Source organism: Oncorhynchus mykiss, chromosome 6 (assembly GCF_013265735.2).
Source record: "Oncorhynchus mykiss isolate Arlee chromosome 6, USDA_OmykA_1.1, whole genome shotgun sequence".
NCBI classification, from domain to species: domain Eukaryota; kingdom Metazoa; phylum Chordata; class Actinopteri; order Salmoniformes; family Salmonidae; genus Oncorhynchus; species Oncorhynchus mykiss.
In genome coordinates, this window is record NC_048570.1 from 47401578 (window position 1) to 47513405 (window position 111828).

Sequence of the window (111828 nt, forward strand, 5' to 3'; positions counted from 1 at the left end):
GCAGTCTAGTTGTTGCAGTTCACCATGTTACAGGGAAGTGTGATGGAGGAGTTTGGAATGCAGTCTAGTTGTTGCAGTTCACCATGTTACAGGGAAGTGTGATGGGGGGGAGAGTTTGGAATGCAGACTAGTTGTTGCAGTTCACCATATTACAGGGAAGTGTGATGGAGGAGTTTGGAATGCAGTCTAGTTGTTGCAGTTCACCATGTTACAGGGAAGTGTGATGGAGGAGTTTGGAATGCAGTCTAGTTGTTGCAGTTCACCATGTTACAGGGAAGTGTGATGGAGGAATTTGGAATGCAGTCTAGTTGTTGCAGTTCACCATGTTACAGGGAAGTGTGATGGGGGAGTTTGGAATGCAGTCTAGTTGTTGCAGTTCACCATGTTACAGGGAAGTGTGATGGGGGAGTTTGGAATGCAGTCTAGTTGTTGCAGTTCACCATGTTACAGGGAAGTGTGATGGAGGGAGTTTGGAATGCAGCCTAGTTGTTGCAGATCACCATGTTACAGGGAAGTGTGATGGAGGAGTTTGGAATGCAGTCTAGTTGTTGCAGTTCACCATGTTACATGGAAGTGTGATGGGGGAGTTTGGAATGCAGACTAGTTGTTGCAGTTCACCATGTTACAGGGAAGTGTGATGGAGGAGTTTGGAATGCATTCTAATTGTTGCAGTTCACCATGTTACAGGGAGGTGTGCTGGGGGGGGGAGAGTTTGGAATGCAGACTAGTTTTTGCAGTTCACCATATTACAGGGAAGTGTGATGGAGGAGTTTGGAATGCAGACTAGTTGTTGTAGTTCACCATGTTAAAGGAAAGTGTGATGGAGGAGTTTGGAATGCAGTCTAGTTGTTGCAGTTCACCATGTTACAGGGAAGTGTGATGGAGGAGTTTGGAATGCAGTCTAGTTGTTGCAGTTCACCATGTTACATGGAAGTGTGATGGGGGAGTTTGGAATGCAGACTAGTTGTTGCAGTTCACCATATTACAGGGAAGTGTGATGGAGGAGTTTGGAATTCAGACTAGTTGTTGCAGTTCACCATGTTACAGGGAAGTGTGATGGAGGAGTTTGGAATGCAGACTAGTTGTTGTAGTTCACCATGTTACAGGAAAGTGTGATGGAGGAGTTTGGAATGCAGTCTAGTTGTTGCAGTTCACCATGTTACAGGGAGGTGTGATGGAGGGAGTTTGGAATGCAGTCTAGTTGTTGCAGTTCACCATGTTACAGGGAAGTGTGATGGAGGAGTTTGGAATGCAGTCTAGTTGTTGCAGTTCACCATGTTACATGGAAGTGTGATGGGGGAGTTTGGAATGCAGTATAGTTGTTGTAGTTCACCATGTTACAGGGAAGTGTGATGGAGGATTTTGGAATGCAGTCTAGTTGTTGCAGTTCACCATGTTACAGGGAAGTGTGATGGAGGGAGTTTGGAATGCAGCCTAGTTGTTGCAGTTCACCATGTTACAGGGAAGTGTGATGGAGGAGTTTGGAATGCAGTCTAGTTGTTGCAGTTCACCATGTTACAGGGAAGTGTGATGGAGGAGTTTGGAATGCAGTCTAGTTGTTGCAGTTCACCATGTTACAGGGAAGTGTGATGGAGGAGTTTGGAATGCAGTCTAGTTGTTGCAGTTCACCATGTTACAGGGAAGTGTGATGGAGGAATTTGGAATGCAGTCTAGTTGTTGCAGTTCACCATGTTACATGGAAGTGTGATGGGGGAGTTTGGAATGCAGTCTAGTTTTTGCAGTTCACCATGTTACAGGGAAGTGTGATGGAGGAGTTTGGAATGCAGTCTAGTTGTTGCAGTTCACCATGTTACATGGAAGTGTGATGGGGGAGTTTGGAATGCAGACTAGTTGTTGCAGTTCACCATGTTACAGGGAAGTGTGATGGAGGAGTTTGGAATGCAGTCTAGTTGTTGCAGTTCACCATGTTACAGGGAGGTGTGATGGAGGGAGTTTGGAATGCAGTCTAGTTGTTGCAGTTCACCATGTTACAGGGAAGTGTGATGGAGGAGTTTGGAATGCAGTCTAGTTGTTGCAGTTCACCATGTTACAGGGAAGTGTGATGGGGGGAGAGTTTGGAATGCAGACTAGTTGTTGCAGTTCACCATATTACAGGGAAGTGTGATGGAGGAGTTTGGAATGCAGTCTAGTTGTTGCAGTTCACCATGTTACAGGGAAGTGTGATGGAGGAATTTGGAATGCAGTCTAATTGTTGCAGTTCACCATGTTACATGGAAGTGTGATGGGGGAGTTTGGAATGCAGTCTAGTTGTTGCAGTTCACCATGTTACAGCGAAGTGTGATGGAGGAGTTTGGAATGCAGTCTAGTTGTTGCAGTTCACCATGTTACAGGGAAGTGTGATGGGGGGAGAGTTTGGAATGCAGACTAGTTGTTGCAGTTCACCATATTACAGGGAAGTGTGATGGAGGAGTTTGGAATGCAGTCTAGTTGTTGCAGTTCACCATGTTACAGGGAAGTGTGATGGAGGAATTTGGAATGCAGTCTAATTGTTGCAGTTCACCATGTTACATGGAAGTGTGATGGGGGAGTTTGGAATGCAGTCTAGTTGTTGCAGTTCACCATGTTACAGCGAAGTGTGATGGAGGAGTTTGGAATGCAGTCTAGTTGTTGCAGTTCACCATGTTACATGGAAGTGTGATGGGGGAGTTTGGAATGCAGTCTAGTTTTTGCAGTTCACCATGTTACATGGAAGTGTGATGGGGGAGTTTGGAATGCAGACTAGTTGTTGCAGTTCACCATGTTACAGGGAAGTGTGATGTAGGAGTTTGGAATGCATTCTAATTGTTGCAGTTCACCATGTTACAGGGAGGTGTGCTGGGGGGGGAGAGTTTGGAATGCAGACTAGTTTTTGCAGTTCACCATATTACAGGGAAGTGTGATGGAGGAGTTTGGAATGCAGACTAGTTGTTGTAGTTCACCATGTTAAAGGAAAGTGTGATGGAGGAGTTTGGAATGCAGTCTAGTTGTTGCAGTTCACCATGTTACAGGGAAGTGTGATGGAGGAGTTTGGAATGCAGTCTAGTTGTTGCAGTTCACCATGTTACATGGAAGTGTGATGGGGGAGTTTGGAATGCAGACTAGTTGTTGCAGTTCACCATATTACAGGGAAGTGTGATGGAGGAGTTTGGAATTCAGACTAGTTGTTGCAGTTAACCATGTTACAGGGAAGTGTGATGGAGGAGTTTGGAATGCAGACTAGTTGTTGTAGTTCACCATGTTACAGGAAAGTGTGATGGAGGAGTTTGGAATGCAGTCTAGTTGTTGCAGTTCACCATGTTACAGGGAAGTGTGATGGAGGAGTTTGGAATGCAGACTAGTTGTTGTAGTTCACCATGTTACAGGGAAGTGTGATGGAGGAGTTTGGAATGCAGTCTAGTTGTTGCAGTTCACCATGTTACAGGGAAGTGTGATGGAGGAGTTTGGAATGCAGTCTAGTTTTTGCAGTTCACCATGTTACAGGGAAGTGTGATGGAGGAGTTTGGAATGCAGTCTAGTTGTTGCAGTTCACCATGTTACATGGAAGTGTGATGGGGGAGTTTGGAATGCAGACTAGTTGTTGCAGTTCACCATGTTACAGGGAAGTGTGATGGAGGAGTTTGGAATGCAGTCTAGTTGTTGCAGTTCACCATGTTACAGGGAGGTGTGATGGAGGGAGTTTGGAATGCAGTCTAGTTGTTGCAGTTCACCATGTTACAGGGAAGTGTGATGGAGGAGTTTGGAATGCAGTCTAGTTGTTGCAGTTCACCATGTTACAGGGAAGTGTGATGGGGGGGAGAGTTTGGAATGCAGACTAGTTGTTGCAGTTCACCATATTACAGGGAAGTGTGATGGAGGAGTTTGGAATGCAGTCTAGTTGTTGCAGTTCACCATGTTACAGGGAAGTGTGATGGAGGAGTTTGGAAAGCAGTCTAGTTGTTGCAGTTCACCATGTTACAGGGAAGTGTGATGGAGGAATTTGGAATGCAGTCTAGTTGTTGCAGTTCACCATGTTACATGGAAGTGTGATGGGGGAGTTTGGAATGCAGTCTAGTTGTTGCAGTTCACCATGTTACAGGGAAGTGTGATGGAGGAGTTTGGAATGCAGTCTAGTTGTTGCAGTTCACCATGTTACAGGGAAGTGTGATGGAGGGAGTTTGGAATGCAGCCTAGTTGTTGCAGTTCACCATGTTACAGGGAAGTGTGATGGAGGAGTTTGGAATGCAGTCTAGTTGTTGCAGTTCACCATGTTACATGGAAGTGTGATGGGGGAGTTTGGAATGCAGACTAGTTGTTGCAGTTCACCATGTTACAGGGAAGTGTGATGGAGGAGTTTGGAATGCATTCTAATTGTTGCAGTTCACCATGTTACAGGGAGGTGTGCTGGGGGGGGGGAGAGTTTGGAATGCAGACTAGTTTTTGCAGTTCACCATATTACAGGGAAGTGTGATGGAGGAGTTTGGAATGCAGACTAGTTGTTGTAGTTCACCATGTTAAAGGAAAGTGTGATGGAGGAGTTTGGAATGCAGTCTAGTTGTTGCAGTTCACCATGTTACAGGGAAGTGTGATGGAGGAGTTTGGAATGCAGTCTAGTTGTTGCAGTTCACCATGTTACATGGAGGTGTGATGGGGGAGTTTGGATTGCAGACTAGTTGTTGCAGTTCACCATATTACAGGGAAGTGTGATGGAGGAGTTTGGAATTCAGACTAGTTGTTGCAGTTCACCATGTTACAGGGAAGTGTGATGGAGGAGTTTGGAATGCATTCTAATTGTTGCAGTTCACCATGTTACAGGGAGGTGTGCTGGGGGGGGGAGAGTTTGGAATGCAGACTAGTTTTTGCAGTTCACCATATTACAGGGAAGTGTGATGGAGGAGTTTGGAATGCAGACTAGTTGTTGTAGTTCACCATGTTAAAGGAAAGTGTGATGGAGGAGTTTGGAATGCAGTCTAGTTGTTGCAGTTCACCATGTTACAGGGAAGTGTGATGGAGGAGTTTGGAATGCAGTCTAGTTGTTGCAGTTCACCATGTTACATGGAAGTGTGATGGGGGAGTTTGGAATGCAGACTAGTTGTTGCAGTTCACCATATTACAGGGAAGTGTGATGGAGGAGTTTGGAATTCAGACTAGTTGTTGCAGTTCACCATGTTACAGGGAAGTGTGATGGAGGAGTTTGGAATGCAGACTAGTTGTTGTAGTTCACCATGTTACAGGAAAGTGTGATGGAGGAGTTTGGAATGCAGTCTAGTTGTTGCAGTTCACCATGTTACAGGGAGGTGTGATGGAGGGAGTTTGGAATGCAGTCTAGTTGTTGCAGTTCACCATGTTACAGGGAAGTGTGATGGAGGAGTTTGGAATGCAGTCTAGTTGTTGCAGTTCACCATGTTACATGGAAGTGTGATGGGGGAGTTTGGAATGCAGTATAGTTGTTGTAGTTCACCATGTTACAGGGAAGTGTGATGGAGGATTTTGGAATGCAGTCTAGTTGTTGCAGTTCACCATGTTACAGGGAAGTGTGATGGAGGGAGTTTGGAATGCAGCCTAGTTGTTGCAGTTCACCATGTTACAGGGAAGTGTGATGGAGGAGTTTGGAATGCAGTCTAGTTGTTGCAGTTCACCATGTTACAGGGAAGTGTGATGGAGGAGTTTGGAATGCAGTCTAGTTGTTGCAGTTCACCATGTTACAGGGAAGTGTGATGGAGGAGTTTGGAATGCAGTCTAGTTGTTGCAGTTCACCATGTTACAGGGAAGTGTGATGGAGGAATTTGGAATGCAGTCTAGTTGTTGCAGTTCACCATGTTACATGGAAGTGTGATGGGGGAGTTTGGAATGCAGTCTAGTTTTTGCAGTTCACCATGTTACAGGGAAGTGTGATGGAGGAGTTTGGAATGCAGTCTAGTTGTTGCAGTTCACCATGTTACATGGAAGTGTGATGGGGGAGTTTGGAATGCAGACTAGTTGTTGCAGTTCACCATGTTACAGGGAAGTGTGATGGAGGAGTTTGGAATGCAGTCTAGTTGTTGCAGTTCACCATGTTACATGGAAGTGTGATGGGGGAGTTTGGAATGCAGTCTAGTTTTTGCAGTTCACCATGTTACAGGGAAGTGTGATGGAGGAGTTTGGAATGCAGTCTAGTTGTTGCAGTTCACCATGTTACATGGAAGTGTGATGGGGGAGTTTGGAATGCAGACTAGTTGTTGCAGTTCACCATGTTACAGGGAAGTGTGATGGAGGAGTTTGGAATGCAGTCTAGTTGTTGCAGTTCACCATGTTACAGGGAGGTGTGATGGAGGGAGTTTGGAATGCAGTCTAGTTGTTGCAGTTCACCATGTTACAGGGAAGTGTGATGGAGGAGTTTGGAATGCAGTCTAGTTGTTGCAGTTCACCATGTTACAGGGAAGTGTGATGGGGGGAGAGTTTGGAATGCAGACTAGTTGTTGCAGTTCACCATATTACAGGGAAGTGTGATGGAGGAGTTTGGAATGCAGTCTAGTTGTTGCAGTTCACCATGTTACAGGGAAGTATGATGGAGGAATTTGGAATGCAGTCTAATTGTTGCAGTTCACCATGTTACATGGAAGTGTGATGGGGGAGTTTGGAATGCAGTCTAGTTGTTGCAGTTCACCATGTTACAGCGAAGTGTGATGGAGGAGTTTGGAATGCAGTCTAGTTGTTGCAGTTCACCATGTTACAGGGAAGTGTGATGGGGGGAGAGTTTGGAATGCAGACTAGTTGTTGCAGTTCACCATATTACAGGGAAGTGTGATGGAGGAGTTTGGAATGCAGTCTAGTTGTTGCAGTTCACCATGTTACAGGGAAGTGTGATGGAGGAATTTGGAATGCAGTCTAATTGTTGCAGTTCACCATGTTACATGGAAGTGTGATGGGGGAGTTTGGAATGCAGTCTAGTTGTTGCAGTTCACCATGTTACAGCGAAGTGTGATGGAGGAGTTTGGAATGCAGTCTAGTTGTTGCAGTTCACCATGTTACATGGAAGTGTGATGGGGGAGTTTGGAATGCAGTCTAGTTTTTGCAGTTCACCATGTTACATGGAAGTGTGATGGGGGAGTTTGGAATGCAGACTAGTTGTTGCAGTTCACCATGTTACAGGGAAGTGTGATGTAGGAGTTTGGAATGCATTCTAATTGTTGCAGTTCACCATGTTACAGGGAGGTGTGCTGGGGGGGGAGAGTTTGGAATGCAGACTAGTTTTTGCAGTTCACCATATTACAGGGAAGTGTGATGGAGGAGTTTGGAATGCAGACTAGTTGTTGTAGTTCACCATGTTAAAGGAAAGTGTGATGGAGGAGTTTGGAATGCAGTCTAGTTGTTGCAGTTCACCATGTTACAGGGAAGTGTGATGGAGGAGTTTGGAATGCAGTCTAGTTGTTGCAGTTCACCATGTTACATGGAAGTGTGATGGGGGAGTTTGGAATGCAGACTAGTTGTTGCAGTTCACCATATTACAGGGAAGTGTGATGGAGGAGTTTGGAATTCAGACTAGTTGTTGCAGTTAACCATGTTACAGGGAAGTGTGATGGAGGAGTTTGGAATGCAGACTAGTTGTTGTAGTTCACCATGTTACAGGAAAGTGTGATGGAGGAGTTTGGAATGCAGTCTAGTTGTTGCAGTTCACCATGTTACAGGGAAGTGTGATGGAGGAGTTTGGAATGCAGACTAGTTGTTGTAGTTCACCATGTTACAGGGAAGTGTGATGGAGGAGTTTGGAATGCAGTCTAGTTGTTGCAGTTCACCATGTTACAGGGAAGTGTGATGGAGGAGTTTGGAATGCAGTCTAGTTTTTGCAGTTCACCATGTTACAGGGAAGTGTGATGGAGGAGTTTGGAATGCAGTCTAGTTGTTGCAGTTCACCATGTTACATGGAAGTGTGATGGGGGAGTTTGGAATGCAGACTAGTTGTTGCAGTTCACCATGTTACAGGGAAGTGTGATGGAGGAGTTTGGAATGCAGTCTAGTTGTTGCAGTTCACCATGTTACAGGGAGGTGTGATGGAGGGAGTTTGGAATGCAGTCTAGTTGTTGCAGTTCACCATGTTACAGGGAAGTGTGATGGAGGAGTTTGGAATGCAGTCTAGTTGTTGCAGTTCACCATGTTACAGGGAAGTGTGATGGGGGGGAGAGTTTGGAATGCAGACTAGTTGTTGCAGTTCACCATATTACAGGGAAGTGTGATGGAGGAGTTTGGAATGCAGTCTAGTTGTTGCAGTTCACCATGTTACAGGGAAGTGTGATGGAGGAGTTTGGAAAGCAGTCTAGTTGTTGCAGTTCACCATGTTACAGGGAAGTGTGATGGAGGAATTTGGAATGCAGTCTAGTTGTTGCAGTTCACCATGTTACATGGAAGTGTGATGGGGGAGTTTGGAATGCAGTCTAGTTGTTGCAGTTCACCATGTTACAGGGAAGTGTGATGGAGGAGTTTGGAATGCAGTCTAGTTGTTGCAGTTCACCATGTTACAGGGAAGTGTGATGGAGGGAGTTTGGAATGCAGCCTAGTTGTTGCAGTTCACCATGTTACAGGGAAGTGTGATGGAGGAGTTTGGAATGCAGTCTAGTTGTTGCAGTTCACCATGTTACATGGAAGTGTGATGGGGGAGTTTGGAATGCAGACTAGTTGTTGCAGTTCACCATGTTACAGGGAAGTGTGATGGAGGAGTTTGGAATGCATTCTAATTGTTGCAGTTCACCATGTTACAGGGAGGTGTGCTGGGGGGGGGGAGAGTTTGGAATGCAGACTAGTTTTTGCAGTTCACCATATTACAGGGAAGTGTGATGGAGGAGTTTGGAATGCAGACTAGTTGTTGTAGTTCACCATGTTAAAGGAAAGTGTGATGGAGGAGTTTGGAATGCAGTCTAGTTGTTGCAGTTCACCATGTTACAGGGAAGTGTGATGGAGGAGTTTGGAATGCAGTCTAGTTGTTGCAGTTCACCATGTTACATGGAGGTGTGATGGGGGAGTTTGGATTGCAGACTAGTTGTTGCAGTTCACCATATTACAGGGAAGTGTGATGGAGGAGTTTGGAATTCAGACTAGTTGTTGCAGTTCACCATGTTACAGGGAAGTGTGATGGAGGAGTTTGGAACGCAGACTAGTTGTTGTAGTTCACCATGTTACAGGAAAGTGTGATGGAGGAGTTTGGAATGCAGTCTAGTTGTTGCAGTTCACCATGTTACAGGGAAGTGTGATGGAGGAGTTTGGAATGCAGACTAGTTGTTGTAGTTCACCATGTTACAGGGAAGTGTGATGGAGGAGTTTGGAATGCAGTCTAGTTGTTGCAGTTCACCATGTTACAGGGTAGTGTGATGGAGGAGTTTGGAATGCAGTCTAGTTGTTGCAGTTCACCATGTTACAGGGAAGTGTGTTTGAGGGAGTTTGGAATGCAGCCTAGTTGTTGCAGTTCACCATGTTACAGGGAAGTGTGATGGAGGGAGTTTGGAATGCAGTCTAGTTGTTGCAGTTCACCATGTTACAGGGAAGTGTGATGGGGGGAGTTTGGAATGCAGACTAGTTGTTGTAGTTCACCATGTTACAGGGAAGTGTGATGGGGGGAGTTTGGAATGCAGCCTAGTTGTTGCAGTTCACCATGTTACAGGGAAGTGTGATGGAGGAGTTTGGAATGCAGTCTAGTTGTTGCAGTTCACCATGTTACAGGGAAGTGTGATGGAGGAGTTTGGAATGCAGCCTAGTTGTTGCAGTTCACCATGTGACAGGGAAGTGTGATGGGGGAGTTTGGAATGCAGACTAGTTGTTGTAGTTCACCATGTTACAGGGAAGTGTGATGGAGGGAGTTTGGAATGCAGCTTAGTTGTTGCAGTTCACCATGTTACAGGAAGTAAGTGGAAGAACTTCATAAACTAGGCTGCCTTCCAAACTCCCCCATCACACTTCCCTGTAACATGGTGAACTACAACAACTAGTCTGCATTCCAAACTCCTCCATCACACTTCCCTGTAACATGGTGAACTGCAACAACTAAGCTGCATTCCAAACTCCTCCATCACAGTTTGTGAATATAACACATGCTTCATGAGCTTAGTTCAACTGTTGTACCCCATCAGATCCCCAAATAAGCTTTTTATTTTACTCTAATGTTTAGAAACAATGTAAATCAACACTGTATAGCCTCAACATGGTTAAAACTATAATATTGATATCATGGATGGTCAGTCCTTGCATCCATAGGTCTGTCTGTAGTTACATTTCTCCAACCCTATAATCATATTACCAAAACAGTGGTGGAATGACAGATTTGTTATTGTTTGAACTGCAGATTGCTGGGTTGTGTGGGTTTTTTAAACAGCAACACAATGGCTCTCCTGAGACTTGGTTTGGTAAACAGCTGAGGGATGGGGGAGGGAGAAGTGTAACCAATCTCAAATTCATAGAGAAAGCTATTGTAGCAACCGTAACCCAACACCTAGCGACCTTGTCAAGAAGTTCAGACATCTTGGCATAACAGTTATAAGGTGTTGGCTTGACAGTGGCTGGACCCAGGTTTGAGTTCAGCTCAGGGCTACCCCCTGAATTCACTACACTATGAATACAAGGACTGGCCATCCATGATATCATAATGATTGTTTTAACCAGGTTTCTAGGCTATTTAGTATATTTTAGAATTCATCCATGGTGGCATAATGATAGTTTAACCAGGTTTCTGGGCTATATAGTATATTCTAGAATTCATCCATGATGTCATAATGATAGTTTAGCCAGGTTTCTAGGCTATTTAGTATATTCTAGAATTCATCCATGATGTCATAATGATAGTTTATCAGGGTTTCTAGGCTATATAGTACATTCTATAGTTGCCAGTGAAGATTTCCTGTGGAGGCAAATTATTAGAGCTGTTGATAAGTCATTGTATAATATTCAGACATTTTTTTTCATTCCCTTATTAAAGGCAAGACATACCTAGATTCAATTACATTCATGAATTGGTTTGAAACATTTGCTTTAAACCCTTCTCAAAGTTGGTGCCTTGACGGATTTGTAAAAAAAGGTTTGTCATTAAACACTATTTATTTATTTAAATGTAAGCTTTATTTAACTAGGCAAGTCAGTTAAGAACAAATTCTTATTTACAATGACTGCCTACCCCAGACGACGCTGGGCCAACTGTGCGCCGCCCTATGGGACTCCCAATCCCGGTCGGTTGTGATACAGCCTGGATTTGATCCAGGGTGTCTGTAGTGGCGCCTCAAGCCCTGAGATGCAGTGTTCTCTGCGCCACCTGGGAGCCCCAAAGTCATGTTCTAGTGCTGTCCCCAACTAAAATACATCTTGGTCAACCAAGAGTCATCTGTTCTTTCTACCAATCGCCCCATGTGTTTTTATAAAATCAAATATACGTACGGAACTTGTCAGATGCTTTAACCTGTCTGGCACCAGTGGGACGGTAGCGTCCCACCTCGACAACAGCAAGTGAAATTGCAGGGCGCCAAATTCAAAACAACAGAAATCCCATAATTACAGTTCCACAAACATACAAGTATTATACACCATTTTAAAGATAAACTTATTGTAAATCCAACCACAGTGTCCACAGTGTCCGGGCTCACAAAAGTCAGAAATAGCGATTAAGTTAATCACTAACCTTTGATGATCTTCATCAGATGGCACTCACAGGACTTCATGTTACAAAATAAATGTGTGTTTTGTTCGATAATGTCCCTCTTTATGTCCAAAAACCCCAGTTGAAATTGGCGCGTTGTGTACAGTAATCATTGTCTCAAACAAACATCCTGTGAAATTTCAGAGAGCCAAATCAAATTACAGAAATACTCATCATAAACAAGTAGCAGGCAGTTTAATTTAGGCACGCCTTTCATCCAAAATTCCGAATGCTGCCCCCTACCCTAGTGAAGTTAAGCATTCTGTTTGATTAAATAATTAAGACACACAAATTCTCGAAGTCATAACTAGAGGGAGCCGGTCGTCAACATAACCTGACCAGAGGGAGCCGGTCGTCAACATAACCTGACCAGAGGGAGCCCCCCCTCCGCTGCTGGACTTGGTAAATTCTGCCGTTCTGCTCCTGAAGTTTTCAGTAATAGACTAATAGACTACAGATAGACTAATAGACTACACCAGCAGTCTGCAACCTTTTCCAGTTGGAGTGCCAATTTATCTGACCATTTCTGCTAATCTGTGTGCCAGTTATGATTTTCTTTTGCACATTTTCGTGGAACAGTTTCATTTAATTTCTAATAGTGTCTCAAAATTATTGTCTGTGATTAATCTACATTCTATCTAAATCTAAATGAAAATTATAGAAGTCTAAAAGTAACTTTTATTGCCATTGCAACTATGTAAAAAAAAATAGCCCACATAAAGCCAACAAATAAAAACAGTGCATTATGCAGGTAGAAAATATCCCGATAAAAATACATATCCTAGAAATCACATTGGCTGCAAATGGCCTGTTTACAACAAACTTGAAACATTGTATCAACTATCAACTGGGTCAGGAAACTCTGATAGCAAGCTTGCAACATTGTATAAAATATTCTAGGCCCTCCAGTGAGTTCTGGACAGACACAGCTGTCGGCTATTTGTGAAAAGGATAAGAAGTAATCAGGTATTTTATGACATTTCCACTGGATCAGAGCATTACATTTTTTCCTTTTATGACGAGTGGTTATCGAAAGGGCGAGAGCTGGAAATATTTTACAAAAATACTTTGAGGAACTATTGTCATTCGCAATTGATTTTGATTAGACTTTGTTTACTTGCTGTTTGGAGGTAAAGAAAATTACTTTGAGAAGCTCCATAACTCATTAGTGGTGGTGCATTAAGACAATTAGAAATACTATCAGACATCCCCAAATGGGCACATTTATAGGCCTACATTTGTGTGCATGCCAGGTAGACTAGTCCTACTACTATATGCGTAATAAGGTGTGCGTCCTTACTCAACATTGACAGGAGTGTTTCAAACAAAAGACAATGAATAAATTGACAACTGACGCCTCTTGTACAGTCAGGTCTGGGTGGTCTGACAGGGGCCGTTTCATTTAGTATCCGTTGGGGAATGATTTTATTTCCCAATAGTATGTTGTACCGAAGTTGACTGACTGAAAGGGAGTGTAACTTTGATTAAAATTACACTTCCCTGAAGGAGGGAAATTAGGTACAACACCTGATTGGCTCCGCCCCTTCCTGGGTCGATGAAGAGCGGTATTAAAGGCGGGGCTTCCAGCGAGGCGTGGATTTGATACTATGTTGTACCTAGTTTCCCTCCTTCAGGGAACAGTAGTTATAGTCATAACATGTGGATTTAATAGTATGTTGTACCTAGCTTACCTCCTTCAGGGAACAGTAGTTATAGTCATAACGTTGCCCTTGTCATATGATGAACTTCAACTAAAATAAGGGATCTTGCTGTCGGACAGTTTTATGTATTCTGAAATGCACTCGAACTATGCATCATTTAGTGGCTCCTTATGTTACACTGGGAAAACAGTTTTCATGGGCACAGAAATATTAAATAATTTCAGAGTTTGCTAAATCCAATGGTTTTTAACCTGTAGTGACGCCCAGCCCATGAACGGGACCGTTATCATCATCTGACACTAATTAGCATAACGCAACGGACATAAATCTTCCCAGAAAATATTCCTATTCATGAAAATCACAAGTGAAATATATTGGAACACAGCTTAGCCTTTTGTTAATCACCCTGTCATCTCAGATGTTCAAAATATGCTTTACAGCCAACGCTAGACAAGCATTTGTGTAAGTTTATCATAGCCTAGCATAGCATTATGCCTTGCTAGCAGCAGGCAAACTTGTCACGGAAATGAGAAAAGCAATCAAATTAAATCGTTTACCTTTGATGAACTTCGGATGTTTTCACTCACGAGACTCCCAGGTAGACAGCAAAAGTTCATTTTTTCCCAAAATATTATTTTTGTAGGCGAAATAGCTCCGTTCGTTCTTCACGTTTGGCTGAGAAATCGCCCGGAAATTGCGGTCACCACAACGCCGAAAAATATTCCAAATTTGCTCCATAATATCGACAGAGACATGGCAAACGTTGTTTAGAATCCATCCTCAAGGTGTTTTTCTAATATCTATTCGATAATATATCCGTCGGGACAATTCCTTTTTCTCTAGGACCGATTGGAGTAATGGCTACCTCTGCACTTTACGCGAGAATCTCTCTCGGAGCCACCATGTGACCACTTACGCAATGTGCCCCCATACGGCTATTCTTCAACAGAAATGCGTAAAACTACGTCACAATGCTGTAGACACCTTGGGGAATACGTAGAAAGCGTAAGCTCGTTGAGGGTACATTCACAGCCATATAGGGAGTCATTGGAACGCAGCACTTTCAAAACCTGGGGCACTTCCGGATTGGATTTATACTCAGCTTTACCAATGTATGACTTCAGGTTAACTATGTTACATTTTGTTACAACACTTTGTGTAACAACTTTATTTCCAGTACTATAACTTGTTTAAACTTAAGGTCTCTTGCTACAGTATGTGTTAGCCTCCTGCACCACTGTCCTGCCATGCACCTTATCTGAGCCCCTCTTGCATCCAATATTTCCAGCTCTTTTCAACGTAAGGACTCGTCTTACTTTTGCATTGACTTTCACCTGCTTTGCTGTCAACAGTATGTACTGGCCCTACTTTAACTCAAATCCCGTCAGCCATAGTGAATTATAGTATGTTTTGTTTATACTATTGTTGTAAGTTATTTAATATATTATCTGTATGTATTTTTCTCTTACCAGAACAGAATGATCTGTGGGGACACTTTTCAAAAAAGCTTCTTTGAGTGGACGTACTGCATCTCTGAAATTGATCAGGTCTGTGATATGGTTAAGGGATTTTTTTATCAATAATGGCTAATTATGTATACATTTCAATCAGGACTGACTAATCAGAATACTATTATGTTAATGTATAGATGTATGAATTTTCTTTTAATCCTAGTACTGAATATAATGTGTGTAAATATAATCAAGAATTAGAACAATGACTGTCTCTCAACCAGCTCGTTGTTGTGGAGAGACAGTCCGATACTGGTAGACTGGCAAGTATTATCCAGGCTAAGAACAGGGCTGGTATCTGCAGAAGGTAAAAGCCGCTAGCAGTGGATAACAATGACTAAATAGCTTGTAGCTAATTAGCTGGTTAGCTTCTGGAGGTTCTTGAATGTGTTCTAAATTTAAAAAAATAAAATAATAATAATAAATAATATATAATCAAATTAAAATCGAAAAGAGATTGAAAATAAAGTTTAAATATATATACAAAAAATACGAAAACTACACGAGACACGAACCCAATGCTGACAACACAATATCAAATCAAATTTATTTATATCGCCCTTCGTACATCAGCTGATATCTCAAAGTGCTGTACAGAAACCCAGCCTAAAACCCCAAACAGCAAGCAATGCAGGTGTAGAAGCACGGTGGCTAGGAAAAACTCCCTAGAAAGGCCAAAACCTAGGAAGAAACCTAGAGAGGAACCAGGCTATGTGGGGTGGCCAGTCCTCTTCTGGCTGTGCCGGGTGGAGATTATAACAGAACATGGCCAAGATGTTCAAATGTTCATAAATGACCAGCATGGTCAAATAATAATAAGGCAGAACAGTTGAAACTGGAGCAGCAGCACGGTCAGGTGGACTGGGGACAGCAAGGAGTCATCATGTCAGGTAGTCCTGGGGCATGGTCCTAGGGCTCAGGTCCCCCGAGAGAGAGAAAGAAAGAGAGAGAGAGAATTTAGAGAAAGCACACTTAAATTCACACAGGACACCGAATAGGACAGGAGAAGTACTTAGATATAACAAACTGACCCTAGCCCCCCGACACAAACTACTGCAGCATAAATACTGGAGGCTGAGACAGGAGGGGTCAGGAGACACTGTGGCCCCATCCGAGGACACCCCCAGACAGGGCCAAACAGGAAGCATATAACCCCACCCACTTTGCCAAAGCACAGCCCCCACACCACTAGAGGGATATCTTCAACCACCAACTTACCATCCTGAGACAAGGCTGAGTGTAGCCCACAAAGATCTCCGCCATGGCACAACCCAAGGGGGGGCGCCAACCCAGACAGGATGACCACATCAGTGAATCAACCCACTCAGGTGACGCACCCCTTCCAGGAACGGCATGAGAGAGCCCCAGTAAGCCAGTGACTCAGCCCCTGTAATAGGGTTAGAGGCAGAGAATCCCAGTGGAAAGAGGGGAACCGGCCAGGCAGAGACAGCAAGGGCGGTTCGTTGCTCCAGAGCCTTTCCGTTCACCTTCCCACTCCTGGGCCAGACTACACTCAATCATATGACCCACTGAAGAGATAAGTCTTCAGTAAAGACTTAAAGGTTGAGACCGAGTTTGCGTCTCTGACATGGGTAGGCAGACCGTTCCATAAAAATGGAGCTCTATAGGAGAAAGTCCTGCCTCCAGCTGTTTGCTTAGAAATTCTAGGGACAATTAGGAGGCCTGCATCTTGTACGTGTAAGTATGTACGGCAGGACCAAATCAGAGAGATAGATAGGAGCAAGCCCATGTAATGCTTTGTAGGTTAGCAGTAAAACCTTGAAATCAGCCCTTGCTTTGACAGGAAGCCAGTGTAGGGAGGCTAGCACTGGAGTAATATGATCAAATTTTTTGGTTCTAGTCAGGATTCTAGCAGCTGTATTTAGCACTAACTGAAGTTTATTTAGTGCTTTATCCGGGTAGCCGGAAAGTAGAGCATTGCAGTAGTCTAACCTAGAAGTGACAAAAGCATGGATTAATTTTTCTGCATCATTTTTGGACAGAAAGTTTCTGATTTTTTGCAATGTTACGTAGATGGAAAAAAGCTGTCCTTGAAATGGTCTTGATATGTTCTTCAAAAGAGAGATCAGGGTCCAGAGTAACGCCGAGGTCCTTCACAGTTTTATTTGAGACGACTGTACAACCGTTAAGATGAATTGTCAGATTCAACAGAAGATCTCTTTGTTTCTTGGGACCTAGAACAAGCATCTCTGTTTTGTCCGAATTTAAAAGTAGAAAGTTTGCAGCCATCCACTTCCTTATGTCTGAAACACATGCTTCTAGCAAGGGCAATTTTGGGGCTTCACCATGTTTCATTGAAATGTACAGCTGTGTGTCATCCGCATAGCAGTGAAAGTTAACATTATGTTTTCAAATAACATCCCCAAGAGGTAAAACATATAGTGAAAACAATAGTGGTCCTAAAACGGAACCTTGAGGAACACCGAAATTTACAGTTGATTTGTGAGAGGACAAACCATTCACAGAGACAAACTGATATCTTTCCGACAGATAAGATCTAAACCAGGCCAGAACTTGTCCGTGTAGACCAATTTGGGTTTCCAATCTCTCCAAAAGAATGTGGTGATCGATGGTATCAAAAGCAGCACTAAGGTCTAGGAGCACGAGGACAGATGCAGAGCCTCGGTCCGATGCCATTAAAATGTAATTTACCACCTTCACAAGTGCAGTCTCAGTGGTATGATGGGGTCTAAAACCAGACTGAAGCATTTCGTATACATTGTTTGTCTTCAGGAAGGCAGTGAGTTGCTGCGCAACAGCCTTTTCTACAATGTTTGAGAGGAATGGAAGGAATGGATTCGATATAGGCCAATAGTTTTTTATATTTTCTGGGTCAAGGTTTGGCTTTTTCAAGAGAGGCTTTATTACTACCACTTTTAGTGAGTTTGGTACACATCCGGTGGATAGAGAGCCGTTTATTATGTTCAACATAGGAGGGCCAAACACAGGAAGCAGCTCTTTCAGTAGTTTAGTTGGAATAGGGTCCAGTATGCAGCTTGAAGGTTTAGAGGCCATGATTATTTTCATCATTGTGTCAAGAGATATTGTACTAAAACACTTGAGCGTCTCTCTTGATCCTAGGTCCTGGCAGAGTTGTGCAGACTCAGGACAACTGAGCTTTGAAGGAATACGCAGATTTAAAGAGGAGTCCGTAATTTGCTTTCTAATAATCATGACCTTGTTCATGAATTTATCACTGCTAAAGTGAAAGCCATCCTCTCTTGGGGAATGCTGCTTTTAGTTAGCTTTGCGACAGTATCAAAAAGGAATTTCGGGTTGTTCTTATTTTCCTCAATTAAGTTAGAAAAATAGGACGATCGAGCAGCAGTCTTCGGTACTGCACGGTACTGTCTTTCCAAGCTAGTCGGAAGACTTTCAGTTTGGTGTGGCGCCATTTCCGTTCCAATTTTCTGGAAGCTTGCTTCAGAGCTCGGGTATTTTCTGTGTACCAGGGAGCTAGTTTCTTATGAAAAATGTTTTTAGTTTTTAGGGGTGCAACTGCATCTAGGGTATTGCGCAAGGTTAAATTGAGTTCCTCAGTTAGGTGGTTAACTGATTTTTGTCCTCTGGCGTCCTTGGGTAGACAGAGGGAATCTGGAAGGACATCAAGAAATCTTTGTGTTGTCTGTGAATTTATAGCACGACTTTGGATGTTCCTTGGTTGGGGTCTGAGCAGATTATTTGTTGCAATTGCAAACGTAATAAAATGGTGGTCCGATAGTCCAGGATTATGAGGAAAAACATTAAGATCCACAACATTTATTCCATGGGACAAAACTGGGTCCGGAGTATGACTGTGACAGTGAGTGGGTCCAGAGACATGTTGGACAAAACCCACTGAGTCGATGATGGCTCCGAAAGCCTTTTGGAGTGGGTCTGTGGACTTTTCCACATGAATATTAAAGTCACCAAAGATTAGAATATTATCTGCTATGACTACAAGGTCCGATAGGAATTCAGGGAACTCAATGAGGAACGCTGTATATGGCCCAGGAGGCCTGTAAACAGTAGCTATAAAAAGTGATCGAGTAGGCTGCATAGATTTCATGACTAGAAGCTCAAAAGACGAAAACGTAATTTATTTTTTTGTAAATTGAAATTTGCTATCATAAATGTTAGCAACACCTCAGCCTTTGCGGGATGCACGGGGGATATGGTCACTAGTGTAGCCAGGAGGTGAAGCCTCATTTAACACAGTAAATTCATCAGGCTTAAGCCATGTTTCAGTCAGGCCAATCACATCAAGATTATGATCAGTGATTAGTTAATTGACTATAATTGCCTTTAAAGTAAGGGATCTAACATTAAGTAGCCCTATTTTGAGATGTGAGGTATCATGATCTCTTTCAATAATGACAGGAATGGAGGTGGTCTTTATCCTAGTGAGATTGCTAAGGCGAACACCGCCATGTTTAGTTTTGCCCAACCTAGGTCGAGGCACAGACACGGTCTCAATATCCCCTTGCGGTGCATCAAATAATTGCATCGCTCTTACAGCTATTCTGTTCCTTTGAACAAAGAGTGTTACCCCTTTACTATTAAAGTGTATTGCTCTTTGGGGGAGTAATCTGTTTATGACTGATAATAGGATGTAACACAGGGATGAGGAGAAAACAATCATTTGGATCCTACGCAACACATTGTTGTTGTACCTAAATAATTCCACAAGAGGGCGACATATAAACATTTCTTAAAACCAATTAACCTCTACTGCCTTCATGTCCATGACGTCCCCGACTAACTAAAAGTCTGCTTCTGCAAAAATGCTCTTTTATCATAACTCGACATGAAAGTAGCAAAGCCAAAACAGTCAATGACATGCTTTTTGAGATATAAAATTAGCTATGGTGGAAGAAAAGGTAAGTGAAATATAGGGGAAGGTAGAACATGTTTTACAGTAAGTTTAAAGTTGTTATCACCAATTTAGCTCTGATAGGCCTTTGGCAATCCAAGCTTTTGGGATCGTACTCAAGGCTACTTGGTTTAGGCCTGGCTATAGCCTAGGGATACAGTCCAATAATATCTCCCTTCTCCTGAAGTGTACACTCTCGTTCGCTTCTTCCTACAAATCTAAACTCATTGGATTGGTGGAGGCATGGGCTAGAGCGGAATATGCTACCAAATAGCACCTTATTCCCTAATGTAGGCCTACTTTTAAGGAATGCACTATAAGGAATAGATCAATCAACTGGCTCATTAAATGGGGTACCGAAATAAATCCACAAGAGGTCGACACGAAATTAGACTAGGTTTATTTCTGTTTTGACCTGCTGAGTCGCAGTGCTTTGTGAACAGATTTCAATGTGGGCTTAGCTGTATCGAAAACGGTTGATGGGGAAATTGTGTAATCTGATCAATATATTTCCCCCCCAATATTAATGAGAGAATGGGAATGTGCATAAAGGTCTAACATTCCATGACGTGGTATGTAGTTCTTAATTCGTCAGTGGCTGCAATATTGTCCTCAGTAAACTCAACATGAGTGAAAACAACACAGATAAGGACACGTTTTTCGAGATATAAAAAATACTGTATGCTATTATGGATGAAGAAAATGTAGGTTAAATTACACTAAATATTTGGGAATGTAACTAAGGAAAACGTCATTTAAGATAACATAGGCTATTGCAAAACAAATGTATAATTCTTTCTAAGTCAATCACCAGTTTAGCACTGATATGGCTGTAGCTCTATGATGTCCTTTGCAAGAATCTAATCTGACATTGATATGAAATTCATATGTCCTTCAGGTAGTACAGAGAGATGATGATGATCCCCAGAGGGAGGGGAGGGAGGTTGCTGAGGAAGAACCAGTGGCCCAGCTCAAGAAGGAGCCCAAGAAGACAGGAAAGGTAAAATGGCAGGAGTGACAGGGCAACTACTAGACTAGTAACACTCAATTGTCACAATAGCTGCATTGACCTGATGTAACATGTCTATTATTTGTGATCTGGAATCTATTCTATTATATTCTATTCAAGGCGAAGAGGAAAAGTAGTGCCAAGAAGTCAGGGAAGCAGGGCACTGATACGGATGCAGGTCATAGATTTTCCCTCTGTAGTATGTTGGTTCTCTAAACCTGCATATCATAGATAAAGGTCATGTTAGAAACTGTAGTCAGTAAGAAATGTTGCATGGATAGTTTTATTCAATCGTCCTATTGTAGCAATTTTATCGAAGTATTGTATTAAGAGAAAAGCGTCTGACTTATCCTGAATTGTCCTATATGGTAATAACATATTTAGGATTGAGGAATAAACACCCGGACAGAGGATCTGTTATTGAGCTCTTGGAGAAGAATGCTCTTAAGGCTGCATTCGGCCCAGGCAACAAAGTTGAGATGGAGGACTGCTACCCTATCCTCATCTCATTCATGCGCAATCTTACTGATGAGTATGTTAGGCCCATGTTTTGCTCTAGCCTCACATATTTTGTGCAGAAGGAAATAAAAAGTAAGTAAAACACATTTCTTTTTTCTTTTCTAGGCAATGGCAAGTGATCTATAAAGGATTTAAAAAACCTGTAAGTTTCTCCATCAGCCTTTGACCTTTGATTTGGGAATGTTGTGTTGAATCAAGAGAGAGGAATTAACCATAGTTCTATTCTGCTATTACGTTCATTAATCTGTCATACTTCATCCAACTTTGAATTTAGTCACAGATAAGGAAAACGATGTTGATAAAATGCATTCTGTTCAATCTGGAATACTTTACATCAGAGTTTCATTGCCAAACCTACTGTGTTTTGTTTGTGCAATGCAGATGACAAAGGAACAGCTTGCAAAATTGTGCAAGACCATTGTCAACTTCATTGCACAGACCACCCTGCAGATCCTGCTGCCGGCCCTGGCCCGCATTCTAGGGGTGACAGGCTTTTATGACAACGCTGACTCACTCAAAAGGGGCGGCAGTGCAAGATCCTTCACTGCCTTTGAGCAGAAAAGACTGGAGCTCATCCAGGAAGTTAAATATTTGGCGAAGGAGATGTGTAACTGTGGCGGCAGGGCTCTCCGACCAAGGTCTAGCACACCCTCTTCCAAGAGGTACTGTATGTTCCCCATAATGTGTGTGTGTGTGTGTGTGTGCAGTTAATCCTAACCCTCAAATTGATGAACAATAATTTCCCCATTTCAATATTTTCCAGCTTTCTAACAGGTGTGTTTTGGAATATCTAATGCACACATATAAATTACATTTAGAATACTCAAATGTAATGCTTGTTAGATTTATTAGCAGTAACATCCAACTTCAGACAGCAATTAACATGCTTTGCTTGTTCATTTTAAAGTTCCCAGACCTCACTGAAAGTCCACCTGGGAATGCCAGAGGACAGTATCATCAGCAGTGTCCAGGAGCAACTGTCAAAATCTGACCAAATGTTGGCTGCAGGACAGCTTTCACAAATAGATAAAATGGTTGGAACTATGCTGGAGAACATTGAGAAGATAAGCAGCGAATGTGGCGAGGAATTGGTCTATCAAGAGTCACTGCGGTCTTCCTCCTCGTTGTCATTCTCAACTGCCAAATCACAGAAGACCGAGTGGGAATTTTCACTCCCTGGCACTCCCATTCCTTCTGAGTTACCCGAGAGTCCTGCTCAGCCCATTGTAAGATGCTCAGTCATTGACATGAGCGAATCTACTAAGCCAAAAACAATGGTGTGTGTGATGCCAGAACAAGCATGTTTGCCATAGCCGATACCATCATGAAGAAGGTATATCCAGAGGCAGAAGGGCAGGTTACATCTCACCCTGATCTAACAGATGCAATAGCTAGACTGGAGGAGCTCATATCTCAGGGTAGGATTGGTGCTCTCTCCCGTGATCCCAGTCTCCAAGTCAACCGCATAATTTCTGATAGCAACTTGACCCCTCTGGGACTGACAGTGGTGGCTGGAAAGAGTGCATCTGATACCATCCTTTCGAAGCTGAAGAGGAATGACAAGGTGGGGAAGCCCACAACTTATGAGCTGGTTCAGCTGTTTGTAGAGGAGTCTGTTAAGTGCCTCCTGCTTCCTAGTTTTGTGCCCTATTCAACTTCAATGGGTTTGGCTCAGGGGGCCAAGGTGTTGGCTAGAGTGTCTGAAGATAGAATTTCATGCTCTTCTTCTTCTTCATCAGTATTTAGTGACACAGTCAGTCTCTTTACCAAAGTTATGGTAAGCCAGGTCATGTACTCTGTGGATTCTGATGCAGAAAGTAGAGGATCCTCTCCAACTGAATCTCTCCAAACATCTGAAACCACTATATCTGATGTAGGCAATCTATTGAGTGGCAAGTCCTCCCCTCGGCTGTCTCCTTCTGGCTCCATTATGGAAACAAGCGAGACCTCCAATGCAGCACAAATCTTGAAGGCCACCATTGATGGAGAGGAAGTGGATACCACCAGTCATTCTGGTGTAGCTCAAAACATTGTCAGGGACGATATGTCAACCAGCCCAGACATGGTCAAAGATGTCACACTTCCAACCCCATCCTCTGATAACTTGGGCAGTGATGATGACGTCACCAGAGTCGTCTATAAAAATCTGTTGGAGGAGTTTGGCTCTGAGAAAATCCTCCAACAGGCTGTGTCGACTCAGGACTCTTCATTTGATAGGATTCTTGTCAAGTCTTTGAGTGAAGCGCTTCTCCACAGATGTAATGAGGCATTGAGGGCAGCCTCAAGAACATCAGTCAAAACCACCGGGCCTAAGGCTCTTCCACTGGCTGAGGATGTGAGGGCTAGCAGCGAGAAATTATTTTTTCTACAAAGGCTGGTCAGGCTGACAAGCAACTGAAAGGTACAGCAAACATATTTAAATGAACAGTTGTGAGTAAACAATGCTATTCAGTGTAAAAATATAAAACCATCCGTTCATTCCAAAACCAATCATAAATGTTGTTGTGCTGGTGTGGTAGGTGTGATTGTTATCATCATGAGGTTGTTCAGCTGTGACATTTTTTAAAACATGTTTTTCTCTTTAAATACTTAGCTATTCAAGAAGGGGAACAAGAAGGATTCCCACCGCTCTGAATCAGAACAAGTACAGACCACTGCTGAATATGGCATGCGTAAGTTCACACAACAGGACAACAGTCTGTTTGAGATATTGGTGTACAAAGAAATGCCAATTCAAAATAACCTTACAAAGGTTATATACGCAATCAGTAGTCATCTCTTATGTAAAAGTAATTATATTCTCCAAAACTCAAGCTGTTGGTTCTCATTTATCAGTGTCAGTTATGTTGAGTTGTAACATACATTACATCATTTCTGAATTAAAGTGCATGTAAACTCTCTCTCTCTCTCCTGTAGTGCCCAGCATAGTGCCACATGCTGCCATGTCTGCACTGCCAAAGGATCTCCCCGCCAGCTCCCAACAGGAGACGCCTCACAAACGTCCACTTCTCGTCAGGATGTTTTCTGCCATCTCCAAAGGCCTGTTCAAGCCCTTCAAACAGTCCTTAAAGACCAAGTAACGTCAGACAATTTATTAAACGTCATTCATTGCATTAAATTGGCCTTTGTCTTCTTATGTGCTCCCGTTAACAGACCAGATTACAATACTGGTCTTTTAAATGTTAGCAGTGATAGCAACATGAACTATAGTGGTGTGTGTATAGCCCTTCTACACAGTCTGACTCTTCTGACACTGTGTGATATGCCCACTGATCCAGTGATCTAGGATATTCTGAGTGGCTTTAGGCCTGAATCTCTGCCCTCCGGCCCAAATAAATGTTTTCTCTTCTGATATATCTGCCACTGTCAGCAGCCAGCAGGGGAAAACAGACAGCGCTGTTGAGAGCTTTCTTTTCTCCCTCATGACTAAAACACTGAGAAAGGCTTTTATCTATTGCAGCTTATTCCATCTTTTGATTTAACCTATTATACGGTAGTAGTACCCATTATTTCCCAACGGTTATATCACAGGAAATGTGTTATAAAAAGTAAACTTACAGTGCATCCGGAAAGTATTCAGACCACTTGACTTTTTCCACATTGTTACGTTACAGCCTTATTCTACAATTGATACAATTATTTTTTCCTCTCATTAAGCTACACAAAACACCTCATGACAAAGCGAAAAGTGTAGAACATTTTAGCAAATTTATTAAGTATAAAAACAGAATTACCTTGTTTAAATAATTATTGAGACCCTTTGCTATGAGACTTGAAATTGAGCTCAGGTGCATCCTGTTTCCATTGATCATCCTTGACATGTTTCTACAACTTGTTTGGAGTCCTGTGGTAAATTCAATTGATTGGACATGATTTGGAAAGAAACACAGACCTGGGGGAAGGGTATGAGAAACAATATTCTCTGATCTGATGATACCGAGATTGAACTCTTTGGCCTGAATCAGGATCCTGGGAAAGATGAACGGAGCAAAGTACAGAGATCCTTGATGAAAACCTGCTCCAGAGGTTCACCTTCCAACAGGACAACGACCCTAAGCACACAGCCAAGACAATGCAGGAGTGGGTTCGGGACAAGTCTCTGAATGTCCATGAATGGCCCAGCCAGAGCCCGGACTTGAAACAATCGAACATCTCTGGAGAGACCTGAAAAAACTGTGCAGCGACGCTCCCCATCCAATCTGACAGAACATGAGAGGATCTGCAGTGAAAAATGGGAGAAACTCCCCAAATACAGGTGTACCAAGCTTGTAGCGTCATACCCAAGAAGACTCGAGGCTGTAATCGCTACCAAAGGTGCTTCAACAAAGTACTGAGTAAAGGGTCTGAATATTTGTAAATGTGATCAGTATTTTATTTTTAGTACATAGGTTTTTGATTAAAAAAATAATAGAACAGTTTTTGCTTTCTTATTATGGGTTATTATCTGTAGAGGGGGGGGATTGAATCAATTTTAGAATAGAGCTGTAACGTAACAATGTGGAAAAGGTCAAGGGGTCTGAATACTTTCCGAATGCACTTTATAGCTAGGTTATCCAGTGCAGTGGTAATACTGCCTGCCTTAGGAGAAAACGTAGGATGCGTGCTTATCCGGGTGCCAGAGACACAATCACAAGCTTTCTTCAGACTACATAGCTCAAACTTCCAACGTAAAGATATGATTATCACTACATAGGTTTTTTTTAACAAGAAGGGTGTTTTCTATATCTACCAACTATGAAATTACAGACATCATAAACGGTAAGCATGAGAATAATATCATCAAGGCGGACAGGGACAATGAATGAATACACAAAACATTATTCAAATGGACATTCCCCAAATGAGCTATGCACCAGCCCATAGCCACAGGATATCTATGGAGTAACATTAATATATTCATAAATTTAAAAAAAGGCATGAATATTGTTTTTCTGCTTTTCTGATCTTAAACCTCCCCCTGGATGTTGGTCCAGGTTTCCTCCAGGGGAGACTTTCTGAAACAGTCGCGAAGGAAACAGCCGACAGTTACAGTACTGTGTTGAAGATAGATGATGACACTCTTAAAAGACAGGTCATTCCTTTACATGGAGCAGTTCCTTAAACCAGGTTAGATTCAACACAGCCACCTCAGACTGGACTCCACCACTCCTTCATAATGCTGGATCTCTTCATAATGCTGCTCCTCAGTCACTGAGTGCATTTACACTGATGAGATGTCCTGCTTAGCCTAGCTGAAAGGGGAGCTCTAACTAGTCCTGGACTGGGTCTTGCCCCTCCGCGAGCCTGGCCCTTGGCTGGCTGCTGCTGTACTGGGGCCTGTTGGACCGGGCTGTGAGGAGGGGGGGGGGGGGGTCTGTATCTGATGCGAGGCAGCTGCAGTCACCACCTGCTGCTGGAGGAGCTTCTGCTGAACCACCTGGGCTGGATCTGTTACGAGACAGGAAGAGGGTCACATTAAATCAGACAGAAGACAACATGTTATAAAGTGTAAGTTGATCACTCGTGGTTGTAATCTGTTGGCACCGTCCCTGGGTGTCACTTCTGTAGCAGTATTGTTAAGAGTGTATGATTGTTTTTTTAAATTTTAACTTTAGGCAAGTCAGTTAAGAACAAATTCTTATTTACAACGACGGCCATAGGAACAGTGGGTTAATTGCCTTGTTCAAGGGCAGAACGACAGATTTTTACTTTGTCCGCTCGAGGATTTGATCTGGCAACCTCTCGGTTACTGGCCCAATGCTCTAACCACGAGGCTACCTGCCGCCCCACATACATGTATGAATGTATGTATGTACAGTGGGGCAAAAAAGTATTTAGTCAGCCACCAATTGTGCAAGTTGTCCCACTTAAAAAGATGAGAGAGGCCTGTAATTTTCATCATAGGTACACTTCAACTATGACAGACAAAATGAGAAAAAAAATCCAGAAAATCACATTGTAGGATTTTTTATGAATTTATTTGAAATGATGGTGGAAAATAAGTATTTGGTCAACAACAAAAGTTGATCTCAATACTTTGTTGTATACCCTTTGTTGGCAATGACAGAGGTCAAATGTTTTCTGTAAGTCTTCACAAGGTTTTCACATACTGTTGCTAGTATTTTGGCCCATTACTCCATGCAGACCTCCTCTAGAGCAGTGATGTTTTGGGGCTGTTGCTGGGCAACACAGACTTTCATCTCCCTCCAAAGATGTTCTATGGGGTTGAGATCTGGAGACTGGCTAGGCCACTCCAGGACCTTGAAATGCTTCTTACGAAGCCACTCCTTCGTTGCCCGGGCGGTGTGTTTGGGATCATTATCATACTGAAAAACCCAGCCACGTTTCATCTTCAATGCCCTTGCTGATCGAAGGAGGTTTTCACTTAAAATGTCACGATACATGGCCCCATTGATTCTTTCCTTTACACGGAGCAGTCGTCCTGGTCCCTTTGCAGAAAAACAGCCCCAAAGCATGCTGTTTCCACCCCCATGCTTCACAGTGGGTATGGTGTTCTTTGGATGCAACTCAGCATTCTTTGTCCTCCAAACACAACGAGTTGAGTTTTTACAAAAAAGTTATATTTTGGTTTCATCTGACCATATGACATTCTCCCAATCTTCTTCTGGATCATCCAAATGCTCTCTAGCAAACTTCAGACGGGCCTGGACATGTACTGGCTTAAGCAGGGGGACACGTCTGGCACTGCAGGATTTGAGTCCCTGGCGGCGTAGTGTGTTACTGATGGTAGGCTTTGTGTGTGTGTGTGTGTATGTCCTCTCACTGTCAACTGCAATTATTTTCAGCAAACGTAACACGTGTAAATATTTGTACGAACATAAGATTCAAAAACTGAGACAAACTGATATGTGACGAACAGAAATTGAATAATGTGTCCCTGAACGAAAGGGGAAGGGCAAAATCAAAAGTAACAGTCAGTATCTGGTGTGGCCACCAGCAGCATTAAGTACTGCAGTGCATCTCCTCCTCATGGACTGCACCAGACTTGCCAGTTATTCCTGTGAGATGTTACCCCACTCTTCCACCAAGGCACCTGCAAGATCCCAGACATTTCTAGGGGGGAATGGCCCTGTCCTCTCCATCCGATCCAACAGGTCCTAGACATGCTCAATGGGATTGAGATCCGGGCTCTTTGCTGGCCATGGCAAAACACTGACATTCCTGTCTTGTAGGAAATCAGCCATACTGCTCGTTCTGTGCGTGGTGGCATTGTCATGCTGCAGGGTCATGTCAGGATGAGCCTGCAGGAAGGGTACCACATGAGGGAGGAGGATGTCTTCCCTGTAACGCACAGCATTGAGATTGCCTGCAATGACAACAAGCTCAGTCCAATGATGCTGTGACACACCGCCCCAGCCCATGAAGCACCCTCCAACTCCAAATCGATCCCGCTGCAGAGTTACAGGCCTCTGTAACGCTCATTCTTTCGATGATAAACGCAAATCCGACCATCACCCCTGGTGAGACAAAACCGCGATTCGTCAGTGAAGAACACTTTTTGCCAGTCCTGTCTGGTCCAGCGATGGTGGGTTTGTGCCCATAGGTGACGTTGTTGCCGGTGATGTCTGGTGAGGACCTGCCTTTACAACAGGCCTACAAGCCCCCAGTCCAGCCTCTCTCAGCCTATTATTCAGTCTATTCAGACTGAGCACTGATGGAGGGATTGTGCTTTCCTGGTGTAACTCGGGCAGTTGTTGTTGCCATCCTGTACCTGTCCCGTAGGTGTGATGTTCGCATGTACCGATGCGGGTGTTGTTACACGTGGTCTGTACAGGTGTTACACGTGGTCTGCCACTGCGAGGACCATCAGCTGTCCGTCCTGTCTCCCTGTAGCGCTTGCTGTCTTCAGCGTCTCACACTACGAACATTGCAATTTATTGCCTGGCCACATCTTCAGTCCTCATGCCTCCTTGCAGCATGCCTAAGGCATGTTTACGCAGATGAGCAGGGACCCTGGGCATCTTTCTTTTGGTGATTTTCATAGTGAGTAGAAAGGCCTCTTTAGTGTCCTAAGTTTTCATAACTGTGACCTGAATTGCCTACCATCTGTAAGCTGTTAGTGTCTTAACGACCATTCTACAGGTGCATGTTCATTGTTTGGCGCCCCGGATAAACCTCCAGTATAAAGGATAAACCTCTAGTAGTTGGCAAACTCTAAAAATCACTGCACCTCTTTTACCGTGGTGGGAGTCGGCTAATTACGCACGGCTGCAACCCATACAGCATGACGAGGTACTCATAATGCCCTGAGGTGGTACTAAATGCGGTCTTACGCTTGTCTCCCTTCTGAATACGCACCAGATTGTACGCACTCCTGAGATCCAGTTTATTGAAGAAGCGAGCCCTGTGCATTGACTCAATCGCCATAGCAATAAGAGGTAGGGGGTAACTATACCTCACCGTGATTTTATTGAGACCTCGATAATCAATGCACAGGCACAAACCTCCATCCTTCTTCTTCACAAAAAAGAAACTCGAGGAGACAGGTGAAATGGAGGGCTGAATGTACCCCTGACGCAGGGATTCGGAGACATATGTCTCCATAGCCACCGTCTCCGCTTGCGACAGGGGACACACGTGACTCCTGGGAAGTGCAGTGTCTACCAGGAGATCTATCGCACAATCCCCCCGTCGATGGGGTGGTAATTGAGTCGCCTTCTTTTTACAGAAGGCGAGAGCCAAATCGGCATATTCTGGGGGAATGCGCATGGTGGAGACCTGGTCTGGACTTTCCACCGTAGTAGCACCAACGGAAACCCCTAAACACCTACATGAATACTCTCGCGACCACCCCGTGAGAGCCCTCTGTGGCCAAGAAACAGTGGGGTTATGACAAGCTAACCAGGGTAGGCCCAGCACCACGGAATACGCAGGAGAATCAATAAGAAAAATATTCATATTTTCCCTGTGACCCCCCTGCGTTACCATACTCAAAGGAGCGGTTGCCTCCCTGATAAACCCTGACCCTAATGGTCGACTATCTAAGGCATGAACGGGGAAAGGCATATGCACAGGAACAATGGGGATCCCTAAACTATGAGCTAATCCTTTATTACTGAAATTCCCAGCCGCGCCTGAATCTACTAGCACCTTATGCTGGGAACACAGGGAAAATTCAGGAAAAGTAACAGAGACAAACATATGTGCAACAGCGGGCTCTGGATGAGAATGGTGCTTACTCACCTGGGGTGACGCCAGAGTGCCCTGCCTTCTACCTCGATTCCCAGAGGAACCAACCCGGCACCGACCAGCAGTGTGACCTCTGCGGCCACATATGGTGCACGAGAGGGAACCCCCTCCGGTCTCCCTGCGCACCGCACCTCCCAGCTCCATGGGTATCGGAGAGGGTGTGCGGGAGGATGGAACAACCAGACCCCGATCTGGACATCCGCGAGTAGCCAGCAGGTTGTCCAGCCGGATGGACAGGTCCACCAGCTGGTCGAAGGTGAGGGTGGTGTCTCTGCAGACCAGCTCCCGACGGACGTCCTCACATAGACTACAGCGGTAATTGTCGATCAGGGCCCTGTTGCTCCATCCAGCGCCGGCAGCCAGGGTCCTAAACTCCAGCTCAAACTTCTGTGCGCTCCTCATCTCCTGCCTCAGATGGTAGAGGCCTGCCGCTCTGCCCTCGGGTGGGTGGTCGAATACTGTCCGGAAACAGCGGGTGAACTCCTCAAAATCGTCCAACTTCGCATCTCCCCCTCCTCACACCGGTGAGGCACGAGACGAGGGCGAAACTCTTCTCACGGTCCGATGGAGCTGGGTGGACCGTGGCGCTCCTCCACCTCCACGGCTGGGGTACCTTCTCCTGCTGACTTCATTTTGGTCGGAGATTCTATCACAGTCGTGTTTATAGGTGGCAGGGAAGTCAGGCACAGGATAATTAAAACTTAAAACACATAACTCCAAAACCATGAAATACAATGAAACAAAGTGGGTACGAGGACCCGTCGCGCACCAAATACAAAACACGAATACTGAACATAAAACAATCTCTGACAAAGACATGAGGGAAAACAGAAGGTTAAATACACAACAGGTAATGAATGGGATTGAAACCAGGTGTATAGTAAGACAAGATAAAACCAATCGAAAATGAAAAATGGATCAATGATGGCTAGAAGACCGGTGACTTCGACCGCCGAGCACCGCCCGAACAAGGAGAGGCTTCGACTTCCGCAGACGTTGTGACACCCACAAGGTGGGCTTTTTCATACATGCAGGATTTTCTTTCCCAATGTACCTCTAAATGTATTCTGCTCAACCAGTATCTCCGTCTCAGACAGATGACAACAAATCCCCAGCCGTGATGCAATCCTGACTGAAGCAGTAGGGTATGTGTCAACACAAATATTGATAATATCTCTCTGACTGGAATAAGGTTCTCATTGGCAAGGCTTTTCTTCGTCAAAGAGAGACATCCATACAACGGTAAAAAAACACCCGGATCCCACTTTCTCTCACATTTGACACCGTTCAGAGGTAAATCAGGCACTCCTGAGATAAACACTTCATAGGATGCCTGCCCTGTGCCTGAGCAGAAAGATGAAACTGACTCTGAAAGCCCCACCAGCTCTACCCAGTACTGCTTTATCTGCTCTGTCGGAATGCGGGAGACACTGTCAAAGGAGATGAGGATACCAAAACACAATGCTACACTCCAAAGTGCTGCCGTGGGGCTTTCCTGAGCTGAACAAACTAGCTGTAAAACCTCTCGCTTTCACTGGCTTCTAGATCAGAGCGCTTGCATCATTGCTATTTTACAAGAGAATGAGAAATCGACTGAAGGGAAACAGTCAACCATGTTTCTTGTTTGAGAAATTTGACTTCATCTTGCCTCATTCTTAAAAAGCTAGGGATGAAAATGATCTATTACAATAATAAAAAGCTACAACAAACGAACGCACAATTCTGTATTTCATCACTTTCTACCTCTGTCAGACACACACACACACACACACACAGACACACACACACACACACACACACACACACACACACACACACACACAGGGAACAAGAGCAAAAAAGTGCGGTGATTCATCTACTGTCCTTAACACCATGACAGCTCCTGTCCTCTGAGGTCTGCTCAAACTCCTCCTCCCCCAGGTTTAATGGGACCAGCCATTATGACCCTCAGAGGTTTCCTCTGTGCTGTGGTTTCTGGTTTTATGTCATGCCACAAAAACCCTTCATGCTTAGCTCTGCATTGACCCACAGTGAAATCCTCCAATCCCTCACACTCATAACTACAATGACCTGTTACTCTGTTCATGTCTGTGATCAGCCTGATCTCATAGACTAGACGGAACATAGTAAATGTAAATCCGGGACACTCAAATTAGTATAATATGTTATGTTTGGTATGGTTATATAAGACAAATGGTTATTTAAGGCAAAAACGAAAGTAGGGTGGTTGGTCAGGGTGGAGGGGTGGGCATACAGTATAACACGGATGTCTAACGATCCAAAGGTTATGATTTTGAATCTCATCACAGAGGACTTTAGCTAATTAGCAAACTTTCAACTACTTACTACTTTTTAGCTACTTTGTAACTACTTAGCATGTTAGCTAACCCTTCCCCTAACCCTTATAGCTAACTATAGCTTAACTCTAACCTTAACCCTTTAACCTAACTCCTAAACTTAACTCTAACCTTAACCCTAACCCCGAGCCTAACTAACTTTAACCAGGTAATTTGTTTTTGATGGAAGAGGGAGGTGCAGACATGGGATAGATGGTAGAAGAGCAATGATAGACGCTGCCATCGGTTTTCTGAAAAAAAGTGCCAGATTTTTATTTTTATTTTATTTCACCTTTATTTAACCAGGTAGGCTAGTTGAGATTAAATTCTAATTTACAACTGCGACCTGGCCAAGATAAAGCATAGCAGTGTGAACAGACAACAACACAGAGTTACACATGGAGTAAACAATAAACAAGTCAATCACACAGTAGAAAAAAAAGAGTATCTACATTGTGTGCAAAAGGCATGAGGAGGTAGGCGAATAATTACAATTTAGCAGATTAACACTGGAGTGATAAATGATCAGCTGGTCATGTGCAGGTAAAGATACTGGTGAGCAAAAGAGCAGAAAAGTAAATAAATAAAAACAGTATGAAAACAATAGAATCTCACCATACCTTCTCTGCTATGCAATCTGGTTTCAGAGCTGGTCATGGGTGCACCTCAGCCACGCTCAAGGTCCTAAACGCCATCGATAAGAAACAGTACTGTGCAGCCGTATTCATTGATCTGGCCAAGGCTTTCGACTCTGTCAATCACCACATCCTCATCGGCAGACTCGACAGCCTTGGTTTCTCAAATGATTGCCTCGCCTGATTCACCAACTACTTCTCTGAGTTCAGTGTGTCAAATCGGAGGGTCTGCTGTCCGGACCTCTGGCAGTCTCTATGGGGGTGCCACAGGGTTCAATTCTTGGACCGACTCTCTTTTCTGTATACATCAATGATGTCGCTCTTGCTGCTGGTGAGTCTTTGGCCCTTCTTTGGACACTGTGTTAACAACCCTCCAGGCAAGCTTCAATGCCATACAACTCTACTTCCGTGGCCTCCAATTGCTCTTAAATACAAGTAAAACTAAATGCATGCTCTTCAACCGATCGCTGCCTGCACCTGCCCGCCTGTCCAACATCACTACTCTGGACGGCTCTGACTTAGAATACGTGGACACTACAAATATCTAGGTGTCTGGTTAGACTGTAAACTCTCCTTCCAGACCCACATCAAACATCTCCAATCCAAAGTTAAATCTAGAATTGGCTTCCTATTTCGCAACAAAGCATCCTTCACTCATGCTGCCAAACATACCCTTGTAAAACTGACCATCCTACCAATCCTTGTCATTTACAAAATAGCCTCCAATACCCTACTCAACAAATTGGATGCAGTCTATCACAGTGCAATCCGTTTTGTCACCAAAGCCCCATATACAGTGCCTTGCGAAAGTATTCGGCCCCCTTGAACTTTGCGACCTTTTGCCACATTTCAGGCTTCAAACATAAAGATATAAAACTGTATTTTTTTGTGAAGAATCAACAACAAGTGGGACACAATCATGAAGTGGAACGACATTTATTGGATATTTCAAACTTTTTTAACAAATCAAAAACTGAAAAATTGGGCGTGTAAAATTATTCAGCCCCCTTAAGTTAATACTTTGTAGCGCCACCTTTTGCTGCGATTACAGCTGTAAGTCGCTTGGGGTATGTCTCTATCAGTTTTGCACATCGAGAGACTGACATTTTTTCCCATTCCTCCTTGCAAAACAGCTCGAGCTCAGTGAGGTTGGATGGAGAGCATTTGTGAACAGCAGTTTTCAGTTCTTTCCACAGATTCTTGATTGGATTCAGGTCTGGACTTTGACTTGGCCATTCTAACACCTGGATATGTTTATTTACTACCATTCCATTGTAGATTTTGCTTTATGTTTTGGATCATTGTCTTGTTGGAAGACATCTCCGTCCCAGTCTCAGGTCTTTTGCAGACTCCATCGGGTTTTCTTCCAGAATGGTCCTGTATTTGGCTCCATCCATCTTCCCATCAATTTTAACCATCTTCCCTGTCCCTGCTGAAGAAAAGCAGGCCCAAACCATGATGCTGCCACCACCATGTTTGACAGTGGGGATGGTGTGTTCAGCTGTGTTGCTTTTACGCCAAACATAACTTTTTGGCAACAATGCAAAACGTTACATTTTGGTTTCATCTGACCAGAGCACCTTCTTCCACATGTTTGGAGTGTCTCCCAGGTGGCTTGTGGCAAACTTTAAATTACACTTTTTATGAATATCTTTAAGAAATGGCTTTCTTCTTGCCACTCTTCCATAAAGGCCAGATTTGTGCAATATACGACTGATTGTTGACCTATGGACAGAGTCTCCCACCTCAGCTGTAGATCTCTGCAGTTCATCCAGAGTGATCATAGGCCTCTTGGCTGCATCTCTGATCAGTCTTCTCCTTGTATGAAATGAAAGTTTAGAGGGACGGCCAGGTCTTGATAGATTTGCAGTGGTCTGATACTCCTTCCATTTCAATATTATCGCTTGCACAGTGCTCCTTGGGATGTTTAAAGCTTGGGAAATCTTTTTGTATCCAAATCCGGCTTTAAACTTCTTCACAACAGTATCTCGGACCTGCCTGGTGTGTTCCTTGTTCTTCATGATGCTCTCTGCGCTTTTAACGGACCTCTGAGACTATCACAGTGCAGGGGCATTTATACGGAGACTTGATTACACACAGGTGGATTGTATTTATCATCATTAGTCATTTAGGTCAACATTGGATCATTCAGAGATCCTCACTGAACTTCTGGAGAGAGTTTGCTGCACTGAAAGTAAAGGGGCTGAATAATTTTGCATGCCCAATTTTTCAGTTTTTGATTTGTTAAAAAAGTTTGAAATATCCAATAAATGTCGTTCCACTTCATGATTGTGTCCCACTTGTTTTTGATTCTTCACAAAAAAATACAGATTTATATCTTTATGTTTGAAGCCTGAAATGTGGCAAAAGGTCGCAAAGTTCAAGGGGGCCGAATACTTTCGCAAGGCACTGTACTACCCATCATTGCGACCTGTACGCTCTCATTGGCTGGCCCTCGCTTCATACTCGTCGCCAAACCCACTGGCTCCATGTCATCTACAAGACCCTGCTAGGTAAAGTCCCCCCTTATCTCAGCTCGCTGGTCACCATAGCATAACCCACCTGTAGCACGCGCTCCAGCAGGTATATCTCTCTGGTCAACCCCAAAACCAATTATTTCTTTGGCCACCTCTCCTTCCAGTTCTCTGCTGCCAATGACTGGGACGAACTACAAAAATCTCTGAAACTGGAAACACTTATCTCCCTCACTAGCTTTAAGCACCAACTATCAGAGCAGCTCACAGATTACTGCACCTGTACATAGCCCACCTATAATTTAGCCCAATCAACTACCTCTTTCCCTACTGTATTTATTTTATTTTATTTATTTATTTAGCTCCTTTGCACCCCATTATTTTTTACTTCTACTTTGCACATTCTTCCACTGCAAATCTACCATTCCAGTGTTTTACTTGCTATATTGTATTTACTTTGCCACCATGGCTTTTTTTTGCCTTTACCTCCCTTATCTCACCTTATTTGCTCACATCGTATATAGACTTGTTTATACTGTATTATTGACTGTATGTTTGTTTTACTCCATGTGTAACTCTGTGTCGTTGTATGTGTCGAACTGCTTTGCTTTATCTTGGCCAGGTCGCAATTGTAAATGAGAACTTGTTCTCAACTTGCCTACCTGGTTAAATAAAGGTGAAATAAAAAATAATATTTAAAAAAATATAGAAAGCATCTCAGAGGGTTGATCTAGCTGCAGAGAGCTAATTCTCCTCTATGTGTTTTCCCCTTGATGCTAATAAGCTCTTACCAATCTAACTAAATTAATAGAGAACATCTGGTTATCTGACAGTCTATGCAGCAACTATTGTATTAGAGTCAAGCTGTGGTTATTTTATTTATTTTCCTAGACAAGTCAGTTCAGAACAAATTCTTATTTACAATGACAGCTTAGGAACAGTGGGTTAACTACCTTGTTCAGGAGCAGAACGACATATTTTTACATGGCCAGCTCAGGGATCTGACCTAGCAACCTTTCGGTTATTGGCCCAATGCTCTAACCACAAGGCTACCTGACGCCCTATGTCCTGCCAACTCAAAAGCTGAACAATAAATGTGTAACCAAGGGGGAACTAGTGCATTTCTCTGAGAAAATCTGCTTCAGTATTATCAATCTTCCAAAACACTTGAAATTCTTGTAAAATCATTGGCATTTATTTGATCAAATAGACTTTGAAAGGTTAGACATGCAGAAATTCCGCTTGTCAAAAGTCTTGCTGTTACAAAAGTAGTTCTTCATGCAGCGTAACAGGTTACAGGTTCTTCTTGGTGAAGCGCCTGAATGGCTTCATCATTGCTGAAAAGACCCTGACAATCAAGGATCGTTTTTTGACAGGCTGAGATATGGAGGGAGAACCCTCTCCAACTGGAGCTAGAAACACAAGAGAAATGGATGGGGTAAGAGAGAGAGAGAGAGATGCTGTATAGTAACGTTGAAAAATAACAGTGCTATGAGTTTGGTAGGCATTCCTATGTTTCTAACACACACCTAAACAAAACTACAAGCTATAGCAGAGCTCTAAAACATCCTTACCTATGCAATGTCCATCAGTAGAGGGAATCTCAGTCTGGTCCTGGACTGAATGGCAGTCCTTTTTGTTTCCTCTCTTGGAACGCTAACAGAAGAAAGGTAAAGAAAATGGTACAGAGAATAAATAAATGGAACACTTCTGAATCCAAGGCAACAATTTAGTGGTGAATAAAAAATATTTATTTCATGTATTTGTCTTATCATAGCCACATCAATAACATCAGCACCTAACTGGAACAAAAAACAAATGCTAACTCCCTGCTATACCTTGAAGTTGATCCTGAGTTTGGTCATTGAAAAGCAAAGGAAGCTCCTTCTTGCTTTCTGCTCAGCCCCCCTCTCCGTCTCAGCCTGGTCTGATGGGTTTGTTGCAGCAGAAGCTGGTCTTGACGCCTCCTTGCATCCCTGTACCAGCTGCTGGGTCAAGGACTTTACCAGGACTCTGTCAAATGCAGGGTCCTGGGAGGACATAGCTGCTTGCAGGGTGTTATAAGAGCCAAACTCCTCCATGAGGTTTTTATGTACACCTCTGAACACCCTTTGGATGCTCAGGTTCTGGGAATATGCCTGTGTCCTGGATAATCTGGATGCAGCACAGAACTCAGACAGGACTTGTCTGATGAGTTGCTGAGATGTTTCTGTCAGATCTGCTGCCTGTTGGGAGGGTCCATCTAGGGCTGAGGGTCTGATCTCCGATAGCAACCTTATCACCAGTATGGTGACAAAACAGATGCCATCATCTTTGCTGGAGTCCATCAAGTACTGCAGTGGGAATGCAGTGGCACTGCTGATGTCCGGGATGATTAAGAGCTCCCTCAGATGGCCAGAGCTGCTGGGGATACACACCTCCTTCTCTTCAATGTCAATCCCCTCTCCCTTTGGTACCAAAGAGGTTCCCTTGCTGGTGAAAGACGGAGTGGAGGATCGAAAAGAGACTTTAGCACTCGGTGGTCGGCTGCTGTCAGTCATTGGACTGTTACGATGCAGGGGTTCATCTGTGTGTGCCATCATCTTTGTCTTTAGGTCACTTGTAGAAATCTCTGGCATTTTAGAGTCCCTGGTGTCGATGCAGGAGCTCCTGACGATGGGGCAGGTCAGATCAAAAGGCACTTCGTCAGGGATGGGAGTGCCAGGGAGGTTGATCTCTAACTCACACTCTGACCTAGGACCCTTTGAAGAGCTGGACAAGGAACTACGACCATTTAAAGAAGTGGATAAAGATGAACAGGTTCGAGGGATGTCTTGGCAGACTTGTTCACTGTCATCCTCACTTTTCTCAATCTCCTTCAGCATAGTTCCTACCATATCATTGATCTGAAGGAGCTCCCTGGAATCCTTCATTTGCCCGAAGTTTGAGATTTCACTCTGGATAGCAACCAGGATTTCCCCAAGGGTCTCTTTGGAAGAAGCCATTTCTGTCCTTTCGGATCCGGATGGCTTCAGCCCTGTGAAGAAATCCTTAAGTGTGTTCTTCATACTGACGCAGATGTTCTTAGCTGTTGACCAAAGCTTCTCCTCTGATATTTTAACACTCAATTCAGTATAATCCAGTTGGGAGCCCCCGTGGGAGCACTGTGAAACTCTCCCACTTCTTTCCAGTAGCACAGTGTCAGTGGACTCATTTTTCTGGAAAATAGTCGCCATTCCTTTGACAAAGGTTTCCACTAATCCAGAGGCTGTATTCTCAGAGGACATGGAGGACATGGATTCTGAAAGGACATGGATCTCTGATGGTGAGCTAGATGATAAGCCAGCCTGCAGACTTTTCTGAAGACCAGTATGGCTGATCTGTGTGATAAAGGAATGACTGGATCTCATCAGCACTTTACTCACTGCCTCTTCTGCCTGAGTCTGAAAGTCATTGCAAGAGAGCTTCTTAATGCTCTGAATCAGACTAGTTGAGGACTCTGTGATTCTGACACTCCCTTCTGAGCTCAGTTGAGAATATTGAGTACTCACGCTCAAGTCTTCATTGGGTGAGGGTGACTGGGAAATAGTATAGTCATCAAGCTTTGATAGGACACCATCAACAAACCAACAAGCCTCTAGGGACTCATCAGATGAACTGACAACGGCTAAGAATTTACTCTCCACTTTTGATAACTCTGACTTGTAGATGGAAAAAACACTGCTAAGAACTTCTTGAGTACTGGTATCCAGATTGGAGAGACAGAGAGCTGGTATTGGTTGGCTCTCTCTGGGAACTCTACTGTGTTCGGTGCTGGGTAACTGGACCTCAACAGTTGAAACAGTTGCCTTTTCCAAGGTGTCTGAAGACTCCCGAAGAGAAGCATCCTTAGCCACACCTTCTTCTCGAGCGGCTAGAGTTAAAAGGTCCCTCAGCTTTGCTCGTATACGGCCATAGAGTGTGCCGGCTAGAGAGAAGGTTATCTTCTGTGAAGACCCTGTTTTGTGGTCATTTACAGGAACTGGCCAATCAACTGCTTCACATGTGTCTTCAAATGATGCTATCGTCTCCATGCCTCCCACAAATGCCTTAACAATCACTGTGGCAGTGGAGTTTACAGATGTCAGGGCTGTGCAGCTGGTATTCAGCGGGGCTTCAGTAAGGCTAGGAGCAGCACTAGAAGGCCTAGAGGAAGGAGCCATGCCAGAAGAGCTGCTGACTTTCCTTGTAAGGATGGTGCTCACCGCCTTCAGGGCTTTAGACTGAAAGTCAGGGCTAGAGAGGGTCTGAATCTTTCTGGACGCCACACTGGTAGAGGATCCAGTCTCTTTGAGAAAGTGAGTGGTCCCTTCCTTCCCAGATGGACACTCAACATCTAGGTGACATTGAAGATTGGTCAGAAATTTAGACCCCAAGATTGTCATCTTCTTGGCCAGATCCAATAGGATGTTGAAGTCCTGTGCCATTTTGTCCATTGTGCCGACAATGGCCTCCAGCACATCATCGGTCACAGGGTCCATGAGGGGCTCGATAAACCCTACCCACTCTGGCTCAGATGTTTGGCTCTGTAGCTCGGCCAGGATCTGAACCGAGGCTACCCGAAGGACCTCCTTGCCTGCTGCTATGTCCTGACTGTCCATAGTGGGGCAACTCCCCGGGCTGGCCTGAATGGCCACTGAGAGGCCAGAGTTAAGCTGGTGTACCACCTCCCCCACGATAGCACAGCTCAACTCGGAGGAGCTGCTGGAGGAGGTGTGGTTGGAGTGACCCTCAACCAGGGATATCAGAAGGCTCTCTTCCGTTACCCCAAAAAGAGCCTTCAGAGGCTCCTCCATGAGGGGAGCCTCTCTAGTTGCAGGCAAGCTCTGCAATGAGGTCTGGGACCTTGAAGATAAACACACAATCACCACTTAAGCCATGCAAATGTAACCAACTGTATCTAATCTGGGTCATTAGTGAGCCTGAAAACCAAATTAGAGCAATGATGGATTACTTCTCATACCACCTTAGTTCTAGAAGCCTAAAGCCAACTGACACAATTTTTTGCCTGATTTTTATGTTTGTACGACATCAGAATATGATTATTTCTGAAAGGCATGTACCTGATCTATTTATTCATAGATGACTTCATGGCTTACCCAGTTAAAAATGACTTTCACCTGGATCAAACCAGTGAGACCTATTGCTGTGTTAGTGACCTACTATATTGTTAGTAATTTCTCCTCTAAACTCAAAATAGGCAAATGAACCATACCTTGCTGTCATCTGACATGATGAGCAGCTTATTGTTGTAGGCTGTTTAGAGGAAATACTAATACCTCCTTTGAAAAAACGTCAGTGAACCATCGGCAGACAACTGAAGTGAATATGAACGTCCTTGAATTATGCCAAAGCATTGTTGAATACTCGATTCCGATTGGCTGAAGCCAGAGCATTCTTCAAAGATGTCATACACACATGATGTCACAATTAGGCCTAAGTCTAATATCTATATGAATTGTCAATGTCATTAGAAAACAAATCAAAGCTTGTCAAAGTTCTGCCAAACGAAAATATGTCTAAGTGCACGTTTTTGCGTTTAATTTATGGTTTATCATGCATCGTCATTCATCACCATGCACAAAAACGTAACTCGCTGCCATCCATTAGCTATAATTCTGAGGTTGCAAAGCTGCAAAACTAGGACGTGCAATAAATTATAACCACTTGCAGAATAATTTCAAATCAGACGTTCAAGGGGGCTTGAACTATTTCAGCACTGTGGAGCTGTCCGCTGCATAGAGCTGACACGTTTCTTGGCATCAGGGGACCGTCCCATTTCGCTGAAATGTTTCGAGTCTGGGCAGCACCTGAGACCGCGGCATGGTGCTGAAATGGAGCAGTGCTCAGCTCTATGGATATCTCATGCGGATTTTCCTGCTAGCCTATGTATAACGATACTATAATTACATTATTTTCATCCATCCGTCAACACAAATGGCATGTCAACGTTCCCCAAATAATAATGCAATGAAGCCAAGCCGAGATGTATGGTTCTTCATCCAGAGGACGAAGCACCACTGTATCATCTAAAACCTTCAGAGAGATCCCTTAAAACTGTAGTATAAATTCTCCACGGCTGTTATGGTAGCTAGGTTAATTTAGCGAGACATGGACAAATCCAACACATAGCGTTTCTACTGAGTCCTGCTTAGAGGTGACTGGCCGTCATGTTGCTAGTTGTAATGACACTTTTAAAACAAGAATAGTTATTTGTAATTGCTCTGGGAGCTAATTATTGCAGAGCCCAGCTACACATCCTGCTCGCTGGGCTCATTATGGACAGCCAATGAGCAGTTCAGGTGAAAAAGTCAGCCAGATCTGATCCCTATAACATACATGATACTAGGATCCTGTAGCAACCTGCCGGCCTGCACAATCCTCCATGGCACGAATGTTACACGCGCAATATGGTAGGCTAACATCCCACAACAATTCCCCAATTGGAATTACTTGCCTAAACTTCCAATCATACTTATTTTCTAATATCAACCATAGTTTCTGCACTTAAGGCAGACTTGCCATTAGAACAAGATGGAATTAGGACAACTGTAAAGCTCGTAGGCTAAAATGAACCTTACCTGGCTGTCGTCAGCCATTATGTGTAGCCCGTTAATTAAGGCTCTGCGCCTCTGATACTGCAGCTATTCTGTAACTGTTAAACTCGTCTAATCGTATCCGTTGAAAACCCGTCAGTGAACCGTCCTCAAACACAATGAACTGATGTCAATATGGACATTAACCTTCACATAAAGATATCAAATACATGACGTCAGATATGTCTAATCAGAATATATATCATAGTGTCACAGTACGTGCTGTTGACAGCCTACCCCAAAATCAAACAGGAACATGGATTATGTGAAATCTGTTGTTAATGTATCGGGAATGTTTTTACAATTGTATAACTGCCTTCATTTTACTGGACCCCATGAAGAGTAGCTGCTGCAGCTAAAGGGGATCCACAATAAATACAAATACAAACCCAATGCACTATGATAACACATGTATCAACTTGTTTTGACATATCACATGGGATATGACAGTTCCTGATTCTGAGATACTGTAAATCAACAGACCTTGAGAGGAGATAAAACATCATCTGTTGATCTATTTCACAGGTTTCTGGTGGTTTCTAAGCATTCTACATGTGTTGGGAAAGGAGGGTGGGATCTGTCCAGAGCATCTAATTACATCAAGTCTTGCTGTTACAGTATAACTTTAGACCGTCCCCTCGCCCATACCCGGGCGCGAACCAGGGACCCTCTGCACACATCAACAACAGTCACCCTCGAAGCATCGTTACCCATCGCTCCACAAAAGCCCTCTGCACACAGCAACAACAGTCACCCACGAAGCGTCGTGACCCATCACTCCACAAAAGTCGCGGCCCTTGCAGAGTAAGGGGAACCACTACTTCAAGGTCTCAGAGCAAGTGACGTCACCGATTGAAACACTATTTAGCGCGAACCACCGCTAACTAAGCTAGCGTTTCACATCCGTTACATTGCCATGCATGTGATATGAGATAATGTTATGCACCACGTAAATATACATTGTAAATATACACTGTAAATATACATTGCCCAAGGCTGCATCAAACAACAACATTGACGAATACGCTGATTCGGTGAGCGAGTTCATTAGAACGTGCTTTGAAGATATCGTTCCCATAGCAACGATTAAAACATTCCCAAACCAAAAACCGTGGATTGATGGCAGCATTCGCGTGAAACTGAAAGCGCGAACCACTGCTTTTAATCAGGGCTAGGTGACCGGAAACATGACCGAATACAAACAGTGTAGCTATTCCCTCCGCAACGCAATCAAACAAGCTAAGCGTCAGTATAGAGACAAAGTAGAATCACAATTCAACGGCTCAGACACAAGAGGTATGTGGCAGGGTCTACAGTCAATCACGGATTACAAAAAGAAAACCAGCCCAGTCACGGACCAGGATGTCTTGCTCCCAGGCAGACTAAATAACTTTTTTGCCCGCGTTGAGGACATTACAGTGCCACTGACACGGCCCGCAACCAAAACATGCGGACTCTCCTTCACTGCAGCCGAGGTGAGTAAAACATTTATACGTGTTAACCCTCGCAAGGCTGCAGGCCCAGACGGCATCCCCAGCCGCGCCCGCAGAGCATGCGCAGACCAGCTGGCTGGTGTGTTTACGGACATATTCAATCAATCCTTATCCCAGTCTGCTGTTCCCACATGCTTCAAGAGGGCCACCATTGTTCCTGTTCCCAAGAAAGCTAAGTTAACTGAGCTAAACGACTACCGCCCCGTAGCACTCACTTCCGTCATCATGAAGTGCTTTGAGAGACTAGTCAAGGACCATATCACCTCCACCCTACCTGACACCCTAGACCCACTCCAATTTGCTTACCGCCCAAATAGGTCCACAGATGATGCAATCTCAACCACACTGCACACTGCCCTAACCCATCTGGACAAGAGGAATACCTATGTGAGAATGCTGTTCATCGACTACAGCTCAGCATTTAACACCATAGTACCCTCCAAACTCGTCATCAAGCTCGAGACCCTGGGTCTCGACCCCGCCCTGTGCAACTGGGTACTGGACTTCCTGACGGGCCGCCCCCAGGTGGTGAGGGTAGGTAACAACATCTCCACCCCGCTGATCCTCAACACTGGGGCCCCACTAGGGTGCGTTCAGAGCCCTCTCCTGTACTCCCTTTTCACCCACGACTGTGTGGCCACGCACGCCTCCAACTCAATCATCAAGTTTGCGGACGACACAACAGTGGTAGGCTTGATTACCAACAACGACGAGACGGTCTACAGGGAGGAGGTGAGGGCCCTCGGAATGTGGTGTCAGGAAAATAACCTCACACTCAACGTCAACAAAACTAAGGAGATGATTGTGGACTTCAGGAAACAGCAGAGGGAACACCCCCCTATCCACATCGATGGGACAGTAGTGGAGCGGGTAGTAAGTTTTAAGTTCCTCGGCGTACACATCACAGACAAACTGAATTGGTCCACCCACACAGACAGCATCGTGAAGAAGGCGCAGCAGCGCCTCTTCAACCTCAGGAGGCTGAAGAAATTTGGCTTGTCACCAAAAGCACTCACAAACTTCTACAGATGCACAATCGAGAGCATCCTGTCGGGCTGTATCACCACCTGGTACGGCAACTGCTCCGCCCACAACCGTAAGGCTCTCCAGAGGGTAGTGAGGTCTGCACAACGGATCACCGGGGGCAAACTACCTGCCCTCCAGGACACCTACACCACCCGATGTCACAGGAAGGCCATAAACTTCATCCACCCGAGCCACTGCCTGTTCACCCCACAATCATCCAGAAGGTGAGGTCAGTACAGGTGCATCAAAGCTGGGACCGAGAAGCTGTTTTTCAGTCTCTATCTCAAGGCCATCAGACTGTTAAACAGCCACCACTAACATTGAGTGGCTGCTGCCAACACACTGACTCAACTCCAGCCACTTTAATAATGGGAATTGATGGGAATTGATGTAAAATATATCACTAGCCACTTTAAACAATGCTACTTAATATAATGTTTACATACCCTACATTATTCATCTCATATGTATACGTATATACTGTACTCTATATCATCTACTGCATCTTTATGTAATACATGTATCACTAGCCACTTTAAACTATGCCACTTTGTTTACATACTCATCTCATATGTATATACTGTACTCGATACCATCTACTGAATCTTGCCTATGCCGCTCTGTACCATTACTCATTCAGGTTTCCTTATGTACATATTCTTTATCCCTTTACACTTGTGTGTATGAGGTAGTAGTTTTGGAATTGTTAGTTAGATTACTCGTTGGTTATTACTGCATTGTCGGAACTAGAAGCACAAGCATTTCGCTACACTCGCATTAACATCTGCTAACCATGTGTAAGTGACAAATAGATTTGATTTGATTTGATTTTGATTTATACTCCATGGAGACAGTGCCCAATGTTCATTTTACATGATGGATATATGCTACTCCATTTCATACAATCAATCATCAATCAATCAGTACAATTTATTTATAAAGCCCTTTTTACATCGGCAGATGTCACAAAATGCTTATTCCGACACCCAGCTTAAAACCTCAAATAGCATGCAATGCAGATTTAGAAGCACGGTGGCTAGGAAAATCTCTCTAGAAAAACAGGAACCTAGGAAGAAACCTAGAGAGGAACCAGGCTCTGAGGGGTGGCTAGTCCTCTTCTGGCTGTGCCGGTGGAGATTATAAGCGTACATGGCCAGATCGTAAGGCCAGATCGTTCTTCAAGTACTGTAGTTCAAACATTCTTCATAGATGACCAGCAGAGTCAACAAAATAATGTGGTTACAGAGGGTGCAACAGGTCAGCACCTCCGGAGTAATTGTCAGTTGGCTTTTCATAGCCAAACATTCAGAGGTCGAGACAACAGGTGTGGTAGAGAGAGAGAGAAAGAAAGAGAGAGAGAGAGAGAGAGGTGGGGGAGAGGGAGAGCGAAGATCAAAACAGCAGGTCCATGACAAGGTATCATGTCTGGAGCACACACATGCCTCTTCATGTGATACATGATGTTTGGCTGTGCTAAGTGTTATCTTATGGGTTTGGTGATTGTTCTGTGTGAAGCCGTATTCTGCATTGCATCATGGAATGTGATGTGAAATCCCTGGGCCTATGGCTGTTGAAGCTACTCCACTGCACTGCTGCTCCACTGCACTGCCCTTCTCCCCCGATTGCTCAGTTTGGCCTGGCGGCCAGCTCTAGGAAGAGTCTTGGTGGTTCCAAACTTCTTCCGTTTAAGAATGATGGAGGCCACTGTGTCCTTGGGGACCTTCAATATTGCAGAAACGTTTTGGTACCCATCACCAGATCTGTGTCTTGACACAATCATGTCTCTGAGCTCTATGGACAATTCCTTCGACCTCATGGCTTGGTTTTTGCTCTGACATACACTGTCAACTGTTGGACATTATATTTTCAACATATAGAAAACATCTCAGAGGGTTGATCTAGCTGCAGATAGCTAATTCTCATCTATGTGTTTTCCCCTTGCTGCTAATAAGCTCTTACCAATCTAACTAAATTAATAGAGAACATCTGGTTATCTGACAGTCTATGCAGCAACTATTGTATTAGAGTCAAGCTGTGGTTATTTTATTTATTTTCCTAGACAAGTCAGTTCAGAACAAATTCGTATTTACAATGACAGCTTAGGAACAGTGGGTTAACTACCTTGTTCAGGAGCAGAACGTCATATTTTTTACATGGTTAGCTCAGGGATCTGACCTAGCAACCTTTCAGTTACTGGCCCAATGCTCTAACCACAAGGCTACCTGCTGCCCCAAGTCCTGCCAACTCAAAAACTGCACAATAAATGTGTAACCAAGGGGGAACTAGTGCATTTCTCTGAGAAAAGGTGCTTCAGTTTTACCAATCTTCCAAAACACTTGAAATTCTTGTAAAATAATTTGCATTTATTTGATCAAATAGACTTTGAAAGGTTAGACATGCAGAAATTCCTCTTGTCAAAAGTCTTGCTGTTACAAAAGTAGTTCTTCATGCAGCGTAACAGGTTACAGGTTCTTCTTGGTGAAGCGCCGGAATGGCTTCATCATTGCTGAAAAGACCCTGACAATCAAGGAGTGTTTTTTGACAGGCTGAGATATGGAGGGAGAAACCTCTCCAACTGGGGGGGGTAACGTTGACAAATAACGTTGACAAATAACAGTGTTATGAGTTTGGTAGGCATACCTATGTTTCTAACACACACCTAAACCAAAATTACAAGCTATAGCAGAGCTCTAACACATCCTTACCTATGCAATGTCCATCAGTAGAGGGAATCTCAGTCTGTTCCTGGACTGAATGACAGTCCTTTTTGTTTGCTCTCTTGGAACGCTAACAGATGAAAGGTAAAGAAAATGGTACAGAGAATAAATAAATAAATGGAACACTTCTGAATCCAAGGCAACAATTTAGTGATGAATAAAACATGTAATGTATTCGTCTTATCATAGCCACATCAATAACATCAGCACCTAACTGGAACAAAAAACAAACGCTAACTCCCTGCTATACTTGAAGTTGATCCTGAGTTTGGTCATTGAAAAGCAAAGGAAGCTCCTTCATGCTTTCTGCTCAGCCCCCCTCTCTGTCTCAGCCTGGTCTGATGGGTTTGTTGCAGCAGAAGCTGGTCTTGACGCCTCCTTGCATCCCTGTACCAGCTGCTGGGTCAAGGACTTTACCAGGACTCTGTCAAATGCAGGGTCCTGGGAGGAAATAGCTGCTTGCAGGGTTTCATAAGAGCCAAACTCCTCCATTAGTTTTTTATGTACACCTCTGAACCCTTTGGATGTTCAGGTTCTGGGAATATGCCTGTGTCCTGCAGAATCTTGATGCAGACAGAACTCAGACAGGACTAGTCTGATGAGTTGCTGAGATGTTTCTGTCAGATCTGCTGCCTGTTGGGATGGTCCATCTAGGGCTGAAGGTCTGATCTCCGATAGAAACCTTATCACCAGTATGGTGACAAAACAGATGCCATTATCTTTGCTGGAGTCCATCAAGTACTGCAGTGGGAATGCAGTGGCACTGCTGATGTCTGGGGTGATTAAGAGCTCCCTCAGATGGCCAGAGCTGCTGGGAATACACATATGGTAATGGCTATAGTGTAAAACACAGAAACCTCAGAGGTCACCGCATGTGTGGGAGGTGGTACAAAGGAGATATCAGAGGTATGAGTAGTGGAACTAGGGGCTCCATTGTAAACCAAAACAATGATAACTAACCTGAACAACAGTATACAAGGCATATTGACATTTGAGAGAGACATACAGCGAGGCATAAAGTAATCGCAGGTGTTGATTGGGAGAGCTAGCTAAAACAACAGGTGAGACAACAACAGCTAATCAGCTAACACAACAACAGCAGGTAAAATGGCGATGACACACAGAGCCTGAGATCGCGGCTGGCTGGGGCCGACAGATAAAAAATAAATAAACAGAATGGAGTACCGTGATTAATCGACAGTCCAGCAGGCATCAGCTATGTAGCCAAGTGATAACAGTGTCCAGAAGGCAGCAGTAGATGGTACAGGGAAGGCGCCATTACGCTAGCACGCGGGCTACACTGCGTTTAAAGTTAGTAGCCCTCCGACGGAGGCCGGTTGAAGGCACAGCGGATGGAGTATTCGTCGGCAGACCAGTCGTGGTGGTGCGGTGGGGGGCAGGTAGAATTTAGAATGCTAGCAGGGAGATGCGCCTGGCTCACGGCTAACTGGTGCTACTTTCGTGGCAGTGGCGTTATCCACTATAGATCCACTATAGCCAATCGGTAGCAGCGATGAACCGGTGCCAAGGTCCAGAGTTTACAGCAAGGATCAGGTGGAGTATTGGGCTCTAGCCGTGTATGAGTGGGGTTCGGGAGAACAGCTGAGTAGGCCGGGAGGTGGGCCTCAGGGATAGCTTCGGTACTGGATGCCACGATAAGTGCAAGCTAGCTGTGAGCTAGTTAGCTGCAAGCTGTGATCTAGCTGTGAAGATCAGAAGTAGTGGTCCAGGGATTACGGCAGGAACCCGGCGTTGTTGTGGAGAGACAGTCCGATACTAGTAGACTGGCGAGTATTATCCAGGCTAAGAACAGGGCTGGTATCTGTGCAGAAGGTAAAAGCCGCTAGCATTGGCTAACTATGACTAAATAGCTTTTAGCTAATTAGCTAGTTAGCTTCTGGAGGTTCTTGAATGTGTTCTAAAATAAAATAAAAAATAATAGCGATACCGTATCACATTGGGTGAAGCAGTGTTACCTCTTTACTATTAAAGTGTATTGCTCTCTGTTTATGACTGATAATAGGACGTAACACAGGGATGAGGAGAAAACAATCATTTGGATCCTACACAACACGTTGTTGTACCTAAATAATTCCACAAGAGGGCGACATATAAACATTTCTTAAAACCAATTAACCTCTACTGCCTTCAGTCCATGACGTCCCCGACTAACTAAAAGTCTGCGTCTGCAAAAATGCTCTTTTATCATAACTCGACATGAAAGTAGCAAAGCCAAAACAGTCAATGACATGCTTTTCGGGATATACAATTAGCTATGGTGGAAGAAAAGGTAAGTGAAATATAGGGGAAGGTAGAACATGTTTTACAGTAAGTTTAAAGTTGTTATCACCAATTTAGCTCTGAAAGGCCTTTGGCAATCCAAGCTTTTGGGATCGTACTCAAGGCTACTTGGTTTAGCCTGGCTATAGCCTAGGGATACAGTCCAATAATATCTCTTTCTCCTGAAGTGTACACTCTCGTTCGCTTCTTCCTACAAATCTAAAATCATTGGATTGGTGGAGGAATGGGCTAGAGAGGAATATGCTACCAAATAGCACCTTATTCCCTAATGTAGGCCTACTTTTAAGGAATGCACTATAAGGAATAGATCAATCAACTGGCTCACTAAATGGGGTACCGAAATACATCCAAAAGAGGTCGACACGAAATTAGACTAGGTTTATTTCTGTTTTGACCTGCTGAGTCGCAGTGCTTAGTGAACAGATTTCAATGTGGGCCTAGCTGTATCGAAAACGGTTGATGGGGAAATTGTGTAATCTGATCAATATATTTCCCCCCCAATATTAATGAGAGAATGGGAATGTGCATAAAGGTTTAACATTCCATGACGTGGTATGAAGTTCTTAATTCGTCAGTGGCTGCAATATTGTCCTCAGTAAACTCAACATGAGTGAAAACAACACAGATAAGGACACGTTTTTCGAGATATAAAAAATACTGTATGCTATTATGGATGAAGAAAATGTAGGTTAAATTACACTAAATATTTGGGAATGTAACTAAGGAAAACGTAATTTAAGATAACATAGGCTATTGCAAAACAAATGTCTAATTCTCTCTATTAAGTCAATCACCAGTTTAGCTCTGATATGGCTGTAGCTCTATGATGTCCTTTGCAAGAATCTAATCTGACATTGACATGAAATTCCTATGTCCTTCAGGTAGTACAGAGAGATGATGATGATCCCCCGAGGGAGGGGAGGGAGGTTGTTGAGGAAGAACCAGTGGCCCAGCTCAAGAAGGAGCCCAAGAAGACAGGAAAGGTAAAATGGCAGGAGTGACAGGGCAACTACTAGACTAGTAACACTCAATTGTCACAATAGCTGCATTGACCTGATGTAACGTGTCTATTATTTGTGATCTGGAATCTATTCTATTATATTCTATCCAAGGCGAAGAGGAAAAGTAGTGCCAAGAAGTCAGGGGAGCAGGGCACTGATACGGATGCAGGTCATAGATTTTCCCTCTGTAGTATGTTGGTTCTCTAAACCTGCATATCATAGATAAAGGTCATGTTAGAAACTGTAGTCAGTAAGAAATTTTGCATGGATAGTTTTATTCAATAGTCCTATTGTAGCAATTTTATCGAAGTATTGTATTAAGAGAAAAGCGTCTGACTTATCCTGAATTGTCCTAGTTGGTAATAACATATTTAGGATTGAGGAATAAACACCCGGACAGAGGATCTGTTATTGAGCTCTTGGAGAAGAATGCTCTTAAGGCTGCATTCGGTCCAGGCAACAAAGTAGAGATAGAGGACTGCTACCCAATCCTCATCTCATTCATGCGCAATCTTACTGATGAGTATGTTAGAACCATGTTTTGCTCTAGCCTCACATATTTTGTGCAGAAGGAAATAAAAAGTAAGTAAAACACATTTCTTTTTTCTTTTCTAGGCAATGGCAAGTGATCTATAAAGGATTTTAAAAAACTGTAAGTTTCTCCATCAGCCTTTGACCTTTGATTTGGGAATGTTGTGTTGAATCAAGAGAGAGGAATTAACCATAGTTCTATTCTGCTATTACGTTCATTAATCTGTCATACTTCATCCAACTTTGAATTCAGCCACAGATAAGGAAAACGATGTTGGTGAAATGCATTCTGTTCAATCTAGAATACTTTACATCAGAGTTTCATTGCCAAACCTGCTGTGTTCTGTTTTGTTTGTGCAATGCAGATGACAAAGGAACAGCTTGCAAAATTGTGCAAGACCATTGTCAACTTCATTGCACAGACCACCCTGCAGATCCTGCTGCCGGCCCTGGCCCGCATTCTAGGGGTGACGGGCTTTTATGACAACGCTGACTCACTCAAGAGGGGTGGCAGTGCAAGATCCTTCACTGCCTTTGAGCAGAAAAGACTAGAGCTCATCCAGGAAGTTAAATATTTGGCGAAGTAACTGTGGCGGCAGGGCTCTCCGACCAAGGTCTAGCACACCCTCTTCCAAGAGGTACTGTATGTTCCCCATAATGTGTGTGTGTGTGTGTGTGTGTGTGCAGTTAATCCTAACCCTCAAACTGATGAACAATAATTTCCCCATTTCAATATTTTCCAGCTTTCTAACAGGTGTGTTTTGCAATATCTAATGCACACATATAAATTACATTTAGAATACTCAATTATAATGCTTGTTAGATTTGTTAGCACTAAGATATCGATTTTCCAACTTCAGACAGCAATTAACATGCTTTGCTTGTTCATTTTAAAGTTCCCAGACCTCACTGAAAGTCCACCTGGGAATGCCAGAGGACAGTATCATCAGCAGTGTCCAGGAGCAACTGTCAAAATCTGACCAAATGGTGGCTGCAGGACAGCTTTCACAAATAGATAAAGTGGTTGGAACTATGCTGGAGAACATTGAGAAGATAAGCAGCGAATGTGGCGAGGAATTGGTCTATCAAGAGTCACTGCGGTCTTCCTCCTCGTTGTCATTCTCAACTGCCAAATCACAGAAGACAGAGTGGGAATTTGCACTCCCATTCCTTCTGAGTTACCCGAGAGTACTGCTCAGCCCATTGTAAGATGCTCAGTCATTGACATGAGCGAATCTACTAAGCCAAAAACAATGGTGTGTGATGCCAGAACAAGCATGTTTGCCATAGCCGATACCATCATGAAGAAGGTATATCCAGAGGCAGAAGGGCAGGTTACATCTCACCCTTATCTAACAGATCCAATAGCTAGACTGGAGGAGCTCATATCTCAGGGTAGGATTGGTGCTCTCTCCCGTGATCTCAGTCACCAAGTCAACCGCATAATTTCCGACAGCAACTTGACCCCTCTGGGACTGACAGTGGCGGCATGAAAGAGTGCATCTGATACCATCCTTTCGAAGCTGAAGAGGAATGACAAGGTGGGGAAGCCCACAACTTACGAGCTGGTTCAGCTGTTTGTAGAGGAGTCTGTTAAGTGCCTCCTGCTTCCTAGTTTTGTGCCCTATTCAACTTCAATGAGTTTGGCTCAGGGGGCCAAGGTGTTGGCTAGAGTGTCTGAAGATAGAATTTCATGCTCTTCTTCTTCATCAGTATTTAGTGACAGTCAGTCTCTTTACCAAAGTTATGGTAAGCCAGGTCATGTACTCTGTGGATTCTGATGCAGAAAGTAGAGGATCCTCTCCAACTGAATCTCTCCAAACATCTGAACCCACTATATCTGATGTAGGCAATCTATTGAGTGGCAAGTCCTCCCCTCGGCTGTCTCCTTCTGGCACCATTATGGCAACAAGCGAGACCTCCAATGCAGCACAAATCTTGAAGGCCAACATTGATGGAGAGGAAGTGGATACCACCAGTCATTCTGGTGTAGCTCAAAACATTGTCAGGGACGATATGTCAACCAGCCCAGACATGGTCAAAGATGTCACACTTCCAACCCCATCCTCTGATAACTTGGGCAGTGATGATGACGTCACCGGCCTCATCAGCGTGTTAGTAATGAGAATTCTAACAGAAATCCAAACCCCAGCAGAAGATTACCCAGTTGACGTCACACGCAAGTCACAAGACCTGATCCCTAAAGTTATGGAGGTCTTCTGTGCATGGTCAGGCTTCTCTGAGACACAAGCCTATCCAGAGAACTTGAGGATTCATAAAGTCTACAGAGTCGTCTATAAAAATCTGTTGGAGGAGTTTGGCTCGGAGAAAATCCTCCAACAGGCCGTGTCGACTCAGGACTCTTCATTTGATAGGATTCTTGTCAAGTCTTTGAGTGAAGCGCTTCTCCACAGATGTAATGAGGCATTGAGGGCAGCCTCAAGAACATCAGTCAAAACCACCGGGCCTAAGGCTCTTCCACTGGCTGAGGATGTGAGGGCTAGCAGCGGGAAACTATCTTTTCTACAAAGGCTGGTCAGGCTGACAAGCAACTTAATGGTACAGCAAACATATTTAAATGAACAGTTGTGAGTAAACAATGCTATTCAGTGTAAAAAATATAAAACCATCCGTTCATTCCAAAACCAATCATAAATGTTGTTGTGCTGGTGTGGTAGGTGTGATTGTTATCATCATGAGGTTGGTCAGCTGTGACATTTTTTAAAACATGTTTTTCTCTTTAAATACTTAGCTATTCAAGAAGGGGAACAAGAAGGATTCCCACCGCTCTGAATCAGAACAAGTACAGACCACTGCTGAAGATGGCATGCGTAAGTTCACACAACAGGACATTCATTGTCTGTTTGAGATATTGGTGTACAAAGAAATGCCATTTCAAAATAACCTTACAAAGGTTATATACGCAATCAGTAGTCATCTCTTATGTAAAAGTAATTATATTCTCCAAAACTCAAGCTGTTGGTTCTCATTTTATCAGTGTCAGTTATGTTGAGTTGTAACATACATTACATCATTTCTGAATTAAAGTGCATGTAAACGCTCTCTCTCTCTTCTGTAGTGCCCAGCATAGTGCCACATGCTGCCATGTCTGCACTGCCAAAGGATCTCCCCGCCAGCTCCCAACAGGAGACGCCTCACAAACGTCCACTTCTCGTCAGGATGTTTTCTGCCATCTCCAAAGGCCTGTTCAAGCCCTTCAAACAGTCCTTAAAGACCAAGTAACTTCAGACAATTTATTAAACGTCATTTATTGCAATAAATTGGCCTTTGTCTTCTTATGTGCTCCCGTTAACAGACCAGATTACAATACTGGTCTTTTAAATGTTAGCAGTGATAGCAACATTGACTATAGTGGTGTGTGTATAGCCCTTCTTCACAGTCTGACTCTTCTGACACTGTGTGACATGCCCTCTGATCCAGTGATCTAGGATCTTCTGAGTGGCTTTAGGCCTGAATCTCTGCCCTCCTGCCCAAATAAATGTTTTCTCTTCTGATATATCTGCCACTCTTCAGCAGCCAGCAGGGGAAAACAGACAGCGCTGTTGAGAGCTTTCTTTTCTCCCTCATGACTAAAACACTGAGAAAGGCTTTTATCTATTGCAGCATATTCCATCTTTTGATTTAACCTATTATACGGTAGTAGTACCCATTATTTCCCAACGGTTATATCACAGGAAATGTGTTATAAAAAGTAAACTTACAGTGCATCCGGAAAGTATTCAGACCACTTGACTTTTTCCACATTGTTACGTTACAGCCTTATTCTAAAAATGATACAAATATTTTTTCCTCTCATTAAGCTACACAATCAATTTTAGAATAAGGCTGTAACGTAACAATGTGGAAAAGGTCAAGGGGTCTGAATACTTTCCGAATGCACTTTATGTAATGAAAATATTAGCTGGTTGCCACTATAGATAGCTAGGTTATCCAGTGCAGTGGTAATACTGCCTGCCTTGGGAGATAACGTAGGATGCGTGCTTATCCGGGTGCCAGAGACACAATCACAAGCTTTCTTCAGACTACATAGCTCAAACTTACAACGTAAAGATATGATTATCACTACATAGGTTTTTTTTTAACAAGAAGGGTGTTTTCTATATCTACCAACTATGAAATTACAGACATCATAAACGGTAAGCATCAGAATAATATCATCAAGGCGGACAGGGACAATGTATGAATACACAAAACATTATTCAAATGGACATTCCCCAAATGAGCTATGCACCAGCCCATAGCCACAGGATATCTATGGAGTAACATTAATATATTCATCAATTTAAAAAAATGCATGAATATTGTTTTTCTGCTTTTCTGATCTTAAACCCTGGATGTTGGTCCAGGTTTCCTCCAAGGGAGACCTTCTGAAACAGTTGCGAAGGAAACAGCCGACAGTTACAGTACTGTGTTGAAGATAGATGATGACACTCTTAAAAGACAGGTCATTCCTTTACATGGAGCAGTTCCTTAAACCAGGTTAGATTCAACACAGCCACCTCAGACTGGGCTCCACCACTCCTTCATAACGCTGGATCTCTTCATAATGCTGCTCCTCAGTCACTGAGTGCATTTACACTGATGAGATGTCCTGCTTAGCCTAGCTGAAAGGGGAGCTCTAACTAGTCCTGCGGGCACCTAGCTGCTGCCCCCGCTGGGCTTGGACTGGGTCTTGCCCCTCATGGCCCTCCGCGAGCCTGGCCCTTGGCTGGCTGCTGCTGTACTGGGGACTCTGCTGCAGCGGAAACTGGGGCCTGTTGGGCCGGGCTGTGAGGAGGGGCGGTATCTGAAGCGAGGCAGCTGCAGTCACCACCTGCTGCTGGAGGAGCTTCTGCTGAACCACCTAGGCTGTGCCTGCTGGAATCATCTGGACCTGGGGATGTAGTCTGGGTCAGGATCTGTTACGAGACAGGATGAGGGTCACATTAAATCATACAGAAGACAACATGTTATAAAGTGTAAGTTGATCACTCGTGGTTGTAATCTGTTGATCACTCGTGGTTGTAATCTGTTGGCACCGTCCCTAGGTGTCACTTCTGTAGCAGTATTGTTAAGAGTGTATGATTGTTTTTTTAAATTTTAGGCAAGTCAGTTAAGAACAAATTCTTATTTACAACGACGGCCATAGGAACAGTGGGTTAATTGCCTTGTTCAAGGGCAGAACGACAGATTTTTACCTTGTCAGCTCGGGGATTTGATCTGGCAACCTCTCGGTTACTGGCCCAATGCTCTAACCACGAGGCTACCTGCAGCCCCACATACATACATACATACATACATTATATGTATGTATGTATGTATGTATGTATGTATGTATGTATGTATGTATGTATGTATGTATGTATGTATGTATGTATGTATGTATGTATGTATGTATATGTGTGTGTGTGTGTGTGTGTGTGTGTGTGTGTGTGTGTGTGTGTGTGTGTGTGTGTGTGTGTGTGTGTGTGTGTATGTGTATGTGTGTATGGTGGAAAATAAGAATTTGGTCAATAACAAAAGTTTATCTCAATACTTTGTTATATACCCTTTGTTGGCAATGACAGAGGTCAAACGTTTTCTGTAAGTCTTCACACACTGTTGCTGGTATTTTGGCCCATTCCTCCATGCAGACCTCCTCTAGAGCAGTGATGTTTTGGGGCTGTTGCTGGGCAACACGGACTTTCAACTCCCTCCAAAGATTTTCTATGGGGTTGAGATCTGGAGACTGGCTAAGCCACTTCAGGACCTTGAAATGCTTCTTACGAAGCCACTCCTTTGTTGCCCGGGCGGTGTGTTTGGGATCATTGTCATACTGAAAGACCCAGCCACGTTTCATCTTCAATGCCCTTGCTGATGGTAGGTTTTGTTACTTTGGTCCCAGCTCTCTGCAGGTCATTCACTAGGTCCCCCCGTGTGGTTCTGGCATTTTTGCTCACCGTTCTTGTGATCATTTTGACCCCACGGGGTGAGATCTTGCGTGGAGCCCCAGATCGAGAGAGAATATCAGTGGTTTTGTATGCCTTCCATTTCCTAATATTTGCTCCCACAGTTGATTTCTTCAAACCAAGCTGCTTAGCTATTGCAGATTCAGTCTTCGCAGCCTGGTGCAGGTCTACAATTTTGTTTCTGGTGTCCTTTGACAGCTCTTTGGTCTTGGCCATAGTGGAGTTTGGAGTGTGACTGTTTGAGGTTGTGGACAGGTGTCTTTTATACTGATAACAAGTTCAAACAGGTGCCATTAATACAGGTAACGAGTGGAGGACAGAGGCGCCTCTTAAAGAAGAAGTTGCAGGTCTGTGAGAGCCAGAAATCTTGCTTGTTTGTAGGTGACCAAATACTTATTTTCCACCATAATTTGCAAATAAATTCATTAAAAATCCTACAATGTGATTTTCTGGATTTTCTTTTCTCATTTTGTCTGTCATAGTTGAAGTGTACCTATGATTTAAATTACAGGCCTCTCTCCTCTTTTTAAGTGGGAGAACTTGCATAATTGGTGGCTGACTAAATACTTTTTTGCCCCACTGTATGTATGTATGAATGTATGTATGTATGTACACTGCTCAAAAAAAGAAAGGGAACACTAAAATAACACATCCAAGATCTGAATGAATGAAATATTCTTATTAAATACTTTTTTCTTTACATAGTTGAATGTGCTTACAATAAAATCAATTTAATATTATCAATGGAAATCAAATGTATCAACCCATGGAGGTCTGGATTTGGAGTCACACTCAAAATTAAAGTGGAAAACCACACTACAGGCTGATCCAACTTTGATGTAATGTCCTTAAAACAAGTCAAAATGAGGCTCAGTAGTGTGTGTGGCCTCCACGTGCCTGTATGACCTCCCTACAACGCCTGGGCATGCTCCTGATGAGGTGGCGGATGGTCTCCTGAGGGATCTCCTCCCAGACCTGGACTAAAGCATCCGCCAACTCCTGGACAGTCTGTGGTGCAACGTAGCGTTGGTGGATGGAGCGAGACATGATGTCCCAGATGTGCTCAATTGGATTCAGGTCTGGGGAACGGGCGGGCCAGTCCATAGCATCAATGCCTTCCTATTGCAGGAACTGCTGACACACTCCAGCCACATGAGGTCTAGCATTGTCTTGCATTAGGAGGAACCCAGGGCCAACCGCACCAGCATATGGTCTCACAAGGGGTCTGAGGATCTCATCTCGGTACCTAATGGCAGTCAAGCTACCTCTGGTGAGCACATGGAGGGCTGTGCGCCCCCCCCAAAGAAATGCCACCCCACACCATGACTGACCCATCGCCAAACCAGTCATGCTAGAGGATGTTGCAGGCAGCAGAACGTTCTCCACGGCGTCTCCAGACTCTGTCACGTCTGTCACGTGCTCAGTGTGAACCTGCTTTCATCTGTGAAGAGCACAGGGCGCCAGTGGCGAATTTGCCAATCTTGGTGTTCTCTGGCAAATGCCAAACGTCCTGCACGGTGTTGGGCTGTAAGCACAACCCCCACCTGTGGACATCGAGCCCTCATACCACCCTCATGGAGTCTGTTTCTGACCGTTTGAGCAGACACATGCACATTTGTGGCCTGCTGGAGGTCATTTTGCAGGGCTCTGGCAGTACTCCTCCTTGCACAAAGGCGGTGGTAGCGGTCCTGCTGCTGGGTTGTTGCCCTCCTACGGCCTCCTCCACGTCTCCTGATGTACTGGCCTGTCTCCTGGTAGCGCATCCATGCTCTGGACACTACGCTGACAGACACAGCAAACCTTCTTGCCACAGCTCGCATTGATTTTTCCATCCTGGATGAGCTGCACTACCTGAGCCACTTGTGTGGGTTGTAGGCTCCGTCTCATGCTACCACTAGAGTGAAAGCACCGCCAGCATTCAAAAGTGACCAAAACATCAGCCAGGAAGCATAGGAACTGAGAAGTGGTCTGTGGTCCCCACCTGCAGAACCGCTCCTTTATTGGGGGTGTCTTGCTAATTGCCTATAATTTCCACCTGTTGTCTATTCCATTTGCACAACAGCATGTGAAATTTATTGTCAATCAGTGTTGCTTCCTAAGTGGACAGTTTGATTTCACAGAAGTGTGATTGACTTGGAGTTACATTGTGTTGTTTAAGTGTTCCCTTAATTTTTTTGAGCAGTGTATGTATGTATGTATGTATGTATGTATGTGTGTGTGTGTGTGTGTATGTGTATGTATGTATGTATGTCCTCTCACTGTCAACTGCAATTATTTTCAGCAAACGTAACACGTGTAAATATTTGTACGAACATAAGATTCAAAAACTGAGACAAACTGAATAAGTTCCACAGATATGTGACGAACAGAAATTGAATAATGTGTCCCTGAACGAAAGGGGAAGGGCAAAATCAAAAGTAACAGTCAGTATCTGGTGTGGCCACCAGCAGCATTAAGTACTGCAGTGCATCTCCTCCTCATGGACTGCACCAGACTTGCCAGTTATTCCTGTGAGATGTTACCCCACTCTTCCACCAAGGCACCTGCAAGATCCCAGACATTTCTAGGGGGGAATGGCCCTGTCCTCTCCATCCAATCCAACAGGTCCTAGACATGCTCAATGGGATTGAGATCAGGGCTCTTTGCTGGCCATGGCAAAACACTGACATTTCTGTCTTGTAGGAAATCAGCCATACTGCTCGTTCTGTGCGTGGTGGCATTGTCATGCTGCAGGGTCATGTCAGGATGAGCCTGCAGGAATGGTTCCACATGAGGGAGGAGGATGTCTTCCCTGTAACGCACAGCATTGAGATAGCCTGCAATGACAACAAGCTCAGTCCGATGATGCTGTGACACACCGCCCCAGCCCATGACGGACCTTCCAACTCCAAATCGATCCCGCTGCAGAGTACAGGCCTCTGTAACGCTCATTCTTTCGACGATAAACGCAAATCCGACCATCACCTTTGGTGAGACAAAACCACGACTCGTCAGTGAAGAACACTTTTTGCCAGTCCTGTCTGGTCCAGCAACGGTGGGTTTGTGCCCATAGGCGATGTTGTTGCCGGTGATGTAAGGCAGGTCTTCACCAGACAACAGGCCTACAAGCCCCCAGTCCAGCCTATTATTCAGTCTATTCAGTCTGAGCACTGATGGAGAGATTGTGCTTTCCTGGTGTAACTCGGGCAGTTGTTGTTGCCATCCTGTGCCTGTCCCGCAGGTGTGATGTTCGCATGTACCGATGTGGGTGTTGTTACACGTGGTCTGTGCAGGTGTTGTTACACGTGGTCTGCCACTGCGAGGACCATCAGCTGTCCGTCCTGTCTCCCTGTATCGCTGTCTTCGGCGTCTCACACTACGAACATTGCAATTTATTGCCCTGGCCACATCTGCAGTCCTCATGCCTCCTTGCAGCATGCCTAAGGCATGTTCACGCAGATGAGCAGGGACCCTGGGCATCTTTCTTTTGGTGGTTTTCAGAGTCAGTAGAAAGGCCTCTTTAGTGTCCTAAGTTTTCATAACTGTGACCTGAATTGCCTACAATCTGTAAGCTGTTAGTGTCTTAACACCATTCTACATGTGCATGTTCATTGTTTGGCGCCACCAAACAAGAGGCTGGAAGTATGGGAGTGGGATCCATGGACCGCTCCTCTGTGTCATACAGCCGGGACAGTGCGTCTGCCTTAACGTTCTGGGAGCCTGGTCTGTAAGAGAAGGTAAACACAAAATGGGTGAAAAACATGGCCCACCCTGCCTGACGAGGATTCAGTCTCCTCGCCTCCCGGATGTACTCCAGTTTGCGATGGTCAGTCCAGATGAGAAAAGGGTGTTTAGCCCCCTCATGCCAATGTCTCCACGCCTTCAAGGCCTTGACGACAGCCAACAGCTCCCGGTCCCCCACATCATAGTTTCGCTCCGCCAGGCTGAGGTTCTTCGAAAAGAAGGCACAGGGCTAAAACCCATACGGCATGACGAGGTACTCATAATGCCCTGAGGTGGTACTAAATGCCGTCTTACGCTCGTCTGCCTTCCGAATATGCACCAGATTGTACGCACTCCTGAGATCCAGTTTATTGAAGAAGCGAGCCCTGTGCATTGACTCAATGGCCATAGCAATAAGAGGTGGGTAACTGGGTAACTATACCTCACCATGATTTTATTGAGACCTCAATAATCAATGCACGGGCACAAACCTCGATCCTTCTTCTTCACAGAAAAATAAAATCGAGGAGACAGGTGAAATGGAGGGCTGAATGTACCCCTGACGCAGGGATTCGGAGACATATGTCTCCATAGCCACCGTCTCCGCTTGCGACAGGGGATACATGTGACTCCTGGGAAGTGCAGCGTCTACCAGGAGATCTATCGCACAATCCCCCTGTCGATGGGGTGGTAAGTGAGTCGCCTTCTTTTTACAGAAGGCGAGAGCTAAACTATGAACTAATCCTTTATTAATGAAATTCCCAGCCGCGCCTGAATCTACTAGCACCTTATGCTGGGAACGCGGGGAAAATTCAGGAAAAGTAACAGACAAAAACATATGTGCAACAGAATACTCACCTGGGGTGACACCAGAGTGCCCTGCCTGCTACCTCGATTCCCAGAGGAACCAACCCGGCACCGACCAGCAGTGTGACCTCTGCGGCCACATATGGTGCACGAGAGGGAACCCCCTCCGGTCTCCCTGCGCACCGCACCTCCCAGCTCAATGGGTATCGGAGAGGGTGTGCGGGAGGATGGAACAACCAGACCCCGATCTGGACGTCCGCGAGTAGCCAGCAGGTTGTCCAGCCGGATGGACAGGTCCACCAGCTGGTCGAAGGTGAGGGTGGTGTCTCTGCAGACCAGATCCCGACGGGCGTCCTCACGTAGACTACAGTGGTAATGGTCGATCAGGGCCCTGTTGCTCCATCCAGCGCCGGCAGCCAGGGTCCTAAACTCCAGCGCAAACTTCTGGGAGCAGGGCCTGGGTTTACCTCCACATCACCTGCGGGAAAAAAAAGGAGGAGTAGTATGAGGGTGCGGCTAAAGGCTATCAAAACTGGTCGCCTAGAGAGTTGGGGACAAAGAATAAAAGGAGCAGATTTCTGGGCATGGTAGAATATATTTAGGGCATAATGCGCAGACAGGGGTATGGTGGGGTGCGGGTACAGCGGAGGTAAGCCCAGGCACTGGGTGATGATAAGAAAGGTTGTATCTCTGGACATGCTGGTTGTAATGGGTGAGGTCACCGCATGTGTGGGAGGTGGTACAAAGGAGGTATCAGAGGTATGAAGAGTGGAACTAGGGACTCCATTGTAAACCAAAACAATGATAACTAACCAGAACAACAGTATATTGACATTTGAGAGAGACATACAGCGAGGCATAAAGTAATCGCAGGTGTTAATTGGGAGAGCTAGCTAAAACAACAGGTGAGACAACAACAGCTAATCAGCTAACACAACAATAGCAGGTAAAATGGCAATGACACACAGAGCCTGAGTTCGTGGCTGGGGACGACAGATAAAAAAATAAATAAACAGAATGGAGTACGTGATTAATGGACAGTCCAGCAGGCATCAGCTCTGTAGCCAAGTGATAATAGTGTCCAGAAGGCAGCAGTAGATGGAACAGGGAAGCCGCCATTACGCTAGCACGCGGGCGACACTGCGTTTAAAGCTAGTAGCCCTCCGACGGAGGCCGGTTGAAGGCACAGCGGATGGAGTATTCGTCGGCAGACCAGTCGTGGTGGTGCGGCAGGGGGCCGTGTCGACAGAGAATCCAAGCCAGATGGCGAAAGAGGTATTGTAAAATGTTGAATGCTAGCAGGGAGATGCGCCTGGCTCACGGCTAACTGGTGCTAGCTTCGTGGCAGTGGCGTTATCCACTATAGATCCACTATAGCCAATCGGTAGCAGCGGTGAACTGGTGCCAAGGTCCAGAGTTACAGCAAGGATCCGGTGGAGTATTGGGCTCTAGCCGTGTATGAGTGGGGTTCGGGAGAACAGCTGAGTAGGCTGGGAGGTGGGCCTCAGGGATAGCTTCGGTACTGGATGCCACGGTGAGTGCAAGCAAATAATTACATCGCAAAGAGTGTTTAACCCTCTACTATTAAAGTGTATTGCTCTCTGTTTGAGACTGATAATAGGACGTAACACAGGGATGAGGAGAAAACAATAATTTGGATCCTACACAACACATTGTTGTTTTACCTAAATAATTCCACAAGAGGGCAACATATCAACATTTGTTAACATTTCTACTGCCTTCAGTCCATGAAGTCCCCAACTAACTAAAAGTCTGCGTCTGCAAAAATGCTCTTTTATCATAACTCGACATGAAAGTAGCCAAGCCAAAACCGTCAATGACATGCTATTCGATATATAAAATGAGCTATGGTGGAAGAAAAGGTAAGAGAAATATAGGGGAAGGTAGAACATGTTTTACAGTAAGTTAAAAGTTGTTATCACCAATTTAGCTCTGATAGGCCTTTGGCAATCCAAGCTTTTGGTTTCGTATTCAAGGCTACTTGGTTTAGGCCTGGCTATAGCCTAGGGATACAGTCCAATAATATCTCCCTTCTCCTGAAGTGTACACTCTCGTTCGCTTCTTCCTACAAATCTAAAATCATTGGATTGGTGGAGGCATGGGCTAGAGAGGAATATGCTACCAAATAGCACCTTATTCCCTAATGTAGGCCTACTTTTAAGGAATGCACTATAAGGAATAGATCAATCAACTGGCTCACTAAATGGGGTACCGAAATAAATCCAAAAGAGGTCGACACGAAATTAGACTAGGTTTATTTCTGTTTTGACTTACTGAGTCGCAGTGCTTAGTGAACAGATTTCAATGTGGGCCTAGCTGTATCGAAAACGGTTGATGGGGAAATTGTGTGATCTGATCAATATATTTCCCCCCCAATATTAATGAGAGAATGGGAATGTGCAATTAGCCCCTGATGTCATAAAGGTCTAACATTCCATGACGTGGTATGAAGTTCTTAATTCGTCAGTGGCTGCAATATTGTCCTCAGTAAACTCAACATGAGTGAAAAAAACACAGATGAGGACAAGTTTTTCGAGATATAAAAAATACTGTATGCTATTATGGATGAAGAAAGGGTAGATTAAATGACACAACATATTTGGGAATGTAACTAAGGAAAACGTCATTTAAGATAACATAGGCTAATGCAAAACAAATGTATAATTCTCTCTATTAAGTCAATCACCAGTTTAGCTCTGATATGGCTGTAGCTCTATGATGTCCTTTGCAAGAATCTAATCTGACATTGACATGAAATTCCTATGTCCTTCAGGTAGTACAGAGAGATGATGATGATCCCCCGGGGGAGTGGAGGGAGGTTGCTGAGGAAGAACCAGTGGCCCAGCTCAAGAAGGAGCCCAAGAAGACAGGAAAGGTAAAATGGCAGGTGTGACAGGGCAACTACTAGACTAGTAACACTCAATTGTCACAATAGCTGCATTGACCTGATGTAACATGTCTATTATTTGTGATCTGGAATCTATTCTATTATATTCTATCCAAGGTGAAGAGGAAAAGTAGTGCCAAGAAGTCAGGGGAGCAGGGCACTGATACGGATGCAGGTCATAGATTTTCCCTCTGTAGTATGTTGGTTCTCTAAACCTGCATATCATAGATAAAGGTCATGTTAGAAACTGTAGTCAGTAAGAAATGTTGCATGGATAGTTTTATTCAATAGTCCTATTGTAGCAATTTTATCAAAGTATTGTATTAAGAGAAAAGCGTCTGACTTATCCTGAATTGTCCTATATGGTAATAACATATTTAGGATTGAGGAATAAACACCCGGACAGAGGATCTGTTATTGAGCTCTTGGAGAAGAATGCTCTTAAGGCTGCATTCGGCCCAGGCAACAAAGATGAGATGGAGGACTGCTACCCAATCCTCATCTCATTCATGCGCAATCTTACTGATGAGTATGTTAGGCCCATGTTTTGCTCTAGCCTCACATATTTTGTGCAGAAGGAAATAAAAAGTAAGTAAAACACATTTCTTTTTTCTTTTCTAGGCAATGGCAAGTGATCTATAAAGGATTTAAAAAACCTGTAAGTTTCTCCATCAGCCTTTGACCTTTGATTTGGGAATGTTATGTTGAATCGAGAGAGGAATTAACCATAGTTCTATTCTGCTATTACGTTCATTAATCTGTCATACTTCATCCAACTTTGAATTCAGTCACAGATAAGGAAAACGATGTTGGTGAAATGCATTCTGTTCAATCTAGAATACTTTACATCAGAGTTTCATTGCCAAACCTGCTGTGTTCTGTTTTGTTTGTGCAATGCAGATGACAAAGGAACAGCTTGCAAAATTGTGCAAGACCATTGTCAACTTCATTACACAGACCACCCTGCAGATCCTGCTGCCGGCCCTGGCCCGCATTCTAGGGGTGACGGGCTTTTATGACAACGCTGACTCACTCAAGAGGGGCGGCAGTGCAAGATCCTTCACTGCCTTTGAGCAGAAAAGACTGGAGCTCATCCAGGAAGTTAAATATTTGGCGAAGGAGATGTGTAACTGTGGCGGCAAGGCTCTCCAACCAAGGTCTAGCACACCCTCTTCCAAGAGGTACTGTATGTTCCCCATAATGTGTGTGCAGTTAATCCTAACCCTGAAACTGATGAACAATAATTTCTCCATTTCAATATTTTCCAACTTTCTAACAGGTGTGTTTTGCAATATCTAATGCACACATATAAATGACATTTAGAATACTCAATTATAATGCTTGTTAGATTTGTTAGCAGAAAGATATCGATTTTCCAACTTCAGACAGCAATTAACATGCTTTGCTTGTTCATTTTAAAGTTCCCAGACCTCACTGAAAGCCCACCTGGGAATGCCAGAGGACAGTATCATCAGCAGTGTCCAGGAGCAACTGTCAAAATCTGACCAAATGGTGGCTGCAGGACAGCTTTCACAAATAGAAAAAGTGGTTGGACCTATGCTGGAGAACATTGAGAAGATTAGCAGCGAACGTGGCGAGGAATTGGTCTATCAAGAGTCACTACGGTCTTCTTCCTCGTTGTCATTCTCAACTGCCAAATCACAGAAGACAGAGTGGGAATTTGCACTCCCTGGCACTCCCATTCCTTCTGAGTTACCCGAGAGTACTGCTCAGCCCATTGTAAGATGCTCAGTCATTGACTTGAGCGAATCTACTAAGCCAAAAACAATGGTGTGTGATGCCAGAACAAGCATGTTTGCCATAGCCGATACCATCATGAAGAAGGTATATCCAGAGGCAGAAGGGCAGGTTACATCTCACCCTGATCTAACAGATGCAATAGCTAGACTGGAGGAGCTCATATATCAGGGTAGGATTGGTGCTCTCTCCCGTGATCTCAGTCACCAAGTGAACCGCATAATTTCCGATAGCAACTTGACCCCTCTGGGACTGACAGTGGTGGCTGGAAAGAGTGCATCTGATACCATCCTTTCGAAGCTGAAGAGGAATGACAAGGTGTGGAAGCCCACAACTTACGAGCTGGTTCAGCTGTTTGTAGAGGAGTCTGTTAAGTGCCTCCTGCTTCCTAGTTTTATGCCCTATTCAACTTCAATGAGTTTGGCTCAGGGGGCCAAGGTGTTGGCTAGAGTGTCTGAAGATAGAATTTCATGCTCTTCTTCTTCATCAGTATTTAGTGACACAGTCAGTCTCTTTACCAAAGTTATGGTAAGCCAGGTCATGTACTCTGTGGATTCTGATGCAGAAAGTAGAGGATCCTCTCCAACTGAATCTCTCCAAACATCTGAAACCACTATATCTGATGTAGGCAATCTATTGAGTGGCAAGTCCTCCCCTGGGCTGTCTCCTTCTGGCGCCATTATGGCAACAAGCGAGACCTCCAATGCAGCACAAATCTTGAAGGCCAACATTGATGGAGAGGAAGTGGATACCACCAGTCATTCTGGTGTAGCTCAAAACATTGTCAGGGACGATACCCAAGAAGACTCGAGGCTGTAATCGCTGCCAAAGGTGCTTCAACAAAGTACTGAGTAAAGGGTCTGAATATTTGTAAATGTGATATCAGTATTTTATTTTTAGTACATTGTTTTATTTATTTTTTAATCAAAAACCTGTTTTTGATTTCTTTTTATGGGTTATTATCTGTAGAGGGGGGGTGGGGAACGATTGAATCAACTTTAGAGTAAGGCTGTAACGTAACAATGTGGAAAAGGTCAAGGGGTCTGAATACTTTCCGAATGCACTTTATGTAATGAAAATATTAGCTGGTTGCCACTATAGATAGCTAGGTTATCCAGTGCAGTGGTAATACTGCCTGCCTTGGGAGATAACGTAGGATGCGTGCTTATCCGGGTGCCAGAGACACAATCACAAGCTTTCTTCAGACTACATAGCTCAAACTTACAACGTAAAGATATGATTATCACTACATAGGTTTTTTTTAACAAGAAGGGTGTTTTCTATATCTACCAACTATGAAATTACAGACATCATAAACGGTAAGCATGAGAATAATATCATCAAGGCGGACAGGGACAATGTATGAATACACAAAACATTATTCAAATGGACATTCCCCAAATGAGCTATGCACCAGCCCATAGCCACAGGATATCTATGGAGTAACATTAATATATTCATCAATTTAAAAAAAGGCATGAATATTGTTTTTCTGCTTTTCTGATCTTAAACCTCCCCCTGGATGTTGTCCAGGTTTCCTCCAGGGGAGACCTTCTGAAACAGTCGCGAAGGAAACAGCCGACAGTTACAGTACTGTGTTGAAGATAGATGATGACACTCTTAAAAGACAGGTCATTCCTTTACATGGAGCAGTTCCTTAAACCAGGTTAGATTCAACACAGCCACCTCAAACTGGACTCCACCACTCCTTCATAACGCTGGATCTGCTAGTCAGTCACTGAGTGCATTAACACTGATGAGATGTCCTGTTTAGCCTAGCTGAAAGGGGAGCTCTAACTAGTCCTGTGGGCACCTAGCTGCTGGGCTTGGACTGGGTCTTGCCCCTCATGGCTCCTCCGCGAGCCTGGCCCTTGGCCGGCTGCTGCTGTACTGGGGACTCTGCTGCAGCGGAAACTGGGGCCTGTTGGGCCGGGCTGTGAGGAGTGGGGGTCTGTATCTGAAACAAGGCAGCTGCAGTCACCACCTGCTGCTGGAGGAGCCTCTGCTGAACCACCTGGGCTGTGCCTGCTGGAATCATCTGGACCTGGGGATGTAGTCTGGGTCAGGGCAACCGTCAGGGGCTGGATCTGTTACGAGACAGGAAGAGGGTCACATTAAATCAACTATGACAGACAAAATGAGAAATTGTAGGATTTTTAATGAATTTATTTGAAATTTTGGTGAAAAATAAGTATTTGGTCAATAACAAAAGTGTATCTCAATACTTTTGCAATGACAGAGGTCAAACGTTTTCTGTAAGTCTTCACAAGGTTTTCACACACTGTTGCTGGTATTTTGGCCCATTCCTCCATGCAGATCTCCTCTAGAGCAGTGATGTTTTGGGGCTGTTGCTGGGCAACACGGACTTTCAACTCCCTCCAAAGATTTTCTATGGGGTTGAGATCTGGAGACTGGCTAAGCCACTCCAGGACCTTGAAATGCTTCTTACGAAGCCACTCCTTTGTTGCCCGGGCGGTGTGTTTGGGATCATTGTCATACTGAAAGACCCAGCCACGTTTCATCTTCAATGCCCTTGCTGATGGTAGGTTTTGTTACTTTGGTCCCAGCTCTCTGCAGGTCATTCACTAGGTCCCCCCGTGTGGTTCCTGGATTTTTGCTCACCGTTCTTGTGAGATCGGGGTGAGATCTTGCATGGAGCCCCAGATCAGTGGTTTTGTATGCCTTCCATTTCCTAATATTTGCTCCCACAGTTGATTTCTTCAAACCAAGCTGCTTACCTATTGCAGATTCAGTCTTCCCAGCCTGGTGCAGGTCTACAATTTTGCTTCTGGTGTCCTTTGACAGCTCTTTGGTCTTGGCCATAGTGGAGTTTGGAGTGTGACTGTTTGAGGTTGTGGACAGGTGTCTTTTATACTGATAACAAGTTCAAACAGGTGCCATTAATACAGGTAATGAGTGGAGGACAGAGGAGCCTCTTAAAGAAGAAGTTGCAGGTCTGTGAGAGCCAGAAATCTTGCTTGTTTGTAGGTGACCAAATACTTATTTTCCACCATAATTTGCAAATAAATTCATAAAAAATCCTACAATGTGATTTTCTGGATTTTCTTTTCTCATTTTGTCTGTCATAGTTGAAGTGTACCTATGATTTAAATTACAGGCCTCTCTCATCTTTTTAAGTGGGAGAACTTGCACAATTGGTGGCTGACTAAATACTTTTTTGCCCCACTGTATGTATGTATGAATGTATGTATGTATGTACACTGCTCAAAAAAAGAAAGGGAACACTAAAATAACACATCCTAGATCTGAATGAATGAAATATTCTTATTAAATACTTTTTTCTTTACATAGTTGAATGTGGTGACAACAAAATCACACAAAAATTATCAATGGAAATCAAATGTATCAACCCATGGAGGTCTGGATTTGGAGTCACACTCAAAATTAAAGTGGAAAACCACACTACAGGCTGATCCAACTTTGATGTAATGTCCTTAAAACAAGTCAAAATGAGGCTCAGTAGTGTGTGTGGCCTCCACGTGCCTGTATGACCTCCCTACAACGCCTGGGCATGCTCCTGATGAGGTGGCGGATGGTCTCCTGAGGGATCTCCTCCCAGACCTGGACTAAAGCATCCGCCAACTCCTGGACAGTCTGTGGTGCAACGTGGCGTTGGTGGATGGAGCGAGACATGATGTCCCAATTGGACAAATGTGCTCAATTGGATTCAGGTCTGGGGAACGGGCGGGCCAGTCCATAGCATCAATGCCTTCCTATTGCAGGAACTGCTGACACACTCCAGCCACATGAGGTCTAGCATTGTCTTGCATTAGGAGGAACCCAGGGCCAACCGCACCAGCATATGGTCTCACAAGGGGTCTGAGGATCTCATCTCGGTACCTAATGGCAGTCAAGCTACCTCTGGTGAGCACATGGAGGGCTGTGCGCCCCCCCAAAGAAATGCCACCCCACACCATGACTGACCCATCGCCAAACCGGTCATGCTAGAGGATGTTGCAGGCAGCAGAACGTTCTCCACGGCGTCTCCAGACTCTGTCACGTCTGTCACGTGCTCAGTGTGAACCTGCTTTCATCTGTGAAGAGCACAGGGCGCCAGTGGCGAATTTGCCAATCTTGGTGTTCTCTGGCATATGCCAAACGTCCTGCACGGTGTTGGGCTGTAAGCACAACCCCCACCTGTGGACATCGAGCCCTCATACCACCCTCATGGAGTCTGTTTCTGACCGTTTGAGCAGACACATGCACATTTGTGGCCTGCTGGAGGTCATTTTGCAGGGCTCTGGCAGTGCTCCTCCTTGCACAAAGGCGGTGGTAGCGGTCCTGCTGCTGGGTTGTTGCCCTCCTACGGCCTCCTCCACGTCTCCTGATGTACTGGCCTGTCTCCTGGTAGCGCATCCATGCTCTGGACACTACGCTGACAGACACAGCAAACCTTCTTGCCACAGCTCGCATTGATTTTTCCATCCAGGATGAGCTGCACTACCTGAGCCACTTGTGTGGGTTGTAGACTCCGTCTCATGCTACCACTAGAGTGAAAGCACCGCCAGCATTCAAAAGTGACCAAAACATCAGCCAGGAAGCATAGGAACGTGTGTGTGTGTGTGTGTGTGTGTGTGTGTGTGTGTGTGTGTGTGTGTGTGTGTGTGTGTGTGTGTGTGTGTGTGTGTGTGTGTGTGTGTGTGTGTGTATGTTCTCTCACTGTCAACTGCAATTATTTTCAGCAAACGTAACACGTGTAAATATTTGTACGAACATAAGATTCAAAAACTGAGACAAACTGAATAAGTTCCACAGATATGTGACGAACAGAAATTGAATAATGTGTCCCTGAACGAAAGGAGAAGGGCAAAATCAAAAGTAACAGTCAGTATCTGGTGTGGCTACCATCAGCATTAAGTACTGCAGTGCATTTCCTCCTCATGGACTGCACCAGACTTGCCAGTTATTCCTGTGAGATGTTACCCCACTCTTCCACCAAGGCACCTGCAAGATCCCAGACATTTCTAGGGGGGAATGGCCCTGTCCTCTCCATCCGATCCAACAGGTCCTAGACATGCTCAATGGGATTGAGATCCGGGCTCTTTGCTGGCCATGGCAAAACACTGACATTCCTGTCTTGTAGGAAATCAGCCATACTGTTCGGTCTGTGCGTGGTGGCATTGTCATGCTGCAGGGTCATGTCAGGATGAGCCTGCAGGAAGGGTACCACATGAGGGAGGAGGATGTCTTCCCTGTAACACACAGCATTGAGATTGCCTGCAATGACAACAAGCTCAGTCCAATGATTCCGTGACACACCGCCCCAGCCCATGACGGACCCTCCAACTCCAAATCGATCCAGCTCCAGAGTACAGGCCTCTGTAACGCTCATTCTTTCGACGATAAACGCAAATCCGACCATCACCCCTGGTGAGACAAAACCGTGACTCGCAGTGAAGAACACTTTTTGCCAGTCCTGTCTGGTCCAGCGACGGTGGGTTTGTGCCTATAGGTGACGTTGTTGCCGGTGATGTCTGGTGAGGACCTGCCTTACAACAGGCCTACAAGCCCCCAGTCCAACCTCTCTCAGCCTATTATTCAGTCTATTCAGTCTGAGCACTGATGGAGGGATTGTGCTTTCCTGGTGTAACTCGGGCAGTTGTTGTTGCCATCCTGTACCTGTCCCGCAGGTGTTATGTTCGCATGTACCGATGCGGGTGTTGTTACACGTGGTCTGTGCAGGTGTTACACGTGGTCTGCCACTGCGAGGACCATCAGCTGTCCGTCCTGTCTCCCTGTAGCGCTGTCTTTGGCGTCTCACACTACGAACATTGCAATTTATTGCCCTGGCCACATCTGCAGTACTCATGCCTCCTTGCAATATGCCTAAGGCATGTTCACGCAGATGAGCAGGGACCCTGGGCATCTTTCTTTTGGTGATTTTCAGAGTCAGTAGAAAGGCCTCTTTAGTGTCCTAAGTTTTCATAACTGTGACCTGAATTGCCTACCATCTGTAAGCTGTTAGTGTCTTAACGACCATTCTACAGGTGCATGTTCATTGTTTGGCGCCCCGGATAAACCTCCGGTAGTAGTTGGCAAACTCAAAAAATCACTGCACCTCCTTTACCGTGGTGGGAGTCGGCTAATTACGCACGGCTGCAACCCATACGGCATGACGAGGTACTCATAATGCCCTGAGGTGGTATTAAATGCGTCTTATGCTCTTCTCCCTTCCGAATACGTACCAGATTGTACGCACTCCTGAGATCCAGTTTATTGAAGAAGTGAGCCCTGTGCATTGACTCAATCGCCATAGCAATAAGAGGTAGCGGGTAACTATACCTCACCGTGATTTCATTGATTTTATTGATTTTTTTTATAATCAATGCACAGGCACAAACCTCCATCCTTCTTCTTCACAAAAAAGAAACTCGAGGAGACAGGTGAAATGGAGGGCTGAATGTACCCCTGACGCAGGGATTCGGAGACATATGTCTCCATAGCCACCGTCTCTGCTTGCGACAGGGGATACACGTGACTCCTGGGAAGTGCAGTGTCTACCAGGAGATCTATCGCACAATCCCCCCGTCGATGGGGTGGTAATTGAGTCGCCTTCCCTTTACAGGAGGCGAGAACCAAATTGGCATATTCTGGGGGAATGCGCACGGTGGAGACCTGGTCTGGACTTTCCACCGTAGTAGCACCAACGGAAACCCCTAAACACCTACCTGAGCACTCTCTTGACCACCCCGTGAGAGCCCTCTGTGGCCAAGAAACAGTGGGGTTATGACAAGGTAACCAGGGTAGGCCAAGCACCACGGAATACGCAGGAGAACATATAAGAAAAATACTTTTCCCTGTGACCCCCCTGCGTTATCATACTCAAAGGAGCGGTTGCCTCCCTGATAAACCCTGACCCTAATGGTCGACTATCTAAGGCATGAACGGGGAAAGGCATATGCACAGGAACAATGGGGATCCCTAAACTATGAGCTAATCCTTTATTAAGGAAATTCCTAGCCACGCCTGAATCTACTAGCACCGTATGCTGGGAACGCAGGGAAAATTCAGAAAAGTAACAGAGACAAACATATGTGCAATAGAGGGCTCTGGATGAGAATGGTGCCTACTCACCTGGGGTGACGCCAGAGTGCCCTGCCTGCTACCTCGATTCCCAGAGGAACCAACCTGGCACCGACCAGCAGTGTGACCTCTGCGGCCACATATGGTGCACGAGAGGGAACCCCCTCCGGTCTCCCTGCGCACCGCACCTCCCAGCTCCATGGGTATTGGAGAGGGTGTGCGGGAGGATGGAACAACCAGACCCCGATCTGGACGTCCGCGAGTAGCCAGCAGGTTGTCCAGCCGGATGGACAGGTCCACCAGCTGGTCGAAGTTGAGGGTGGTGTCTCTGCAGACCAGCTCCCGATGGAGGTCCTCACGTAGACTACAGTGGTAATTGTCGATCAGGGCCCTGTTGCTCCATCCAGCGCCGGCAGCCAGGGTCCTTAAACTCCAGCGCAAACTTCTGGGCGCTCCTCATCTCCTGCCTAAGATGGTAGAGGCGCTCACCCGCCGCTCTGCCCTTGGGTGGGTGGTCGAATACTGTCCGGAAACAGCAGGTGAACTCCTCAAAATCGTCCAACGCCGCATCTCCCCCTACCGCAGAAGTTGTGACACCCACAGGGTGGGCTTTTTCCTACATGCAGGATTTTCTTCCCAATGTACCTCTAAATGTATTCTGCTCAACCAGTATCTCAGTCTCAGACAGATGACAACAAATCCCCAGCCGTGATGCTATCCTGACTGAAGCAGTAGGGTATGTGTCAACACAAATATTGATAATATCTTTCTGACTGGAATAAGGTTCTCATTGGCAAGGCTTTTCTTCGTCAAAGAGAGACATCCATACAACGGTAAAAAAACACCCGGATCCCACTTTCTCTCACATTTGACACCGTTCAGAGGTAAATCAGGCACTCCTGAGATAAACAGTTCATAGGATGCCTGCCCTGTGCCTGAGCAGAAAGATGAAACTGACTCTGAAAGCCCCACCAGCTCTACCCAGTACTGCTTTATCTGCTCTGTCGGAATGCGGGAGACACTGTCAAAGGAGATGAGGATATCAAAACACAATGCTACACTCCAAAGTGCTGCCGTGGGGCTTTCCTGAGCTGAACAAACTAGCTGTAAAACCTCTCGCTTTCACTGGCTTCTAGATCAGAGCGCTTGCGTCATTGCTATTTTACAAGAGAATGAGAAATCGACTGAAGGGAAACAGTCAACCATGTTTCTTGTTTGAGAAATTTGACTTCATCTTGCCTCATTCTTAAAAAGTTAGGGATGAAAATGATCTATTACAATAATAAAATGCTACAACAAACGAACGCACAATTCTGTATTTCATCACTTTCTACCTCTGTCAAACACACACACACACACACACACACACACACAGGGAACAAGAGCAAAAAAGTGTGGTGATTCATCTACTGTCCTTAACACCATGACAGCTCCTGTCCTCTGAGGTCTGCTCAAACTCCTCCTCCCCCAGGTTTAATGGGACCAGCCATTATGACCCTCAGAGGTTTCCTCTGTGCTGTGGTTTCTGGTTTTATGTCACGCCACAAAAACCCTTCATGCTTAGCTCTGCATTCACCCACATTGAAATCCTCCAATCCCTCACACTCATAACTACAATGACCTGTTACTCTGTTCATGTCTGTGATCAGCCTGATCTCATAGACTAGACGTAACATAGTAAATGTAAATCCGGGACACTCAAATTAGTATGTTATGTTTGGTATGGTTATATAAGACAAATGGTTATTTAAGGCAAAAACGAAAGTAGGGTGGTTGGTTAGGGTGGAGGGGTGGGCATACAGTATAACACGGATGTCTAACGATCCAAAGGTTATGATTTTGAATCTCATCACAGAGGACTTTAGCTAATTAGCAAACTTTCAACTACTTACTACTTTTTAGCTACTTTGTAACTACTTAGCATGTTAGCTAACCCTTCCCCTAACTCTAACCATAACCCTTTAACCTAACTCCTAAACTTAACTCTAACCTTAACCCTAACCCCTAGCCTAACTAACTTTAACCAGATAATTTGTTTTTGATGGAAGAGGGAGGTGCAGACATGGGATAGATGGTAGAAGAGCAATGATAGACGCTGCCATCGGTTTTCTGAAAAAAAGTGCCTGATTTTTATTTTTATTTTATTTCACCTTTATTTAACCAGGTAGGCTAGTTGAGATTAAATTCTCATATACAACTGCGACCTGGCCAAGATAAAGTATAGCAGTGTGAACAGACAACAACACAGAGTTACACATGGAGTAAACAATAAACAAGTCAATAACACAGTAGAAAAAAAAAGAAAAAAAGAGTCTATCTACATTGTGTGCAAAAGGCATGAGGAGGTAGGCGAATAATTACAACTTAGCAGATAAACACTGGAGTGATAAATGATCATCTGGACATGTGCAGGTAAAGATACTGGTGAGCAAAAGAGCAGAAAAGTATATAAATAAAAACAGTATGAAAACAATAGAATCTCACCATACCTTCTCTGCTATGCAATCTGGTTTCAGAGCTGGTCATGGGTGCACCTCAGCCACGCTCAAGGTCCTAAACGATATCTTAACCGCCATCGATAAGAAACATTACTGTGCAGCCGTATTCATTGATCTGGCCAAGGCTTTCGAATCTGTCAATCACCACATCCTCATCGGCAGACTCGACAGCCTTGGTTTCTCAAATGATTGCCTCGCCTGGTTCACCAACTACTTCTCTGATAGAGGTCAGTGTGTCAAATCGGAGGGTCTGCTGTCCGGACCTCTGGCAGTCTCTATGGGGGTGCCACAGGGTTCATTTCTTGGACCGACTCTCTTCTCTGTATACATCAATGATGTCGCTCTTGCTGCTGGTGAGTCGCTGGCCCTTCTTTGGACACTGTGTTGACAGGCCTCCAGGCAAGCTTCAATGCCATACAACTCTCCTTCCGTGGCCGCCAATTGCTCTTAAATACAAGTAAAACTAAATGCATGCTCTTCAACCGATCGCTGCCTGCACCTGCCCGCCTGTCCAACATCACTACTCTGGACGGCTCTGACTTAGAATACGTGGACAACTACAAATACCTAGGTGTCTGGTTAGACTGTAAACTCTCCTTCCAGACCCACATCAAACATCTCCAATCCAAAGTTAAATCTAGAATTGGCTTCCTATTTCGCAACAAAGCATCCTTCACTCATGCTGCCAAACATACCCTTGTAAAACTGACCATCCTACCAATCCTCGACTTTGGCGATGTCATTTACAAAATAGCCTCCAATACCCTACTCAACAAATTGGATGCAGTCTATCACAGTGCAATCTGTTTTGTCACCAAAGCCCCATATACTACCCATCATTGCGACCTGTACACTCTCATTGGCTGGCCCTCGCTTCATACTCGTTGCCAAACCCACTGGCTCCATGTCATCTACAAGACCCTGCTAGGTAAAGTCCCCCCTTATCTCAGCTCGCTGGTCACCATAGCATCACCCACCTGTAGCACGCACTCCAGCAGGTATATCTCTCTGGTCACCCCCAAAACCAATTATTTCTTTGGCCACCTCTCCTTCCAGTTCTCTGCTGCCAATGACTGGAACGAACTACAAAAATTCTCTGAAACTGGAAACACTTATCTTCCTCACTAGCTTTAAGCACCAACTGTCAGAGCAGTTCACAGATTACTGCACCTGTACATAGCCCACCTATACTTTAGCCCAATCAACTACCTCTTTCCCTACTGTATTTATTTTATTTTATTTATTTATTTAGCTCCTTTGCACCCCATTATTTTTTACTTCTACTTTGCACATTCTTCCACTGCAAATCTACCATTCCAGTGTTTTACTTGCTATATTGTATTTGCCACCATGGCCTTTTTTTGCCTTTTACCTCCCTTATCTCACCTTATTTGCTCACATCGTATATAGACTTGTTTATACTGTATTATTGACTGTATGTTTGTTTTACTCCATGTGTAACTCTGTGTCGTTGTATGTGTCGAACTGCTTTGCTTTATCTTGGCCAGGTCGCAATTGTAAATGAGAACTTGTTCTCAACTTGCCTACCTGGTTAAATAAAGGTGAAACAAAAAAAAATATTAAAAAAATATAGAAAGCATCTCAGAGGGTTGATCTAGCTGCAGATAGCTAATTCTCCTCTATGTGTTTTCCCCTTGCTGCTAATAAGCTCTTACCAATCTAACTAAATTAATAGAGAACATCTGGTTATCTGACAGTCTATGCAGCAACTATTGTATTAGAGTCAAGCTGTGGTTATTTTATTTATTTTCCTAGACAAGTCAGTTTAGAACAAATTCTTATTTACAATGACAGCTTAGGAACAGTGGGTTAACTACCTTGTTCAGGAGCAGAACGACATATTTTTACATGGCCAGCTCAGGGATCTGACGCTAGCAACCTTTCGGTTACTGGCCCAATGCTCTAACCACAAGGCTACCTGACGCCCTATGTCCTGCCAACTCAAAAGCTGAACAATAAATGTGTAACCAAGGGGGAACTAGTGCATTTCTCTGAGAAAATCTGCTTCAGTATTATCAATCTTCCAAAACACTTGAAAGTCTTGTAAAATCATTGCCATTTATTTGATCAAATAGACTTTGAAAGGTTAGACATGCAGAAATTTCTCTTGTCAAAAGTCTTGCTGTTACAAAAGTAGTTCTTCATGCAGCGTAACAGGTTACAGGTTCTTCTTGGTGAAGCGCCTGAATGGCTTCATCATTGCTGAAAAGACCCTGACAATCAAGGATCGTTTTTTGACAGGCTGAGATATGGAGGGAGAAACCGCTCCAACTGGAGCTAGAAACACAAGAGAAATGGATGGGGTAAGAGAGAGAGAGAGAGAGAGAGAGAGAGAGAGAGAGAGAGAGAGAGATGCAGTATAGTAACGTTGAAAAATAACAGTGCTATGAGTTTGGTAGGCATTCCTATGTTTCTAACACACACCTAAACAAAACTACAAGCTATAGCAGAGCTCTAAAACATCCTTACCTATGCAATGTCCATCAGTAGAGGGAATCTCAGTCTGGTCCTGGACTGAATGGCAGTCCTTTTTGTTTCCTCTCTTGGAACGCTAACAGAAGAAAGGTAAAGAAAATGGTACAGAGAATAAATAAATGGAACACTTCTGAATCTAATGCAACAATTTAGTGGTGAATAAAAAATATTTATTTCATGTATTTGTCTTATCATAGCCACATCAATAACATCAGCACCTAACTGGAACAAAAAACAAATGCTAACTCCCTGCTATATCTTGAAGTTGATCCTGAGTTTGGTCATTGAAAAGCAAAGGAAGCTCCTTCTTGCTTTCTGCTCAGCCCCCCTCTCCGTCTCAGCCTGGTCTGATGGGTTTGTTGCAGCAGAAGCTGGTCTTGACGCCTCCTTGCATCCCTGTACCAGCTGCTGGGTCAAGGACTTTACCAGGACTCTGTCAAATGCAGGGTCCTGGGAGGACATAGCTGCTTGCAGGGTGTTATAAGAGCCAAACTCCTCCATGAGGTTTTTATGTACACCTCTGAACACCCTTTGGATGTTCAGGTTCTGGGAATATGCCTGTGTCCTGGATAATCTGGATGCAGCACAGAACTCAGACAGGACTTGTCTGATGAGTTGCTGTGATGTTTCTGTCAGATCTGCTGCCTGTTGGGAGGGTCCATCTAGGGCTGAGGGTCTGATCTCCGATAGCAACCTTATCACCAGTATGGTGACAAAACAGATGCCATCATCTTTGCTGGAGTCCATCAAGTACTGCAGTGGGAATGCAGTGGCACTGCTGATGTCCGGGATGATTAAGAGCTCCCTCAGATGGCCAGAGCTGCTGGGGATACACACCTCCTTCTCTTCAATGTCAATCCCCTCTCCCTTTGGTACCAAAGAGGTTCCCTTGCTGGTGAAAGACGGAGTGGAGGATCGAAAAGAGACTTTAGCACTCGGTGGTCGGCTGCTGTCAGTCATTGGACTGTTACGATGCAGGGGTTCATCTGTGTGTGCCATCATCTTTGTCTTTAGGTCACTTGTAGAAATCTCTGGCATTTTAGAGTCCCTGGTGTCGATGCAGGAGCTCCTGACGATGGGGCAGGTCAGATCAAAAGGCACTTCGTCAGGGATGGGAGTGCCAGGGAGGTTGATCTCTAACTCACACTCTGACCTAGGACCCTTTGAAGAGCTGGACAAGGAACTACGACCATTTAAAGAAGTGGATAAAGATGAACAGGTTCGAGGGATGTCTTGGCAGACTTGTTCACTGTCATCCTCACTTTTCTCAATCTCCTTCAGCATAGTTCCTACCATATCATTGATCTGAAGGAGCTCCCTGGAATCCTTCATTCGCCCGAAGTTTGAGATTTCACTCTGGATAGCAACCAGGATCTCCCCAAGGGTCTCTTTGGAAGAAGCCATTTCTGTCCTTTCGGATCCGGATGGCTTCAGCCCTGTGAAGAAATCCTTAAGTGTGTTCTTCATACTGACGCAGATGTTCTTAGCTGTTGACCAAAGCTTCTCCTCTGATATTTTAACACTCAATTCAGTATAATCCAGTTGGGAGCCCCCGTGGGAGCACTGTGAAACTCTCCCACTTCTTTCCAGTAGCACAGTGTCAGTGGACTCATTTTTCTGGAAAATAGTCGCCATTCCTTTGACAAAGGTTTCCACTAATCCAGAGGCTGTATTCTCAGAGGACATGGAGGACATGGATTCTGAAAGGACATGGATCTCTGATGGTGAGCTAGATGATAAGCCAGCCTGCAGACTTTTCTGAAGACCAGTATGGCTGATCTGTGTGATAAAGGAATGACTGGATCTCATCAGCACTTTACTCACTGCCTCTTCTGCCTGAGTCTGAAAGTGATTGCTAGAGAGCTTCTTAATACTCTGAATCAGACTAGTTGAGGACTCTGTGATTCTGACACTCTCTTCTGAGCTCAGTTGAGAATATTGAGTACTCACGCTCAAGTCTTCATTGGGTGAGGGTGACTGGGAAATAGTATAGTCATCAAGCTTTGATAGGACACCATCAACAAACCAACAAGCCTCTAGGGACTCATCAGATGAACTGACAACGGCTAAGGATTTACTCTCCACTTTTGATAACTCTGACTTGTAGATGGAAAAAACACTGCTAAGAACTTCTTGAGTACTGGTATCCAGATTGGAGAGACAGAGAGCTGGTATTGGTTGGCTCTCTCTGGGAACTCTACTGTGTTCGGTGCTGGGTAACTGGACCTCAACAGTTGAAACAGTTGCCTTTTCCAGGGTGTCTGAAGACTCCCGAAGAGAAGCATCCTTTGCCACACCTTCTTCTCGAGCGGCTAGAGTTAAAAGGTCCCTCAGCTTTGCTCGTATACGGCCATAGAGTGTGCCGGCTAGAGAGAAGGTTATCTTCTGTGAAGACCCTGTTTTGTGGTCATTTACAGGAACTGGCCAATCAACTGCTTCACATGTGTCTTCAAATGATGCTATCGTCTCCATGCCTCCCACAAATGCCTTAACAATCACTGTGGCAGTGGAGGTTACAGATGTCAGGGCTGTGCAGCTGGTATTCAGCGGGGCTTCAGTAAGGCTAGGAGCAGCACTAGAAGGCCTAGAGGAAGGAGCCATGCCAGAAGAGCTGCTGACTTTCCTTGTAAGGATGGTGCTCACCGCCTTCAGGGCTTTAGACTGAAAGTCGGGGCTAGAGAGGGTCTGAATCTTTCTGGCCACCACACTGGTAGCGGATCCAGTCTCTTTGAGAAAGTGAGTGGTCCCTTCCTTCCCAGATGGACACTCAACATCTAGGTCACATTGAAGATTGGTCAGAAATTTAGACCCCAAGATTGTCATCTTCTTGGCCAGATCCAATAGGATGTTGAAGTCCTGTGCCATTTTGTCCATTGTGCCGACAATGGCCTCCAGCACATCATCGGTCACAGGGTCCATGAGGGGCTCGATAAACCCTACCCACTCTGGCTCAGATGTTTGGCTCTGTAGCTCGGCCAGGATCTGAACCGAGGCTACCCGAATGACCTCCTTGCCTGCTGCTATGTCCTGACTGTCCATAGGGGGGCAACTCCCCGGGCTGGCCTGAATGGCCACTGAGAGGCCAGAGTTAAGCTGGTGTACCACCTCCCCCACGATAGCACAGCTCAACTCGGAGGAGCTGGAGGAGGTGGGGTTGGAGTGACCCTCAACCAGGGATATCAGAAGGCTCTCTTCCGTTACCCCAAAAAGAGCCTTCAGAGGCTCCTCCATGAGGGGAGCCTCTCTAGTTGCAGGCAAGCTCTGCAATGAGGTCTGGGACCTTGAAGATAAACACACAATCACCACTTAAGCCATGCAAATGTAACCAACTGCATCTAATCTGGGTCATTAGTGAGCCTGAAAACCAAATTAGAGCAATGATGGATTACTTCTCATACCACCGTAGTTCTAGAAGCCTAAAGCCAACTGACACGATTTTTTTGCCTGATTTTTATGTTTGTACGACATCAGAATATGATTATTTCTGAAAGGCATGTACCTGATCTATTTATTCATAGATGACTTCATGGCTTACCCAGTTAAAAATGACTTTCACCTGGACCCATCCCCCCAGTGGCAACATTTCTGACCAGAACTTAAAACTACAAGGTGTGAATTCCAAGTTAATAATTTATGATAAGTATGGATCAGGTCTTGCAATTATTATGTTGAAATATTGCTGTGAACATACCTCTTAGGCAAACAGCATGGTGATGAGGTCCTGCGAGTGGATTTTTGGTGGCATCCTGCACTGCCATTCCTCCTCCTCTCCTTAGTCCAGTAGTTCATCTCACTGATCAGCAGCCTTTTCTCTCTCTCATCCAGACCGCCTAAGGAATCCTCAGACCCTTTCAGAGAGCACTGGGATTCTGGGGAGGTTGCCCCACTCCTCAGGTTCACCCCCATGATACGAGCTAGCGCTGGTAGGAGAATGCGGAGGGCTGTCTGGGTCACGACTTTAACAATCTTCAGACACAGCATTGAGAGCTGCTCGAATGTGAGCTATGGCCAACAAACAGAGTAATGTTTTTGTCAATCAAGCAATTCCATGACACCATTCCCTATATAGCGCACAACTTTTGACCAGAACCTTATGTGGAGAGACTTACATTATTTTTCATGCCCTGCTGAATCACTCTCCATTGGCTAGAGAAAAGAAAAGAAAGGAAACATATTTTACCTGCACACTGGTGTTGAGTTAGTGGAGTCACTAGATAGCCATGTCAGGGAAAATAAACGTGTATTTATTTAAGCAATTAGCAAGTCCATGAGATATTTTGTTCTTGATTTACAGGAAGAGTTAGGTGTGTGGTTACAGTGATGTTAGGGTTAGGTGTAGTGTTTGAAATCCCATTTGTGGTTAGAAGGTGCACTATGACTATAAATTCAGAGTTGTTGTATGTGAGGTTGGAAAAAGACATGGGACTTGCTCATCAGTTAGACTCCTCAGGAAGGAGAGGAGGATTGGGGCACAGCATGTCCCAATCTTGAGAGAAGGCATTAGAGTCCTCTGAGCCTCCTTCTCCAGCTGCTCAATGATAGATCCCCTTTCCCGGAAACCACACCCGGGTGTCTGAGAAGACTCTGGGAAACCGCAAAGAGAAATCTAAAGTTGAATCTGAACTTGATCCCTAATTTCCTTCACCTTTAGGGATTTGATTGCACTGGACAGGTAAAAGCACATCTCTCTGCGGGCCTCCACTATATTGCTTTCACCTATATAGATACTATCTACTCAGATCGGTGCTGATGAATTTGAACACAACCTGCACCCAACATGAAGTAATCTCGGACCTGCACCAATGCTGCTGTCCTCCTCCACGGAAGTCTTCTTGGCACCGCCACTGGACTTACGTTTAGCCTACATGACAACAGATTATAGGTCTCATAGCAGATCTAAGGTCAGTGTAGCGTCTCCTCCTAATGCTTTAAGGCTAGGATTTAGTGATAGTAAACTAATCCTAGATCTGTGCCTAAGTAGGCAGAGCATGTGTAAAGGACAGCATATTTCTTACCTTGCCTCTTGTCCTGTCTTTGCAGGTCTCATGTGTCTCTGTTTCATCCTTCATATTCTCCACAACCTTATTTTGGTCATCCGGGGGATCCTCCCATTTCACGCTCTGGTGGATAAATAAGAGGTCAATATCAGTCCTAGGTTGTGACTTTATGAAACAACTTATTCACTCCTATTTTAAACAAAACGGCAATAGTGGTCAGATTTCAGGCCATGGATCAAACTATTGTTAGTAATTTCTCCTCTAAACTCAAAATAGGCAAATGAACCATACCTTGCTGTCATCTGACATGATGAGTAGCTTATTGTTGTAGGCTGTTTAGAGGAAATACTAATACCTCCTTTGAAAAAACGTCAGTGAACCATCGGCAGACAACTGAAGTGAATATGAACGTCCTTGAATTATGCCAAAGCATTGTTGAATACTCGATTCCGATTGGCTGAAGCCAGAGCATTCTTCAAAGATGTCATACACACATGATGTCACAATTAGGCCTAAGTCTAATATCTATATGAATTGTCAATGTCATTAGAAAACAAAATCAAAGCTTGTCAAAGTTCTGCCAAACGAAAATATGTCTAAGTGCACGTTTTTGCGTTTAATTTATGGTTTATCATGCATCGTCATTCATCACCATGCACAAAAACGTAACTCGCTGCCATCCATTCGCTATAATTCTGAGGTTGTAAAGCTGCAAAACTAGGACGTGCAATAAATTATAACCACTTGCAGAATAATTTCAAATCAAAGACGTTCCGCTGCAAGAGCTGACATGTTTCTTGGCGTCAGGGGACAGTGCCATGGTGCTGAAATGTTTCGAGTCTGGGCAGCACCTGAGACCGCGGCATGGTGCTGAAATGGAGCAGGGCTCAGTTCTATGGATATCTCATGCGGATTTTCCTGCTAGCCTATGTATAACGATACTATAATTACATTATTTTCATCCATCCGTCAACACAAATGGCATGTCAACGTTCCCCAAATAATAATGCAATGAAGCCAAGCCGAGATGTATGGTTCTTCATCCAGAGGACGAAGCACCACTGTATCATCTAAAACCTTCAGAGAGATCCCTTAAAACTGTAGTATAAATTCTCCACGGCTGTTATGGTAGCTAGGTTAATTTAGCGAGACATGGACAAATCCAACACATAGCGTTTCTACTGAGTCCTGCTTAGAGGTGACTGACCGTCATGTTGCTAGTTGTAATGACGCTTTTAAAACAAGAATAGTTATTTGTAATTGCTCTGGGAGCTAATTATTGCAGAGCCCAGCTACACATCCTGCTCGCTGGGCTCATTATGGACAGCCAATGAGCAGTTCAGGTGAAAAAGTCAGCCAGATCTGATCCCTATAACATACATGATACTAGGATCCTGTAGCAACCTGCCGGCCTGCACAATCCTCCATGGCACGAATGCTACACGCGCAATATGGTATGCTAACATCCCACAACAATTCCCCAATTGGAATTACTTGCCTAAACTTCCAATCATACTTATTTTCTAATATCAACCATAGTTTCTGCACTTAAGGCAGACTTGCCATTAGAACAAGATGGGATTAGGACAACTGTAAAGCTCATTAAACGTAGGCTAAAATGAACCTTACCTGGCTGTCGTCAGCCATTATGTGTAGCCCGTTAATTAAGGCTCTGCGCCTCTGATACTGCAGCTGTTCTGATAGGCTACTGTAGCTGTTCTGTAACTGTTAAACTAGTCTAATCGTATCCGTTGGAAACTGGTCAGTGAACCGTCCTCAAACACAATGAACTGATGTCAATATGGACATGAACCTTCACATAAAGATATCAAATACATGACGTCAGATATGCCTAGAGGTATTGTTGACTTATCATAGTGTCACAGTACGTGCTGTTGACAGCCTGCCCCGAAATCAAAAAGGAACATGGATTTTGTGAAATCTGTTGTGAATGTATCGGGAATGTTTTTACAATTATATAACTGCCTTCATTTTACTGGACCCCATGAAGAGTAACTGCTGCAGCTAAAGGGGATCCACAATAAATACAAACCCAATGCACCATGTATCAACTTGTTTTGACATATCACATGGGATATGACAGTTCCTGATTCTGAGATACTGTAAATCAACAGACCTTGAGAGGAGATAAAACATCATCTGTTGATCTATTTCACAGGTTGCCATGCATGTGATATGAGATAATGTTATGCACCACATAAATATACATTGCCTAAGGCTGCAGTGCTATACTCCATGGAGACAGTGCTCAATGTTCATTTTACATGATGGATATATGCTACTCCATTTCATACAATCAATCATCAATCAATCAGTACAATTTATTTATAAAGCCCTTTTTACATCAGCAGATGTCACAAAATGCTTATTCCGACACCCAGCTTAAAACCTCAAATAGCATGCAATGCAGATTTAGAAGCACGGTGGCTAGGAAAAATTCTCTAGAAAAACAGGAACCTAGGAAGAAACCTAGAGAGGAACCAGGCTCTGAGGGGAGGCTAGTCCTCTTCTGGCTGTGCCGGTGGAGATTATAAGTGTACATGGCCAGATCGTAAGGCCAGATCGTTCTTCAAGTACTGTAGTTCAAACATTCTTCATAGATGACCAGCAGAGTCAACAAAATAATGTGGTTACAGAGGGTGCAACAGGTCAGCACCTCCGGAGTAATTGTCAGTTGGCTTTTCATAGCCGAACATTCAGAGGTCGAGACAAAAGGTGTGGTAGAGGGAGAGAGAGAGGTGGGGGAGAGGGAGAGAGAGAGCGAAGATCGAAACAGCAGGTCCATGACAAGGTATCACGTCTGGAGAACACACATGCCTCTTCATGTGATACATGATGTTTGGCTGTGCTAAGTGTTATCTTATGGGTTTGGTGATTGTTCTGTGTGAAGCCATAGTCTGCATTGCATCATGGAATGTGATGTGAAATCCCTGGGCCTATGGCTGATGAAGATACTCCACTGCACTGCCCTTCTCCCCCGATTGCTCAGTTTGGCCTGGCGGCCAGCTCTAGGAAGAGTCTTGGTGGTTCCAGACTTCTTCCGTTTAAGAATGATGGAGGCCACTGTGTCCTTGGGGACCTTCAATATTGCAGAAACATTTTGGTACCCTTCACCAGATCTGTGTCTTGACACAATCATGTCTCTGAGCTCTGGACAATTCCTTCGACCTCATGGCTTGGTTTTTGCTCTGACATACACTGTCAACTGTTGGACCGTATAGTTTCAACATATAGAAAACATCTCAGAGGGTTGATCTAGCTGCAGATAGCTAATTCTCCTCTATGTGTTTTCCCCTTGCTACTAATAAGCTCTTACCAATCTAACTAAATTAATAGAGAACATCTGGTTATCTGACAGTCTATGCAGCAACTATTGTATTAGAGTCAAGCTGTGGTTATTTTATCAGTTCAGAACAAATTCTTATTTACAATGACAGCTTAGGAACAGTGGGTTAACTACCTTGTTCAGGAGCAGAACGTCATATTTTTTACATGGTTAGCTCAGGGATCTGACCTAGCAACCTTTCAGTTACTGGCCCAATGCTCTAACCACAAGGCTACCTGCTGCCCCAAGTCCTGCCAACTCAAAAACTGCACAATAAATGTGTAACCAAGGGGGAACTAGTGCATTTCTCTGAGAAAATCTGCTTCAGTATTATCAATCTTCCAAAACACTTGAAATTCTTGTAAAATCAATGGCATTTATTTGATCAAATAGACTTTGAAAGGGTAGACATGCAGAAATTCCTCGTCAAAAGTCTTGCTGTTACATAAGTAGTTCTTCATGCAGCATAACAGGTTACAGGTTCTTCTTGGTGAAGCGCCTAAATGGCTTCATCATTGCTGAAAAGACCCTGACAATCAAGGATCGTTTTTTGACAGACTGAGATATGGAGGGAGAAACCTCTCCAACTGGGGGGGGGGGGAAGAGATGCAGAATAGTAACGTTGAAAAATAACAAGTGCTATGAGTTTGGTAGGCATACCTATGTTTCTAACACACACCTAAAGCAAAACTACAAGCTATAGCAGAGCTCTTAAACATCCTTACCTATGCAATGTCCATCAGTAGAGGGAATCTCAGTCTGTTACTGGACTGAATGGCAGTCCAGCTGAGTAGGCCGGGTAGCCCGGGAGGTGGGCCTTAGGGATAGCTTCGGTACTGGATGCCACGATGAGTGCAAGCTAGCTGTGAGCTAGTTAGCTGCAAGCTGTGATCTAGCTGTGAAGATCAGAAGTAGTGGTCCAGGGATTACGGCAGGAATCCGGCGTTGTTGTGGAGAGACAGTCCGATACTAGTAGACTGGCGAGTATTATCCAGGCTAAGAACAGGGCTGGTATCTGTGCAGAAAGTAAAAGCCGCTAGCATTGGCTAACAATCACTAAATAGCTTTTAGCTAATTAGCTAGTTAGCTTCTGGAGGTTCTTGAATGTGTTCTAAAATTTTTAAAAAATAATAATAATAGCGATACCGTATCACATTGGGTGAAGCAGGTTACCGGAACAAAGAGTGTTACCTCTTTACTATTAAAGTGTATTGCTCTCTGTTTATGACTGATAATAGGACGTAACACAGGGATGAGGAGAAAACAATCATTTGGATCCTACACAACACGTTGTTGTACCTAAATAATTCCACAAGAGGGCGACATATAAACATTTCTTAAAACCAATTAACCTCTACTGCCTTCAGTCCATGACGTCCCCGACTAACTAAAAGTCTGCGTCTGCAAAAATGCTCTTTTATCATAACTCGACATGAGAGTAGCAAAGCCAAAACAGTCAATGACATGCTTTTTGGGATATACAATTAGCTATGGTGGAAGAAAAGGTAAGTGAAATATAGGGGAAGGTAGAACATGTTTTACAGTAAGTTTAAAGTTGTTATCACCAATTTAGCTCTGATAGGCCTTTGGCAATCCAAGCTTTTGGGATCGTACTCAAGGCTACTTGGTTTAGGCCTGGCTATAGCCTAGGGATACAGTCCAATAATATTTCCCTTCTCCTGAAGTGTACACTCGTTTGCTTCTTCCTACAAATCTAAAATCATTGGATTGGTGGAGGCATGGGCTAGAGAGGAATATGCTACCAAATAGCACCTTATTCCCTAATGTAGGCCTACTTTTAAGGAATGCACTATAAGGAATAGATCAATCAACTGGCTCACTAAATGGGGTACCGAAATACATCCAAAAGAGGTCGACACGAAATTAGACTAGGTTTATTTCTGTTTTGACCTACTGAGTTGCAGTGCTTAGTGAACAGATTTCAATGTGGGCCTAGCTGTATCGAAAACGGTTGATGGGGAAAGTGTGTAATCTGATCAATATATTTCCCCCCCAATATTAATGAGAGAATGGGAATGTGCATAAAGGTCTAACATTCCATGACGTGGTATGAAGTTCTTAATTCGTCAGTGGCTGCAATATTGTCCTCAGTAAACTCAACATGAGTGAAAACAACACAGACAAGGACAAGTTTTTCGAGATATAAAAAATACTGTATGCTATTATGGATGAAGAAAATGTAGGTTAAATTACACTAAATATTTGGGAATGTAACTAAGGAAAACGTCATTTAAGATAACATAGGCTATTGCAAAACAAATTTCTAATTCTCTCTATTAAGTCAATCACCAGTTTAGCTCTGATATGGCTGTAACTCTATGATGTCCTTTGCAAGAATCTAATCTGACATTGACATGAAATTCCTATGTCCTTCAGGTAGTACAGAGAGATGATGATGATCCCCAGAGGGAGGGGAGGGAGGTTGTTGAGGAAGAACCAGTGGCCCAGCTCAAGAAGGAGCCCAAGAAGACAGGAAAGGTAAAATGGCAGGAGTGACAGGGCAACTACTAGACTAGTAACACTCAATTGTCACAATAGCTGCATTGACTTGATGTAACATGTCTATTATTTGTGATTTGGAATCTATTCTATTATATTCTATCCAAGGCGAAGAGGAAAAGTAGTGCCAAGAAGTCAGGGGAGCAGGGCACTGATACGAATGCAGGTCATAGATTTTCCCTCTGTAGTATGTTGGTTCTCTAAACCTGCATATCATAGATAAAGGTCATGTTAGAAACTGTAGTCAGTAAGAAATGTTGCATGGATAGTTTTATTCAATAGTCCTATTGTAGCAATTTTATCAAAGTATTGTATTAAGAGAAAAGCATCTGACTTATCCTGAATTGTCCTATACGGTAATAACATATTTAGGATTGAGGAATAAACACCCGGACAGAGGATCTGTTATTGAGCTCTTGGAGAAGAAGGCTCTTAAGGCTGCATTCGGCCCAGGCAACAAAGATGAGATGGAGGACTGCTACCCAATCCTCATCTCATTCATGCGCAATCATACTGATGAGTATGTTAGAACCATGTTTTGCTCTAGCCTCACATATTTTGTGCAGAAGGAAATAAAAAGTAAGTAAAACACATTTATTTTTTCTTTTCTAGGCAATGGCAAGTGATCTATAAAGGATTTAAAAAACCTGTAAGTTTCTCCATCAGCCTTTGACCTTTGATTTGGGAATGTTGTGTTGAATCAAGAGAGAGGAATTAACCATAGTTCTATTCTGCTATTACGTTCATTAATCTGTCATACTTCATCCAACTTTGAATTCAGTCACAGATAAGGAAAACGATGTTGGTGAAATGCATTCTGTTCAATCTAGAATACTTTACATCAGAGTTTCATTGCCAAACCTGCTGTGTTCTGTTTTGTTTGTGCAATGCAGATGACAAAGGAACAGCTTGCAAAATTGTGCAAGACCATTGTCAACTTCATTGCACAGACCACCCTGCAGCTCCTGCTGCCGGCCCTGGCCAGCATTCTAGGGGTGACGGGCTTTTATGACAACGCTGACTCACTCAAGAGGGGTGGCAGTGCAAGATCCTTCACTGCCTTTGAGCAGAAAAGACTGGAGCTCATCCAGGAAGTTAAATATTTGGCGAAGTAACTGTGGCGGCAGGGCTCTCCGACCAAGGTCTAGCACACCCTCTTCCAAGAGGTACTGTATGTTCCCCATAATGTGTGTGTGTGTGTGTGCAGTTAATCCTAACCCTCAAACTGATGAACAATAATTTCCCCATTTCAATATTTTCCAGCTTTCTAACAGGTGTGTTTTGCAATATCTAATGCACACATATAAATTACATTTAGAATACTCAATTATAATGCTTGTTAGATTTGTTAGCACTAAGATATCGATTTTCCAACTTCAGACAGCAATTAACATGCTTTGCTTGTTCATTTTAAAGTTCCCAGACCTCACTGAAAGTCCACCTGGGAATGCCAGAGGACAGTATCATCAGCAGTGTCCAGGAGCAACTGTCAAAATCTGACCAAATGGTGGCTGCAGGACAGCTTTCACAAATAGATAAAGTGGTTGGAACTATGCTGGAGAACATTGAGAAGATAAGCAGCAAATGTGGCGAGGAATTGGTCTATCAAGAGTCACTGCGGTCTTCCTCCTCGTTGTCATTCTCAACTGCCAAATCACAGAAGACAGAGTGGGAATTTGCACTCCCATTCCTTCTGAGTTACCCGAGAGTACTGCTCAGCCCATTGTAAGATGCTCAGTCATTGACATGAGCGAATCTACTAAGCCAAAAACAATGGTGTGTGATGCCAGAACAAGCATGTTTGCCATAGCCGATACCATCATGAAGAAGGTATATCCAGAGGCAGAAGGGCAGGTTACATCTCACCCTGATCTAACAGATGCAATAGCTAGACTGGAGGAGCTCATATATCAGGGTAGGATTGGTGCTCTCTCCCGTGATCTCAGTCACCAAGTGAACCGCATAATTTCCGATAGCAACTTGACCCCTCTGGGACTGACAGTGGTGGCTGGAAAGAGTGCATCTGATACCATCCTTTCGAAGCTGAAGAGGAATAACAAGGTGTGGAAGCCCACAACTTACGAGCTGGTTCAGCTGTTTGTAGAGGAGTCTGTTAAGTGCCTCCTGCTTCCTAGTTTTGTGCCCTATTCAACTTCAATGAGTTTGGCTCAGGGGGCCAAGGTGTTGGCTAGAGTGTCTGAAGATAGAATTTCATGCTCTTCTTCTTCATCAGTATTTAGTGACACAGTCAGTCTCTTTACCAAAGTTATGGTAAGCCAGGTCATGTACTCTGTGGATTCTGATGCAGAAAGTAGAGGATCCTCTCCAACTGAATCTCTCCAAACATCTGAAACCACTATATCTGATGTAGGCAATCTATTGAGTGGCAAGTCCTCCCCTGGGCTGTCTCCTTCTGGCGCCATTATGGCAACAAGCGAGACCTCCAATGCAGCACAAATCTTGAAGGCCAACATTGATGGAGAGGAAGTGGATACCACCAGTCATTCTGGTGTAGCTCAAAACATTGTCAGGGACGATATGTCAACCAGCCCAGACATGGTCAAAGATGTCACACTTCCAACCCCATCCTCTGATAACTTGGGCAGTGATGATGACTTCACCGGCCTCATCAGCATGTTAGTAATGAGAATTCTAACAGAAATCCAAACCCCAGCAGAAGATTACCCAGTTGACGTCACACGCAAGTCACAAGACCTGATCCCTAAAGTTATGGAGGTCTTCTGTGCATGGTCAGGCTGCTCTGAGACACAAGCCTATCCAGAGAACTTGAGGATTCATAAAGTCTACAGAGTCGTCTATAAAAATCTGTTGGAGGAGTTTGGCTCGGAGAAAATCCTCCAACAGGCCGTGTCGACTCAGGACTCTTCATTTGATAGGATTCTTGTCAAGTCTTTGAGTGAAGCGCTTCTCCACAGATGTAATGAGGCATTGAGGGCAGCCTCAAGAACATCAGTCAAAACCACCGGGCCTAAGGCTCTTCCACTGGCTGAGGATGTGAGGGCTAGCAGCGGGAAACTATCTTTTCTACAAAGGCTGGTCAGGCTGACAAGCAACTTAAAGGTACAGCAAACGTATTTAAATGAACAGTTGTGGGAGATAATGTGAGTAAACAATGCTATTCAGTGTAAAAAATATAAAACCATCCGTTCATTCCAAAACCAATCATAAATGTTGTTGTGCTGGTGTGGTAGGTGTGATTGTTATCATCATGAGGTTGGTCAGCTGTGACATTTTTTAAAACATGTTTTTCTCTTTAAATACTTAGCTATTCAAGAAGGGGAACAAGAAGGATTCCCACCGCTCTGAATCAGAACAAGTACAGACCACTGCTGAAGATGGCATGCGTAAGTTCACACAACAGGACAACAGTCTGTTTGAGATATTGGTGTACAAAGAAATGCCACTTCAAAATAACCTTACAAAGGTTATATACGCAATCAGTAGTCATCTCTTATGTAAAAGTAATTATATTCTCCAAAACTCAAGCTGTTGGTTCTCATTTATCAGTGTCAGTTATGTTGAGTTGTAACATACATTACATCATTTCTAAATTAAAGTGCATGTCAACTCTCTCTCTCTTCTGTAGTGCCCAGCATAGTGCCACATGCTGCCATGTCTGCACTGCCAAAGGATCTCCCCGCCAGCTCCCAACAGGAGACGCCTCACAAACGTCCACTTCTCGTCAGAATGTTTTCTGCCATCTCCAAAGGCCTGTTCAAGCCCTTCAAACAGTCCTTAAAGACCAAGTAACTTAAGACAATTTATTAAACGTCATTCATTGCATTAAATTGGCCTTTGTCTTCTTATGTGCTCCCGTTAACAGACTAGATTACAATACTGGTCTTTTAAATGTTAGCAGTGATAGCAACATTGACTATAGTGGTGTGTGTATAGCCCTTCTACACAGTCTGACTCTTCTGACACTGTGTGACATGCCCTCTGATCCATTGATCTAGGATACTCTGAGTGGCTTTAGGCCTGAATCTCTGCCCTCCGGCCCAAATAAATGTTTTCTCTTCTGATAGATCTGCCACTGTCAGCAGCCAGCAGGGGAAACCAGACAGCGCTGTTGAGAGCTTTCTTTTCTCCCTCATGACTAAAACACTGAGAAAGGCTTTTATCTATTGCAGCATATTCCATCTTTTGATTTAACCTATTATACGGTAGAAGTACCCATTATTTCCCAACGGTTATATCACAGGAAATGTGTTATAAAAAGTAAACTTACAGTGCATCCGGAAAGTATTCAGACCACTTGACTTTTTCCACATTGTTACATTACAGCCTTATTCTAAAATTGATACAATTTTTTTTTCCTCATTAAGCTACACAAAACACCTCATGACAAAGCGAAAAGTGTATAACATTTTAGCAAATTTATTAAGAATAAAAACAGAATTACCTTGTTTAAATAATTATTGAGACTCGAAATTGAGCTCGAGTGCGTCCTGTTTCCATTGATCACCCTTGAGATGTTTCTACAACTTGTTTGGAGTCCTGTGGTAAATTCAATTGATTGGACATGATTTGGAAAGAAACACAGACCTGGGGGAAGGGTATGAGAAACAATATTCTCTGATCTGATGATACCGAGATTGAACTCTTTGGCCTGAATCAGGATCCTGGGAAAGATGAACGGAACAAAGTACAGAGATCCTTGATGAAAACCTGCTCCAGAGGTTCACCTTCCAACAGGACAACAACCCTAAGCACACAGCCAAGACAATGCAGGAGTGGATTCGGGACAAGTCTCTGAGCCCGGACCTGAACCCGATCGAACATCTCTGGAGAGACCTGAAAAAACAGTGCAGCGACGCTCCCCATCCAATCTGACAGAACTTGAGAGGATCTGCAGAGAAAAATGGGAGAAACTCCCCAAATACAGGTGTACCAAGCTTGTAGCGTCATACCCAAGAAGACTCGAGGCTGTAATCGCTGCCAAAGGTGCTTCAACAAAGTACTGAGTAAAGGGTCTGAATATTTGTAAATGTGATATCAGTATTTTATTTTTAGTACATTGTTTTATTTATTTTTTAATCAAAAACCTGTTTTTGCTTTCTTTTTATGGGTTATTATCTGTAGAGGGGGGGTGGGGAACGATTGAATCAACTTTAGAGTAAGGCTGTAACGTAACAATGTGGAAAAGGTCAAGGGGTCTGAATACTTTCCGAATGCACTTTATGTAATGAAAATATTAGCTGGTTGCCACTATAGATAGCTAGGTTATCCAGTGCAGTGGTAATACTGCCTGCCTTGGGAGATAACGTAGGATGCGTGCTTATCCGGGTGCCAGAGACACAATCACAAGCTTTCTTCAGACTACATAGCTCAAACTTACAACGTAAAGATATGATTATCACTACATAGGTTTTTTTTTAACAAGAAGGGTGTTTTCTATATCTACCAACTATGAAATTACAGACATCATAAACGGTAAGCATGAGAATAATATCATCAAGGCGGACAGGGACAATGTATGAATACACAAAACATTATTCAAATGGACATTCCCCAAATGAGCTATGCACCAGCCCATAGCCACAGGATATCTATGGAGGAACATTAATATATTCATCAATTTAAAAAAAGGCATGAATATTGTTTTTCTGCTTTTCTGATCTTAAACCTCCCCCTGGATGTTGGTCCAGGTTTCCTCCAGGGGAGACCTTCTGAAACAGTCGCGAAGGAAACAGCCGACAGTTACAGTACTGTGTTGAAGATAGATGATGACACTCTTAAAAGACAGGTCATTCCTTTACATGGAGCAGTTCCTTAAACCAGGTTAGATTCAACACAGCCACCTCAAACTGGACTCCACCACTCCTTCATAACGCTGGATCTGCTAGTCAGTCACTGAGTGCATTAACACTGATGAGATGTCCTGTTTAGCCTAGCTGAAAGGGGAGCTCTAACTAGTCCTGTGGGCACCTAGCTGCTGGGCTTGGACTGGGTCTTGCCCCTCATGGCCCCTCCGCGAGCCTGGCCCTTGGCCGGCTGCTGCTGTACTGGGGACTCTGCTGCAGCGGAAACTGGGGCCTGTTGGGCCGGGCTGTGAGGAGTGGGGGTCTGTATCTGAAACAAGGCAGCTGCAGTCACCACCTGCTGCTGGAGGAGCCTCTGCTGAACCACCTGGGCTGTGCCTGCTGGAATCATCTGGACCTGGGGATGTAGTCTGGGTCAGGGCAACCGTCAGGGGCTGGATCTGTTACGAGACAGGAAGAGGGTCACATTAAATCAACTATGACAGACAAAATGAGAAATTGTAGGATTTTTAATGAATTTATTTGAAATTTTGGTGAAAAATAAGTATTTGGTCAATAACAAAAGTGTATCTCAATACTTTTGCAATGACAGAGGTCAAACGTTTTCTGTAAGTCTTCACAAGGTTTTCACACACTGTTGCTGGTATTTTGGCCCATTCCTCCATGCAGATCTCCTCTAGAGCAGTGATGTTTTGGGGCTGTTGCTGGGCAACACAGACTTTCAACTCCCTCCAAAGATTTTCTATGGGGTTGAGATCTGGAGACTGGCTAAGCCACTCCAGGACCTTGAAATGCTTCTTACGAAGCCACTCCTTTGTTGCCCGGGCGGTGTGTTTGGGATCATTGTCATACTGAAAGACCCAGCCACGTTTCATCTTCAATGCCCTTGCTGATGGTAGGTTTTGTTACTTTGGTCCCAGCTCTCTGCAGGTCATTCACTAGGTCCCCCCGTGTGGTTCCTGGATTTTTGCTCACCGTTCTTGTGAGATCGGGGTGAGATCTTGCATGGAGCCCCAGATCAGTGGTTTTGTATGCCTTCCATTTCCTAATATTTGCTCCCACAGTTGATTTCTTCAAACCAAGCTGCTTACCTATTGCAGATTCAGTCTTCCCAGCCTGGTGCAGGTCTACAATTTTGCTTCTGGTGTCCTTTGACAGCTCTTTGGTCTTGGCCATAGTGGAGTTTGGAGTGTGACTGTTTGAGGTTGTGGACAGGTGTCTTTTATACTGATAAGTTCAAACAGGTGCCATTAATACAGGTAATGAGTGGAGGACAGAGGAGCCTCTTAAAGAAGAAGTTGCAGGTCTGTGAGAGCCAGAAATCTTGCTTGTTTGTAGGTGACCAAATACTTATTTTCCACCATAATTTGCAAATAAATTCATAAAAAATCCTACAATGTGATTTTCTGGATTTTCTTTTCTCATTTTGTCTGTCATAGTTGAAGTGTACCTTTGATTTAAATTACAGGCCTCTCTCATCTTTTTAAGTGGGAGAACGTGCACAATTGGTGGCTGACTAAATACTTTTTTGCCCCACTGTATGTATGTATGTATGTATGTATGTATGTATGTACACTGCTCAAAAAAAGAAAGGGAACACTAAAATAACACATCCTAGATCTGAATGAATGAAATATTCTTATTAAATACTTTTTTCTTTACATAGTTGAATGTGGTGACAACAAAATCACACAAAAATTATCAATGGAAATCAAATGTATCAACCCATGGAGGTCTGGATTTGGAGTCACACTCAAAATTAAAGTGGAAAACCACACTACAGGCTGATCCAACTTTGATGTAATGTCCTTAAAACAAGTCAAAATGAGGCTCAGTAGTGTGTGTGGCCTCCACGTGCCTGTATGACCTCCCTACAACGCCTGGGCATGCTCCTGATGAGGTGGCGGATGGTCTCCTGAGGGATCTCCTCCCAGACCTGGACTAAAGCATCCGCCAACTCCTGGACAGTCTGTGGTGCAACGTGGCGTTGGTGGATGGAGCGAGACATGATGTCCCAATTGGACAAATGTGCTCAATTGGATTCAGGTCTGGGGAACGGGCGGGCCAGTCCATAGCATCAATGCCTTCCTATTGCAGGAACTGCTGACACACTCCAGCCACATGAGGTCTAGCATTGTCTTGCATTAGGAGGAACCCAGGGCCAACCGCACCAGCATATGGTCTCACAAGGGGTCTGAGGATCTCATCTCGGTACCTAATGGCAGTCAAGCTACCTCTGGTGAGCACATGGAGGGCTGTGCGCCCCCCCAAAGAAATGCCACCCCACACCATGACTGACCCATCGCCAAACCGGTCATGCTAGAGGATGTTGCAGGCAGCAGAACGTTCTCCACGGCGTCTCCAGACTCTGTCACGTCTGTCACGTGCTCAGTGTGAACCTGCTTTCATCTGTGAAGAGCACAGGGCGCCAGTGGCGAATTTGCCAATCTTGGTGTTCTCTGGCATATGCCAAACGTCCTGCACGGTGTTGGGCTGTAAGCACAACCCCCACCTGTGGACATCGAGCCCTCATACCACCCTCATGGAGTCTGTTTCTGACCGTTTGAGCAGACACATGCACATTTGTGGCCTGCTGGAGGTCATTTTGCAGGGCTCTGGCAGTGCTCCTCCTTGCACAAAGGCGGTGGTAGCGGTCCCGCTGCTGGGTTGTTGCCCTCCTACGGCCTCCTCCACGTCTCCTGATGTACTGGCCTGTCTCCTGGTAGCGCATCCATGCTCTGGACACTACGCTGACAGACACAGCAAACCTTCTTGCCACAGCTCGCATTGATTTTTCCATCCAGGATGAGCTGCACTACCTGAGCCACTTGTGTGGGTTGTAGACTCCGTCTCATGCTACCACTAGAGTGAAAGCACCGCCAGCATTCAAAAGTGACCAAAACATCAGCCAGGAAGCATAGGAACGTGTGTGTGTGTGTGTGTGTGTGTGTGTGTGTGTGTGTGTGTGTGTGTGTGTGTGTGTGTGTGTGTGTATGTTCTCTCACTGTCAACTGCAATTATTTTCAGCAAACGTAACACGTGTAAATATTTGTACGAACATAAGATTCAAAAACTGAGACAAACTGAATAAGTTCCACAGATATGTGACGAACAGAAATTGAATAATGTGTCCCTGAACGAAAGGAGAAGGGCAAAATCAAAAGTAACAGTCAGTATCTGGTGTGGCTACCATCAGCATTAAGTACTGCAGTGCATTTCCTCCTCATGGACTGCACCAGACTTGCCAGTTATTCCTGTGAGATGTTACCCCACTCTTCCACCAAGGCACCTGCAAGATCCCAGACATTTCTAGGGGGGAATGGCCCTGTCCTCTCCATCCGATCCAACAGGTCCTAGACATGCTCAATGGGATTGAGATCCGGGCTCTTTGCTGGCCATGGCAAAACACTGACATTCCTGTCTTGTAGGAAATCAGCCATACTGTTCGGTCTGTGCGTGGTGGCATTGTCATGCTGCAGGGTCATGTCAGGATGAGCCTGCAGGAAGGGTACCACATGAGGGAGGAGGATGTCTTCCCTGTAACACACAGCATTGAGATTGCCTGCAATGACAACAAGCTCAGTCCAATGATTCCGTGACACACCGCCCCAGCCCATGACGGACCCTCCAACTCCAAATCGATCCAGCTCCAGAGTACAGGCCTCTGTAACGCTCATTCTTTCGACGATAAACGCAAATCCGACCATCACTCCTGGTGAGACAAAACCGTGACTCGCAGTGAAGAACACTTTTTGCCAGTCCTGTCTGGTCCAGCGACGGTGGGTTTGTGCCTATAGGTGACGTTGTTGCCGGTGATGTCTGGTGAGGACCTGCCTTACAACAGGCCTACAAGCCCCCAGTCCAACCTCTCTCAGCCTATTATTCAGTCTATTCAGTCTGAGCACTGATGGAGGGATTGTGCTTTCCTGGTGTAACTCGGGCAGTTGTTGTTGCCATCCTGTACCTGTCCCGCAGGTGTTATGTTCGCATGTACCGATGCGGGTGTTGTTACACGTGGTCTGTGCAGGTGTTACACGTGGTCTGCCACTGCGAGGACCATCAGCTGTCCGTCCTGTCTCCCTGTAGCGCTGTCTTTGGCGTCTCACACTACGAACATTGCAATTTATTGCCCTGGCCACATCTGCAGTACTCATGCCTCCTTGCAGCATGCCTAAGGCATGTTCACGCAGATGAGCAGGGACCCTGGGCATCTTTCTTTTGGTGATTTTCAGAGTCAGTAGAAAGGCCTCTTTAGTGTCCTAAGTTTTCATAACTGTGACCTGAATTGCCTACCATCTGTAAGCTGTTAGTGTCTTAACGACCATTCTACAGGTGCATGTTCATTGTTTGGCGCCCCGGATAAACCTCCGGTAGTAGTTGGCAAACTCAAAAAATCACTGCACCTCCTTTACCGTGGTGGGAGTCGGCTAATTACGCACGGCTGCAACCCATACGGCATGACGAGGTACTCATAATGCCCTGAGGTGGTATTAAATGCGTCTTATGCTCTTCTCCCTTCCGAATACGTACCAGATTGTACGCACTCCTGAGATCCAGTTTATTGAAGAAGCGAGCCCTGTGCATTGACTCAATCGCCATAGCAATAAGAGGTAGCGGGTAACTATACCTCACCGTGATTTCATTGATTTTATTGATTTTTTTTATAATCAATGCACAGGCACAAACCTCCATCCTTCTTCTTCACAAAAAAGAAACTCGAGGAGACAGGTGAAATGGAGGGCTGAATGTACCCCTGACGCAGGGATTCGGAGACATATGTCTCCATAGCCACCGTCTCTGCTTGCGACAGGGGATACACGTGACTCCTGGGAAGTGCAGTGTCTACCAGGAGATCTATCGCACAATCCCCCCGTCGATGGGGTGGTAATTGAGTCGCCTTCCCTTTACAGGAGGCGAGAACCAAATTGGCATATTCTGGGGGAATGCGCACGGTGGAGACCTGGTCTGGACTTTCCACCGTAGTAGCACCAACGGAAACCCCTAAACACCTACCTGAGCACTCTCTTGACCACCCCGTGAGAGCCCTCTGTGGCCAAGAAACAGTGGGGTTATGACAAGGTAACCAGGGTAGGCCAAGCACCACGGAATACGCAGGAGAACATATAAGAAAAATACTTTTCCCTGTGACCCCCCTGCGTTATCATACTCAAAGGAGCGGTTGCCTCCCTGATAAACCCTGACCCTAATGGTCGACTATCTAAGGCATGAACGGGGAAAGGCATATGCACAGGAACAATGGGGATCCCTAAACTATGAGCTAATCCTTTATTAAGGAAATTCCTAGCCACGCCTGAATCTACTAGCACCGTATGCTGGGAACGCAGGGAAAATTCAGAAAAGTAACAGAGACAAACATATGTGCAATAGAGGGCTCTGGATGAGAATGGTGCCTACTCACCTGGGGTGACGCCAGAGTGCCCTGCCTGCTACCTCGATTCCCAGAGGAACCAACCTGGCACCGACCAGCAGTGTGACCTCTGCGGCCACATATGGTGCACGAGAGGGAACCCCCTCCGGTCTCCCTGCGCACCGCACCTCCCAGCTCCATGGGTATCGGAGAGGGTGTGCGGGAGGATGGAACAACCAGACCCCGATCTGGACGTCCGCGAGTAGCCAGCAGGTTGTCCAGCCGGATGGACAGGTCCACCAGCTGGTCGAAGTTGAGGGTGGTGTCTCTGCAGACCAGCTCCCGATGGAGGTCCTCACGTAGACTACAGTGGTAATTGTCGATCAGGGCCCTGTTGCTCCATCCAGCGCCGGCAGCCAGGGTCCTTAAACTCCAGCGCAAACTTCTGGGCGCTCCTCATCTCCTGCCTAAGATGGTAGAGGCGCTCACCCGCCGCTCTGCCCTTGGGTGGGTGGTCGAATACTGTCCGGAAACAGCGGGTGAACTCCTCAAAATCGTCCAACGCCGCATCTCCCCCTACCGCAGAAGTTGTGACACCCACAGGGTGGGCTTTTTCCTACATGCAGGATTTTCTTCCCAATGTACCTCTAAATGTATTCTGCTCAACCAGTATCTCAGTCTCAGACAGATGACAACAAATCCCCAGCCGTGATGCTATCCTGACTGAAGCAGTAGGGTATGTGTCAACACAAATATTGATAATATCTCTCTGACTGGAATAAGGTTCTCATTGGCAAGGCTTTTCTTCGTCAAAGAGAGACATCCATACAACGGTAAAAAAACACCCGGATCCCACTTTCTCTCACATTTGACACCGTTCAGAGGTAAATCAGGCACTCCTGAGATAAACAGTTCATAGGATGCCTGCCCTGTGCCTGAGCAGAAAGATGAAACTGACTCTGAAAGCCCCACCAGCTCTACCCAGTACTGCTTTATCTGCTCTGTCGGAATGCGGGAGACACTGTCAAAGGAGATGAGGATATCAAAACACAATGCTACACTCCAAAGTGCTGCCGTGGGGCCTTCCTGAGCTGAACAAACTAGCTGTAAAACCTCTCGCTTTCACTGGCTTCTAGATCAGAGCGCTTGCGTCATTGCTATTTTACAAGAGAATGAGAAATCGACTGAAGGGAAACAGTCAACCATGTTTCTTGTTTGAGAAATTTGACTTCATCTTGCCTCATTCTTAAAAAGTTAGGGATGAAAATGATCTATTACAATAATAAAATGCTACAACAAACGAACGCACAATTCTGTATTTCATCACTTTCTACCTCTGTCAAACACACACACACACACACACACACACACACACAGGGAACAAGAGCAAAAAAGTGTGGTGATTCATCTACTGTCCTTAACACCATGACAGCTCCTGTCCTCTGAGGTCTGCTCAAACTCCTCCTCCCCCAGGTTTAATGGGACCAGCCATTATGACCCTCAGAGGTTTCCTCTGTGCTGTGGTTTCTGGTTTTATGTCACGCCACAAAAACCCTTCATGCTTAGCTCTGCATTCACCCACATTGAAATCCTCCAATCCCTCACACTCATAACTACAATGACCTGTTACTCTGTTCATGTCTGTGATCAGCCTGATCTCATAGACTAGACGTAACATAGTAAATGTAAATCCGGGACACTCAAATTAGTATGTTATGTTTGGTATGGTTATATAAGACAAATGGTTATTTAAGGCAAAAACGAAAGTAGGGTGGTTGGTTAGGGTGGAGGGGTGGGCATACAGTATAACACGGATGTCTAACGATCCAAAGGTTATGATTTTGAATCTCATCACAGAGGACTTTAGCTAATTAGCAAACTTTCAACTACTTACTACTTTTTAGCTACTTTGTAACTACTTAGCATGTTAGCTAACCCTTCCCCTAACTCTAACCATAACCCTTTAACCTAACTCCTAAACTTAACTTTAACCTTAACCCTAACCCCTAGCCTAACTAACTTTAACCAGGTAATTTGTTTTTGATGGAAGAGGGAGGTGCAGACATGGGATAGATGGTAGAAGAGCAATGATAGACGCTGCCATCGGTTTTCTGAAAAAAAGTGCCTGATTTTTATTTTTATTTTATTTCACCTTTATTTAACCAGGTAGGCTAGTTGAGATTAAATTCTCATATACAACTGCGACCTGGCCAAGATAAAGTATAGCAGTGTGAACAGACAACAACACAGAGTTACACATGGAGTAAACAATAAACAAGTCAATAACACAGTAGAAAAAAAAGAAAAAAAGAGTCTATATACATTGTGTGCAAAAGGCATGAGGAGGTAGGCGAATAATTACAACTTAGCAGATAAACACTGGAGTGATAAATGATAATCTGGTCATGTGCAGGTAAAGATACTGGTGAGCAAACGAGCAGAAAAGTATATAAATAAAAACAGTATGAAAACAATAGAATCTCACCATACCTTCTCTGCTATGCAATCTGGTTTCAGAGCTGGTCATGGGTGCACCTCAGCCACGCTCAAGGTCCTAAACAATATCTTAACCGCCATCGATAAGAAACATTACTGTGCAGCCGTATTCATTGATCTGGCCAAGGCTTTCGAATCTGTCAATCACCACATCCTCATCGGCAGACTCGACAGCCTTGGTTTCTCAAATGATTGCCTCGCCTGGTTCACCAACTACTTCTCTGATAGAGGTCAGTGTGTCAAATCGGAGGGTCTGCTGTCCGGACCTCTGGCAGTCTCTATGGGGGTGCCACAGGGTTCATTTCTTGGACCGACTCTCTTCTCTGTATACATCAATGATGTCGCTCTTGCTGCTGGTGAGTCGCTGGCCCTTCTTTGGACACTGTGTTGACAGGCCTCCAGGCAAGCTTCAATGCCATACAACTCTCCTTCCGTGGCCGCCAATTGCTCTTAAATACAAGTAAAACTAAATGCATGCTCTTCAACCGATCGCTGCCTGCACCTGCCCGCCTGTCCAACATCACTACTCTGGACGGCTCTGACTTAGAATACGTGGACAACTACAAATACCTAGGTGTCTGGTTAGACTGTAAACTCTCCTTCCAGACCCACATCAAACATCTCCAATCCAAAGTTAAATCTAGAATTGGCTTCCTATTTCGCAACAAAGCATCCTTCACTCATGCTGCCAAACATACCCTTGTAAAACTGACCATCCTACCAATCCTCGACTTTGGCGATGTCATTTACAAAATAGCCTCCAATACCCTACTCAACAAATTGGATGCAGTCTATCACAGTGCAATCTGTTTTGTCACCAAAGCCCCATATACTACCCATCATTGCGACCTGTACGCTCTCATTGGCTGGCCCTCGCTTCATACTCGTCGCCAAACCCACTGGCTCCATGTCATCTACAAGACCCTGCTAGGTAAAGTCCCCCCTTATCTCAGCTCGCTGGGATCATCACCCACCTGTAGCATGCGCTCCAGCAGGTATATCTCTCTAGTCACCCCCAAAACCAATTATTTCTTTGGCCACCTCTCCTTCCAGTTCTCTGCTGCCAATGACTGGAACGAACTACAAAAATCTCTGAAACTGGAAACACTTATCTTCCTCACTAGCTTTAAGCACCAACTGTCAGAGCAGCTCACAGATTACTGCACCTGTACATAGCCCACCTATAATTTAGCCCAATCAACTACCTCTTTCCCTACTGTATTTATTTTATTTATTTATTTAGCTCCTTTGCACCCCATTATTTTTTACTTCTACTTTGCACATTCTTCCACTGCAAATCTACCATTCCAGTGTTTTACTTGCTATATTGTATTTACTTTGCCACCATGGCTTTTTTTTGCCTTTACCTCCCTTATCTCACCTTATTTGCTCACATCGTATATAGACTTGTTTATACTGTATTATTGACTGTATGTTTGTTTTACTCCATGTGTAACTCTGTGTCGTTGTATGTGTCGAACTGCTTTGCTTTATCTTGGCCAGGTCGCAATTGTAAATGAGAACTTGTTCTCAACTTGCCTACCTGGTTAAATAAAGGTGAAATAAAAAATATAGAAAAAAAATATAGAAAGCATCTCAGAGGGTTGATCTAGCTGCAGATAGCTAATTCTCCTCTATGTGTTTTTCTTAAATGACAGCTTAGGAACAGTGGGTTAACTACCTTGTTCAGGAACAGAACGACATATTTTTACATGGCCAGCTCAGGGATCTGACCTAGCAACCTTTCAGTTACTGGCCCAATGCTTTTTGACAGGCTGAGATATGGAGGGAGAACCCTCTCCAACTGGAGCTAGAAACACAAGAGAAATGGATGGGGTAAGAGAGAGAGAGAGAGAGAGAGAGAGAGAGAGAGAGAGAGAGAGAGAGAGAGAGAGAGAGAGAGAGAGAGAGAGAGAGAGAGAGAGAGAGAGAGAGAGAGAGAGAGAGAGAGAGAGAGAGAGAGAGAGAGAGAGAGAGAGAGAGAGATGCAGTATAGTAACATTGAAAAATAACAGTGCTATGAGTTTGGTAGGCATTCCTATGTTTCTGACACACACCTAAACAAAACTACAAGCTATAGCAGAGCTCTAAAACATCCTTACCTATGCAATGTCCATCAGTAGAGGGAATCTCAGTCTGGTCTTGGACTGAATGGCAGTCCTTTTTGTTTCCTCTCTTGGAACGCTAACAGAAGAAAGGTAAAGAAAATGGTACAGAGAATAAATAAATGGAACACTTCTGAATCCAAGGCAACAATTTAGTGATGAATAAAACATTTATTTAATGTATTTGTCTTATCATAGCCACATCAATAACATCAGCACCTAACTGGAACAAAAAACAAATGCTAACTCCCTGCTATACCTTGAAGTTGATCCTGAGTTTGGTCATTGAAAAGCAAAGGAAGCTCCTTCTTGCTTTCTGCTCAGCCCCCCTCTCCGTCTCAGCCTGGTCTGATGGGTTTGTTGCAGCAGAAGCTGGTCTTGACGCCTCCTTGCATCCCTGTACCAGCTGCTGGGTCAAGGACTTTACCAGGACTCTGTCAAATGCAGGGTCTTGGGAGGACATAGCAGCTTGCAGGGTGTTATAAGAGCCAAACTCCTCCATGAGGTTTTTATGTACACCTCTGAACACCCTTTGGATGTTCAGGTTCTGGGAATATGCCTGTGTCCTGGATAATCTAGATACAGCACAGAACTCAGACAGGACTTGTCTGATGAGTTGCTGAGATGTTTCTGTCAGATCTGCTGCCTGTTGGGAGGGTCCATCTAGGGCTGAGGGTCTGATCTCCGATAGCAACCTTATCACCAGTATGGTGACAAAACAGATGCCATCATCTTTGCTGGAGTCCATCAAGTACTGCAGTGGGAATGTAGTGGCACTGCTGATGTCCGGGATGATTAAGAGCTCCCTCAGATGGCCAGAGCTGCTGGGGATACACACCTCCTTCTCTTCAATGTCAATACCCTCTCCCTTTGGTACCAAAGAGGTTCCCTTGCTGGTGAAAGACGGAGTTGAGGATCGAAAAGAGACTTTAGCACTCGGTGGTCGGCTGCTGTCAGTCATTGGACTGTTACAATGCAGGGGTTCATCTGTGTGTGCCATCATCTTTGTCTTTAGGTCACTTGTAGAAATCTCTGGCATTTTAGAGTCCCTGGTGTCGATGCAGGAGCTCCTGACGATGGGGCAGGTCAGATCAAAAGGCACTTCGTCAGGGATGGGAGTGCCAGGGAGGTTGATCTCTAACTCACACTCTGACCTAGGACCCTTTGAAGAGCTGGACAAGGAACTACGACCATTTAAAGAAGTGGATAAAGATGAACAGGTTCGAGGGATGTCTTGGCAGACTTGTTCACTGTCATCCTCACTTTTCTCAATCTCCTTCAGCATAGTTCCTACCATATCATTGATCTGAAGGAGCTCCCTGGAATCCTTCATTCGCCCGAAGTTTGAGATTTCACTCTGGATAGCAACCAGGATTTCCCCAAGGGTCTCTTTGGAAGAAGCCATTTCTGTCCTTTCGGATCCGGATGGCTTCAGCCCTGTGAAGAAATCCTTAAGTGTGTTCTTCATACTGACGCAGATGTTCTTAGCTGTTGACCAAAGCTTCTCCTCTGATATTTTAACACTCAATTCAGTATCATCCAGTTGGGAGCCCCCGTGGGAGCACTGTGAAACTCTCCCACTTCTTTCCAGTAGCACAGTGTCAGTGGACTCATTTTTCTGGAAAATAGTCGCCATTCCTTTGACAAAGGTTTCCACTAATCCAGAGGCTGTATTCTCAGAGGACATGGAGGACATGGATTCTGAAAGGACATGGATCTCTGATGGTGAGCTAGATGATAAGCCAGCCTGCAGACTTTTCTGAAGACCAGTATGGCTGATCTGTGTGATAAAGGAATGACTGGATCTCATCAGCACTTTACTCACTGCCTCTTCTGCCTGAGTCTGAAAGTCATTGCTAGAGAGCTTCTTAATGCTCTGAATCAGACTAGTTGAGGACTCTGTGATTCTGACACTCTCTTCTGAGCTCAGTTGAGAATATTGAGTACTCACGCTCAAGTCTTCATTGGGTGAGGGTGACTGGGAAATAGTATAGTCATCAAGCTTTGATAGGACACCATCAACAAACCAACAAGCCTCTAGGGACTCATCAGATGAACTGACAACGGTTAAGGATTTATTCTCCACTTTTGATAACTGACTTGTAGATGGAAAAAACACTGCTAAGAACTTCTTGAGTACTGGTATCCAGATTGGAGAGACAGAGAGCTGGTATTGGTTGGCTCTCTCTGGGAACTCTACTGTGTTCGGTGCTGGGTAACTGGACCTCAACAGTTGAAACAGTTGCCTTTTCCAGGGTGTCTGAAGACTCCCGAAGAGAAGCATCCTTAGCCACACCTTCTTCTCGAGCGGCTAGAGTTAAAAGGTCCCTCAGCTTTGCTCGTATACGGCCATAGAGTGTGCCGGCTAGAGAGAAGGTTCTCTTCTGTGAAGACCCTGTTTTGTGGTCATTTACAGGAACTGGCCAATCAACTGCTTCACATGTGTCTTCAAATGATGCTATCGTCTCCATGCCTCCCACAAATGCCTTAACAATCACTGTGGCAGTGGAGGTTACAGATGTCAGGGCTGTGCAGCTGGTATTCGGCGGGGCTTCAGTAAGGCTAGGAGCAGCACTAGAAGGCCTAGAGGAAGGAACCATGCCAGAAGAGCTGCTGACTTTCCTTGTAAGGATGGTGCTCACCGCCTTCAGGGCTTTAGACTGAAAGTCGGGGCTAGAGAGGGTCTGAATCTTTCTGGCCACCACACTGGTAGAGGATCCAGTCTCTTTGAGAAAGTGAGTGGTCCCTTCCTTCCCAGATGGACACTCAACATCTAGGTCACATTGAAGATTGGTCAGAAATTTAGACCCCAAGATTGTCATCTTCTTGGCCAGATCCAATAGGATGTTGAAGTCCTGTGCCATTTTGTCCATTGTGCCGACAATGGCCTCCAGCACATCATCGGTCACAGGGTCCATGAGGGGCTCGATAAACCCTACCCACTCTGGCTCAGATGTTTGGCTCTGTAGCTCGGCCAGGATCTGAACCGAGGCTACCCGAATGACCTCCTTGCCTGCTGCTATGTCCTGACTGTCCATAGGGGGGCAACTCCCCGGGCTGGCCTGAATGGCCACTGAGAGGCCAGAGTTAAGCTGGTGTACCACCTCCCCCACGATAGCACAGCTCAACTCGGAGGAGCTGGAGGAGGTGGGGTTGGAGTGACCCTCAACCAGGGATATCAGAAGGCTCTCTTCCGTTACCCCAAAAAGAGCCTTCAGAGGCTCCTCCATGAGGGGAGCCTCTCTAGTTGCAGGCAAGCTCTGCAATGAGGTCTGGGACCTTGAAGATAAACACACAATCACCACTTAAGCCATGCAAATGTAACCAACTGTATCTAATCTGGGTCATTAGTGAGCCTGAAAACCAAATTAGAGCAATGATGGATTACTTCTCATACCACCTTAGTTCTAGAAGCCTAAAAGCAAATTGACACAATTTTTTGCCTGATTTTTATGTTTGTACGACATCAGAATATGATTATTTCTGAAAGGCATGTACCTGATCTATTTATTCATAGATGACTTCATGGCTTACCCAGTTAAAAATGACTTTCACCTGGACCCACCCCCCCAGTGGCAACATTTCTGACCAGAACTTAAAACTACAAGGTGTGAATTCCAAGTTAATAATTTATGATAAGTATGGATCAGGTCTTGCAATTATTATGTTGAAATATTGCTGTGAACATACCTCTTAGGCGAACAGCATGGTGATGAGGTCCTGCGAGTGGATTTTTGGCGGCATCCTGCACTGCCATTCCTCCTCCTCTCCTTAGTCCAGTAGTTCATCTCACTGATCAGCAGCCTTTTCTCTCTCTCATCCAGACCGCCTAAGGAATCCTCAGACCCTGTCAGAGAGCACTGGGATTCTGGGGAGGTTGCCCCACTCCTCAGGTTCACCCCCATGATACGAGCTAGCGCTGGTAGGAGAATGCGGAGGGCTGTCTGGGTCACGACTTTAACAATCTTCAGACACAGCATTGAGAGCTGCTCGAATGTGAGCTATGGCCAACAAACAGAGTAATGTTTTTGTCAATCAAGCAATTCCATGACACCATTCCCTATATAGCGCACAACTTTTGACCAGAACCTTATGTGGAGAGACTTACATTATTTTTCATGCCCTGCTGAATCACTCTCCATTGGCTAGAGAAAAGAAAAGGAAGGAAACATATTTTACCTGCACACTGGTGTTGAGTTAGTGGAGTCACTAGATAGCCATGTCAGGGAAAATAAACGTGTATTTATTTAAGCAATTAGCAAGTCCATGAGATATTTTGTTCTTGATTTACAGGAAGAGTTAGGTGTGTGGTTACAGTGATGTTAGGGTTAGGTGTAGTGTTTGAAATCCCATTTGTGGTTAGAAGGTGCACTATGACAATAAATTCAGAGTTGTTGTATGTGAGGTTGGAAAAAGACATGGGACTTGCTCATCAGTTAGACTCCTCAGGAAGGAGAGGAGGATTGGGGCACAGCATGTCCCAATCTTGAGAGAAGGCATTAGAGTCCTCTGAGCCTCCTTCTCCAGCTGCTCAATGATAGATCCCCTTTCCCGGAAACCACACCCGGGTGTCTGAGAAGACTCTGGGAAACCGCAAAGAGAAATCTAAAGTTGAATCTGAACTTGATCCCTAATTTCCTTCACCTTTAGGGATTTGATTGCACTGGACAGGTAAAAGCACATCTCTCTGCGGGCCTCCACTATATTGCTTTCACCTATATAGATACTATCTACTCAGATCGGTGCTGATGAATTTGAACACGACCTGCACCCAACATGAAGTAATCTCGGACCTGCACCAATGCTGCTGTCCTCCTCCACGGAAGTCTTCTTGGCACCGCCACTGGACTTACGTTTAGCCTACATGACAACAGATTATAGGTCTAATAGCAGATCTAAGGTCAGTGTAGCATCTCCTCCTAATGCTTTAAGGCTAGGATTTAGTGATAGTAAACTAATCCTATATCTGTGCCTAAGTAGGCAGAGCATGTGTAAAGGACAGCATATTTCTTACCTTGCCTCCTGTCCTGTCTTTGCTGGTCTCATGTGTCTCCACAACCTTATTTTGGTCATCCGGGGGATCCTCCCATTTCACGCTCTGGTGGATAAATAAGAGGTCAATATCAGTCCTAGGTTGTTACTTTATGAAACAACTTATTCACTCCTATTTCAAACAAAACGGCAATAGTGGTCAGATTTCAGGCCATGGATCAAACTATTGTTAGTAATTTCTCCTCTAAACTCAAAATAGGCAAATGAACCATACCTTGCTGTCATCTGACATGATGAGTAGCTTATTGTTGTAGGCTGTTTAGAGGAAATACTAATACCTCCTTTGAAAAAACGTCAGTGAACCATCGGCAGACAACTGAAGTGAATATGAACGTCCTTGAATTATGCCAAAGCATTGTTGAATACTCGATTCCGATTGGCTGAAGCCAGAGCATTCTTCAAAGATGTCATACACACATGATGTCACAATTAGGCCTAAGTCTAATGTCTATATGAATTGTCAATTTCATTAGAAAACAAATCAAAGCTTGTCAAAGTTCTGCCAAACGAAAATATGTCTAAGTGCACGTTTTTGCGTTTAATTTATGGTTTATCATGCATCGTCATTCATCACCATATACAAAAACGTAACTCGCTGCCATCCATTAGCTATAATTCTGAGGTTGTAAAGCTGCAAAACTAGGACGTGCAATAAATTATAACCACTTGCAGAATAATTTCAAATCAGACGTTCAAGGGGGCTTTAACTATTTCAGCACTGTGGAGCTGTCCGCTGCATAGAGCTGACACGTTTCTTGGCGTCAGGGGACAGTGCCATGGTGCTGAAATGTTTCGCGTCAGGGCAGCACCTGAGACCGCGGCATGGTGCTGAAATGGAGCAGGGCTCAGTTCTATGGATATCTCATGCGGATTTTCCTGCTAGCCTATGTATAACGATACTATAATTACATTATTTTCATCCATCCGTCAACACAAATGGCATGTCAACGTTCCCCAAATAATAATGCAATGAAGCCAAGCCGAGATGTATGGTTCTTCATCCAGAGGACGAAGCACCACTGTATCATCTAAAACCTTCAGAGAGATCCCTTAAAACTGTAGTATAAATTCTCCACGGCTGTTATGGTAGCTAGGTTAATTTAGCGAGACATGGACAAATCCAACACATTGCGTTTCAACTGAGTCCTGCTTAGAGGTGACTGACCGTCATGTTGCTAGTTGTAATGACGCTTTTAAAACAAGAATAGTTATTTGTAATTGCTCTGGGAGCTAATTATTGCAGAGCCCAGCTACACATCCTGCTCGCTGGGCTCATTATGGACAGCCAATGAGCAGTTCAGGTGAAAAAGTCAGCCAGATCTGATCCCTATAACATACATGATACTAGGATCCTGTAGCAACCTGCCGGCCTGCACAATCCTCCATGGCACGAATGCTACACGCGCAATATGGTATGCTAACATCCCACAACAATTCCCCAATTGGAATTACTTGCCTAAACTTCCAATCATACTTATTTTCTA

At 44.5% G+C, this 111828-nt stretch overlaps 3 protein-coding genes across 6 annotated transcripts; 2 read left to right on the forward strand and 1 right to left on the reverse strand.

Moving 5' to 3' along the window:
* Positions 1–19663: 19663 nt before the first annotated feature.
* Positions 19664–22642, forward strand: LOC110526909. Its single transcript, XM_036981755.1, has 4 exons — positions 19664–19678; positions 20570–20671; positions 21581–21861; positions 22107–22642. Exons 1-4 carry the CDS (start codon positions 19664–19666, stop codon positions 22510–22512), a joined length of 804 nt encoding a protein of 267 aa, XP_036837650.1. The 3' UTR covers positions 22513–22642.
* Positions 22643–49267: 26625 nt separating this feature from the next.
* LOC110526910 lies at positions 49268–93395 on the forward strand. 4 transcript variants are annotated; one of them, XM_036980269.1, is made up of 10 exons: positions 63740–63856; positions 64768–64869; positions 64999–65056; positions 65263–65410; positions 65503–65539; positions 65782–66062; positions 66303–67419; positions 92064–92621; positions 92827–92905; positions 93148–93395. In XM_036980269.1, exons 1-10 carry the CDS (start codon positions 63842–63844, stop codon positions 93309–93311), a joined length of 2559 nt encoding a protein of 852 aa, XP_036836164.1. In that variant the 5' UTR covers positions 63740–63841; the 3' UTR covers positions 93312–93395. The 4 variants fall into 4 exon arrangements, with proteins under 4 accessions (XP_036836166.1, XP_036836165.1, XP_036836164.1 ...); XM_036980271.1 differs by lacking the exons at positions 63740–63856; positions 64768–64869; positions 64999–65056; positions 65263–65410 and adding exons at positions 49268–49973; positions 50866–50967 and having other exon boundaries at positions 93148–93394; XM_036980272.1 differs by lacking the exons at positions 63740–63856; positions 64999–65056 and having other exon boundaries at positions 93148–93394.
* A 12190-nt stretch (positions 93396–105585) lies between these two features.
* On the reverse strand, positions 105586–109433 carry LOC118964878. The gene is made up of 3 exons (XM_036980273.1): positions 109401–109433; positions 108983–109293; positions 105586–108571 (listed from the first exon to the last, which is right to left on the reverse strand). The coding sequence occupies exons 1-3, from the start codon at positions 109410–109412 to the stop codon at positions 107368–107370; spliced, it is 1527 nt and encodes a 508-aa protein (XP_036836168.1). The 5' UTR covers positions 109413–109433; the 3' UTR covers positions 105586–107367.
* Between the last annotated feature and the right edge of the window lie 2395 nt (positions 109434–111828).

Excerpts from the sequence above, each read along its gene's own strand:
- LOC110526909 (XM_036981755.1), top strand. Across the intron at positions 20,672-21,580 it reads AGCCCAAGAAGACAGGAAAG|ATGACAAAGGAACAGCTTGC; the intron begins GTAAAATGGCAG and ends TGTGCAATGCAG. Across the intron at positions 21,862-22,106 it reads AGCACACCCTCTTCCAAGAG|TTCCCAGACCTCACTGAAAG; the intron begins GTACTGTATGTT and ends TTCATTTTAAAG.
- LOC118964878 (XM_036980273.1), bottom strand. Across the intron at positions 108,572-108,982 it reads CCATGCTGTTCGCCTAAGAG|GTCCCAGACCTCATTGCAGA; the intron begins GTATGTTCACAG and ends TTTATCTTCAAG.
- LOC110526910 (XM_036980269.1), top strand. Across the intron at positions 65,057-65,262 it reads GGGCACTGATACGGATGCAG|GATTGAGGAATAAACACCCG; the intron begins GTCATAGATTTT and ends TAACATATTTAG. Across the intron at positions 65,411-65,502 it reads ATGCGCAATCTTACTGATGA|GCAATGGCAAGTGATCTATA; the intron begins GTATGTTAGGCC and ends TTTCTTTTCTAG.